Source organism: Phoxinus phoxinus (genome assembly GCF_949152265.1).
Source record: "Phoxinus phoxinus genome assembly, chromosome: 16".
Classification (NCBI taxonomy): Eukaryota; Metazoa; Chordata; class Actinopteri; order Cypriniformes; family Leuciscidae; genus Phoxinus; species Phoxinus phoxinus.
Genome location: NC_136891.1, coordinates 13,956,190 through 14,064,783, shown reverse-complemented (window position 1 = coordinate 14,064,783; position 108,594 = coordinate 13,956,190). Strand labels below are relative to the sequence as shown.

General features: G+C 39.6%; 2 protein-coding genes across 7 annotated transcripts; one reads left to right on the top strand and one right to left on the bottom strand.

Moving 5' to 3' along the window:
• Window positions 1-477: 477 nt before the first annotated feature.
• Window positions 478-16,299, bottom strand: amd1 (adenosylmethionine decarboxylase 1). Of its 2 annotated transcripts, XM_079584129.1 has the most exons (10): window positions 15,959-16,299; window positions 11,085-11,171; window positions 10,013-10,139; window positions 8,353-8,455; window positions 8,186-8,228; window positions 6,489-6,633; window positions 5,237-5,329; window positions 4,997-5,152; window positions 2,965-3,009; window positions 485-2,865 (listed from the first exon to the last, which is right to left on the bottom strand). In XM_079584129.1, the coding sequence occupies exons 1-10, from the start codon at window positions 16,069-16,071 to the stop codon at window positions 2,725-2,727; spliced, it is 1,053 nt and encodes a 350-aa protein (XP_079440255.1). In that variant the 5' UTR covers window positions 16,072-16,299; the 3' UTR covers window positions 485-2,724. The 2 variants fall into 2 exon arrangements, with proteins under 2 accessions (XP_079440256.1, XP_079440255.1); XM_079584130.1 differs by lacking the exon at window positions 2,965-3,009 and having other exon boundaries at window positions 478-2,865; window positions 15,959-16,284.
• Window positions 16,300-16,845: 546 nt separating this feature from the next.
• On the top strand, window positions 16,846-89,238 carry cdk19 (cyclin dependent kinase 19). Of its 5 annotated transcripts, XM_079639063.1 has the most exons (14): window positions 16,858-17,130; window positions 29,407-29,482; window positions 40,795-40,905; window positions 41,108-41,150; window positions 42,513-42,653; window positions 50,514-50,571; window positions 51,275-51,406; window positions 51,481-51,624; window positions 52,689-52,758; window positions 53,391-53,463; window positions 54,001-54,098; window positions 60,242-60,320; window positions 63,449-63,649; window positions 86,982-89,238. In XM_079639063.1, the coding sequence occupies exons 3-14, from the start codon at window positions 40,820-40,822 to the stop codon at window positions 87,093-87,095; spliced, it is 1,239 nt and encodes a 412-aa protein (XP_079495189.1). In that variant the 5' UTR covers window positions 16,858-17,130; window positions 29,407-29,482; window positions 40,795-40,819; the 3' UTR covers window positions 87,096-89,238. The 5 variants fall into 5 exon arrangements, with proteins under 5 accessions (XP_079495188.1, XP_079495186.1, XP_079495190.1 ...); XM_079639062.1 differs by lacking the exon at window positions 41,108-41,150 and having other exon boundaries at window positions 16,846-16,910; XM_079639060.1 differs by lacking the exon at window positions 41,108-41,150 and having other exon boundaries at window positions 16,853-17,130.
• The last annotated feature ends 19,356 nt before the right edge of the window (window positions 89,239-108,594 follow it).

Sequence of the window (108,594 nt, the reverse complement as noted above, 5' to 3'; positions counted from 1 at the left end):
AAGCTGTTAAAATAGCTTCATAATTAATTTAATATGTAGTTTTATTAATTCATAGTTCATAGTTCTGTCTGTGGATTGTTCATAATTTGTATTGTGGGTGATAAATAGGATTTGTAACTATTTTAGCTAGTTTGAACCCATTATTTGACATCACACTCGTACTTGATATACGCTATAATATGGTCAAAATAAAATAAACCATTTTTATCATTTCTAAATAAATTCTTTGAAAGGTAAAAAAGGAACTTGAAAAATGTATACTTTTTTTTCAAAGCTACATTTAATACCTATACATTTAAATGTACCATAAAATGTTATTACCGGTAACGTAATTAATGTAATTTGTTTTATATTGAGTATACTTAAGCCTGCCCAATAGAATTAGCATAATATACAGCATTGCACTCTAGGTGAAGAAACTTCTGTAAAAGGATTCTTTTGCAAAAATTCTATATAAAAATAAAGAAATTCACAAGTACACAGTTAATAGTTATTAACTTTATTGAAAGCATCAAGCTCTTAGTACAGATATATTTAGCACATCTTGACCAACCAAGGAAATAGCAAGAGAATTGGAACAGCAAAGTTTCCCCTTCCCAACTTCCTGTGACATTCCCGCAACTGAACCCTTTCTTCAGAGTTCCCTTATCAACCTACACAGGCTGGGAAGAACTGCGAGAAAGATGAAAAAAGTCCAAAACATTTGAAAAGTTCACTCCCCACCTCCGTTTAGGGCCAGAAAAAAAGAAAAGGTAAAGTATATAAATATATATACTTGGTCCGCAACATCAATGTATAATGTGTATATGTATATGTAGAAATCCCACGTATAAAGGCCAGAAAAATGTTTGAAACTACCAACCCTTCACACAAAAAGTGCTAGGTATGATATGTGCTCATGCTCATGTTAGTTCTCCAAGCAGTGACACCTGTTGTGTCAGTTAAATTGAATGGCTTCAGTGTTTCGTCTGAACTACTACTGTAAACATCCAGAGACATTCATTACTAGACTGGCATTTTGCTGGAAGATTTCTCTAGCTTACGATGTTTCACAAACCGATCTGCCAGTATGAAGGAGACATAACGGAAACATCCTCAACTACACCAGCTGCACACTTCAGGTTCTCCGTCGGCACGAGGGAGGGCCAAAATAAATACCGTACCCACTGCGCATCACACTCAGGACCAGCAAACCAAGATGGTTACATTGAACGAACAGAAATTAAACTTGTTAACGTTACAAAGGGCTGAAGCAGAGACACTGCACAGTAAACATCCCGCTAATCGCATGCACTGGCAAATAGAAGAAGAAAAAAAAAAACCTTTCCCTCGATGCATAAAGAGGGCATGATCTGGAGAGGTGGACAAACCTACTGCAAAAAAGAAGAAAAATTAATAAAACTGCAGTTTCTGCAGCCGTGGGGTGTGGAATGATCCGGGTCGACCCTGACATGCTCAGATCAGTGCGTGCCTATTGTGTGCTAACCAGCTTCTGTAGAGAAAAAGAGAGAGGACTCATTTTGTTTGGAAAAAGGAAAATGCTTTGCTGTGCGATCGGCACACGAAAGCAAAGTGTCTGTCCAACCGTTTCAATTCAACAGCCGGCTGGACAGCCCTAGGGTCCTTCACAATGACAAACCACTCTCTCACATGGTTCCTGCTACATTATTCAGACAAATCCTTGCTTCTTTTTCACTACACATCGTCACCTTTCAACTAACTAATTATTTTTTTACACAATACATTCACGAGAAAGGCCTTTTGAGGAAAGGAAGACGACAGTTGAATTTCACCATAATGGTTATATATTGCAGATTATATGTTGTTGGCAATTAAGGCAACCGTTAAGCAACTCATCTTTTGAAACATTCACTTCCCTGTACTTTGAATAACGACAAAACCTGGAAAGCTGAAGAAAATCAGATGAACGAGTATTATTATTTTTTGTATCTTCAAACAGAAATAGAAATATTAGCTACCTGTGCAAAGTTCAGCTTAATGCTAACATTGCGTTTTCACTAGCCGACGTTAGAGGTCTTAACCAGAGCAGGTCGACACTGAAGGCGACGGTTAAGTTACTCAACTTCTACAACATTCACTTCTCTAAGTACACTGAATAAACACGACTGTCTGCAAGGTTGAAGAAGAAAAAAAGATGAACGAGGAATATTTTAAGTTTTTTAGGATATCTTCACAGAAACGTTAGCTAGCTATACAGTAGTGAGTGGCGTATATTTAAATAACGTCATGTGTATCAAACCAAAGTCAAGGGAAATTAAATGTAAATCAAAAACACCGTTTTACAAACCGATATAAAACACGGTGGTGTGTATTGGTGAAAGCGGCTCTTGTGGATTGGTCTGAGCACGTCAGGGCCCTTGCCTAGTGAGGCCGGAAACCCTGTCTGTGGGGGATGCGAGGGGACACTTGCAGGAAGGGAAGGGAGCATTGCATGTATTGGGACGGTGTGACATGCCTCACACACACCACCAAGTTCAAGAACTCTACATGCACTTCAAGATCACAGCAAGAATGGGCTAGAATATCTACAAGGACACGAGAAGAGCTTTCATGCACGAGATCTACGTCATAGGTACAAGAATGCATAAATGTTAAACTCAGGGAAGATCTACAGCCAGGAGACTCCACACACAGAGGCCGTCTCTCCGCCACAAGATCCTCGCAGCCGCACGATTTCTTCTTACGCTTCTTCATTTCAGAGGTTCAGCTCTGGTTCTGCTGCCGATTCTTGGCGTAACTGGTGAAGACGAAATTGTAGTCGTTGAAGTGGGCCAACTGGCGGTCCAGGCGGCGGAAGCCCTCGATTTTCTGAGCCGGAGAGAAAACGCTGCGACATTTGGAGCTCTGTAGGGAACGAGACGAGACACATGAGAGCGAGTTTGATCACTCAGAATCACAGCGTCAGCTGATGCCAACGGTGAAGATATAGAAGCTGCACGTCACCTCTGAATGTTCACTAACAATGGACCTTGTAAACTCCAGGCTTGACTGCAGTAACAGTGTAACGGAGAAAATACAATCAAACAGGGACCGAGTTATTTTTATTAAATCAATTTTATACCACACTCACTGATATTGCTACAACGGCATTGCACTGCAATTAGAAATCCAGAAACATTCAATGCATCGGTCAGGCGGTTGCGTAAATATATTCACAAGTAATATTTATGAATAAAATTATTGGTTACAGTTTATTTTAAGGTGTCCGTGTTACAGTGTAATTATATATTTGAGTACTGAGTAATGTTAAAGTAAGGGGGGGGATATTCTTATTAAATAACAACATTTGAAAAACCTACAGGTAAATCTTCTATAAATATTTGTGTGTCTTCATTTTCTTTTGTTTGCCTACTCCAGTTCTTGTTTAAACACACTAGACAAGCTTATTCTGTGCATTTTGGGCACTTTTTTTCAAAAGTGTGCTTTCACTTTAATTGACCCTTCACAGGGAGCTTGATTGACAGGTGATCTGACCAATCATACTTCGCCATCCGCCATTTTATCTGAACAAACCAGTCAGGAGAGTTAGTAGATTATAATGGGAAAATTTGAACTTGACAAACGGAGTGTACTGACGTCTTTCCGCGGTTAAAACAACATTCCTTATGTTCATTCATGTTTATTTGATGATATAAATTAACTAGAAGGAAGAGATGATCGGTTCACGAGCAGCTTTAACTGAGGCTCTACAGCGATCTGACAGACACATTAAAGAGCCACAAAACAGTATTTATTGTTTAAATTTCTTTATATAAAATAACCCAATTTGAAAGGTGAGACTTTAATATCAAAAGTAACCCAAAAGTAACCTGGTCTTTGTCTGTCAGCGTGTTGTCAGTGTCCTCTCTGCTTCGTGATGCGTTTTTCACTGTGCGAGAACATGGTGTGGCGTGAGAGTGGCGTAGCTTGTTGGACATAGCGACAGTAAATAAGGGGGGCTGGTCTTGGCGAACGGTCAATGGAGCATGAGCAGCGCAGCAAAAATAAGACTCCGCACTGCTGCTCACGCAACGCTCGCACGCTGCTCCTGCTGCTCCCGGTGTGAGCGCACTCATTGATCAACATGCACGCTGGAAAAAATACGCGCTGCTCACGCTTACGGTGTGAAACGGCCGTTACTGGTAAAATGCAAGTATTTATCCTCAACTAGTTTTGTGGTGTAGGTCCACGTATTTTTATGTTAACTTCAAATAAAACTAATAGTAATTTAAAGATGTGGTAGCATTGGATCTGGATTGGAAGGATAACTCTGGGAGTTGGAAGGGGTGCGTCGCGATTCTGACTTCTCTGAGTGGATCTGAGTGTCGCGATTCTGACTTCTCTGAGTGGATCTGAGTGTCGCGATTCTGACTTCTCTGAGTGGATCTGAGTGTCGCGATTCTGACTTCTCTGAGTGGATCTGAGTGTCGCGATTCTGACTTCTCTGAGTGGATCTGAGTGTCGCGATTCTGACTTCTCTGAGTGGATCTGAGTGTCGCGATTCTGACTTCTCTGAGTGGATCTGAGTGTCGCGATATCGGTTTTGTATCGCGTATCGTAACAGCCCTAGTAATTACTAGGGTTAGTTGTCATTTGTTTATAGTATTTACTATAGTGACTACATGTAATGTGTAACAAGGACACTTTACAATAAAGTGTTACCAAATAATTTTATTACAGACGGATGAGGAACAAAGTTCCTGAAATAACTGTTCGGTTTGTCTGCAATAGAAACTGGCGTCCCTCAACTGAAGGTGTATTACTACGACAAACATTTACAATGCGTATACAGCTCTGGGGCCGTATTCACAAAAGAGTTCTCTTAAATGGCAGTAAAAGTTTAGGTAAGAGTTTCCTCTTAAAACCCATTCACAAAGCTGCTGAGACCAACGTTACCAAGATGTTTTGTGAATACGGCCCCTGATGTATAATCATAATACTAGCAGTCTAATTGTGTAACGTTTCTGATGCGTCACTGCGTTGCATAACAATGTACCTGATTGACGAAAAGCGTTGTCACAAATTTCCCTGGATTGAAGACATCCACAACCTTGCGGATGATCTCATCATAGGATGTCTGGGAGAGGTTGGTTTCAAAGCTGACATAAGAGAACTCTGGTTCAGGGGTGATGTGAATCGTCCAGTAAGTTCCCTAGAAAGAGAAGCGATCAATCAAAACAGAGCCACTTTAGATGACGCTTCTCGTAAAGAAACACAGCATGACATGTCTCCTTACATCCGTTTTCATTCCATTCATGGAGTATCCACAAGGGTTGAACATCGTGGCATCAATCACTGAACCTGGAATCAGGTCACGAATTCCACTCATCTGTGGAGACACCAAAGACAACATTCAAGCAGGGCTGGGTGATAACACGAGAACCATACCAATGTAATTTTCCTCAAAGTATAACAAAAGTTTGATATAATGTTAGTGCACCAAAAGCGGAACGAAACAGCGCTATTTGAACCGCGGCACACAGATCATTTATCAAACTGCAGCGCAGCGAGAGCTAGATCACATGACCACTAAACAGCGATCCAGTGAGAAGCACTTATTCAGCAAGAACTCAAATGTCTCTGGTTTGTCAGCGCTGTTTCATCTGGCTTTAAACTAGTTTAAATCAGAGACATTGTGCCGTGAACGAACCAGTTAGGAGGCTTTTCAATCTACAAAATCACCATCATTTACCATTATGTAAAACATACAGGATTTACTGTAGAAACACTCACTGGCAGGCCCACATTGTACAGGGAAAACTTCGCCCCTGAACCGCACAATGGTTTCGTAGCAGAAATGTGGTATATTCATATCGAATTTTTATTGTATTATTAATGTAGAAATGTATTAAAGTAGTAATGGAAATTAATAAAAGTAAAGTCCCAACTCAAACAGAATATTTGACCCTATGCTGGTGTCATTCTTTTATAGACGTTACTGTTTTTGTTAATCAACTAATTTAAATCTGCATCCCAACTCAAGCTACTGTCAAAAGTGCATTTCTAAGAGACAAAGCACATAATATTAATATTCCACTGCGAACTGTGCTGAAGGTACACGTCAAAGTCAGGAAACACAAACCTGGTTCATGACTTTAAACAATATCACCCGTTAGCACATGCAGAAACTAAGAACCTCAACCTCAGATTTGAAAGATGTTTGTCATGTTCTGACGATAAAGAGCGGTTTAGAACCACAATTAACTGTCTGGTTATTACAACTGTCACTCAGGAGCAAAAAACTGCACAAATCGACATATAGAGACAATTACTGATATTGATTGATAATATTTTCGCCATATCGGCCTCCCCTACATTAAATTCACTCTCGCTAAAAAAAAAATACTGGGTTGTGCGTCCATAAACCGTGGCACTTCAATCATGATCAACGTATTACCATGGTCTATGTTTCAACATTATGTGCTTTTTGAAATGTTCAGTCGTTCGCCAATAAAGAAAACCAATGACAGAGCAGAAGTGAACCGTACACGAGTGACATCATTAGCAGAAACACCGTCTTTCATGTAGAACTGGTCCATCACAGCTGGGTCAAGGTCACTCATCAGAACTTCTAGTGTCTGGTCCGCCTGCTTATTCTCCCAGTATTCCGGCAGCTCCAGCGTAAACAAATACCTTCAGGACACAGAGGACCACAATACCACGGAAATGTCAAATCGAAGTGGATGTCAGTTTTGTTGTTTGGTTTTAGGAACAGCCAAATACTCCACTAATCAAACATTTGAACTTTCCAATGCTAAAATTTGGCCTCATAGTGAGAGGAAGAACAATTCCAATGCATTCCAGTTAGGGGTGTCACGATTCTCCAAATCCTCGATTCGATTACATTTTCGATTCTAAGGTCACAGTTCGATTCGATTCTCGGTTTTTACTTTTTTTTTAAGCACAGGTTGCTATGCATTATTAGACCAAACTTTTATGCATAATATCTGACCTTTGTTCACAATGTAGGCTACCACTGTCAAATTTAAAAAATGTATTAAGAACATAATTTAACAATACTTATATCTTCAGTCAATTGGAAACTTAAGCAAAATAACCTGCGATCTAGTTTCTCTTTTGTAACTGCAGTCTTCTTCAGAGAAGATGACATTCAAGTTCACAACAAAACAAACAAACAAACAAACAGACAAACAGTTTAACAGATACATCTATGCGTCGCGCAGAGCCACTTAAAATGTTAACACTTTATTCTCTGAGAGTGTACACACACACACACACCGGCGGCGCCATTCGGCGTCTGTCCGCGACGCCAGCAATGGCTCAAGACCTTGTTCAAAATTAATCCTGCCGCGCCAGAGAGCGCCATTCACATAGTTTTATATTACATTTATTTTAAATTAATAGATTTTATATACATTTATTTGTGTCAAATCGTCGTTATTACTTGCTGCAATATATATGTTTTACATTCATTTACAGAAATCAGCTGGTTGAATGAAAATTGCTGATGTTATCAGATTTTCAGGATACATTCAGTTAACGGACGCTCTCTGAGATAAAGTGCAGACTAAGCAACGTTGTACAGTAGCCTCATAACATAGACATGATCTTAATTCCATAATGTCCTTAAACATAATATTGCAGGCCATAAACATGAAAGTGCGCGTCCGGTGTTCGATACCTCGAGTTGTCACAGACGCGACGCGGCGCTTCTCCTCCGGTGTGTGCGATATGGCGATACCTCGAGTTGTCACAGACGCGACGCGGCGCTTCTCCTCCGGTGTGTGCGATATGGCGATACCTCGAGTTGTCAAAGACGCGGCGCTTCTCCTCCGGTGTGTGCGATATGGCGATACCTCGAGTTGTCAAAGACGCGGCGCTTCTCCTCCGGTGTGTGCGATATGGCGATACCTCGAGTTGTCATAGACGCGGCGCTTCTCGTCGGGTGTGCGGCATCCAGAGGAGGTTGACTCGCAGCATTTCAACACGCGTGTTTTTTTCTGCTTGACAACTTCAAGCGGACCGAACGTGACATGGGGGCGTGGCAGCATCGACGATTTTATTTTTTAATTCGATGATCGAAATTGTGACTTAATTTCGATCGATTTCGATTTAAAATCGAAATCGTGACACCCTTAATTCCAGTGCAACATTGAGCCTTTGGTAACAACGGTTTCTCTGCAGGCAGATAAGATTGTGAAGTGTAGGTGATGTAGAAGCTCACCAGCAGTCTGAGTTCAGACGCCCCATACAATAGGCTGCTCCATCTGTGCACGGACACAAAGAAAATACATACATTAGGATCCATTTATTATTCAATCAGACATAATACTCACTTATCACTATTTCATACACAGTTTGCTGCTGTTTCTCATTTTCACGAAACCGTACTTGGAAAGATCTGGCTGAGAAACTCTACTTCCTCCTGGAAGTTGCGGTGAGGGAACTCTTGATGGGTGGGCTTCATAAAGTTTTTACGAGAATAGAAGAAATTCTGAAAAGGGAAAATAAAAAGAGATGATCATAAAGATACGTTGTACAAACACAGACATGCTTACCCTAAAGGGACACGGTGAAGGAAAACGCATGAGATGGGAGGACAATAGTGAGTGGCTGCATCTGAAACACTCGAGTGATTCACAACCGCTAAAAAACATGTTCTGTATAGTATGAGTGTAATATGGACAGTATCATGGGATAGTAAAGTGTCCATCGTATGCAGACCTCAGAATCTCACCAGAAGTAGGTCATCCGGGGACTTTTTCCCTACTCTTTTATTAGTACTGAGAATTCACACACTTCTTTTGTCACACATTTAAGTCTAAACTCAAAACTTATTTGTTTAAGCAGTATAACTGCCCAGCTTCTATGCTGTCTGTAAACCGTGTTATGTTTGTTCTTTTTGTTCCTGTTAGTGTGTGTTTGTATTCGACTGGAATGCGATATGCAACTGCAATCGCTCATGTCTTGGACTGGGCAAATGTCTACTGTCCATTTATTATGTATGAACTGACTGTTTACTCCTTACTGTTATTGTTAAGCGTCCTTGAGTTTGGGAAAGGCGCTATATAAATTTAATTATTATTAGTTTTTCACCAACTATACAGTAGGGAAGTATGCAATTTCAGACGCAGCCAATGAGTTTGTGTTCCCCTGAAATATTTGAGAAGCAACGCAAACGCATTGACAATGTTTCCTCCTATCTAGGGATCTCACGGTACCAAAATTCCAGTAGTCTGTACTGATACCATTACAATTTTACGGTTATCTGTACCTATTCCGGTACCACATCAAAATCTGTTGGAACTATTTGAAAAAAAATATTAAAATTAATAACTTTATTATTTATGACGGTAATCATAAATGAATAATACAAATAAGCATTGAAGGCTACATGCTGTTTAAACGTGTATTGCTTATAAAAAGATCAAGTGAAAAATAAACAACCTTCTATGCACACTGTACTGTACAACATGCAGTAGCCTAATATAATTATTTCTGTCAATTTCAGTTGAAAAAGTTAAAACTAACTTTTATTTTGACGGGTTGACGTAAATACCTTCGAGTTTCTGTGTCTGTATATGATATGACGATAGTTTTTCTAAAATAAAACTGTAAAATTTTCATGAAGTGACTCTCAGAGTGGCTCTTGAGATGAATTTCATCATGTCCTCCTAATATCGTGAGGCAGCAGAGACTGAAAACAGCGTGAGCGTCACGCGTGCTTCAGTGTGTGTGTGTGAGGTAAATGAAACCGCGCGCCATTTAGAGACTAGCAGAACATGCAGGCTTAATATTTAAAATAGTCTTTTTGTGGTATAATATACACACAGACAATGATTAATCTTTGTGAAATCACATGCAAATTGACTAATTTGAAGCTCACTCTCTTCAGTGGGTCTGTAAAATCTCACACAAACTCATAAACCGCATGCGTTGCGAGCGGAACTTCTTAAGTGTGTTATCTCGCATTACTGTGGTTGGAGATAGTGTGCAATAAATTCCCTTCCCTAAATATAAACCTGTGTGTGTGTGTGTGTGTGTGTGGTACCTCGATGGCATCAAAGCCGCAGTACTCGCGAGCCAGTTCCAGCAGTGGCACCAGTGCCTGCAGTAAGAGGGTGGTTCCGCATGTCTTCAAAATGAAACGTCTCTTGGAGACAAACATGCTACTCTCACTGACAGAGAAAGAGAGAGTCGAGCAGGACTGGTTTACAATATAAAAAGATAAACAATGGGAATATCAAAAATTTGAATGCACTTTTCCACACCCACTACAACCCATAACAAAAATGCCTATAGAGTTGGGAAATTTTTAGGATTCAGTTCTCTTGAATTATCTCAGTTAATGGGTTAACGGATTCATTCAAAATGTCTATGGAAACCACTGTGCAGCATTTTAATTGGTTATACTAAACGGATGCATATACAATTATGCTAATGATTACATATTTTTTCTTTATTGATTTTTTTTCCCCCCAGCAAAAATACATGAATGCCAATATCTTAAGTAACTTCTTTCAGACAGCTATGAATAGCTTTGAGCCGAATCCTTCCTTTGACCCTTCTGTCTCTCAGACGTAATAAAAGGCTTAGCTTATGCTTAGCAGGACGCATTTACAACACTGCATCTGAATCATCCACCCCATGACCTGGTGAATGTCACATAGATGCCATTCATACTGGTCTTATCTCGGAGCTGAAACACTACTGTGTGCTTATCAGCGGTGACCGAGGTCAGGGTGCTATCGCTATTAGCACAATGTATCACGTTGTGATAGAAACATTCAGTGCTTGCAGGAACACCAAGGCTGTATGCGTCTATCCAGCAATGGGCCAGTGAAATCTTAAAGTAAACGCCTGGACTTGAAGCATTTGAAACATTAAACTTAACAATATTCACATAAGAAAAAGTCTTTTAATCAGTTTGAGCAGTAATGTCACTACAAAGAACCTATTATTACACTTCTCAGTGTGGAGAAATCTGAATTTTTATGTTGATTTTAAGGTGTTGGTCAATGAAAGAAGTTCAGCAGTTTTGAAACGGCTGAAGGATTAGTGCGTCATCATTACAATCCTGTCCTCTGACCTCAGACAGACACACAACAATGTCAAAAGCTCACCTGAGTATATAAGCTTCCTGCTTGTCAGTCTTTGTCACACTTATAATCAAACAATGCACATTCTCCAGAAGTTTGTCCCACTCAAATCTGAAAAAGCACACAGAAAGAGAAAAATTAAGACCCAACTTATTATTAGGAAACAATAATCTATTGTTTTCTACATGAATCCGAGTAGGTAAGCTACTTTTTATACTGGTATTTGAAAAATATCACGTTTCAAACATTGCAGCAATGGCAAATTTTTCTAAAGTTAGACATTTTGTAAAAAAAGAAAAAGAAACTGATGAAGTATGCAGCTCATTTAAGGATTAATGGCACAGGATGGACATCTGAACGCAGATTGGGTGGATGATGTGGTGTGTGGCTGAGGTCATTTGCTCTGCGCAGACAGATCTCAAATCACACACATTTGGCTCAAGCTCAGGTGGTTGTAAGGGGACATTCAAGAAGACCATGAATATAACGAGTTTATTTTATGATAACCATTGTATTTTTACAATTCCACCTATAACATATCCATTACAACAAGCAATTATACAGTTTGGTGTCATACAAACATTCGACCACAGAAAGTTGTGATCACAGGGCTCCAAACTAACTTTTTACTAGGAACACTTTTGGCCCCCTTACAGAAAATGTAGGGGCACACCTTAAATCGAACTGCAATGCAATAATTCACATTTAAAGCTTTAAAGTGCTGGATAACGTGTGAAGCACTTGAATGTCCTTGAAAAGTGCTTGTATTTCACTTAGAAGGTCGAACCCTGAAATTAAGTAAAAACATTCAACTATTTCTGCCACAATACCATGGTTACAGTTAGCATTGCTACATTCAATCTAGTGTTGTCAAAAGACCGGGTACTTCGGTACCATTTAGTTACTAAAAAAATTAAATGGTTACGGTACCAGCTTTTCTTAAGTACCGGTGGTACCGAAGTATCGGGTTAATCCGGTTCTTGACGCGCTGTCCGAAAGGTGCACAGTTGCGTTCTCTTCATAAACACACTGAGACATGGCGACCGGCGGCGCCACTAATGTGGAGGCTCTGAATCCACTTGTTGACAAGAAAGGAGAAAAGAGCCGTTCACATAGCGCATTTTTTGCGCGTGCAAATTCGTTTTCCAGGCGCGCCTCTGTTCATGGTTGCATAGCAACGGCAGACGCAACGGGAGAGCACGCGCTTGTGGAAAGGAGAAATCGCTGTTTGATCTGATATCTATGGTTTATAACAGATAATTATACACTGAATTTGAATGCTTCTCACTGGATCTGGCAGTTATGTTATTAATTCTGCAGCAAATTCAAATGTTTTCTCACTGGATCTCCAGCGCTGTTGTAACTGTGTCACATGATCAAAGATCGGCCCACGAATAAACCTGTTCTGAGCTGCGCTGTCTATAATAGATCCGAGCTGATAAACGGTGAGAACATGAATGCATGAACTTCAACTCCAGAGAAAAAAAAACGATCAACATATCATAAACACACAGAAACTAAGAGGTCTTCACAGCAACCCGTCAAAATAAAAGTTTGCAGTAACAGAAATATATTACTGTTGTACAGTAGAATTTAGATGCGCCTCAATGTAATAATACTAACACTAATAATAATAATGTTATCAAAACTTTATTTTTAAGGAATAATTTCTTCCATGTTTAACAGTAGCTCAGTTGTGCGGCATGTTGTTTGACATAAAAAAAAGTTTGTTTGATTTCATATTATTAAAAGATAAATTAAATGATGTTTTACTTTTATGTCTTTATTTGATTACAAGAAAATAGGCTACACACCACAGAATTTGTGGGGGGAAAAAAACATTTAATAGAAATGAAACTAAAAAAAACCTTTAATTTTTATTTCAATTAATTAGATTTTTGATTATAAAAAAAACTTAGGCTAATTAAACCATTAACCATACAAGCGTGCTGCTCATGCTCCGCTGACGCTTGTAGTGTAAGACTTTAGGACTTTAGTTCGCCTCTGAAAGTAAGATCATCACACGGCAACACTCAAATCTGTGTTTGCGCTGCTGCTGATCTGGAGAGAGCAGCTGCCATGGAAATGTTTTCAACCACACATTATCGTGATTTAATGCGTTACAAACATTTAAATAACGGGATAAAAGTTTATAGTTTGGTTCTATCACCTACGGTAATCATGTCTATGGTAGTAATCAAAAGAGTAAATCATCTTTTTAAAGTATTTTGACACGAATTGAATTTATTATCGTAACAGGAGGTGGCGACAAATGAGTGTGTCATTGAATCATTCATTTAAAAGATTTATTCACAATTTATCAAATAACTTATGTTTTTATGAATGAGACATTGACTCCATCCAAATGATTTTTTTTTCATTCAAATTAATAGTATATTTTTAAATAGACTAACACAATGAACATTTTTGTCAGAACCTCTAGGTTGTATGTAATTTTTTATTTTTTTTGGTTATCTAATGTTTTTCTTCTTCTCAATTAAAAAAATAATAAAAATTCATCAAATTATAATATAAATGTATCCAGAATCATGTAGCTCTACTCACTAGTGGCTCACCATTAACAGCCATGTCCCAATAACACAATTATAATGTTCTTATTATAATTTTATGCATCTTATATGACGGACTTGCGCTGCACGTTACTGTATCCCCCCCCCCCCTCCCCCCAAATCATATTTCAAGCAATTAAAAACCATCATGGCGAACAGTGCGCATCTAAAGTGTCTCAGCTGAAATTAATAATAACTTATTTATTGTCTTTAATATATCGGCCAAATTGTTTTTATCAAGCCGATACGGTGGTCGATATATTCCCAATTAAAACTGTCCCGGAATGCTTTCAATCTCAAATTATACAAATACATAATTTAAACATTACATTTTTAAAAATTATCATTTGAACCATGAATAAACTATTTTAAATTGAATGCTACTAATGTATAATATATTACGTGTACTTGTTGATATGAAATATGAGCCGTGATGTGAGAAGAAAATCAAGATAAAAGGAAATCAAAACATTTTGATCACGGTGCAATTGTCAAAACAAACAAAAACTGAAATTATATTAATATTATTTTTTGATGGTGTTTTTATGACACCTAATATGAAGTGAGTCACTGGAGAAAGTGCTTCCTCATGCTGTATGAGAGGAGGGGCAGCTGCACGTCCTCCTGCTCCGACACTAATGATCCTCTCTCTAGTGTCTCCGAGAGGGTTAACGAACGCTTTCCCGGAAGTAAACTAATACCCTCATCAGTCATTCAGACAGCCGTAGCCAGAGGAACCGCAGAGATCAGCTTTCAGTACTTCAGAGAAACTGAAGGGACAGCTTTACGCCAGGATACTACAGACACATCCGTGGAACTGATGTCCTCTTTCACGTTTTTCACACTTGTCTAAATGAGCAGAAAAGTATTTTATTTTAAGATTGTTCTGCACATATACATTATGACATATTCAACCGTACAATAAAAAGTACAAGAATGGTATAAATATAAAATACACTATGAAAAATAAACGATGTTTTTGGAAACTTCTTGCGTTGTTATTTTAGGACCCTTTTTTGGTAGCATCATTATAGCTTTTTCGGACGTTTTTGTAGTAATAGATAAATCTGCCACTATTTTGAGAGTATCAGTATTGGCCAATAATCATGTTATAATTTATTTATCCATTTACTATACATCTACCTGTCTAACCCTGCCAACTGTCTGTAATGCACATATTTTAGTGAACTTAAAATAAATCTATTACATAAAGTGTTTATTTTTCAGCTATTTTATTTCATGCATCTCTCATTAGTAATAAAAACACTGCAATATAGCCTTGTAGACATCAAGACACATGTTCAACCATTCCTGCACGTTTCCTTGATGTTGTGTTTGTGTTTAAAGCGACGATGTTGTTGTGTCTGCATAAATTCATCAGTTCACAGTCATTGATCTGCAGCTGTTGAGCTCTGCTGCGCACTAGAAATCAACCAATGAGCAAGCGGGGCTCTCGACCAATCAAAGCGCGGGGAGGAGCTTACGGCGTGTGACGCAGCCACGTGACTTTCACATGCAGGCTCTGCGGCGCAGGATCAAACCGCCATGATAGTTCCCAAAAATAGAGCCCTTACATGCACTCATTGACATACGCATGTGTTCACATCTCTGCGATTAAAAATGTTCAGAGAGGAATTCCTTTTAAAAACACTTGAGGAAATGAAGATTGAATCCTATAAACGTTATATCTGGTGTCAACAGAATAAATGCGTTCATTTAAGTGCACCGATACAGCAGATATGGTGGTGTTTGAGGAGGTGTGTTTGCTATGGCGCCATATATATATCAGCTAGCGGTAGCCACTAGCTAATCAATTGACCAACATTCACTCACGCTAAAGCGAGTCAATAACGGATTTAGACAGAAGCAGAGCTGAGCCTAACACAGCAAAGCATCAATCTAACCGAGTGACGACTCAGACGACAGCTGAAAATCGCAGAGCGATGATACGAGATATCAACAGATCCAGCCTAATGTTGCGAGATGCATCAAGATGTTGGTAAACATGTTTGTTGATGTTATAATAATTTAAGTTCGCGCTGCAGAAAAAGCTAATCGGGGCTCGAGGTTCAGCTCCAGTCATGACAGCACAAATGAATGGGTGAAAAGGGGGATGGTGTGTCAAAAATGGCCAAAACTGCTGATCACGCCACGGGTGTCAGAGCCACATGTCACTCACCCACTCTCTCTCCCGCAGAACTATTAGCGATTATATTAACGTTACTAACACCGTCGGCATGTTTTAGGCAGGGCTTAATAGGCAGGGTGTCGTGAATCAGATCAGTAAATCTGGCTCGGTTAAATCCAGCCTGATACGGATTCACCCACCTGGGGATAGTGCGCAGATCCCCGGTCCCTTTGGCCTCGTCCTGCCGGGAGAACCAGACCTCCAGGAGTTTCTCGGTCCCCTCGAAGAAGTGTGCACCGCTGTCCTCTTCCATCGTGAGACAAACAGACTCCAACAACAGAAATTAAAGCGTCGGATGGAATCCCAATTTAATTAGTCCTTTATTGGTAGTTATAATTTATTAGCTTAGTTACAGTCCTTGAGCAGTCCAGATGTAGTTGCCTTGTTTTTTTTTACCGTCTTCCCTTTTGCAGAGAATACCGTGAGCGAGTGCTAGCTAATATCGCCGGCCATACTGTGTAAGCGCAGAATGGCAGACTGCGCGGAGCTTTTATTACCTACTAGCCAACGTCATCATCTTAGTGACCAATCACGACCAAGAGGCGGTGCTCGTCTCGGCAGCGATTGGCTGTAACTGTTGTCAATCAAATGAGATGTTGCGTAAATGTATGAATTCACGCGGCGGCGGCACATCATGCCCTTGTATAGATGAGTTAACATTTGCGTTGGTATAACGCTGCGCCAGTGCATAGACATAAACACGTAAATTGGTGTCCGTTTATTCACTAGTTCTCGGTCCCCTTTACTGAAGGGAAAAGGGAGGTTTGCTCGTGTGTTTTACATATTGTATTCATCATGCGTCACATTTTGAGGACGAGTTATGTTGTACTCATGCTGCAATCACAGCTAATGTTTTTACATACCAACAACCAGAAACATGCATTTTTGAAAGGGAATGTAACGACGGTAGGAACGACGTCCACATCGCGATTTGCGCATTGTAGTTTTAAACACGTCCTATCGTCATTAACTCAAACCGGCGGGTTGATCTGAGAACAATACAGTTCCCAGAAGGCCATCCGCGACAATAAATTGCGTCACCGACCATGTGACCATTAAGCGGAGCCGACCAAAATCCCAAACAAGGAAATGGTGGGGTAATAAAACGATCGGATCATTTAATTAATGCATGTAATAATTAATATTTTATTTTATTGTAAATTAAGAAATATTTATGGGTTAAAATGGACTACGACTTCAAAACGAAGCTCGCCGCCGAGAGGGAGAGAGTGGAAGATCTGTTTGAATATGAAGGTTGTAAAGTGGGTCGCGGCACATACGGGCATGTTTATAAAGCGAAGCGTAAAGACGGGTAAGAGACACGCGATTGATCGACGCGTTTCACTCACTGCACGTGCTTCTGCTGTCACTGTGTGTGTGTGTGTTTCTCTTGTGTATAGGGGAAATTACACCGTAATCTCTACCCTGTGTGTGTGTGATTGTTTTTGTTTTCATGGACGCACTTCAACGATCCACCCCCCAAACCAACGTGATATGTGTTTCACGTGTTTATATCCAAATGCGCAGTAGTTCATGCGTTCATATTTTCACAAGTGCAGTTTTTCGTTTGTGCAGGAGTTTATATGCACAGGAATCCAGATGTGCAGGAGTTCACATGATCATTTGTGCAGTTCTGAATTCGCCTTGATTTGAGCAGAAGACGTCCTCACTTTCCCAAAAGCAGGAGTTCGCGTGTTTGATTAAATTTGTGTTTATATAGTGTGCAGAAGTTCTAACGTGCTACAGTTTATACAGTGCATTTTCGCGGGAGTTCAAATGTTTCACCAGTATATGTGTTCATTCGTGTGTTGTTCAGTTGTGCAGAAGTCACATGACGAGTTACTGGACTCATAGCGGATTCAGCAAGTTCCACCCAGAACCAATAACCGGTGATAATGCCAGTTGGAAATGGTGTTATTGTGACATGTGAAAATATTACTCGAGTGACAGCGAGGTGGCCTCGGGTTTTTGGGAAGGCCCTGCAGTGGCTCATGTTCTCCTCCAACTGCACAAACTGCAACATGGAAAACGACTTCCTGGTGGTGCAGCTTAAAGTCCCCATGAAATCAAAATTTTAGTTTTTTGGCTTTTAGTATTCCTCAAGGTCATCTGTAAGATATGTGCTTCAAAACAATGACAACATTCGCATTTAGAAGAAATAAGCATTCAAAGCGTACAGTCCATCACTTCCGCCAATATGGATCAGGGATTTTGATGACATCACTCTACACTTCAGTTTATCATCAGATTTCCTGTCCAATCAAAAGCTCGCTTGAATCTGAAGCACCGCCCCCAAATAGTCGCTGATGCTGTGACTGAAATCGGTCACTTTTTTACACATTTACTATTTTCTAAATAGTAATTGGCAGATAGTGCACATATAGTGGATAGGGAACAATTCAGACTGTAAATATGCTTCCCATCGGGGCGAACAAAGTCTGGTTTCATGTTAGTGTCACACGAACCTCCGCAGCTCCAGTCCAGGGACATGGATATGCCATATGGTGGAGCGATATGGTGGAGATTAGGAATAGAAATGGTTAGAGATTAAGAGGAAACTGTGGCTTTATCACAAGCTCAACGACTCTGAACTGTGATGTAAACTAAACTAAACACTATTGGCTATTTAAAAAGGGGAGGAGCTGTTTAATATGTCCCACCCCGTCTTCAGAGGAAATTACGTCACCACAGTGAATAATGCTGCGCATTTCAAGGCACTTCAGCGGGCCTTTAGCTTTTATTGACTCCGAACAATCACACCGTTATGTTGTATAAAAGAATATGTGATATGAATCAACCAAAATGTGATATAAAAAGACTGATTTTGGCAGAGTTTAATGACTGATATATATTATTTGTTAATCATAACAAACATAACATCTAAATGTGAAGGCAGCAATATTTTCAAATGCATGCATTCACTTCATCGCCAAGAATGTGGTCACGCTAATTGCCTTTGTTTACTATTCGAGAGGAGGTGTTTGACATCTTGAACACACCTGATGTGTTTATATGTGCGGGTGTTATCTGTATTTCTGTCTGTCTGCATCTCTCTTGTCACGGTGGAACTGCTGTTCAAGAAAGTGAACAAAATATTGATTTGAGTTCTAGAAAGTTTAAATTGAATGATAAATTTAATGATACTTACACCATCCATTTTACAAAATAAAATTGGTAAAACCACCTACGGAAGAATCTTAATATATAAATCAATCAGTTTATCTTTACTACTTGATCAGATCAATGGATAAAAGTAGTGTATCTGAGACAGTGGGTTTCTTTACTGATGCTCATTTGACACCATGACTGAATAATAGCTCTATTTTTCCACATCAACTACACAAAAAAATCTTTGATTTTTCTCACACAAGTCAAGTTAAATATAGCGCTTTATACAATACAAATTGTTTCAAAGCAGCTTTACGGTGATAAACAGGAAATAACAGAATCAATTCAATTCTGCTATAAAGCAGCTCTAAAAAAGACAATAGTGTCATAGTTCAGCTGGAAGTCTGTACAGTGATGATTCAGCGCCATTCAAGATCTGTAAATCAATCAATTATGAAATGAGTTCATTCAGATATGAAAAGCTGTACAGAAGACTCTTGATACAGAATAATGTATCATTATTCACTTTGTGTCATTTCTGATTTAGTTAAATTCAAGCAAGAAGTTACTTAGCATAGCTATTTCTCAATGAGTGAAGCAACCCTATTGACTTCATTCATGTATCCACCCACAACCTCTTCTTCACCACAATGCTAACGACAAAACTTCAACATTAGAGAAACTCTCTTAAATGTCAAGCATAACTGAACATTAAACATCAGCAGGTCGTTCCCTTCACTCAAAAACACACAATCACACCTGAGGGGCCGGCCCGGTTGCATAAACTGCTAGTCATTATTTTTCTTTAACTTTTTTAAGTCAGTTACATAGAAATGTACATTGGTTGAATTTGATACCCAAAAGTAAGACTGATTACTCTTAACTAACTGCTAGTTGTTCGTAGTTCTTAAGACATAGTCTTACCATAATGGCTATGTTTAACTGACTCTGATCTGGCCCTAATCTGGCTCCGATGCTCTGATCTGTCCCTAATCTGGTTCTGATGCTCTGATCTGGCACTGATGCTCTGATCTGGCTCTGATCTGGCTCTGATCTGGTTCTGATCTGGTTCTGATCTGACATTGATGCTCTGATCTGGCTCTGATCTGTCCCTAATCTGGCACTGATGCTCTGATCTGGCTCTGATCTGTCCCTAATCTGGCACTGATGCTCTGATCTGGTCCTAATCTGGCTCTGATGCTCTGATCAGGCCCTAATCTAGCTCTGATCTGGCCCTAATCTGGCACTGATGCTCTGATCTGGTTCTGATCTGGTCCTAATCTTGCACTGATGCTCTGATCTGGTCCTAATCTGGCTCTGATCTGTCCCTAATCTGGCACTGATGCTCTGATCTGGTTCTGATCTGGTCCTAATCTGGCTCTGATCTGGCCCTAATCTTGCTCTGATCTGGCCCTAATCTGGCTCTGATGCTCTGATCTGGCCCTAATCTGGCTGTGTTTCTCTGATCTGGTTCTGATCTGGCACTGATGCACTGATCTGGTTCTGATCTGGCCCTAATCTAGCTCTGATCTGGCCCTAATCTGGCACTGATGCTCAGATCTGGCTCTGATCTGGCCCTAATCTGGCTTTTAAGTCAGTTACATAGAAATGTACATTGGTTGAATTTGATACCCAAAAGTAAGACTGATTACTCTTAACTAACTGCTAGTTGTTCGTAGTTCTTAAGACATAGTCTTACCATAATGGCTATGTTTAACTGACTCTGATCTGGCCCTAATCTGGCTCCGATGCTCTGATCTGTCCCTAATCTGGTTCTGATGCTCTGATCTGGCACTGATGCTCTGATCTGGCTCTGATCTGGCTCTGATCTGGTTCTGATCTGGTTCTGATCTGACATTGATGCTCTGATCTGGCTCTGATCTGTCCCTAATCTGGCACTGATGCTCTGATCTGGCTCTGATCTGTCCCTAATCTGGCACTGATGCTCTGATCTGGTCCTAATCTGGCTCTGATGCTCTGATCAGGCCCTAATCTAGCTCTGATCTGGCCCTAATCTGGCACTGATGCTCTGATCTGGTTCTGATCTGGTCCTAATCTTGCACTGATGCTCTGATCTGGTCCTAATCTGGCTCTGATCTGTCCCTAATCTGGCACTGATGCTCTGATCTGGTTCTGATCTGGTCCTAATCTGGCTCTGATCTGGCCCTAATCTTGCTCTGATCTGGCCCTAATCTGGCTCTGATGCTCTGATCTGGCCCTAATCTGGCTGTGTTTCTCTGATCTGGTTCTGATCTGGCACTGATGCACTGATCTGGTTCTGATCTGGCCCTAATCTAGCTCTGATCTGGCCCTAATCTGGCACTGATGCTCAGATCTGGCTCTGATCTGGCCCTAATCTGGCTCTGATGCTCTGATCTGGCCCTAATATGGCTCTGATGCTCTGATCTGGCCCTAATATGGCTCTGATGCTCTGATCTGCTACTGATGCTCTGATCTGGCTCTGATCTGATCTGGCCCTAATCTGGCTCTGATGCTCTGATCTGCTACTGATGCTCTGATCTGGCTCTGATCTGATCTGGCCCTAATATGGCTCTGATGCTCTGATCTGGCTATGCAAGGTACGCTGGCTAGGGACTAAAAATCCCTCTACTGCCTGGTTCAGTTAATGCAACTAAAATGATTCATGTAGTCCCATCACCAATTTAGTAAACTTCAATTTTACATAATTTCGTAGATTAATGAAATTAAACTGTGGCAAACATGTTCAGCAATTGTGTGGGTTGTTTTTAGCTTATTTTAATTCAATAAATTGAACAAGTTTTGCCGCCGTGGCAGACAACCTTGGCATTACATTATGTGGTTTAAAAACAACGCACTCTTCTGAAGTCACGCATTAAATTATATCACGAGGAGGAACAACGCAAAATATGTTGGTTTCTAATTGGCTGTTTGTCTTGATCTTGATCTTGATCGTGATATAATCCTTCTTCACACACGTCAGGTTTCCAGGGCTGGAGATTTATTTAATATGCGGGTAGCTCTCCAAATGGTCATGTGCAAAGTTACATTGCGATATGTGACCTGCAGGAGGGGAAAATAACATGATACAAAAGAGTACAAAAGATTTAAAAACTACCAGCATACACATTTGGTACTGACACACACAAGTCTAATGAGCTGATGAGTGGAATGTGATTGATTACACATATACATGTGCAGTGTTGCATCAGCATTTATTTGATGGTGAACAGTGATTGTTTTCTTTGTAATTGGTCTGATTGTAGGATGACTGTGATCTATTTCTATGATTTCTGAAGGTGTGGTCAAAAATGTCGTGGTGACGTATGAAGCTCAGTTCACTTCACTCATTCAAAGCAAGCAGCTCTGTTGGTGCGTGGTTGTCAAATCTGCATGGCGAAATGTTTTCATCTTTACATGAAATTCTTGGCGTTTGGATATCTTTTGAATTAACTGGATTTTGTCTGCTAAAATGCAGAACAACTTTAAATGTGACCACTCCTTAAAGGACAAGTTCGGTATTTTACACTTAAAGCCCTGTTTACAGACCGTATCTGATGAAATAGAACGGTTAAGATTAAAATTTGGATACATGCTCCTGTCCCGAGAATTTTAGGTTTAGTTAGCTTTTGTGGACCTATTTTGCCAAACGCGTCACACCCAGATTCTTCCGTTGAGAGCTTGAATAATAGACACCAGTTGGTGGCGATAATGCACCTTTGCCAATTGCAAGCAAACCGCTGGCATTTCATTGAATACACAGAAGAAGCAGAAGAAGAAGCGGCGGAGGAATATCGTACCTCACACAGCACATTCAATACAAGTCAATGGAGTTGGACAAACACTACGATAAAACCTGTTGGAAAGCATCTTTTTCAGCGATTTTTTTTGGGATCATATCAGTGAACACCCCTGACCACTCGGTGAGTTTCACGTCTTTGTAAACGAAAGTTTAATATGTTTTAGGAAGGAATCTGCCAGTGCACATAGACAACCATTGTGGGGGTGGGGGGGGGGGAAAGCTAAATAAACCTAAAATTCTCGGGACAGGAGCATGTGTCCAAAGTTTAATCTTAACCGTTATATTTTATCAGATACGATCTGTAAACAGGGCTTTAAGTGTAAAATACCGAACTCAGAAATTACACAATTCACTTTCACTATTATTAGAGACATTACAAAAGCACTGCATTTGAGTCAGCATTGCACTTCTGAATGTTATATTTGCATGACGCACTCTTGCACATTTGAAGCGTCACATTCCCCTTGACACTCTGCACTCGAACAAACACACAGGATGCCACCCATCACTGGATACTGAGGGGAAAAGGCTGTTTAAAAATGTATCAATTTAAAGAACTCACAGCACCTAAAATAAACACACACATACAGTCGCCCAGGTAGGATTTGGGCACTTCAGCCACACTGGAAAATTACAAACCATCAAACCTATTGTTTATAAGAATGCTACATGTAAAATATTTGCTGCATAAAATGATACAACTATAGTGTTGAAAATGAAAACAAAAAAGAGACGTTTTGTGGTTGTGAAATGTTAGCGGGAAATGTCAGAAGTTAATGTGATGAACTACACTTGTGTGAAATTTAGGGAGACTTGTTCCGTTGGTTGAAAATCATTGCAAAAGTAGCCTACCAGTTTAGCAAAAAAGCAATCATGGGAATTATACAAGAAACTGCAACAAAGTTTTACTTCAGATAAAAGTTCACAGATCATTTGTTCATCATTCGCTAACTTTAAGAAGTTCACTACAGCTGGGATCTGTACCGTGATGATAGTTGAACAAACTTAGTCTTGAGTTGACAAACTAACCCATCCAATCAGGCTTTGCTGGTACCATGATGCTAATCATCAACTTTCTCTGTCAACTCAGGCTTTGGTTTGGAGCTCATGAATAACTGTGCAGCGCATCGCATGACAACCCATCACATGCCTTGATAAACGGAGAAAGTGTGATTCACTCTTCGCAAGAGAGTTAGCCAATCACATGCCTTGGAGCATAAGTTACTATGGCGATGAACACCACTTAAACTCGAGCCACTGACTTTCATGGTGTCTAAAACCCAAGGTTTGGGTATAACCATACCTGGCTAGCCACCTAATCCGGCTTCATTGTATAAAACCCTTGATACAGAAACTGGTTGTTTCTCTGCTTAAACGGTGCATAGAAGTTATGTGAAAGATGGCAGACTAAATACCAAAATATTTGAATTGTCTAATGATCTTCTGATAGCCATTGTCAAGTTACAATGGTTTATCTAAATTTTGAGAAGTGTATCTTTTGTTTTATGAGTTAAAACCAAATAAGTATGTTTTTTGTTTGTAAAATAATTTGCTTTGCCAAAAACATAATATCTGTATTTAAAATATAGGCTATATATCCTTAGTTTGATTTATGGTTTCTTATTCTTTCAAATTTCAAATTCTTATTTCACGATATGAGAAATTATCGTGATATAGTAGGTTTGTGTTATTTTATCTAATTCCTTAGATATTAGTTATTAAAAATAAGAAAAAATAAGTGAATTACAAACAATAAGACAAATATAATATAACAGAAATATTAAGTTTTTCAGGTGCAATAGGTTAATTTAACATGTAGTTTACATTTATTCATTTAGCAGACGCTTTTATCCAAAGCGACTTACAAATGAGAAACAATAGAAGCAATTAAACTAGCAGTAGGAAAACAGTATGTAGGCCTAAGTGCTATGACCCTTCACAGTACAATCCAACGCATTTTTATTTTATTTTTTAGAATAGATAAGAAAGTGTTAGTAGTACTGGATCAAGTGCTCAAGTGCTGCCGAAAAAGATACGTCTTCAGCAGTTTCTTAAAGATGGCTACAGACTCAGCAGCTCTGGCTGAGTTAGGCAGATCATTCCACCAGCAGGGAACAGTCATGGTAAAGGTCAGAGAAAGAGATTTCGTGCCTCTTTGAGATGGCACCACCAGACGCCGCTCACTTGCAGAGCGCAAGTTTCTGGATGGCACATAAGTCTAAAGTAATGAGTTCAGGTACAGGGGAGCAGTGCCAGTGGTTGTTCTGTAGGCAAACGTCAGTGACTTGAATTTTATGCAAGCGGCAACCGGCAACCAGTGCAATTTCGTGAGGAGAGGAGTGACGTGTGCTCTCTTCGGCTCGTTGAAGACCACTCTAGCTGCAGCATTCTGGATCAGTTGCAAAGGTTTGACAGTGCAAGCTGGGACACCAGCCAGGAGAGCATTACAATAGTCCAGTCTGGATAGAACAAGCGCCTGAACAAGGAGTTGTGTAGCATGCTCTGATAGGAAGGGCCTGATCCTTCTGATGTTGTACAAGGCAAATCTGCATGACCGGGCAGTGCTAGCGATGTGGTCTGTGAAATTCAATTGGTCATCAATTACAACTCCAAGGTTCCTGGCTGATCTTGATGGAGTTATGGATGACGAGCCTAGCTGGATGGTGAAGTTGTGATTAAGTGCTGGGTTAGCCGGGATTACAAGTAGCTCTGTCTTTGCAAGGTTTAGTTGAAGGTGGTGGTCCTTCATCCAGCCAGAAATGTCTGTCAGGCAGGCTGAGATGCGAGTGGCTACCATCGGATCATCCGGGAGGAATGAGAGGTAGAGTTGTGTGTCATCAGCGTAGCAGTGGTAGGAAAAGCCATGTTTCTGAATCACAGATCCTAGTGATGTCATGTAGATTGAGAAGAGAAGTGGTCCAAGCACTGAGCCCTGAGGCACACCAGTGGCTAGATGTTGGGTCTTAGACACCTCACCCCTCCACAACACCCTAAAGGACCTACCCGAGAGATAAGACTTGGACCACTGGAGTGCAGTTCCCGAGATCCCCTTCATCTTTAGGATTGACAGGAGGATCTGGTGGTTAACTGTGTCAAAGGCAGCAGACAGATCCAGCAGGATGAGAACTGAGGACTTGGAAGCTGCCCATGCCAATCTCAGAGCTTCAATTACTGAGAGCAGAGCAGTCTCAGTTGAGTGTCTGCTTTTGAAGCCAGACTGATTGTTGTCCAAGAGGTTGTTCTGCGTAAGAAAGGAGGAGATCTGGTTGAAAACAACTCGTTCAAGTGTTTTTGCAACGAATGGAAGAAGGGATACCGGTCTGTAATTCTCTAGATGTGCTGGATTTAGAGTGGGTTTCTTAAGCAGTGGGGTTACCCGAGCCTGCTTGAATGCTGTGGGAAATGTACCAGTGTGAAGAGATGTGTTTATGATGTGTGTGAGTGTGGGTATAACAGAGGAAGAAATAGCTTGAAGTAGGTTAGTGGGAATAGGATCAAGCGGACAGGTAGTAGGGCGATTGGAAAGGAGGAGTTTGGAGTCTTTGGTCTCTGAAAGCAAGGAGAAAGAGGGTAGAATGTGTGTGTTAGCTGGTAAAATGTGTGTGTTAATTTGTGGATTAGTAAATTGGCCGCTGATGGTGGTAGTTTTGTTTATGAAGAATGTGGCAAAATCATCAGCTGTTTGGGTTGATGAAAGAGGAGGAGGAGGAGGGTTAAGAAGGGAGGAGAAGGTTTTGAAAAGCATGCGAGAGTCAGAAGAATTGTTAATTTTGTTGTGATAGTAAGTCATTTTAGCAGTAGATATGTTAGCAGAGAAGGAAGAGAGGAGGGATTGATAAAGACCAAGGTCAGTATGATCTTTGGATTTGCGCCACTCCCTCTCTGCACCCCTGAGTTTAGCACGATGTTCACGGAGAACATCAGATAACCAGGGGGCAGAGGGAGTGGCGCGGGCTGGCCTGGAGGAAAGGGGGCAGAAGTTGTCCAAGCAGGATGTTAGAGTGGAGAAAAGAGTATTAGTTGCACTGTTAGTATCTAGTGCTGAGAGCTGGTCTGGTGGAGGAAGTGTTGATGAGATCAAAGAGGATAGACGAGAGGGTGAGAGTGAGCATAGGTTCCGCCGAAAGGTGACCTGTGGAGGAGTGTGTCTTGTGTTCTGAGGCAGGTTGAGGTTGAGAGTGAGGAGGAAGTGATCTGAGGTGTGCAGTGAAGTGACACGAGTATGGTCAGTGGAGCAGTAGCGTGTGTAAATAAGGTCCAGTTTGTTACCCGATTTGTGAGTAGCCGCAGTCGATACTCGTTTGAGATCGAATGAGGCAAGCAGAGTGTGGAAATCAGCAGCTTGAGGTTTTTCAAGGTGGATGTTGAAGTCTCTAAGAACTATGAGAGGAGTGCCATCCTCTGGGAAGGATGAGAGTAGCACATCAAGCTCCTCTAAGAAACTGCCAAGCTGACCTGGGGGACGATATATAACTGCACAATGAATTTTAATAGGACTAGTGATGGTAATAGAATGTGATTCAAATGAGTTGTTGTTACACCGAGGTGGTAAATTATAAAATTTCCAATCGTTTGAGATGAGCAGACCGGTACCTCCACCCCTTCCAGTCAGACGAGGGGTGTGTGAGAAAGTGAAGTTAGTGGAGAGCGCAGCTGGTGTGGCAGTGTCCTCTGGTCTGATCCAGGTCTCAGTCAGGGCCAGAAGGCTGAGACCTGAATGACTAGAAATAGATGTAATGAAATCAGCTTTGTTAACTGCGGACTGGCAATTCCAGAGACCAATAGGAAAAGAGAAGATAGTACTAGAAGACATGGGAAGGGTACGCAGGTTGTTAGGATTGTGCCGCCTCCGACGTGTGACATTGGATTTACGAATGTTAGTAATAGTAGGGATTATAAAACACATGGTGTAAGAGCTCACAAACAGAAAGATCAGTTGACAGGTGAGTAGAAAAGAGAGGAAATGACAATAAGATAAAACAGAGATAGAAATTAATACTCAAGTGCCTTGTCGGTGTCCTTGCTCGGTGGAGTCACACAGGTAGAGTCGTTGGTCTTTACACTCTTCGGTCTTCACACGATGAGGGCTTCACACCACAGCTGCTGGGACTGCTGCCGCGGTGCACTAACAGATTGATGTGCTCTCCTGCTGTTCGATTGCCTCTTAGATTGATGTGCTCTCCTGCTGTTCGATTGCCTAATTCTAATTTACTAATTTACTAATTCTAGTTAGAATTAGTAAATAAATGTAATAATCAAATGTAAAACGTTGCATAATCTGCTCTGTTTGAATTAAATATAAATAGATGCTTATTAAAGCAAAAAAAAAAGAAAAAGTTATTCAGTCAAGAGATGTGCCCAAGTTATTTTTTCTTTTGTTTGATTCACATTAATGGCACAGAGCAGCATCAGGTTTATTAGGCTGCTGTCACTTTATGTCACAAATCGCTCAGCTACGCCTCCCTCTGGTTTCATCCGCTCCCTCTCTCCGGAATTCTAGGACTGCAATTCCCTTCTCTCCCCCCGGTCATTATCTATTCCCAGCCCTGCCTAGTTTGTCTTATCATCCTCATCACCGTCACCTGTGGATTATTATCTTCCCTTTATCTGGACTGTCTCCCCATGGTTACTTTGCGAAGTCTTGTTTTGCCCTGCTGACATTTCCGAGCGTTATTCCCTGCCTGTTTATTATCTGTGTCTTTGATCCCCGCCTGGACTCTGTTCTATGAACCGTTGCTGCCTGCCTCGACCTTCGCCTGTGTTTCGTTACGAGTTCTGGATTATCCCTTTAACTGTGTCTGCACCAGTACATGTCTGCTTCTCTCTGCTTTATAACTTGTGTGAATAAAATACTGCAAATGGATCTTCAAGCCTCTGACTCACCCTTACACTTTAAGACCAAACGCACGGATCCATCATACTGATACACATCCGGTTTACTTTCACTTGAGACATAACCGCCTATGTTTACAGGAATACTCCACACGATGGGCATTTTGACATAATTGCGTGTATATTCGACCATTCAAGTGCAATAAGACGTATGCTGAGAGAATCATATTTATGTGCGCGCACTTTGGCAGTGTGCCAGTCAGCACGAGGTCTTTTCAGGATATATTACACTTATATCTCTTTTTAACATCAAGCACCTCCCGCTCTATTTATACTCATTCATGCATTTCAACACTCTAAAGTGTCAATAGTGCTATATATTTACATACCGCAATATACACCATATAGCAAAATCTCTAACCATAGACATTTTATTTTTTTTACCATGGTAACAATATTGCCAATGTATTTAGATGAATTGCAATTTTATACAAATATTTTTATTGCAGTAAGTAAATTAACTTTTCATATAGTTGCACATATTGCTTATTATTTAACACAGTATTTATTTGTTATAAATTAGTAACTTAAATGCTATTAGCTAACGTGTTAATACTTGATATTGGCTATTGTTAGTACTTCATTACTACTTTTAATTCAATATAATTTAATAATTAAATGAGAAATATATTGTTTTATACGTCAGTATTATTTAATTAAATATTTTAATGAAATACAATAAATAATAGTTCATTAGAGTTTATAAATTGTTTAATGTTCTGACACAAGTGTTGTAATGGTGTTTTTACTGTATGAGCTTAGATGTCTTTCCTCACCTTTAGTAATGCTGTGTTTGTGTTTTTACAGGAAGGATGAGAAGGAGTATGCACTGAAACAGATAGAAGGCACTGGTATTTCCATGTCTGCCTGCAGGGAAATTGCTGTAAGTTATTTCTTAACTGTTTTACCCCGTACAATACATTTTTTAATCACCTCTCAGTTTGTTAAAACAAACTAAAAATGTGTCTACAATAATATGTTTATAGGAACCCAGCAAGTGTGCAGCACTGTGAATCTATGTTTAAAATGCAGCTTTGACAAGTTTCGAAAATACCATAATTCTTAAATATTAGGCTATTATATTAGCTTGTTTCCTTTAATCAACACAATTGTATGACCAGCTTAAAAAAAGTAAAGCCTTTTATTTTTGCTAGGTACCTGTGAAAATAACCTTTGGAGGTTTAGTTTTGTCTAGGGCATTTGTGTAAACTTCTGATCTTTCCCCCACTGTAAAAATCCCAAATCCTGGTTGTTAGGCACTATTCTTTGTAAAGCTGATTTGCAATATGTGTTGTGAAAAGCAATATAGAAATGAAGTTGAGTTAAAATATCGGCTTTTGCAGATAGTAGTTCACTTCACCTTTAAACTTTGAAGGTTTGCTGTTAGTGCACAAAGCCACATTTTCTCTGGACTGCATCAGCACAGGCTGTTTTGTCTTATTCTAAAGACATAATTACAAAATTGTTTGTACTGTCATATTACTAACACAAGGTCAAAACTGTGCTGTCATGTTTTTCCATTTGAAAAAACACTTCCGACCTCAGTGTGCAGGGTTGCCATCTCTCACGCATTTGGCGTGAGACACACACTTTCAGGCTCGGTCTGCAATAAATAAAATACTGCAATTTTTTTCTGGTATTATTGTTTAGTTAGGCATAGGGATGGGTATCGCTAAGGTTTTAACGGTATGCTACCGATACTGCTTATCGATCCGGTACTTGTAACAGTATTCTTATTGTTCTTCTTTTTTAATTTTTTAATTTAAGAAAATAATTAACATGGCTTTATATTTTGAAATGTAAAATAAATATGTATAGCAAAATAAAAAAGTCATGCTTTCACAAAACAAATAAAACATCTATTTGTTATGCAGCAGTGTGCATGCTTTTTTGTGTGGTTTATAAAATAGGACACGATAAGCAAAAACAAAGTACAAACACATGGTCAAACAAAACAAAATAAAATAAGAATAGAATAAAACAAAGATACAAATGATATACACAGTACTTTAATTTCCGGAAGGTCTACCAACATTACTGTTCAGGTAAGTAATATGGCCTAAAAAGAAAGTAATCAAATGTAAAATAACACTGCATAATTTATCATAGATAGATTAATGCTTATTAAAGCTGAGTGATTTTCTCTTTGCCTTTTGTTGTTTGATTCGCATTAATGTCACAATCGTCCGCAGGTTTATTAGGCTGCTGCCCCTTTAAGACCAAGTGCAGATCTACAGGTATTAGGCTAATATACTGTCTATGGTAATAGGCTACTGATGCACCATATATTCCCCCAACCAAAGAGTGGTGTGCAGGCATGACATCACTTTGTAGGCCGAAACGCTGAGGCGAGTTGCATTTTAGCACTTCCGGTTCCATCGTCCCGAAGTCAATGTTTTTTTGGAATGGGTTTTGTTTAAATGGCTGAAATAAGGTCTGTGGTGAACACAGGCTCAAGACACTTTCACGTTTTATTCTACATAAAACACATCAATATTACCAATATTGAAAAAGACGGTTGCTCTAAATGGGACTGTCGAGGAGATAAAACATCATCACGCTGAACATGTAAACTCGTCCGTCTTTACAGCCTCGATATGCTTATAACTGCTCTTACAAACTATTCTAACTCCAACGTTTCTGGGAACATGACTGAAAGAGTTGTCGGAAGCTTAGTGAGCTTATAGATGGTTGAAATCGTGAGGCCGTGGTGTAGTTTATAGCTTTAGCTTTTTTTCTTCTGGCGACTGCATTTAGGCTTCAAAATTCATACAAGTTTTATTCATCCATGATAATGATCTTGATGGACAAATCAAGTATCATAAACTTTTGTTGATCACAGAGCTTGTATTTAGCGATAATCCAAAAAACTATGGGAAAATCCTATTGGGTTTTTCTCACACCCGCATCACTATTTACGTCCATTTAAGACACAAACTGTGTTTAAGTGAATCTCCAAGCCGGTCATTTTGACAAATGTTTGTGTATATTTAATCGTTTAGACGCACACATCATTGGAAGCCAAAATCGAAATATAAAATGTTATTAATATCAGAGAACTAAAGTGTATCCATACGTTTGAATTAGTGCTGTCAATTGATTAAAGGGCACCTATTATGGAATTTTGCAATTTACCTTTCATGTAGTGTGTAACATAGATCTAAGTGAACAAAAACATCCTGCAAAGTTTGAAATATGAAAGTGCACCGTATATAAAGTTATTGTCTTTCAAAAGTAAGAGTCGACTCGGAGTCATTTTTATAAATCGTTAGAAGACCGAAGCTTTTTCTCTGACTAGATGACGTCAACTTGTCAAGTTATTTGAATACGATACGCCCACTTATTGTGCTCCAAGCCCAGGGAAAAAACATCATGGCGACGAGACGCTGTGTTCTGAAGTGCGACTCAAGTGAAGTCAGCATTTGAAGACTAAGTGGCTACAATTCATACAACTATACCACAGAAGTATAGTCCGAGCCTTGTGCTTTGTTCGCGCCATTTTGAAGACGATTGCTTAACTTAAATGCAATCAAACTTGGATTCGCGAGCCGGCTGATATTGAAGAAAGGTTCATTTCTAAGTGTATTTGCATCAGCTTCCTCCTCCGTATCACAACCTGTAAGTGTTATTAATAATTGTTGCTTTTATGTTTTATGTATCATGCTTAATAATTATTTTGTTTGTTGTGTAAGCACCGTTTAGCTTCTAGGTCTTCAATGACAATTGTATTGAGATATGTGAAGTGTTTGTCGTTGTTTTCGGAGTTGTCTTATAGAATAGAGTAATACCTCGTAGTAACATAACTGCATTTTTTTTTTTTTTTTTTTTTTTTTGTAAAAACGTTAGGCCTATGTTTATGCATCGGGCTAACGCAAACAAAGACTGATTGTGCTTTTACAATATGAACTCTGGGCTATGCTCGCTAACATACCATTAAATTCTTTATCTTATTTTTTTACTACAAACTACAAAGCATGACTATAATCATTATTATAACACGATTTAATTGATAAAAGCATCATTGTACTCCGTGTTAAACAATAAGTATTATCTCTGTAAACACTGCTGGGTCATCTGACCAATCGCAGATTAGCGTCGCGCAAAGGAGGGGTTTGGAAAATGAGTTGTTGAACGAATCATTTGGGAGTCGGTGAGCAAATCAGGTACAAATAAATGCATATTATACGACAACAAAAGTGTTTTTTGTCATTGCATGCATGTAAAACTGTTGTTGGGGACTCCCAAGACAACATTAGGAACATTTTAAATGTCATAATAGGTGCCCTTCAACATTTTTTACTAGATTATCACACATTTTTTCTGTGATTAATTGCGATTAATCGCAATTAAAAACACTTATTTTTTTTAAATATATTTTATAATGTAATAATTTCACAGTTAATTTCCAAATTGATGTAAAGACAACATAAAGACAGTATATTTCAAATACTTGTTTAATGGCATCTTTTTATGAATGAAGGTTAGTGTCACAGATATACTATAGCTACTGATGTCTCAAAATGACCCCCCCCCCCCCATTTTAAACTTTAACTATAGCCATTCAACATTACAGTGTAATTGAAAGCTATAAATGTTTTTAGATTTATTAGGCTTCACAAATATAACAACTTTTAATTTAAGTGAACTTCATACAATCCTCACATAAACCCATAATAAATGTCATATTAACCTTTGCCCTTCCTAGGAAATATACAGAAATTGAGTAAATTTATCAAGCAGTCTGCACTGCATAAATTATAAATTAAATATAGAATAATCCTTATTAAAGCTACAAAAGTTATTTAGTGAAGAGCAGTGAGTAATTTTCTCTATTCCCTTTGCTCTTTGATTAACTTTCCTGACAGACAGAATTAGTGGCTGCTGTCACTTTAAGAGCAGCCGCTGCTGCGCATCTCATACGCGTCTCGTTCTCTCACAACTCTTGTTCAATGTTTTTTTTATTTTTTTTTATGACTTTATTTAACTAATTTAAGACTGCTCTTTTGAGGATAATCATTAATAATCATACACAAATTAAGATTTTCACGAATCAAGATATTAAGAACTCACTCAGAGGCCCACACAGAAGAGCTTTTTTTGCACACAAAAAGTATTCTTGTCGCTTGATAAACTTGAGGTTGAGCCACTGTAGTCACTTGGACTATGTTAACAATATCTTTGCTAACTTTCTGGCCCGGCAAGTTTCAATTACAATAGAAGCCTATGTAGGAGTGAGCCAGCTCTCAGATTTAATAAAAAATATCTTAATTTGTGTTTCGAAGATGAACGAAAGTTTTACGGGTCTGGAACAACGTGAGGGAGAGTAAATACTGACAGAATTCGTTTTTGGGTGAACTAACCCTTTAATTGCATTAAATATTTTGAATGCGTTAAACTGGAAAAAATTAATTGCATGCCTTAACGCTGACAGCCCTAGTTTGAATGTTTAGTTTTGTCCTCCATGGTCACTCGTTTAGCAGCAGCTGTCGATAAAGACTATTATTCCTAAATAGCAGAAGAATTAACCAAGAGTAAGTATACTGCAGTAAAGTCTGCCCATGCTTCTGCTCTGCTGCAGATCCTCCTGAAGAACAAGTTCAGTCTGATCTTATTGATTTATGCTGCACATTTCAGGGTGGATTGTTTTGTGAATTTGTCACAATGTAATGCAGCTTTACAAAGAGGTTGTTATGGATTAAAGGATGCGGTGCTGTGCTTATGCAAACACCTCTAATATATGGCCCATAAATATTATTGGACTGCGATAAATGCTTTGTATAACCCTACACACATATGCTTTCTTAGTGAATCCTTGGAAAGTGCTTGGTATTTTCTCCCCACGTGTGATCCGTTCTCTAGATTGTGGGTACGTGACGTCAGTGCCACTCATAGCCTTTCTCTTGGTCTCAGTTATTTTTCTCTGAAAATACTGAATTGTGATCATATGGCTTTTAAGGTGTGGGCATATTTGAACAAATACAGGTTCATCAGCCTTCTGTTGAACAGCCACAGATGTTTAACAGACTAAATGCAAACACACTGACATCCTCTGTATGGGTGATTTCTTCATTCACAGGAACTTTTTGTTGCCTGAACGTTTGAAAATGGAAACATTCACAATACTGTATGGTTTGTCTCTGATATAGTGTATCATATGTTCTGGATTAAGGATGGTCATGGCCTTCAAGTGCTGGAGGGTTCATGGGAGTTTGCCCAACCAATCCACATGTGCTTTGTGGATTTGGAGAAGGCATTCGACTGTGTCCCTCGTGGCGGCCTGTGAAGGGGTGCTCCGGGAGTATGGGGTCCGACTCCGGGGTCCTTTGCCCGGGGTCCGGGTTTGGGAACAACACGATTTCGTCTCTGCTTTTTGCAGATGATGTTGTCGTGTTGGCCCCTTCAGACCAGGAACTTCAGCATGTACTAGGACGGTCGGTTTGCAGCCGAGTGTGAAGCGGCTGGGATGAGAATCAGCACCTCCAAATCCGAGGCCATGGTCCTCAGTCGGAAAAAGGTGGCTTGCCTACTTCAGGTTGGTGGAGAGTTTCTGCCTCAAGTGGAGGAGTTTAAGTATCTTGGGGTTTTGTTCACGAGTGAGGGAAGGATGAAACGGGAGATTGACAGACGGATCAGTGCAGCTTCTGCAGTAATGCGGTCGGTGTACCGGTCTGTCGTGGTGAAGATTTAACGGTCAATCTACGTTCCTACTCTCACCTATGGTCATGAGCTTTGGGTCATGACCGAAAGGACAAGATCCCAGATACAGGCTGCCGAAATGAGCTTTCTCCGCAGGGTGGCTGGGCGATCCCTCAGAGATTGGGTGAGAAGCTCGGTCACTCGGGACGAGCTCAGACATCGAGAAGGGCCAGCTGAGGTGGCTCGGGCATCTGTTCTGGATGCCTCCTGGACGCCTTCCCAGGAAGAGACTATGTCTCCCGGCTGGCCGGGGAACACCTCGGTGTACCCCCGGAACAGCTAGAGGAAGTGGCTAGGGAGAGGGAAGTCTGGGCATCTCTGCTTAGACTGCTGCCCCCGCGACCCGGCCCCGGATAAGCGGAAGAAGATGGATGGATGGATGGATGGATGGATGGATGGATGGATGGCCTTTAAGGTTTTACACTTTTTATGGTGACTGCAAAGCAGTAGCGAACAATGAATCTCGAACCTTGAACCTAAAATCAGCCTAGCTTAACGTGTCCTCTTCTATAATACTTAATAAAATATAGTTACATTTAACAAGAAATGCCACAAGCAAACATCAAAGTGAGCGCGAGTTATCACCGGAATTAAAACGAAAAGTAATAAAATGCAAATCATTGTCATTAAATAAAAGATTATATCATCACACAATCGGTGAATCATTTCAGCGGAATATGGTGATGGCCACAAAACCAACTAAATTTAATGACAGCGCTCAGACCACACACTTCCACATATGTTGACTGTACACAGCAGCCGGTACACACAGCATGTATGACTGGCACAGCAGCTGATTAAATGCGTGTAACAGACCGTATTAAACTTGTGATTTGGGAAAAAAGTAACTGTAGCCACATTGGACTAGCGGTTTGGAAAATGGATGGATGATTCAGCTGCATCTTCTGATCAGACTCAGGAATTCATTCAGCGTGACGTCACGGTTGCATTATGGGTATTCTCAAGCCGTGGAGTGTACAACGGTTGCACACTTCTTATTGCGGTGCATTATGGGATTAAATAAGTGTACTCAATAGCGTCCACTATGGTTTAGGACACAAATGGCTGTCGGACACAAAAATGGCTGTCCCCTTAAATAGTGCCTTATTTTAGGGTATGGGGCCGATCTTGGACACAGCACATGTTTTTTTAAGCCCTCAGTTTTCCTTGTAAAAGGTTAGCTTAATATGTGTAGTGTTTCATGTTCTTGGTGTTCATTATAAGTATCTTTCATTGTTCATTCTGCATCATGCATCCTCTTTGTAGATTATACTACATGCAATTTTTGCCCAAAGCCTTTTTGTTGTTGTTATATAATCTCTATGCAATCATTTTAAATTCAATCCAAAGTTTTTTCTTAGCATTTATTTGGTCACACTTTAGATTATGGTCACTAACAAACTATTAACTATGACTTCTGCCGCAATAAACTCCTAAGTACTGCGCATTAATAGTTAGTAAGGCAGTTGTTACGTTTAGGTATTGGGTAGGATTAGGATTGCAGATTAAGGCATTACTATCTGCTTTGTAAGTACAAATAAACAGCATATATCCTAGTAATATGCATGCTTATAAGCAACTTTAATAGTGAGTATTGGACCCTAAACTAAAGTGTTAACCATTTTTTTCTTGCAACCTGTTTATTATTTAAAATTTGTATGATTTATTACTGAAATGTTCAATGCTAACTGCATTTGTTGGGGTGGAACTAATGTATCACAGTTTAATACGGCTATATCTTCAATCACAGATTTTTACATTATCTGAAGAAAATGCGAAGTGTTACTAGGTCAGTCTTAGGGGTTTGGTGTCCAATTTTCAGAGTTAGCTGTGCAATTGCTAGAGGGTGTTATAGATGGTTAATTTATGGCCCAAATGGCACACTGTAAAACCCAACAAGTTAAGCTAACTCATTTCATTTGAAGAAACCGATTGCCTCAATTAATTTAAGTTTATAAAAAACAATAGTTATGAGTACTCTGAACTTATTTTAATCGAGTTCACTAAAACAATAATATTTCTTAATACACAATTACATTTTACACTGCATTTAATATTGTATATTAAAAGTTCACTAAAAGTAGATATTGCAGTCAAGAAATTAAGTGATTAATTAATGGATGATTGAGCATTAGTGATGAACACCTGCTGTTAACAAGCAGAATCACTGAAGGAAAGAGGAACACAAGAACTACAACTGACTTCAGCCACAGTCTTAAATGAAATCAACTGAAGATAAAAGAGGACATTACATCTCTGAAGATCTCAGAAGAGGAGGATTGAACAACTCCACAAACAGCATTACCAGCTTCACTTAACCAGTTTGACTTTTATCATGCATCTACAGAAGTTGTTATTGTGAATAAACAGAGGTTTAGATGAAGATGATTTATGGAGTTTCGTTTAAAGACACCATGGTAGTGGCCAGTGTTTGCTTTAGTTGGGCTATTGACCCTTGACTTTATAACACCAGTTTTTCCTCTGGCTGCTATAACTGAGTGTTTATATAACACATTTGTTATGGCACAAAAGCCAAAAGAAAATTTGAGCATGTGATTGTGAATTATGAAATGACGAACCATCATTTGGTGTCTTGATTCTCTGATCTTTTCTAGAGAATAATCTCTGATTAAACGGGTGATATATAACTTGTATTATTCATTATAAAAGGACTGTGATCCTGCTGTAAGGCCCATTGTTGTTACAATCAGATTTTAAAAACCTCTATATTATCATGCTGACTTACACAGACATCAATAATCAGTATATGAATCTCAACAATGGTGACCATTAAAAAAACGATTCATGCTGCAATGCATTTTTTTGTTTCAGTCCTTCAAGTCACTTCAAGTTTCGGTATTATTTGAGTGCAGTGAACTCAATTTAATTGAGTAAATATTACTGTTAGGTTTTACAGTAGAAGCACAAATGGCATAGATGTTTAATAATTAAGTCCTTAGCAATAGTAGTATATTAAACATGCCAAACCAACATGCCATTTCTAAACCTCATACAAAGAAAACTTTACAAACAAACTAAAAAAGTTTTTATTCACTTTACTAAAGTACCTAAACACAGAATGGATTCAGTAGCAGGCCAATCTGCCCAGGTCTTTCCTGAGATTGAACACGACTGCATAACAACATTGTTGTTGGGTTTAAATGTCATGGGTGTAGAGGTCTCTGAAGGCCACATTATGAGTCATGCCACTGAGCATTGTTGTTGCTTTGATTGCACTCCATTTGTATATTAAGTCATTTTTAATTTTTGTTTAAATCGGAGCGATTCTTTGTCTAGTGTGTTGCTGACATACAATGTTACCATCAAACTAATAAGATAATTATTCTCTCTCTCTCTCTCTCTCTCTCTCTCTCTCTCTCTCTCTCTCTCTCTCTCTCTCTCTCTCTCTCTCTCTCTCATTTTCCGACCTCTTTTTTTTTACATTGTTGGAAAGGCGTTATTTGTACTTTGGCTCATTGATTTAAGGTCTTTTTTTATAGCTAAATATTTAATGCTGTTGATTATTTTTCTAGTTTCATTAGTTCCATTTAGTGTTAAAAAAAACCCTCTAAATAAATTAAACCATATAGCTATCAGATGATATTGTTTATATTTAAAAAGACAAATGCCCCCTTAAGTAGCTCCCATGTAAAAAATAAAAAATAAAAAATTGGTGTTGTAGTTGTGCCAATAAATGTTTGGAAGTTAGCCTTGATGTTAAAGGTTTAGCAGTTGGTTGTTATTCTGTTATGTTCAGTTTTGGTCTTGTTTGCTTTGTTTCTAATTCCTGCCTGCCTGAGTTGTCATTAGTCTCTGCTGTTTACTAATTAGTTCCCTTTGTTTGTTTCACATATTTAAGCCTTGAGTTCTCCTCAGTTCTTTATCTGTTCTTGTTTGTGTCTAGTTGGCTGTTTCTCTGTTCTCCTGAGCATTTTGTCATTTAAAGACTGTTAATCTGATTCTCATTCATTTGTGCGATTTAAATACGGCAGCCAACTGTTACAGAAGAATGGACCCATACAGTTAAAGGGATAGTTCACCCAAAAATGAAAAATTTTCCATGATTTACTCACCCTCAAGCCTTCTATAGGTGTATATGACATTCTTCTTTCAGACAAACACAATCAGAGTTATATTTACAAATATCCTTGATGTTCCAAGCTTTAGAATGGTAGTGAATGGTGGTCCTGATTTTGAAGTTCGAAAAAGTGAATCCATCCACCATAAAAGTAATCCATACGACAGGGGGTTAATTAAGGCCTTCTGCCAACTTACGCCATTCTGTTCAGCTGTTTCCTAATTAGTTCCCTTCGCTTGTTCCACTCATTTAAGCCCTGAGTTCTCCTCAGTTTTTTGTTCTTTTTTGTTTGTATTATGTTTGTTGTTTCTTTGTTCTCCTGAGCATTTTGTCATTAAAGACTGTTAATCTGATTCTCCTCCGTTAGTGTGATTTATATACGGCAATCAACCATTATAGTAGTTGCATACTGTTGCATACCTATCACATTGAACAAATCTTACCAAAAGGAACACTAATCGCTAAAAGTTTGCTAAGAGAACTCAAGCAAGGTGGTATTTGACTCTGGTAAGCGTATCCAGAGCAGACTGGTGGGAGAGGCCTTGGACTGCAACAAGCTCTCACTCGTTGGCGAGAGCTAAAAAGCAGCAATAGATGCAACAGCAATGCTTACCTAGTGTTCTTGTTGATGGACTAGTAGACATCTTCAAAGGCTATATGTGCATGTTCGATGTCCGACGCTTTGTAACGCGTTGTGTCAGGAGGAAAGATGGCGATTACAGTTATTACAGAGGCCAGACAGACTCACGGAGGCGATTGGCATCTCACAACTTGCACTTTATTCCCCAATCGAACTCCTGTAACTGTCTGTCAAACATTCTACCGTCCACAGCGTTACTTGATAAACAAAAATAGGATGAGAATGACCATCAAACAGAAATAACCCGGCGCCACATACATGGGGTGTTCGAGGCGCACATACAATATAGACTGCCGACAGTTCAACAGGGCGCAGCTCTTAAAGGGGCCACACCTTATTTCCACTCGTTACAGCTTCCATCCTTCTGAACAGGTACCGCTATACAGGGGGAGGGGATCAGGCCGTGAGTGTAGAGACGGCTCTGCGTGAGTGGTATTTACAACAGTAAAAGTACTCCACAGCGACTCTAGGGGTCGCTGTTTGACAAAAACGGAATTCCTACATAGTGTACCTTTAACAGGTTCAGTGTTTGTTCTGCACTCTCTGATGTAAATATACGTAAAAATGTTAGGCATTTTAATTATGCATAATTCCAAGCAACTAAACCAAACCCTAGCCCTAATTATGTAGTAAGTACATGTTGCTAATTAATAATACTCAGTACTGGTAATTAAACGTATAACTACACTGTAACAAGGACACCTTAAAATAAAGTGTAAGCCAAAGATGTTTGGAGAATAAACTGGTGAATAAACAATGATGTTTTTTTCTCTGTCTGCAGTTACTGAGAGAGCTGAAGCATCCAAATGTCATCGCCCTGCAGAAAGTTTTTCTTTCTCACAGCGACCGGAAGGTCTGGCTCCTGTTTGACTATGCTGAGCATGACCTGTGGGTGAGTATATACTGTATACAAACGTTTTGTATTTTAATACTTTTTTACCATGTACATTATTAGGTTCAGCAATGCTTTAATAATTACACTTTAGATTTTATCTTATGGACCAATTTCTATTTCATTTCTTTTTTTCCCATTTCATTTTAGGTTCAGTTTTGTATGACTTTCTTTCTTTTCTTCTTTCTTCTAAACACAACAGCAGATGTTTAGCAGAATGTCTGAGATGTGCTCTTCCATGCAATGTAAGTGGATTGGGACTGGGGTTCAAAAAGCATCACAAAACAAGTCCATACTTGTAAATTATATTCAAGGTCATCTAAATTCATACGATAGCTTTGCGTGACAATGACTGAAATTTAGGGCTAAGTTATTTCAGGTATTCACACAACATTTTCCATTGAAAATGTAGCTTAATAGCCGTGGTTGCCATTCACTTTCATTGTTAGGAAGAGAGCAACTTGGACATTCTGCCATAGCAAACTCTTTTTGTGTTCCACAGAAGAAAGAAAGTCAAATGAGTTTCAAAAGACATGAGATTGAGTAAATTACGTTTTCATATTTGGTTTAAATAATCCTTTGAGAAATTAGCTGAGGAAGCTACTGAACAATTTACTAGTTATTTATAGCTAAAATATTCAAAATCTTTGAGAAAACAAGTCACAAAAACGTTCATAGCAACACAAAGTTTTAGTTACACCTTCAGTATGTGTACCGTATCTTAGCGCCAGTCCAGACAGAAAGCATTTTTGTGATCCACTGCTCTGCTGCGTCATTGTTTTCCCATGTAAACATGAGCTCGACGACCTCTGCGCATTATGTGTCACTCTGTGAAGTTAAAAGAAGTTCAACTTTGTCAAGGCTGATATCCTCATGAACAGTTCTTCGACACGTTGCGCTTTAGAGTTTGAGTGCCTTCTGTGTCTGAGCTTCTGGTCCTTTCCCGATCCTGTCTCCTGTCTTCCACCTTTCATATAGTCCAGCTCCAATAAAGGCAAAAATACCACACAAAAAAAAAAAAATTCTGAAAAAAAGTTATTATTTTAAAAACACATCTCAAGACCCTGGCTTCTTTTTTATTTATCATCATTGCGGCTCTGCAGTTTTGTTTCACACTATTGTGTGGGATCTCACGTTTTTAAAAACAAAAACACATATTTTTTCATCTCACATCTCATTTTATTTTTGTATTTTTTAATGCTAATATCATGAATTATTTATTCATGAATATTATTCCAATAGTATTTGTTAAACTGGTTTTTATGTAAACTGGTCAAATGATCTGTTATTTTAAGAGAATTTTGATCTTGGCACTCAGTCATTTGACATGCAAGTGATCCTCTCTTTGTGATAGGATTGTATCTGCATATTGATTGAACTGATGCTTGTCACCTGATCAGTGAAAACGGTTGCAAAGTCATCCGTAATCAGAGATATGTGAGGTGGAGGAGTACAGGACAGTTTGCAGATGTTACTGGTAAACATCACTGATCTTGAATTGGTTGTGTGTGACCTTGGCAGCAGAAACACTAGAGGAAAAAGATTTCTTGTGATCATATAATTCACAACTGTCACAAACTCAGATGTTACCCATTCTTATGTTGCAGCACATCATAAAATTTCATCGAGCGTCAAAGGCCAACAAGAAGCCCATGCAACTACCGAGGGGGATGGTGAAGTCGCTGCTTTACCAAATCTTGGACGGCATCCATTACCTGCATGCCAACTGGGTCCTGCACAGAGACCTGGTGAGTGCTAAACACAAGGTCGTTGGTCACAGATCCGATCTTTCTACACGTATCTGATTTATTTTGTTCCGCTTTTTTACATTCACTTGGAATTTGTTGACAGTGTGAATACAGCCAGATACGTCATGTATTATTTTATGTTCTTCATAGAATAATACAAGGGCAGCACCCAGTAGAGTAGAAAGAGAAGTTCAGTTGCCAAAATTATTCAAATGTTCAGGACGTCCTTTGCCTCCCTTACAATAGACAATTTTCACGTTTAACTCTTTCCCTGCTATTGACGAGTGATCTCATATTTTGAGAAAAAGCTTCCGTGTTTTCACTGCTATACACATCTTCTGAACAAGTACAGTATCTCCAGATCAAAACACAGGCAAAACGAAGCAGAAACGTACAATCTCAAATGTAAGCAGATGCAAATGAAAAATAAATGAATATCGCTATCGGCCGATAATCACATTCTATGACTCAAACGGTAGTCACTAAATTTGGTAAATCTTATGAACTGATCCAATTTGATGACATCAAACTTAGTAGTTAGACATGCATGTGTCATGTTCTAAAGAAAACATGGGTGGAGGAACATTCGGAATGGATTTAATACAACAAACCTGATTCACTGCCTCTGTCATCTGTTCTCAGTGTCTGAGGTGGGGCTCAGGCAGCTCCTACACACACACACACACACACACACACACACACACACTCCCACACAGAGCAGATAGCGACAGGGAAATCTGAGCGTGTGTGATTACCTGCGTCTGTCCTTCTTCTGGTCAAGCAATATATTTGTGCAAAAAAAATCAGTTTGCCATCAGTTGTCAGAAGATGAAAGCGATATCTTTGTCATAGTATCCGTTCATCATTTAAAGGTGATTCCCCATGGCTGGCTTCAGCACTGGTCAATGCATTGAATCAATGCCATTGGTCTCTATGAAGTAAAACATCAGCTTCAGCCTCACCCAGATGACGCGTTGCTCTTCGGTTGAGCCTTGTAAAGTGGCACTCAGAGTTCAGTTAATTTCAACACCTTGTTTCATTCATGAATGAATCTGCTTTCTTGAGCGCATTAGTTGAATGAACGGCTTGATGACTCGCTCATAGAAACAGTCCATTGCCGCCACCTGCTGGCATGACAATGTAATTGCACTGACTGACAGCATGCCAAATGCCATTATGTTCAGTCTTGTATGCTCTTTAACAAGCCAATACATCCTATTATGGAGAGTGTTAAGCTCCAGGTTGCCATCTCGTAATTAAGATTGTGACATGGCGTGAATGCAGCATAAGCTCATTGATTTGGAAATGCAATGATTGGACGGACATTTTTTTTTGTCCTAAAACTTCCACAGAAGATTTACATGTTTTGATATTTAGACCACTTATATTATTGATTGCTATCAGGATGTGAAGAGAGTTTCAACCAGTATAAAAAAGTGTTATGTGGCCACATAAGGAAAAGCTGATCTATATTTATTGACTGAGACTAAATATGTCGTTGTCAATTATTTTAATTGCTTTTCCCTGTAGCCTGTATTTGCCGTGACTAATGTGTCTTTGACCTCGATCATTGTTATCGCGAGAATGGCTTGTGTCTTTGCGTCACGTGAGGGCCTGTAACCCTAACAGGAAAGACTACGTGGTTTTCCCATATAAGGAACCGGCATTCTGGTCTTCGAGAGAGCGTACTCTCATTCAAAAACTTTCACGATTCAACACATATAAAGTATACCATCGCTGAGTTGTAAAGTTTGTAACATTGTATTTTTGTACTTTGTAATTTTTTTTTTTATAATACACTTTGGTTGGCTCCTGAGTTTTCCGTTTTGGGTAGTATTTTTTTTCTCCTCTTTAGTTAAATAGAAACAGGACTTTGTTCCTATTAATTTGTTTAGAATCTGCATTATATTGTGGAGTGTTACAACATATTGCCTACCCTATCTTTAATATATGTTGCAGTTAAGTAATTAAGTGATTAATTAAGTGATGATTGAGCATTAATGATGATCCCTGCTGTTAACAAGCAGAATGACTGAATAAAAGAGAGACAACAAGAACAGAAATATAAATAAAAGATAAATCTCAGCAGAGAAGGATTAAACAACTCCGCAAACAGCATTACCAGCTTCACTTATTACTAACCAGACTGACTTTATTTCTGGCATACGTCTACAGAAGCTCTTATTGAGAATTAACAGCGGTTTAGATGTTGATGTTTTATTGAAAATAATTGTTTAGTTTGAAATCACCATAATAGTCAGTGCTTGCTATAGTTGACCTTAAAACATTTTTAATACTAGTGACAAAATCATCATAAAGTGACCTGGTTTACTGAATATAAATCAAATTTATAAGATGACTGATTATAAGTTTGTTGTGTCGTTCTATACCAGAATTGTGATGCTACAGCAGTGTACGTCTAGCCATGCCATTTGGTGTGATATTTTAAAGGTTTTGGGCTGCTCTATTATTTAGACACAGAAACTTCAACAATCAGCATTATGAATCTCAACAGTGGTGACATGCTTCATGCTGCAGTGCAATGCTGCATGGCAACATATGGTAAAAACCTCATCCATGTCTCCCAGCATGCATTGCAGCATGAATAAGTCATGCTGCTTTGTCATTTATTAGAATGCTGCCACCATTGTTGAAGTTTGTATAAGTGCTAAAATGACCAGTTAAACGATTTAACAACAAAAGTCTTTGAGAAATCTTCACTGTTTATGATGTCACAATGCCAATGCATTAATTATCTTTTTCACAACAGCTGTATTTAACATAATTCTATTTAGTACCACATCTTGTTCTCTGATAACACTATTGCACTTGCTGAAAGAGAATATATTTACCGGTACTTATTATTACATGGCTTGGTTGAATTCTAATGTAGAATGCGGTCTGTTATTTCTTGATAACACACCGCTGCTAAGGATAACAGACCGCTACCATGAAAAACAGAGCGTTGCCATGGACACGGTGTTCTTTAGCAATACAATTGGTTTTAAATCAATAAACTCCTTTTTAAATCAATATTTTGTGTCAAATTATTGATTTATTTGGTAGGTAGCCATGTAATAAGCGGGATAATGTAGAGCGAGGCGGTTGTTACAGCGAAAACAACCCCTTCAGGCTGATTCAAGACCCCGATCGGCCTGTCGGGGTTGTATTCGCTATAACAACCGCCTCGCTCTACATAATCCCTTACTTAAAGGGCCCCTATTATGGATTTTTGAAAATGACCTTTCATGTAGTGTGTAACATACAGTAGCTCTAAGTGAATGAAAACATCCTGCAAAGTGTTAAATCTGAAAGTTCACCGTATGTAAAGTTATTGTCTTTCAAAAGTAAAAGTCGACGAAGAGTCAATGAAATGAACTGTTTTTCATGAGTTATAAGCCGTTTCGCTGTGATGTCAAGACGAAACATTAGCATATTGCCCGCCCACTTATTGCGTGCGCAGACACCAGGGAACTTGAACCTCAGACACTGCAGCTGATTCCTGTGGACACTGGACAGCATCATGTCAAGAAGACTCTGTGCTCTACAATGTCAAGGTAAAGCCATTTTTTTTCCACTGCCCAAGGACGAGCATGTGAAGAATCAGTGGTTAAAAATAATCTTTACCACAATACCACAGCAGTATAATCCTAAACTTTTGCTGTGTTCCCTTCATTTATATGTCTGCTTCTCAAATCTCGGAGTTCAATGCAGGATTCGCAAACCGCTTGCTCTTGAAAGACGGTGTTCAAAATAAAATGTCTTACTGAAATACTTCTGCTAATCAGTTGTGGCCCACTATTGCATAAAACTGTGTTTATTAATGCAGATTGTCTGTTGTTCTCACTACTTTGAGGAAAGATTAAGCATGGAGCAAGATTTGTTTTACCAACGTTTATGTTACATCAATCATTGATGCTAGAGCTTGGCTAATGCATGCACTGTTATTGAGACAGTTTCCACATGTTCACCGCAATAAATTAGAAAAATACTCAGTAAATAAACAAGTACAAGTAAAATAATCAGTTTGTTGATGGACATGCACTTTTTAATGCTGATGGTGAGGAATTACAGTTGCAACATCTCATAATGTACCTCAAACTGAGTAACGTTAGTGTATCACTGAGAAACGCCCTGCTCGAGTTGTCCTTGGAGGTTCGGGTTGAATAACTAGTTCTTCCAGTGTTTCATTATCAGACTCGCGCTCGGATTGATATAGTAAAATCGATGTCATTGTTCGTTTCTGTGTTTAGTTTACGGTGTAGGAAGCCTCAGGACAAGCAGAGCTGACGTTATGGCAATGGGCGTTTTTGTTTTCGACACGCGCACTGTAGGGTCACTCAAGGGTAGAACTAAAGCAAACACTAATCTCCATAATGGTCATAATTCAATAAATTATTTAATTCCATAATTCCATTAAATTACATAATTCAATAAAACATTCAATAAAACATCATCCTCTTAATTCTCAATAGGAACTTCTGTAGACGTATGACAGAAATAAAGTCAAATCCTCCTTTGCTGAGATCTTGAGAGATTGAATGTGTTCTTTTATCTTCAGTTGATTTCATCTAAAGCTGTGGTGAGAAGACTGTTGTAGTTCTTGTGTTTCTGCTCGTCTCTTTTTCGGTTCATCTTGTTCCTCTTTCCTTCAGTGATTCTGCTGGTTAACAGCAGGTGTCTTCATTAATGGTTAAATGATCACTTATTTATCAGTTAATTATACAATTATTATCCATTTACCTTGCAAAAATTGTCAAATCTCCATCAGCAGAAGTTTTATCATCAGTTTTCATTGCTTATTTTAAAAAATACACAACATCTGATGAGATACAGGCAGGATTATGCACTGCACAGATGCTCTGTATATTTGATAAAGTCTGACAAAATGATGAAAACATCTACATAATCTACATACTATATGTCTACATTTATTGAAGGTGTTTTGGCTTATTTAAAACATTGCCCATTTTCCAATCATCTATGCAAATTGTTTTACATAAGAGAATATTTTACAGTCAAAGTAAGAAGAAAGTAAAGTTGTATTTTCACTGTATTAGGCCCTTTTTTTCTGGTTTTGTTGCAGTGATAGACTCTGAAACAGAGTTTGACTTACTCAGTCCATCCCTGGATCCTCCAATCTGAACTAAACTAAAACGTGTGTGTAATGTTCAGCTACTGTTAATGGTGACTGATATGGATTGAATCCAATGGAAAGTTGTCGCTGTCTGATTGTCTCTCCGCTGTTGTGTAATCCCATCAATCCCTGGTGTGTGTGGATCAATAGCATACTCTGTGTCATTAACCCAGTTGTATATAAGAGAAATAGACTTTGTTAGACTTAGAGTCAACATGAATTATAAATGTGATCTTTCAGCAGGATATTCAATGCTTTTGTATTCGGAAGCATATGTTTCTTTTTATTGTCCTCAGAGACAATTTGTGCAGTTTAGTGTTAACTAGTGTTAAAGGAATAGTTCACCCAAAAAAAGGAAAATTATTTCATTATTTACTTTCATTCTAAACCCATATGCTTTTTCATACAACAATATTGCATATAAACTATATATGTCAAGCTCAACAGCATATGGATTACATGAAGGTGAGTAAATAATGACAGAATATTTATTTTTGGGTAAACTATTCTTTTAATGGAGGCAGCTAACTATTTTTGAAATTAGTGGAAACTTCAAACTTGCATAAGGATCATTATATACGTCCCACTTCATATTAGATTTCTTTAACTACAAAAAATAAATAATAGTTTGGTACCATTTACTTGTGTTAATGTTGTATTGTAAAACACTTTTGCTATTGAGGTGGATACAGTTAAGGTTAGGACAGGTTTGGTGGTATGGGTTGGTTTAAGGTTTGGTTAAGGTGTAAGGGATGGCTTAACGGTGTAATTATAGATGCAATTACAGAAAATAATTACATGCCATTGTTTTTCAGATGAGAATACAATAATTGTATCAAATTATTAATTTAAATGTTATGTTAATAAATAGTAGTTTAATCACTTAATATAAAGTCCTATAAGTTTCAAGCCCCAAAAATGTCATAAAGATATAGGAAAAATATTGTGTGCGTGCGTGCCTGCATGTGTGTGTGTGTGTGTGTGCTCTTGTTTGTGATTTATGAGGACACAAATTTGTATAATGACATGTGTATTACAACATAAACGTGGTTTGTGATGACATGTCATGAGTCCTCATAATTCAAATAGCTTTAAAAAACAATGTTTTATTAAAAATGTAAAAATGCTGAATGTTTCCTGTGATGGGTAGGTTTAGGGATAGGGGCAGTGTAAGGGGATAGAATATACAGTTTGTACAGTATAAAACCATTACGCCTATGGAGAGTCCTCACAAGTATAGCAAAACAAATGTGTGTGTGTGTATATGTGTGTATTGTATCTGACCTCAGTGTGTTACATACTGTTACTGTCTACTGTGACCCTCAGTGTGTGTGTGTGTGTGTGTGTGTGTGTGTGTGTGTGTGTGTGTGTGTGTGTGTGTGTGTGTGTGTGTGTGTGTGTGTGTGTGTGTGTGTGTGTGTGTGTGTGTGTGTGTTGTTTTTGTGTGACTCCCTAAATGTTTTGTCTATGCTGTTTCACACTGACTAGATTCATTCAATGATGTTTATTCATATAAAAGGAATAGTTCACCCCAAAATGTAATTTGTCATCACTTACTAACCCTTATGTTGTTCCAAACCTGTATGACTTTCTTTCTTCTGTTGAACATAAAATAATATATTTTCAAGAATGATGGTAGTAATCAAAAGTTGATGGTAGCCATTGACTTTCATAGTAGGGAAAACTAAAATTATTTTCAAGTGTCTTTGTTACACAGTAAATATACATTTAAGTACTAAGTAATATTAAGTAACAACATGTACTCACTATCGGGTTAGGATTAGGGTATATCTAGAAATATCTTCTTTTGTGTTCAGCAGAAGAAAGAAACTCATATAGGTTTGGAACAACTTGAGAAAGAGTAAATGATGACAACATTTTCTTTAATATAAATGGTAAGGGAGTGACAACAGCAATTTTGAGAAGGCAGTGTTGTGTTGATTGAATTACAGAAACCTTATGGTTACTGTTCCCATAGCAACACACCCTCATTAAGGCTCATAGAAACTCAAGAGTCTTGGAATAATTAGAAGACACCATTACTGATGCAACAATCAGTCACCCACAACCACATGCAGTAACATCGTTTCTGTCCGTACGTTTTATTTGATTATATTTAAAGGTAAAGTACATAATTTCTGTTTAGGTGGCACCAAACATACAGAAACCAGTGTCATGAAATAATTTGTGATCTCTTAAAAACATGACAGAAAAATGATGTTGTGCCGTTTGGAAATTTGATTATTTTTGCAGTTCTGTTTGGTGCTGCTAGTACTAATCCTACTAAACAATATATACATTTCAATCTATGAAATATAGTATGCTTTATTAGAATTGTATAGTCATTTTTAGGTTTCATGCAGTTAACATTTTTTTGACATAAATATTATAATAAAGAGGACTTCGCCCACAAGTGTGTCATTTAGAAGAGCAATAGCTAAGCACCTGCCTCTACAGGCTTGCAGCTTCCCTGTGAGACTGAACATTTCCATAAACAAAATAGATGTCATGGCTGTGTGGCTCACGCAGGTGTGAACAGATACACAGCCGCTAAGAGGTCATGACTTGATCAAAGCAAAAATATGAATTACCCCAAAGTTGAATGAATAATTAGCTCATCCATTTGTCGAGGAGGATGTTTTGCCGTAGCACCACAAGTTCACATGACATTCTCAGAGAAACAGATGTATAATTTGTGGTCATTTGTGACCTTTCTTTTTCAGAAACCTGCCAATATCCTGGTAATGGGGGAGGGCCCAGAGCGAGGAAGAGTCAAAATTGGTAAAAAGCTGTACTGGCTACATATAATTGCAATATAATTATCAGGACTTTATTAGTGAAAAATGCCTTCAATTAGAGTTTGGTAGCAAATTATGTGGGGAAAAGGGGATATAGTATGTCATTCTGCTGAACCTTTTCTTTTTTGGCCAATTTTCTTTTTATTTTAGGTGATGTCGTCAAGCTTTAGAGAGCTTAGGCGGGCTATACTGTAGGTTCAGTCTGGGTAAATGTGAAGCCATTGTCTTACACAAGGCACTATTCTGGGTGATGACTGTTGAAGGCTGTGGCCGCTATTTTTATCCCTTGTGGAATTTGTTTTTGTGTTTGGTTACTCTGTGGCTTTCAATGTTTGCTGGAGCATTGGAGACACTTCACTTAAGCAGCACAACTTATAATTTAATCTCTCACACAATTGTATATCCTATTCAATTTAGAAAATTTTCAACTTTTTATATTAATCAAATTATCCCTAGAATGTAAATGTACTATTTTAATAATTCAGATATGACACCACATTATCACCACCCCTGAAACCACCTGTCAAGAGACCATAACGCAGTCCTTTACCTGTATTAAAATGCATACAACAACTGGTCATTATTAGCAGATAATCTTCCTCTGTAAATGAAAAACTAAATGCAAAGCTGAGTACCTGTGATCAGAGTGGGGATATTTATTATGTTAATGTATTTGTGTGTCATAGCTGATATGGGTTTTGCTCGACTATTTAACTCTCCACTGAAGCCTTTGGCTGATCTGGACCCAGTGGTCGTCACATTCTGGTACCGAGCACCCGAACTACTGCTCGGGGCAAGACACTACACCAAAGCAATTGGTAAGTTATGCACTGTGTATTTCAGGCTGCGCTATTCGTATCTAATCCGTATTTAATATTCTGTTTCATTTTAGATATTTGGGCAATAGGCTGTATCTTTGCAGAGCTGTTGACGTCAGAACCAATCTTCCATTGTCGACAAGAGGACATAAAAACCAGCAATCCTTTCCATCATGACCAGTTAGATCGCATATTCAGCGTCATGGGCTTCCCAGCAGGTGACTGACCCTTAACTTATCGCACACCCACCTTTTCTCACTACATTATTATAGTCTGTGAATTCACTGGATTTCATTCTAATTAAATCAAAACACTTTTTCATCACCACTTTAATCTAAACTGATCAGTTTAATATATCTAAATTGGAATAATTAGGCCATGGCAGTTTCTGGCCAATAAGCAGACTGTGAGTTTGAGAGCTGCAATACCCTCAGAAAAGTGTTAAAATAGACAATGCATGATAGTCAAATTACAACCTGTTGGTGTCTGAGCAGATATTTATATTTCTTTAGGTTAGGAACAAACAACTTTATACATTTCTAGAATTTTTTTTTTATTATTTTTTATCTTAGTAGTGTTCTTGACTTGCCACTTGTATTTCCATTCAGTTTAAATATTCCAAGTGTTTGTGTCTGCTTTTCTTTCCTCGAAGCCTAAATTAGTTTGTTTGTTTGAGGGCTTGCGTGGACCCTCTATTTGAGTTTCAAGTTTTATATATAACTTGCATATATGAATAGGTCTCCGTTTCTCTAGCAGAAGCAGTTTCCATTGATTTTATGGTCTGTGCAGAAAGTCGTACTTGCTCAGCAGCAGCGTAGCAGATCTAGTCTTTTATTGTTGATTTATAAGAAAAATCCGTGATTATTAAATTACTCATAGAATATTTAAACATTATGCAGGGATATGCAGGGATATTTAAACATTTTGGTTTAGACAATTATAGGCTGTTATAGGCACAAGAACAACATAAACACATTTCTGTTTCTCTGTTGATTTGTTCTGAAGGATTCATGACTCATAAACAATGTTCTTTGTATATTATCCTATTACATTTTAGCATGTAATTGATTTTTAATGCTTAGAAATATGTTAGGTCTAGCTTTTGGAATACAGTTAGGGTTATGGGTTAAAAGTGTAATTACAGTTAACCAATGCAGGTACTTTAAACGTACGTACAATGTAACAAATGCTTATTTTGACTCTTAGCCTTGTTAATTGTCACTGCGTGGTGCGTGCTATTATATAATGTAATTATATAATGTAATATATTTGTAATTCCTAGATAAAGACTGGGAGGATATCCGGAAAATGCCAGAATATCCTACTTTACAGAAAGATTTCAGAAGAACCACGTGAGTACTGTGCTTTGTCCCAGAGTAACACCAAATGTATTTTCAACAGCAAAACAACAGTTGTGAACAGCAGAGTGTTGATTATCACGATTTATATTCATTTATATGAGTGTTTAACTTGAAAGTTAGTCTATCAATTAAATGCTGTACTGTTTGAACACAGCTAACTTAGTATATATATATATTTAACATAATGATGTAAAAGGCTATACTAAGGATTTTCAAACAAAATGAAATGGCCTTCAAATAAGAACTAAATGACAGCACAATCCTCTTTTTATTACTAAAACATTTTATACTAGACAAAACATCGTTTTGACGGGTAGTCAAAAAGATTACAACTTAAAATTCTTACAATACTTTGTCTCTTTGTAAAACTAAATTGTTGATATTACCCACTTTTCTTCGTATATTAACTTGTTCAATACCAAAATACTGTAAAGAGGGCAAATTATGTTTCACGAGATTAAAATGGATGGTAATGTGATTCTTTTTAGCATTCAAAGGGTTGAAATGTTAGTTCTCTACCAGTATAATATTCTCTGCCCTTTTGTCCTTTTGTGTATACCTAGTGTTTTTACCACTGAGTGTGCATTAGCATTATATAGTGATTCTTCAGATGTATTTTACAGATATGCCAACAGCAGTCTCATCAAATACATGGAGAAACATAAAGTCAAACCAGACAGCAAAGTGTTTCTATTGGTGAGTCTGTTGTACACTTACACTTGTCTCAACTTTTTCTTTTATGTACAACATTATATGCTTCATAAAATCATTTATTTTAAGATGGTTACTTCTGTATAGTTCCAGAAGTAAATTTCAATACTTTTGAAAATATTGCAATAATCCAGTAAGATTTTTGTGAAGGACTCCTACAACAGATACTGGTATTGTCCAGTCTGAACACTTTCTGAACACCAACTCGTCGTCTAATCATTCAGAAAATCCCACCAACTTGATTATCGGAATTTGGTTTTGCACATCCTTAGAAATTGTCACGGCTGGGCTGAGGATGAAGACGAGGCAGCGAAATAAAAGGAAGAGTAATTCATACAAATGGGAGGGCAACATAACAACTAATCATCAAATTAGGAATAGGTGTGAGTAAATCGATGAACAACAATGGCGACGGAAGAAAAAAGACATAGGAAATGACAATAAACAAACCTAAAGTTCTTGAAAACGGAACAGAAAACACAGATTGTGACAGTAGTAGTAATGAATATTAATCTAATCTAGCTCCAGAAATTGCTGACGATGGACCCCACCAAAAGAATCACTTCTGAGCAGGCACTGCAGGACCCATATTTCCTGGAGGACCCCTTACCCACATCTGAGTAAGACTCATCCCACACGCACACACATTTAAATGCATGCCGAGTGATCTCAAGGGAAAATAAGATTTATGACCTAAAGTTCTGTATGTTGACAGTGGACACCCAAACTCCACACCCATATGTGTTTGTTCAGCACGCACTTCTCAAAACGTACTCGGTTACTAACGTAACTTTGGTTCTCTCTAGAAGAGGAACGAGTACTGCGTCGAAGACGCTACGGGAAAGATTCTTTCTCGAGATATTGAAGCCTAAAAAATTAATCCTTAATTTTGTATTAATGTAAAACGCATTTCTGCAGCATACAGCCTTAGGCGGACAGCTTGCGCGCCTATTGGCTGCTCTGCCAGAAAAGCAGCAGCCTATGCGAGGCCTCATGTGACACTTGACCCAATGAGGGCGCTTCGCGCCCTCTGCGTCACGTCCCGCCGAAACGGGCGTGGCCTAGACTATAAATACTCGAGCGTAGATGCTCCACACTGATTTTCGCCACTGAAGCGACGCAGAGTGGGCATGCACGGCACTGAGACGCAGTACTCGTTCCTCTTCTAGAGAGAACCGAGGTTACGTTAGTAACCGAGTACGTTCTCTTACGAGAGTTCTCTCGTACTGCGTCGAAGACACTACGGGAACCCCATGTAAAACGCCGTGCGTGCTCGGATCCAGCACAGACACCCAAGGGCGCGCGCACCCAGGGCATGCAAGTGCCTACACACAACAACTCACAGAGAGTTTTATAAGGAGAGCGGCTAGAATAGCATCATCCCTTCAAAATAGCATATATATGTAACAAAATAGATATATATGGCGGGTCATAGCATGCTCATGGGACATAGTTGTCAGTGAGTGATGCTTAAACATAAGGTGATCTGGGCCGCGATGCAGGGCAGGGACACCGTTTGAGTCTCCTAGACCGAGAGCAGTTTAGCCTGCAACGCGGGAACCTCTAGGTTATAGAACCTTATAAATGTAGACGGGGAGGCCCAGCCTGCCGCCGTACAAATATCTTGCAACGAGATTCCACTATACCAGGCCCACGAAGAGGCCATGCCCCTCGTAGAGTGTGCTCTGATGCCCAGTGGGCATGTTAAACCTTCAGATAAGTAGGCCAGCGCTATGGCATCCACCACCCATCTAGACAGGCTTTGTTTCGTTGCGGCTCGCCCTTTAGAACGCCCACCGAACAAAACGAAGAGCTGCTCCGTCTGTCGAAAAACAGCGGAGCGGGACACATAAGCTCTTAATGCCCTGACCGGACAAAGGGAGCTATTTCCGTCCTCGGAGGCCGGCAGAGCCGACAGGGAGATGACCTGAGCCCTGAACGGTGTGTTGAGGGACTTAGGCACGTACCCATGTTTCGGTTTCAATACGACTTTAGAGTCGTTAGGCCCGAACTCCATACATGACGCTCTCAGTGATACCCCTTTTCCACCAACAAGAACCGGGTGCTGGTTCAGAGCCAGAGCCAGAGCTGGTTCAGAGTTGGTTCGACTGACGAGCTTACTAAGAACCGGTTTGCCTTTCCACCGGCTAGAGAGCCACAACAGAGCCAAATCTTACGTCACTGTATACGTCTCACACGCCAGGCTTGTTCAAGATGCATCGGCTTCTTGCAGATGACATCAAAGCACTGCGATAGCGATCTAAAAGCACAAGGAGTCCTTTGCTCTCCAAACACTACCGCAGCTCCGATCGGTCCTCGCGCTCCGATGCATCTTGAACAAGCCATCAACAATAACGGACGTTGCAATACTATGGATGCTCATGGGATTGCAAAAATACATCGGAATCCATCCAACGCGTTCGTGCAGCTCGCCGTAACTTACATAGACGGATATTATAATCGAGCTTCTATTAGCTCGACTAGCTGCTATTTAAAAATGGCGGTCACAAGTTTCTATTCGTCTTGTTGGTCACAGTAACCCCGCCCCCAGCCCCTGACGCAAGCGGTTCTTACTTGGCTCCGTTCTAGACCCTGCAATGATTTGGTGCTACTTAAGAACCAGTTTTACTGGTTCGGAGCTGGTGCTTTGGCGGTGGAAAAACAAAGAACCGATTTGAAACTAGGCTCTGGCTCCGAACCAGCACCAGCTCTGCCTTGGTGGAAAAGGGGTATGAGAGTGCCTGCAAATCCCCCACACGCTTCACTGAAGCAAGAGCCAAAAGAAACACGGTCTTGAAAGACAAGTGTTTCATGTCAACTGAGTGTACAGGCTCAAATGGGGCACCCTTCATGGCATTCAGTACTGTAGAAAGGTCCCAGACGGGGACTGAAGGAGATCTGGGAGGATTCAGCCTCCTGGCTCCTTTGAGGAAACGAACCACCAGGTCGTTTCTGCCCAGTGAACGGCCAAGCGTCGGATTAACGAACGCTGATATGGCCGCCACGTATACTTTAAGCGTGGATGGGGTCCTACCCTTATCCAACAGCTCTTGTAAGAAAGAGAGAATCTCCGTTTCCCCGCAGTGCAAGGGTGACAGACCCCGGTCTGAACACCAACCAGAGAACACAGACCATTTAGAGGTATAGAGCCGCCTAGTGGATGGGGCTCTAGCCTGCTCAATCGTGTCTAATACTCCCTTCGGGAGGTTAGCGGGTACCCGTTTATGGCCCACACATGTAGGGACCATAGTTCTGGGCGAGGATGCAAAATCGCGCCCTTGGCCTGAGAGAGGAGGTCCCTCCTCACTGGTATCGGCCATGGAGCAGTGCTCGTCAGCTGCATCAATACTGGAAACCATGCTTGGCTCGTCCAGTATGGGGCAACAAGTAGCACTGAGCATCCGCTTTCTCTGATTCGCTCCAACACCTGAGGCAGGAGTGAGACAGGGGGAAAAGCATAGAGCGGACAGCGGGGCCAGACACTGGCCAGCGCGTTCGTGCTCTTTGAAAAGAATTTCGGGCAGTGAGCATTCTCTTGAGACGCAAACAGGTCTATCTCTGCTCTGCCAAACCTCTTCCACAGCAGCTGTACTGCCTGTGGGTGTAGAGACCGCTCTCCCGTAGGAACGTTGTTCCGTGAGAGTCTGTCCGGGCCTACGTTCAGGTGCCCTGGCACGTGTACTGCTCTCAGTGAGCGCAGGTTGTGCCGGGCCCAGACAAAGAGGCGTTCCGTCAACCTGTAGAGGTTTCGGGATTTTACACCCCCCTGGCGGTTTATGTAGGCCACTACCGACATGTTGTCCGAACGGACCAGGACGTGGTGTCCCTTTATCCGAGGACAAAAGCGCCTCAGCGCTAGGTCCACTGCCAACATTTCCAGGCAGTTTATGTGTAGTGACCTGACCCGTTCTGGCCACTGGCCAAAGAGCGGTCTGCCCTCGAGCAATGCTCCCCAGCCCGAGGTGGACGCGTCCGTGGACACCACCTTCACCCTCGAGGAAGTCCCCAGGCTTACACCTGACCGGTACCAGTCTGACGCACTCCATGGTGTCAGGGCTGCCATGCACACCTGATCAACCTTTAGGCGATAACGACCGTGGACCCATGCTCGGCGCGGCACTCACGCTTTCAGCCAGAACTGCAGTGGGCGCATGCGTAGTACTGAAGAGGCTGAGGCCATAAAGCCCAGCGTCCTCTGAAACTTCCTGAGCGGGACTATGCGACCGCTGCGGAAGGATTTCAGCATATGCAGGATGTTCAGTCTGCGCTGTGATGACAGCTGTGCCGTCATGGACAGCGAGTTCAGTTCCGTTCCCAGAAAAGAGATCTTTTGACTGGGAATTAGTGAACTTTTCCCCCAGTTGACTCTGAGACCTAAACACTCGAGGTGATTTTTTAGCACCCATTCTGAAAACCCCGGGGAGTTTTCCCCATGCATCTGTACGAGTAACTTGGGGTCGAATGAATTCCGGGCCCTGGTCGCGAAATGGCGGTGACACGCGAGCAACCGTGTGCTGTAACATGGACGCCGTGGCGTCTGAGGCGGGGAGCGCGCTTAATCGAGCGGGCATCCCGCGCGCGCTCAACTCTCTTTGTTGAGAGAGCGAGCCCCGTAGGGCTTATTATGTTTGTGAATAAATGTGGGCGCGTGAAAGCGAGCACATTTATAACACTGGGAATACTGTGTATTAGAACTGACTGACCGTGCGTTGGTTTCGTTTTTACAGAAACCGCAGGACGTGCAGTGTGTAGTGGTTGTGGGCACTGGATAGTGGGCACGCTTACTACATGTGATGCACAATCGACATGAATCGATTTTATATGTGCAGACCCTGTGTTGTACGGGGCTGTGCTTGTGTGTACGAATGGGCACTGGGTGGGCATTACAGTTACACACATTACACCATCGGCCGTGGCCGGGACATACATTCGTTTCGTTTTTACAGAAAACCTGGGACATGCAGTGATTGTGGGCACTGAAAAGCGGGCACGTTCACTACATGTGATGCACAATCGACATGAGTCGATTTATGTGTGCAAGCCCTGTATTGTGTAGGGCTGTGCTTGTGTATACGAATGGGCACTGAGTAGTGGGCATTACAGTTACACACGTTACACCATCGGCCGTGGCCGGGACATACATTCGTTTCGTTTTTACAGAAACGTGGGACATGCAGTGATTGTGGGCACTGAAAAGCGGGCACGTTCACTACATGTGATGCACAATCGACATGAGTCGATTTTATTTGTGCAAGCCCTGTTTTGTGTAGGGCTGTGCTTGTGTGTACGAATGGGCACTGATTCGTGGGCATTATAGCTACACACATAACACCATCGGCCGTGGCCGGGACACCAGAAAATACATTTTTCAGATTTACCTGGGACGTCGTAAAAACGACGTTTGAGTGCAGGCAAACGGGCCGTGGTGCCGGTTTGGTGACTGCAGAATACACTGGCACGGTCGCGTGTGTTGGGACTGTGCGAGCGAAAAGTTTTGGTGAAAATCCGGCCGCAGCGGGACTTGAACACCGTCGCTTTCCTAGGCGGGCTAGGAAGGTGTGGCGATTGCTCAAAGCTGAAGCAGAAGTACGCATCCTGGCTGAAATGGGGCTTTCCAGGACTTCGCGACTTCTTCGTGAAACTCAGGAAGAAAAGCGCGAGTCGTTAGGACGGTAACGTACGTCCCCCTGCAGAAAAGCAGCCATCCAGCCGGTAAAGCGCAGGCTCCACGGGCGCCGATCACTCAAGACCGAGGCTTCGCGACGGCCTGCGTGAGCGATGCTAGCCTTTCTTCTTCGACGCTCGCGAGCTTTTCTTTAAAAAGACACTCGTTGCTCTTTTGTGAGGTAAAAAATGTGTGACGCAGCGGCGAACACACACACAAAAACACACACAAGTGAAAAGGATATAATCCACGCCGGATAGCGCTGCAGGGAACGGCTACTGAAGGCGGCGATGATCAGCTGCTTCAGGGAAAGAGCGCGTCCTGCAGAGTTGCTTTCTCAGACGGCGGTGGTGGCTTGCTATCCAGATCCAACGATGCGAGAGCTTCGTGAAGTAAAAGAAAATCAGTGTGGAGCATCTACGCTCGAGTATTTATAGTCTAGGCCACGCCCGTTTCGGCGGGACGTGACGCAGAGGGCGCGAAGCGTCCTCATTGGGTCAAGTGTCACTTGAGGCCTCGCATAGGCTGCTGCTTTTCTGGCAGAGCAGCCAATAGGCGCGCAAGCTGTCCGCCTAAGGCTGTATGCTGCAGAAATGCGTTTTACATTAATACAAAATTAAGGATTAATTTTTTAGGCTTCAATATCTCGAGAAAGAATCTTGCCCGTAGCGTCTTCGACGCAGTACGAGAGAACTCTCGTAAGAGAACCATTAGGATTAATATGGAGTTGATCTTTCCTAAAGGCTTAAGCTAGTCTAGTTGTTTCACACCATACTTACACATCAGATCATTTTTATGGATCTCACTCTGTTAGAAGAGAAAAGGACCAAATTCTCTAGAGTGCTATTCTGTGTTGTTGCGGTAAGATTTGCCTTTATGAACTTAGCCAAACTCTTTAATAAGAAGGGGGTATCTGCTTGTTTTAGGCCATGCAGTGTAGCATACTACAAATATTCCTGTTATTCCTTTCAAACTGCTTTCATAGCAGCTTAAACATGAACTCTAGTCGTTCACCTGTTATCAGTTGTCCATATTTATATGGGAAACCGTTGCAGTTCCTATAAAAATAGTTTTCATGTTTTCTTTGTGTTTTTTTAGTGTATTTGCAGGATGTCAGATTCCTTACCCCAAACGAGAGTTCCTAAGCGAGGATGAACCCGAGGAGAAAACAGAGAAGGTAACAATGCCATTGACTTCCATAGTATTTTTTCCTACTATAGCTTTTGTCAACTGTCTGGTTACCAACATTCTTCAAAATATCCTTTTTAGTTAAACAGAAGAAACTCATACAGGTTTGGAACAACATGAGGGTGATCTATTTTTTGGTGAACTCTCCCTTTAAGTGTCAGAACAACGGCAAGAGACATATGAGTAGACTGGAAATTTTGCCCACGTTTTTAGTATCTCTCATATGATCCGTTTTATGACATCTCATTGTGATGCTGTGTATGACAACACGGTTGTCATGTGTATGCTGTACAAGAACCATTCTCATATACACAGTCAAATGATCGGACTTCGGACACAGCTTCATTAAAGCTGAATGATGATAAAGCTACTTGAAATCAGAGCTTTGAGTCTTAATTAATCGTTTTTGTGTATGGTCTTATATATGCTGCCTACATACAATGAAAATGTTATCAGGAGTTTTCAGACTTTTGTCATATATTGTCCCTGTTATAATATTTGAATTCTTGGTGATTTTAACATCCATTCACGAGTCCGACTAAGCCCTTGATTTTTTTTTTTGCACCTAAAGTTCTGTTTTCAACCATAAACAGATTATTCATTCAGGTTGGAGGGTTGGGAACAAATCCCTCCTCAGATATATTCAAAATGTTCATAAAATATTTTTGGGAAAGTTTAAAATGGGATTAAGATAAGCAAAAAAATTACTTCTTAATATTCCGATTACCTTTTTTAATATTTAAATATTAAGATTAATATAGTGTAGATAGATAAGATATGGTGGAATCCGGCTTGTCCCGTAGATGGTCTGCTTGCATGCTTTAACCTTGCGCACGACCATATCATTTTGCGCTCTGGAGAAGCATTCAGTTTTTCCGCTTGCAAATTCAGTCATGTAAATAGCAAATCCGCCATGGCGCTTTTAAAGGGAATGGGAGATGAGACTCTGATTGATTTATTGCTGAATAGTTTATTACCTATTCCTGTTACGCCCAAAACACACCCAATACTCATTAAGAGAATAGGGACAACCCTTTTAGACCATGCGCCGGGAAAGCCGACCATTTTCCCTTCGTTAAACTAGCAAAAGTGGATTTGGACGCACACTAAGTGCACTTGCACCCTGCACTTTAGATCATGCGCTTAGGTCGCTAAAATAGGGCCCTAAAGCCTCCAGTACTGTTACTTCTTAACATATATTTAAGTTAAATTAAATATGTTTGTGCAATAACAACAACAACAACAAAAAATCACAATTTTCCTGCCAGCCTGAACAGCCTAACCCACTAAACAGTGTAGGTATAAGCAGTTTTGACGCTTTCTTTAGAAAATGTGTTGATGTCAACCCTGCACAGGACATTGTGACCATGAGCAGGGCACTTTGGTCCTTCAGGGAGATTGTCCCTGTAAAAAGTGTACCGTAAACTACTTTAGTAGTGTCTAATGTTACTCATTCCAGTGGAACCAAGAGGGAAGCTGAGTGTAAGAAATGAGGGAGCAGCAGAGCGAGCTGCTCAGATAGCAGTGTTGTTAAGCTGTGCACTCAGGCAATGAAGGATGAAGGGTATCCAGGCAAAAGGCAAACAAATGCAAACAAACAAACACACGCAGCATAAAGCAACCATCTCACTTCTTCAATGCTTGATTGAGCCAATATTTACTCTTACACTTAGTGACTTTAGCCAACTCATAATGTTCAGTTTTTTTATGTGTAGTACAATATCTGGATGGCTTTGGGTGTGTTTGACTAAATGAACCTTGCAAACACACATCCATCATTACACTCAAAGACCTACAGAACTGGATTGGGTTCCTACCACACAAAGATCCTTATTTACCAAAGGTTTGCATGTACAAAAAACATGCACTCATGACAGCACACGCAAAAAAGCTGATCTACTAATAGTAGGCTACTTAAGACGGCGTCTTTCATTCTATTAACTGTGTCTTTTCCCCACAAAACACAAGGCATTGTCATCGCATACCCAGTGCATTCCTGTCGGTATTCAATCATTTCCTGTGTTTTGTTCAGAAGTATATTTATATTGAAGATAAAATCATAACTACGCTTTGACAGCCTCAAACCACGGCAATTAATGAAATGTTATGATATTTTCTATATATAATCCTACATGTGACTTGCTTAGCAAATAGTAATTAAACTGACACTTCTATGATCTTACAGATTCAGTTGATTGATCACAGATCTGTATATCTTAGCTATTTTACAGCAACTCAACCAATTAGATTTTAGAGCCAGACATGAACGATTTTTTACCAGTATCTTCTGGGTTTGGCTTTTTTTAAATGTACTATTTTTGAAAACACCCTTATAGAGTGGGATGGTGGATAGACGATATAAATAATATCACACTATTTAATTTAAAGATTGTAAATATAACATAAATAACAACTTTATGGACTTTACATCAATGAAATGTATATTTATTTTACATAATATTTAATCAATTAAATGAAAAAATAAATCCATTTGAAAAAAAAACTTGATTAAAAATAAATCTGTACAACAAACACACTTTATGCTTTATATTTATACTTTATAGCAACTTCTTGATTATGTAATCTTAGTATAGTGATTTCCACAAATAAAGAAATTGTTAAAAACATATAGGCTATATATATATAATGGCTATATATACACAGTATATATGTAAAAAAAAAAAAAAAATTGGTGACTTGAAAACAATGTCCACTGCAAATATGAAAAATGTTATGATTTGCACAGTTGTATATGTTGCAATTACATAGATTTATAAAAAAATATTTATTCTATTTCTATTGTTACTAATAATATTTAATAATATCTGCATGTTTCAATCTAAATAAAATGTGAGGATTCTCTTTTTAGTTGTTGCAAGTTTTTGCCTTCCCTGGCCTTCCCTGGCACAAGACCTTTTTTAATTTTTTTAGTTTATTGTCCACCCTGAAATAAAACTATGAATACTGAACTGTGATCTTCTTGTTTAATGTGGTCATAGAAAAGTTTTGGTGTTTGTTATTATGAAAAAATAAAATCCTGAAAAGAATAATGTCCAGCTTTCAAAGAAAAATCAAAGATATCCTTCAAACCACAGTGATATTGTGTGTGTCCTCTAGAACCAGACGCAGCAGCACCAGCAGACGGCAGCGCAGACGCAGACACAGGCACAGCAGGCTCCAACCCAGCAGAGCTCAGCGCAGACCAACGGCACTGCAGGGGCCAACACGGGCCCCTCCCTACAGCACGGCCAGGACCAGGGGCCACCAAACAAAAAACCTCGCACCTCAGGAACCGGTGTTCTTCAAACAGACTACCAGGTAAGAGAAAGAAGCATCAGAGGTAGCAGTGGTTATCATTTTCACGTCCTGCTGTTTAAATAGCAAATGCATTTGCGCCTATGGGCTGCTGGTCTGAAAATGAGGTGTGTTCAGGCGCATTGTTGTCGTGTTGCTATTTTGAGGCAACTGAAATAGACTGAGCCATTGACCAACTGAAACCTGGTCTAAAGTCAATGGGGCAATATTTTTTTTGTTATTTAAAGTCGGCATGAAATCAAAATTGACCCTATTTACTTTGTTAGCAGATATTACTAGTCTTGTGGTGAACAATTAATCCGTGCAAGTTAATACACGGAAAAAAATTGTTTGCCGAAGTTATCTTTAATCAAAGTATGAAAAGTTACTTCCGGGTCTGGAATGGGTCTTTTTCTGATGACATAGGCTTGACAACTTAGGTTGGTTAAACGCTTAACCACTCCCCTCAAACCGTTACTCTGCTATGGGCGAGAGATGGAGAGGAGGAGCGCTGAAGTAAAACCCTGCCCTCTGTTCAATATTCCGTTTCACTCAGAAATGCGTCACAACACTTGAGAAAAGTCGTTTGCAACTTCCGGTTCACGCGGACTTTAAAGAGCGCGTTAGTAATGTGTGCCTATAGGCGGGTCCACAACACGCGTCCACTCAGCTTATTACACACACAGGGCACCACACAAACATTCAAAATATTTAAAATAAAAAGGATTACAATGTAAAAGATTATTATTGTGTACATAAAGATATGGTGGAATCCGGCTTGTCCCGTATATGGTCTGCTTGAGCTTTAACCTCGCGCACGAGAAGATCCGTTTGCGCTCTGGAGAAGCATTCAGTTATTCCGCTATCAAATTCCGTCATGTAGCCTAAATAGCGAATCCGCCATGGCGCGAGCGCAACTGACATTTAAAGGGAATGGGAGATGAGATTCTGATTGGTTTATTGCATGTTACACCCAAAACACACCCATTACTCATTAAGAGAATAGGGACAACCCTTTTAGACCATGCGCCCGGCGTGCATACCATTTTTCCCGTGGTTAAACTAGCAAAAGTGGATTCGGAGAAGCTCTAAGTGCACTTGCACCCTGTGCTTTAGACCATGCGCTTATGCCTGGTTCAGATAACACAATTTTTTTTGTCTGTTATGATAGTCACTGTGTCAGATTTTGACTCCTAAATCTTGTTGTGTTGTGGACAAGAAACATGTCAGACTACACGTTGCTTTCTGACCAGTCATCGCGTGCCGTCTCACACGCACACATTCACACGCACACATATATATACACACTCACTCACACAAACGCACACACGCCCACTCACTCACAAACGCACTCACTCACAAACGCACTCACTCACTCACTCACACACACACGCACTCTCGCTCACTCACTCACTCACTCACTCACTCGCGCACACACACACTCTCGCTCACTCACTCACACACACACACACGCACACACACACACACGTACGCACTCTCGCTCTCTCACTCACTCACTCGCACACACTCGCACACACACACACTCACACTCACTCGCGCACACACACACACACACACACACTCTCGCTCACTCACTCACTCACTCACTCACTTGTGGGCACACACACACTCACTCTCGCTCACTCACTCGCACACACACACACTCACTTGCTCGCTCACTCACTCACTCACTCACTCGGACACACACACACACACACACACACACACACACACACACACTCTCACTCACTCACTCACTCTCTCGGACACACACACACACACACACACACACTCACTCACTCACTCTTGACGGAACCCATCGTGGAGGACCAAAAAAAATTAAACATGCTAGTCTTTTTGTCGTGAAGCATCGCAGACACGATTACACGATTTTAGCACAATTTTGGCACGGTCCGTTTGACGTAGGGTGTCGTGGGGATTCGTAAACGACGCTGAGCGTCGGGACGCAAGATTCGATCTTTTCATCTCGTATAGTGTGTCATAGTGGGCGACAACCTACGGCTATATATATATATATGTTGCTGGCCCTTTTTACAAACCATCTCCACATTGAAATTAAAATAAACTTATTATCAATCACACAGCCCAAATACTTTGCACAACCTCAACATCCTGCACTTTGATAGTTGTTCTCTTTAAAGTGAGTTGATTACGCCTGAAATCAATAAGCATGTCCTTCATTTTAAACACATTTATCTACAGGAATCCCACCACTGGACAAAATCATCTACAACATGGTCATTTTTGTCGGCACAGAGGAGGCTGACAATAGCTGAATCATGCTAATTTTTCTGCTAATTTTAAGATAAATCTTTTATCATGCCTGGCAATCATCAATACATAGTCAAGTCAAGTCAAGTCACCTTTATTTATATAGCGCTTTTTACAATACAGATTGTATCAAAGCAGCTTCACAGTGATAACATGAAAATAATAAAAAAAATTTAGGAGTGGAGAAGGGACACATCCCTGAGGATAAGGACAATACCTCAGACAAACAACCATTCAACCTTACTCTCTGAATTTGATCAGTTGAAAAGTCAAGGATTCAACCAACAATGCTAAAATCAAGACCAAAGCTCAATATGAGGTCGTATCTTATTAAAAGCAGATGAGAAATCAACAAATAAAATCTAGCATGTGTCTTGGTTCCTTCCAAATGCTTAAGTACCGAATTAAACAAAGTGGCCGTAGCATCCTCCACAGTGTAAAAAAAAAAAAAAATCCTGTGAAAGTTACGGTAAAAAACTAGCAGCTTGGTTGCCAGTATTTTACCATAAAAAAATATGGTAGCAACCTATTATGTTTTACTGTACTAAAACCCTTGCTTGGCCCTATATGCAAACTGAAGATGATCGAAGCGATCTTCTACCTTTATAAGAAGCTCTTTTTTCAACAATCTCTCAAAACTCTTCATTACTAAGGAAGTTAAGGCAACTAGCCTGAAATCATTTAGCACTACTGGGTGATTATTTGTATCCGCTGGAATAACTGTGGAGGTTTTCCATCTCACTTGCTCGCTCACTCACTCACTCACTCACTCGGACACACACACACACACACACACACACACACACACACTCTCACTCACTCACTCACTCTCTCGGACACACACACACACACACACACACACACACACACACTCACTCACTCACTCTTGACGGAACCCATCGTGGAGGACCAAAAAAAATTAAACATGCTAGTCTTTTTGTCGTGAAGCATCGCAGACACGATTACACGATTTTAGCACAATTTTGGCACGGTCCGTTTGACGTAGGGTGTCGTGGGGATTCGTAAACGACGCTGAGCGTCGGGACGCAAGATTCGATCTTTTCATCTCGTATAGTGTGTCATAGTGGGCGACAACCTACGGCTATATATATATATATGTTGCTGGCCCTTTTTACAAACCATCTCCACATTGAAATTAAAATAAACTTATTATCAATCACACAGCCCAAATACTTTGCACAACCTCAACATCCTGCACTTTGATAGTTGTTCTCTTTAAAGTGAGTTGATTACGCCTGAAATCAATAAGCATGTCCTTCATTTTAAACACATTTATCTACAGGAATCCCACCACTGGACAAAATCATCTACAACATGGTCATTTTTGTCGGCACAGAGGAGGCTGACAATAGCTGAATCATGCTAATTTTTCTGCTAATTTTAAGATAAATCTTTTATCATGCCTGGCAATCATCAATACATAGTCAAGTCAAGTCAAGTCACCTTTATTTATATAGCGCTTTTTACAATACAGATTGTATCAAAGCAGCTTCACAGTGATAACATGAAAATAATACAAAAAATTTAGGAGTGGAGAAGGGACACATCCCTGAGGATAAGGACAATACCTCAGACAAACAACCATTCAACCTTACTCTCTGAATTTGATCAGTTGAAAAGTCAAGGATTCAACCAACAATGCTAAAATCAAGACCAAAGCTCAATATGAGGTCGTATCTTATTAAAAGCAGATGAGAAATCAACAAATAAAATCTAGCATGTGTCTTGGTTCCTTCCAAATGCTTAAGTACCGAATTAAACAAAGTGGCCGTAGCATCCTCCACAGTGTAAAAAAAAAAAAAAATCCTGTGAAAGTTACGGTAAAAAACTAGCAGCTTGGTTGCCAGTATTTTACCATAAAAAAATATGGTAGCAACCTATTATGTTTTACTGTACTAAAACCCTTGCTTGGCCCTATATGCAAACTGAAGATGATCGAAGCGATCTTCTACCTTTATAAGAAGCTCTTTTTTCAACAATCTCTCAAAACTCTTCATTACTAAGGAAGTTAAGGCAACTAGCCTGAAATCATTTAGCACTACTGGGTGATTATTTGTATCCGCTGGAATAACTGTGGAGGTTTTCCATAATCTCTGCACCTTCTGTTTGAATGAGGAACAGTTGAAAGATATAATAAAAAATAGATCCCAATTACTAGGCAGAGGAAATGAGCAGCCGATCCTCTATATTATCCGGGCCAGGGTTTTTCCTGGCTTTAGAATGTTTAAACTTATTAATTACATCCTGATAGACATCCTGATCGGTCTATTACCAGATAAACTCCTTTTCTGCTCACAAATAATAATCCTAAAATCATGTGTATCAAACCTCACATAAAATTCATGAATCGTTTGCGCAAGCTAATAATCATATCTGTACTCTTTCAATGACACCTTAGAATCTCTTTTAGGCTTTGTTCAAACAAGCTTAATCCCAGATTTACTGTTTTGTTTTTTTAAACTCCCATTCCATCTTTTCTTCGCATTGCCTTAGTTATTTCCAAATTCCCTTTCTTTTTCAATCAATTAATAAAAAAAAAAAAAAAAATGACCTTCCTGAAATGCATGCTGTAATTTTGTTAACAGTACCTTGAGTGATTTAGTTATCCATGGGTTGATGTTTGGATATACCTTTACAGTCTTTTCAGGAACAATGTTATCAACACAGACAAGACACATAGTAGCTAACAACATCAGAGATCATCAATGTCAGCACAGTACTCTTTCAAAATTTCCCAATCTTTACATTCATAACACTCTTTCGGGATCAAGATAGAATCTTCAGTCCGGTTTTTAAACTGTCTGGTTAAAGTTTTCCCCTTCATAGGGCTGTACGATGCAGTGGGATAAGCTGGACACAGTTCTGATCAGCCCCATGTAATGGGGGAAGAGGGAGAGTACATTTTGTCGGACTGATCAATGTAAAATCAAAAGTAAATATATATATATATATATATATATATATATATATATAAATAAATATAGCTGCAAGCAGCGATTACGGGCCCAAGCCGGTGGCACCGCCACCCTGGTGCCTTTAGTTACACTAAAGGCACCGGGCTGGCGCTGCCACCGGCTTGGGCCCTCCATCGCTGCTTGCAGCTATATTTATTTATATATATATATATATATATATATATATATATATATATATATATATATATATATAAGCCGCCACCCCGTTGCCTTTCGGGTTCCTGTGCACGACGGGCAATAACATAACCCCGCTTTGACTGTCGAGAAGAAGTCTGCTTTAGAGCTTGTATCAGTGTGAGTCTTTCTGCTCCCCTCCAAACACACACAGAAAAGGGGGGGCTGTCTGTGTGTGTGCCCTCCCTCCCCCCACACACACAGAGAGAATGGCAGGGGAACTCTGTCAGAGAGAGACAAAACCACATTCAAACCAAAATATCTGACTTCCTGTTGGTCGGAGCTAATGACTTTACAGTATGAGAAAGTTGTCCGGATCGATAAGCACAATATACAGACCGAGTTTTGTGACTGTAGGTAAAAATAACCCCCCCACTTTAGTCAAAAGTATCTTGAAAGTAACACACTTCCTGCTGCCAGTTGGTGGCGCTAAAACTTTGACTCACAATAGTCACATCCATGTGATCGCCCTCTTACAACAAACACAATGCTGAAGTTTCATCAAGATCAATAAATGTATGAAGACGTTATAACACATTGTGTTTTTCTTTTCTCGCCATAACTTCGTTTCCTCGCCGCGGACAAACCGTTCGAGATATCAAAAATCCGTCCGCAATTTAGCGTCCTCAATGTCTTTACTTCATGTTGACCGAGTTTGGTGGCGATAGGATAATTTTTCTTGGAGGAGTATATAAAATTCCAGGGGGATTCGTTTTTAAACAACCCATAATAGCCGACTTCCTGTTGGACTGGCGTAAAACTTAGAGCACGAAAGTTGTTCGGCCCAATTAAATCTATATGTGTACCGAGTTTCATATTATTACATGCAAACGTGTTTGATATATGGACCAAGTTTTCGGACCACGTTCAAGGGGGCGCTGTTGAGCCCCCCTGCCACGCCTGGGTACCAGCTTCAGGCCGGCCCTGATGGCCGCGGGTTCTGACCTGTGTGCAAAGTTTCAAGAGTTTTCGAGCACGTTAAGGGCCCCAAAAGTGCCCGAGAAGTCCCACACAGCAGAGAAAGGGTTAAAATAAAGCCCCCCTCCTCTCTCACACACACAGACACTGAGAGAGACTGGCAAAATTCCCATCAAATCACATTCAAACCAAAATATCTGACTTCCTGTTGGTCGGAGCTAATGACTGTAAATTAGAAAGTTGTCCGGCTCGATGTGCACAATATACATACCAAGTTTTGTTACTGTAGGTAAAACTAACCCCCCACTTTTGTCAAAAGCATCTTGAAAGTAACACACTTCTTGCTGCCAGTTGGTGGCGCTATAACTTTGACTCACATTAGTTACATCCATGTGATGGGCCTCTTACAGCGAGCACAATGCTGAAGTTTCATCAAGATCAATTAATGTATGAAGACGTTATAACACATCGTGTTTCTCTTTTCTCGCCATAAATTTGTTTCCTCGCCACGGCCAAACCGTTCGAGATATCAAAAAGCCGTCCGCAATTTAGCATCCTCAATGTCTTGACTTCATGCTGACCGAGTTTGGTGAAGATCAAATTCAATTTCTTGGAGGAGTATATCAAATTCCAGGGGCGTGCGTTTTCATACAACCCATAATAGCCGACTTCCTGTTGGGCTGGCGTAAAACTTAGAGCACGAAAGTTGTTTGGCCCGATGAGATCTATATGTGTACCGAGTTTCATACTAATTCATGCAATATTCCGTTTGATATATGGACCAAGTTTTCGGACCCCGTTAAAGGGGGCGCTGTTGAGCCCCCCTGCCACGCCCGGGTACCAGCTTCAGCCCGGCCCTGATGGCCGCAGGTTCTGACCTGTGTGCAAAGTTTCAAGAGTTTTCGAGCACGTTAAGGGCCCCAAAAGTGCCCGAGAAGTCCCACACAGCAGAGAAAGGGTTAAAATAAAGCCCCCCTCCTCTCTCACACACACAGACACTGAGAGAGACTGGCAAAATTCCCATCAAATCACATTCAAACCAAAATATCTGACTTCCTGTTGGTCGGAGCTAATGACTGTAAATTAGAAAGTTGTCCGGCTCGGGGAGATAAATATAAATACCGATTTTTGTTACTGTAGGTAAAACTAATACCCCATTTTTGACTAAAGGTGGCGAAAGTGACATTTTGAAAGTGACACACTTCCTGCTGCCAGTTGGTGGCGCTATAACTTTGACTCACAATAGTCACATCCATGTGATCGGCCTCTTACAGCGAACACACTGCTGAAGTTTCATCAAGATCAATTTATGTATGCAGAAGTTATAACACACTTCCTGTTTCCAATATTCGCCATAAATTTGTTTCCTCGCCACGGCCAAACCGTTCGAGATATCAAAAATCCCCTCGCAATTTATCATCCTCCATGTCTTGGCTTCATGCACACCGAGTTTCGTGGTCATTGGATGAATTCTCTTGGAGAAGTGTTTCAAATGCCAGAACATGCGTTTCCATACAGCCCATAATAGCCGACTTCCTGTTGGACTGGCGTAAAACTTAGAGCACAAAAGTTGTTCGGCCCGATGAGATCTATATGTGTACCGAGTTTCATATTATTACATGCAAGCGTGTTTGATATATGGACATGTTTTTGAATCCCATTCCAGGGGGCGCTGCCGAGCCCCCCTGCCACGCCCGGGTCCCAGCTTCAGCGCGGCCCTAATGGCCGCAGGTTCTGACATTTGTGCAAAGTTTCAAGAGTTTTTGAGCACGTTAAGGCCCCCAAAAGTGCCCAAAAGGTAGTAAAATAATAATAATAATAATAAATATAGCTGCAAGCAGCGATTACGGGCCCAAGCCGGTGGCACCGCCACCCCTGGTGCCTTTAGTTACACTAAAGGCACCGGGCTGGCGCTGCCCCCGGCTTGGGCCCTCCATCGCTGCTTGCAGCTATATTTATTTTTATATATATATATATATATATATATATATATATTTATTAGGGCCCAACCCTATACTGCACTCTTTTACTAATACTATATTATATTTCATCGTTTTCATGTCTTGCCCTCAAACATATCTGTTTAATCTGCTTATTTTTAAGTTACACATAATACATTGATTGAAAAAGAAAATCAAACTTTTTGTTTATGGTAATATTATTTGATACAGAAAGAAATAATAGAGTAATGAGACTGTGGGAGTGAGGGGAGGGTAATGACAGCCAAAGGGAGACAGAGACAGATAAGTTTTGAAACTAAAAAAATGACATCCTAACTTTGATAATGTTTAAATATACATAAAAATGCAGCATATCATTAATTGAAATTAGTGTACTTTAAAACACTCGTTTAAAATAAAAAACACATTTATACATAGTATAAAACACTAGATGGCACAATTGTTCATAGTCTTTCTGCTCCCCTCCCCACACACACAGACAGGGGGGCTGTCTGTGTGTGTGCCCTCCCTCCCCTCCCCACACAGACACACACACACAGACACACACACACACTCACACACACACACACACACACACACACACACACACACACACACACACACACACACACACACACACACAGAATGGCTGGGGGAACTCTGTCAGAGAGAGGCAGAGAGAGACAAAACCACATTCAAACCAAAATATCTGACTCCCTGTTGGTCGGAGCTAATGACTGTAAATCAGAAAGTTGTCTGGCTCGATGTGCACAATATACATACCAAGTTTTGTGACTGTAGGTAAAACTAACCCCCCCACTTTTGTCAAAATAACACACTTCCTGCTGCCAGTTGGTGGCGCTATAACTTTGACTCACATTAGTTACATCCATGTGATCGCTCTCTTACAACAAACACGCTACTGAAGTTTCATCAAGATCAATTAATGTATGAAGACGTTATAACACATCGTGTTTCTCTTTTCTCGCCATAATTTCGTTTCCTCGCCACGGCCAAACTGTTCGAGATATCAAAAATCCGTCAGCAATTTAGTATCCTCAATGTCTTGACGTCATGCTGACCGAGTTTGGTTGCGATTGGATGAATTTTCTAGAAAGAGTGTTTCAAATTCCAGGGGCATGCGTTTTCATACCACCCACAATAGCCGACTTCCTGTTGGGCTGGCGTAAAACTTAGAGCACGAAAGTTGTTCGGCCCGATGAGATCTAAATGTGTACCGAGTTTCATATTATTACATGCAAGCGTGTTTGATATACGGACAAGTGTTTGAATCCCATTCCAGGGGGCGCTGTCGAGCCCCCCTGCCACGCCCGGGTACCAGCTTCAGCCGCGGGTTCTGACCTGTGTGCAAAATTTCAAGAGTTTTCGAGCACGTTAAGGGCCCCAAAAGTGCCCGAGATTTTGCACACAGCAGAGAAAGGGTTAAACTAAACTAGCCCCCCTCCTCACACACACACACATACACAGATCCCCCCCTCCCCTCCCCACCCCACACAGACAGACACACACACACAGAATGCCAGAGAGACAGAGAGAGACACAATTCACATTCAAACCACAATATCTGACTTTCTGTTGGTCGGAGCTAATGACTGTAAAATAGAAAGTTGTTCGGCTTGATAAGATCAAAACACACGCTGAGTTTTGTAACTGTAGGTAAAACTATAACTAAGTTATAACACACTTTATGCATCCTTTTTTAATCATAAATTCGTTTCCTCGCCACGGCCAAACCGTTCGAGATATCAAAAATCCGTCCGCAATTTAGCATCCTCCATGTCTTGACTTCATGCACACCGAGTTTCGTGGTCATCGGATGAATTATCTGGGAGAAGTGTTTCAAATGCCAGAACATGCGTTTCCATACAGCCCATAATAGCCAACTTCCTGTTGTACTGGCGTAAAACTTAGAGCACGAAAGTTGTTCGGCCCGATGAGATCTATATGTGTACCGAGTTTCATATTATTACATGCAAGCGTGTTTGATATATGGACATGTTTTTGAATCCCATTCCAGGGGGCGCTGCCGAGCCCCCCTGCCACGCCCGGGTCCCAGCTTCAGTCCGGCTCTAATGGCCGCGGGTTCTGACATTTGTGCAAAGTTTCAAGAGTTTTTGAGCACGTTAAGGCCCCCAAAAGTGCCCAAAAGGTAGTAAAATAATAATAATAATAAAGAAGAAGAAGAAGAATAATAAATAATAATCCTAAGAAAAACAATAGGGCCTTCGCCTTTTCAAGGCTTGGGCCCTAAATATATATATATATATATATATATATATATATATATATATATATATATATATAAAAAGCCGCCACCCCGTTGCCTTTCGGGTTCCTGTGCACGACGGGCAATAACGTAACCCCGCTTTGACTGTCGAGAAGAAGTCTGCTTTAGAGCTTGCATCAGTGTGAGTCTTTCTGCTCCCCTCCAAACACACACAGAAAAGGGGGGGGGCTGTCTGTGTGTGTGCCCTCCCTCCCTCCCCACACACACACACACACACACACACACACACACACACACACACAGAGAATGGCAGGGGGAACTCTGTCAGAGAGAGACAAAACCACATTCAAACCAAAATATCTGACTTCCTGTTGGTCGGAGCTAATGACTGTAAATGAGAAAGTTGTCCGGATCGATAAGCACAATTTACATACCGAGTTTTGTGACTGTAGGTAAAAATAACCCACCCACTTTAGTCAAAAGTATCTTGAAAGTAACACACTTCCTGCTGCCAGTTGGTGGCGCTATAACTTTGACTCACAATAGTCACATCCATGTGATCGCCCTCTTACAACAAACACACTGCTGAAGTTTCATCAAGATCAATAAATATATGAAGACGTTATAACACATTGTGTTTTTCTTTTCTCGCCATAACTTCGTTTCCTCGCCACGGCCAAACCGTTCGAGATATCAAAAATCCGTCCGCAATTTACCGTCCTCAATGTCTTGACTTCATGCTGACCGAGTTTGGTGGCGATAGGATAATTTTTCTTGGACGAGTATATCAAATTCCAGGGGCATGCATTTTCATACAGCCCATAATAGCCGACTTCCTGTTGGACTGGCGTAAAACTTAGAGCACGAAAGTTGTTCGGCCCGATTAAATCTATATGTGTACCGAGTTTCATATTATTACATGCAAACGTGTTTGATATATGGACCAAGTCTTTCGGACCACGTTCAAGGGGGCGCTGTTGAGCTCTCCTGCCACGCCCGGGTACCAGCTTCAGCCCAGCCCTGATGGCCGCAGGTTCTGACCTGTGTGCAAAGTTTCAAGAGTTTTCGAGCATGTTAAGGGCCCCAAAAGTGCCCGAGAAGTCCCACACAGCAGAGAAAGGGTTAAAATAAAGCCCCCCTCCTCTCTCACACACACAGACACTGAAAGAGACTGGCAAAATTCCCATCAAATCACATTCAAACCAAAATATCTGACTTCCTGTTGGTCGGAGCTAATGACTGTAAATTAGAAAGTTGTCCGGCTCAGGGAGATAAATATAGATACCGATTTTTGTTACTGTAGGTAAAACTAATACCCCATTTTTGACTAAAGGTGGCGCTACTGAGCCCCTCCACCGCGCCCGTTTCTGAAACTTCACACATACCTAGTACCTAATAAATCTGATATGCATGTTGAGTTTCATGCAATTTGAAGCATGTTAAGAGCCTCAAATGCACCCAAAAAGAATATAACAGTTTAAAGCGTTGCCATGGCAACAGTATTTAAGATATCAATAATTCTTTCACAGGTCTACATCTGCCGTGTGTTTACATTATACACATAAAGTTTGAAGCAAATCGGGTAAAAATAAGAGGGTGAATTCAAAGCATTTTGAAAGTGACACACTTCCTGCTGCCAGTTGGTGGCGCTATAACTTTGACTCACAATAGTCACATCCATGTGATCGGCCTCTTACAACGAACACACTGCTGAAGTTTCATCAAGATCAATTAATGTATGAGGATGTTATAACACACTTCCTGTTTCCAATATTCGCCATAAATTCGTTTCCTCGCCACGGCCAAACCGTTCGAGATATCAAAAATCCCCTCGCAATTTTTCATCCTCCATGTCTTGACTTCATGCACACCGAGTTTCGTGGTGATTGGTTGAATCGTCTAGGAGGAGTATTTTAAATTCCATTGCATGTGTTTTTTAAACTACGCCAAATAGCCGACTTCCTGTTGGGCTGGGGTAAAAAGTCAGAGCACGAAGGATATATGAACCAATGAGATCTATAAGTGTACCGAGTTTCATATTATTACACGCAAGCGTGTTTGATTTATGGACCAAGTTTTCGGACCGCGTTCCAGGGGGCGCTGTCGAGCCCCCCTGCCACGCCCGGGTCCCAGCTTCAGTCCGGCTCTAATGGCCGCGGGTTCTGACATTTGTGCAAAGTTTCAAGAGTTTTTGAGCACGTTAAGGCCCCCAAAAGTGCCCAAAAGGTAGTAATATAATAATAATAAATAATAAATATAGCTGCAAGCAGCGATTACGGGCCCAAGCCGGTGGCACCGCCACCCCGGTGCCTTTAGTTACACTAAAGGCACCTGGCTGGCGCTGCCCCCGGCTTGGGCCCTCCATCGCTGCTTGCAGCTATATTTATATATATATATATATATATATATATATATATATATATATATATATATATATATATATATATATATATATAAAGCCGCCACCCCCGTTGCCTTTCGGGTTCCTGTGCACGACGGGCAATAACGTAACCCCGCTTTGACTGTCGAGAGGGCAATATAGCCCTATGTATCACTCGATTTTATTTAACCAAATGTTTTTTTAACAAAATATGTTATTTATCTGATTCATCCAACCCTATACTGCACTCTTTTACTAATACTATATTATATTTCATCGTTTTCATGTCTTGCCCTCAAACATATCTGTTTAATCTGCTTATTTTTAAGTTACACATAATACATTGATTGAAAAAGAAACTCAAACTTTTTGTTTATGGTAATATTATTTGATACAGAAAGAAATAAGTGAGACTGTGGGAGTGAGGGGAGGGTAATGACAGCCAAAGGGAGACAGAGACAGATAACTTTTGAAACTAAAAAAATGACATCCTAACTTTGATAATGTTTAAATATACATAAAAATGCAGCATATCATTAATTGAAATTAGTGTACTTTAAAACACTTGTTTAAAATAAAAAACACATTTATACATAGTATAAAACACTAGATGGCACAATTGTTCATAGTCTTTCTGCTCCCCTCCCCACACACACAGACAGGGGGGGCTGTCTATGTGTGTGTGTGTGTGCCCTCCCTCCCCTCCCCACACACACACAGACACACACACACACACACACACACACACACACACACACACACACACACACACACACACACACACAGAATGGGTGGGGGAACTCTGTCGGAGAGAGGCAGAGAGAGACAAAACCACATTCAAACCAAAATATCTGACTTCCTGTTGGTCGGAGCTAATGACTGTAAACCAGAAAGTTGTCCGGCTCGATGTGCACAATATACATACCAAGTTTTGTGACTGTAGGTAAAACTAACCCCCCCACTTTTGTCAAAAGTAACACACTTCCTGCTGCCAGTTGGTGGCGCTATAACTTTGACTCACATTAGTTACATCCATGTGATCGCTCTCTTACAACAAACACGCTACTGAAGTTTCATCAAGATCAATTAATGTATGAAGACAATATAACACATCGTGTTTCTCTTTTCTCGCCATAATTTTGTTTCCTCGCCACGGCCAAATTGTTCGAGATATCAAAAATCCGTCAGCAATTTAGTATCCTCAATGTCTTGACGTCATGCTGACCGAGTTTGGTTGCGATTGGATGAATTTACAAGAAAAAATGTTTCAAATTCCAGGGGCATGCGTTTTCATACCACCCACAATAGCCGACTTCCTGTTGGGCTGGCGTAAAACTTAGAGCACGAAAGTTGTTCGGCCCGATGAGATCTATATGTGTACCGAGTTTCATATTATTACATGCAAGCGTGTTTGATATACGGACAAGTGTTTGAATCCCATTCCAGGGGGCGCTGTCGAGCCCCCCTGCCACGCCCGGGTACCAGCTTTAGCCCGACCGCGGGTTCTAACCTGTGTGCAAAATTTCAAGAGTTTTCGAGCACGTTAAGGGCCCAAAAAGTGCCCGAGATTTTGCACACAGCAGAGAAAGGGTTAAACTAAACTAGCCCCCTTCCTCTCCTCACACACACATACACAGATCCCCCCCTCCCCTCCCCACCCCACACAGACAGACACACACACACAGAATAGCAGAGAGACAGAGAGAGACACAATTCACATTCAAACCACAATATCTGACTTTCTGTTGGTCGGAGCTAATGACTGTAAATTAGAAAGTTGTTCGGCTTGATAATATCAATATACACGCTGAGTTTTGTAACTGTAGGTAAAACTATAACTAAGTTATAACACACTTTATGCATTCTTTTTTAATCATAAATTCGTTTCCTCGCCACGGCCAAACCGTTCGAGATATCAAAAATCCGTCCGCAATTTAGCATCCTCCATGTCTTGACTTCATGCACACCGAGTTTCGTGGTCATCGGATGAATTCTCTGGGAGAAGTGTTTCAAATGCCAGAACATGCGTTTCCATACAGCCCATAATAGCCGACTTCCTGTTGGACTGGCGTAAAACTTAGAGCACGAAAGTTGTTCGGCCCGATGAGATCTATATGTGTACCGAGTTTCATATTATTACATGCAAGCGTGTTTGATATATGGACATGTTTTTGAATCCCATTCCAGGGGGCGCTGCCGAGCCCCCCTGCCACGCCCGGGTACCAGCTTCAGCGCGGCCCTAATGGCCGCGGGTTCTGACATTTGTGCAAAGTTTCAAGAGTTTTGGAGCACGTTAAGGCCCCCAAAAGTGCCCAAAAGGTAGTAAAATAATAATAATAATAATAATAATAATAATAAGAAGAAGAAGAAGAAGAATAATAATCCTTAGAAAAACAATAGGGCCTTCGCCTTTTCAAGGCTTGGGCCCTAATAATAGTTAAGAAGAATAATCCGGAGGAAAACAATAGGGCCTTCGCCTTTTCAAGGCTTGGGCCCTAATAAGCTTTTGATCAGAGATAGGAATAGCCAGACCACAGATGGAAATATTATTCAAACCAGATCAGTGCTTAATTTCAGCCGAATCCTACCAGATCCTGTTCCGGAAAATGTCATATTTGGGATTTTTGCACCGCGGTATTTGTTTTTAAACGATCCAGCATTAGCAAGTGGATTACATGGTGACCGTATGTGCACGCGTATGAGACAGAGCGAGCGCAAGTTTATGCAGATGTATTTGGTATTTTCTATTGGCCCATATACATTTTTGACCAATCAGCTTTCTTAAGCTGAAAATCACTCTCATTGGTTGGTGCTTACTGCGTATTGTCCTGACGAATACCCGACAAATTATTTTAGAAAAAATATGTTAATATCGGCAAAATGTTAAAAAGACAGTCAAGCATATTTTCATTATTCATATCCGTGAGTGAAGCTGATGGTGTTACTGATAAAAAGAGATCCCGAGAAAACTCCAATACTAGTCAGGATAGCAGGAGACACGGGAAGCAACGGGAGTTAGATCAGAAATCAATGTAAAGAAAGAGGCAACAACGTCATCGGTGAGAGAATATCACTGATCAACTGAATGATATTTGGTCATTCACAAATATCATTACAAACAGAATAGCCTTAAATAATGCAGCTCCTCGATCTTTCCACACAGGCACTCAACTCTCCCAGACACACCGCTGAAAGCACTGCACGTGTGCCCTAGCACAACCTAGCGTCCAACCAGTGATAATAACTGTAGAATCATTTTAAACAGATACCCTTCTGGTGTGAACATTATACAATTGTGACTCTAAAAATAAACTAATAACACATAAATGCTGTACTTTTTACATTTTTATTAAAGACATCGAGTAATCATTCATAATGCAAGCTGGGAAAAGTTAGTGAATTTAGAAATTATGTTTGACAGGCATGTAGCCACGTGCACAATCTGACACACATTGTAGTTAATGCTGAACAACAGACAAACTCTTGCTCTCTTAAAGGGGTCATATGATGCTATTTTAAAAGTTCATTATTTTGATTATTGGGTGTAACAGAATAAGTTAACATGCTTTATTTAAAACACATTATTTTTCAAATACTGTACATTATTGGAGCTCCTCGATTCCCAGTCTGACAGAAAAACGTATGCCTTTGGGTAGGAATTATGCTAATATTTCACATTGTGATGTAGATGTTCGAGAAAGTAATATCTGGACATCGATCAAGGCATTTTAGGCAGGTCTGGATCAGTGTTCTCTGATAGATAGAATAAATCACTTTGTCACTATGAGCTTTGTAACTTTGCAGATCACAAATAGATACATTACACACTAAAGGAAATGAAATACATTAAAAAGCATCACATGACCCCTTTAAGAGAGTGAATCCAGCATCAAGAGAATGCATTAAAGGGTTAGTTCACCCAAAAATGTAAACTCTGTCAGTAATTACTCACCCTCATGTTGTTCCAGACTCTTAAGACTTTCGTTAATCTTCGGAACACAAATTAAGATGAATGAAATCTGAGAGCTGGCTCAATCCTTCATAGGCTACAATTTTATTCTGCCGGTCCAGAAAAGTTAGTAAAAACAAAAATAATGACTTTATTCAACTATTAATTTTCTTTCGTGTGGGCCTGGTGATGACAGATGGGTCTCGATGTAATGTTTAAAATGGTTCTAAAGTGTGCATTTCCTGGATGTCCGAATCTTGAAGAACCAACGAGAAAACTTAAAAGTGCCTTACCAATGCAGCAAAATGAATGGCTTACCTTTCACACTTTCCCATCAAATGATCGTGAGCGTCCTCTTCTCAGTTCTCGCGCATGCGTCGTGGCGCTCTCGTGAACTCACGTCAGAGGCCCATACAGAAGAAAATGAATAGTTGAATAAAGTTCAACTTTCATTAGGGCCCAAGCCCTGAAAGGGCGCAGAGCCCTATTGTTCTTCTAAGGGTTTTTTGTTATTCTTCTTCTTCTTCTTCTTCTTCTTCTTCTTCTTCTTTATAATAATTTTTTTTTCAAGGTTTTTGCCACTTTTGGGGGCCTTAACGTGCTCAAAAACTCTTGAAACTTTGCACACTGGTCAGAACCTGCGGCCATTAGAGCCGGACTGAAGCTGGTACCCGGGCGTGGCAGGGGGGCTCGACAGCGCCCCCTGGAACGGGGTTCGAAAACTTGGTCCATAAATCAAACACGCTTGCATGAAATAATATGAAACTCGGTACACTTATAGATCTCATCGGTTCATATATCCTTCATGCTCTGACTTTTTACCCCAGCCCAACAGGAAGTCGGCTATTTGGCGTAGTTTAAAAAACACATGCAATGGAATTTAAAATACTCCTCCTAGACAATTCAAACAATCCCCACGAAACTCGGTGTGCATGAAGTCAAGACATAGAGGATGAAAAGTTGCGAGGGGATTTTTGATATCTCGAACGGTTTGGCCGTGGTGAGGAAACGAATTTATGGCGAATATTGGAAACAGGAAGTGTGTTATAACATCCTCATACATTAATTGATATTCATGAAACTTCAGCAGTGTGTTCGCTGTAAGAGGCCGATCACATGGATGTGACTATTGTGAGTCAAAGTTATAGCGCCACCAACTGGCAGCAGGAAGTGTGTCACTTTCGAAATGCTTTGAAATCACCCTCTTATTTTTACCCGATTTGCTTCAAACTTCATCTGTATAATGTAAACACACGACAGATGTAGACCTGTGAAAGGATTATTGATATCTTTAATACTGTCGCCATAGCAATGCTTTAAACTTTTATATTCTTTTTGGATGCATTTGAGGCTCTTAACATGCTTCAAATTGCATGAAACTCAACATGCATTTGACATTTATTGTGTAATAGACATGTGCGAAGTTTCAGAAACGGGCGTGGTAAGGGGCTCAGTAGCGCCACCTTTAGTCAAAAATGGGGTATTAGTTTTACCTACAGTAACCAAACTCGGTACGTATATTCTTCTCTTCGATCCGGACAACTTTCTAATTTACAGTCATTAGCTCCGACCAACAGGAAGTCAGATATTTTGGTTTGAATGTGTACTGTTTGGAGCATTTTCCCTCTGCCCCTCTGCGTCTCTGTGTGTGTGAGTGTGTGTGAGGAGGGGAGCTAGTTTAGTTTAACCATTTCTCTGCTGTGTGCAAAATCTCTGGCACTTTTGAGGGCCTTAACATGCTCGAAAACTCTTGAAATTTTGCACACAGGTCAGAACCCATTAGGGCCGGGCTGAAGCTGGTACCCGGGCGTGGCATGGGGGCTCGACAGCGCCCCCTGGAATGGGATTCGAACACTTGTCCGTATATCAAACACGCTTGCATGAATTAATATGAAACTCGGTACACATATAGATTTAATCGGGCCGAACAACTTTCCCTGGGTCAAGTTTTACGCCAGCCCAACAGGAAGTCGGCTATTACGGGTTGATTGGAGAACGCTTGCTCTCGCATTTGAAACACTTCTCCTAGAGAATTCATCCGATGACCACGAAACTCGGTCAGCATGAAGTCAAGACATGGAGGATGATAAATTGCCAGGGGATTTTTGATATCTCGAACGGTTTGGCCGTGGCGAGGAAACAAATTTATGATTAAAAAAGGATGCATAAAGTGTGTTATAACTTAGTTATAGTTTTACCTACAGTAACCAAACTCGGTACGTATATTCTTCTCTTCGATCCGGACAACTTTCTAATTTACAGTCATTAGCTCCGACCAACAGGAAGTCAGATATTGTGGTTTGAATGTGTATTTTCTCTCTCTCTGTCTCTCTGCCATTCTCTGTGTGTGTGTGTCTGTCTGTGTGGGGAGGGGAGGGGAGGGGAGGGGAGGGGAGGGGGGATGTGTGTGTGTGTGTGTGTGTGATTTTGGTTGGGTGACAGTTGTAGGTTACAGTTTGACAAGAGTTTATAGTTTAACAAAAGCACAATGTTGTGTTCTGTATGAACAAAATGACGGAGTATGTTTTTATGTCTCCATTGTTCGATCGAGCCTCACACACACACACACACACACACACACACACACACACAGCATTCCAGCATTGCAATCTTGACATCGCAGAATGTTCATTATAGCCTTAATAAAATATAATAATAAAAGAGTCAACCTTACATATAAAAATTACACTGCTCTGTTTAAATAGTCATTTGTACAGTTTGTGCCGTTCATAGTAAGCACCGCTCCACTGTGATGTTTCCAAGCACATTTTTGCGCATTTGAAGAGGATAATTTTTCTATATTGGAACGTGAGTGTACAAAGTGTACAAAGTACAAAGCCTATAAAAAGAATAGTTTAGCATCCAAAAATGTTAATAATATATATTATTATTATATATATAATAATATATATGTTAAAAATAGGGGGAAAAAAGAATTTACATAATATATATATATATATATATATATATATATATATTTTTTTTTTAATATATATATATATATATATATATATATATATATATATATATATATATATATATATATATATATATAAATAATTAAAGCTGCAAGCAGCGATGGAGGGCCCAAGCCGGTGGCACCGCCACCCGGTGCCTTTAGTGGAACTAAAGGCACCAGGGTGGCGGTGCCACCGGCTTGGGCCCGCAATCGCTGCTTGCAGCTTTAATTTTTGTTTGTTTTTTGTGCACAAAAAGTATTCTCGTTGCTTGATAAACTTAAGGTTAAGCCACTGTAGTCACTTGGACTATTTTAACAATGTCTTTACTAACTTTTCTGGGCTGGCAGAATGAAATTACATAGCAGCCTATGAAGGAGTGAGACAGCTCTCAGATTTCATCAAAAATATCTTAATTTCTGTTTCGAAGATGAACAAAAGTCTTACGGGTCTGGAACAACATGAGGGTGAGTAATTACTGACATCATTTTCATTTTTGGGTGAATTAACCCTTTAAAGGTGTAAATAAAATAAAATAAACAAAATTTGATATTTAAAAAATAGCTTTGACTAATTCATTCACCCATCAAATATTACCATGTGCATTACACTATGCCATATGGTTCCTTTGTAATGACTGCTGATACAACAAACTTGAGCCAAGTTCAACTTTTGGCAAATGAGCAGTAGCGTTGTGCATCAACCACTAAAGAAAGCGTATATTTCAGCACAGCTCTGTATATTACACTGTAAAATGTAACAAGTTGAATTATTACAACAGGAAACCAACAGTAATGTTCTTCATCATTTTTGAGTTGCTAAAGCTTAATACAACTTTGTATAGATAACTTGTGTGTTTGTACAGGTAACCAGAAAATGTGAGTTATGGTAACTCAATTTGACAAGTTGAAATTAGCTCAGCCATCTTAGAGATGTAAGTGTGATTCACTAAATCAAGTTAAAAAGAAGACTCAGTTACCAAAAACATTTGAGTGATCGGTTACACTTTATTTAGATAGTCCACTTTAGATATTCTACTAACTATAAGTAACTTTTCAACTACATGTCAACTAACTCTCATTAGTAGACTGTCAGTAGACTGTTTGGTTAGGGTTAGGTGTTCGGGTTCGGGTTATGAGAGAACAAGTTGACTTGTGGTTGCCAAGTTACTTGCATGTCTGTTGGGGAACCATCAAGATAAGATTTTTAGCAGATATTATTAAGCAGACAGTCCACTAATCCTCTAATTACAGTAAGTTGACATGTATCTGCAAAGTTACTTATAGTTAGTAGAATGTCTAAAGTGGACCATTGAAATAAAGTGTTACCGAGTGATATTTTCTAATTATTCTGAGCCACAAGTACTATGCTGTCTTCCAGAGTGCATTGTGGCATTAATCAATTATGAATTCTCTTTGTTTTACTTTTTTTTCTGGCTTTTATTTGCCACTTTATGATCTTGGGCTTTCTGAGTATAGTAACCAAATAATACTATTTTTTATTTATTGATATAGCTTATTTTCAACACCCAAGGTTGCTTTACGAAGATAGGTTAAGGAACAGAACCAAATAAACATCAACATCAAACCACAATACACATACCAAGGGCAGAAAGTAATCTACAGGTTGCATACAAAGTTAGGTTAAAGATACCAACAAATAACATATCCATAACAAGGTGCAATTTACAGACTGAGAGCTGAAGTGTAATATTCAGAGAAAAAAAGAGTTTTAAAGAAGTTTTTGAAGGAGAGAAGGGTGGATGCTTGACGAATGTCTTGAGGAAGAGCATTCTAGAAATAGTACAGATTGTTAGTTGTTGTTTTTTTACGATCAAGGTCTACAAATTGTTGTACATGTAGTCAATTAAAATTGTTTAATTAGGACATTTTATTAGGTTTTACAGTGTATATAACAATATGCAATGGGGTGTAATAATATATTGTGACACAATATATTATTTACCTTTATTTTACCAGGAAATAATCCAATTAAGATTCAGAATCTCTTTTTCCAGAGAAGTCCTGGTCAAGACAGCAGAATAATAGTTCCATATTAAAAATACATATACAAACATTTAACAGAAAAGACATTTTGGCAATTTAACCTCATCTCAACATAATCACCAGCAGCACTCAGTAATAGCACATGTGCAATTAGTACTCAAATAGTCCTTTATTCTAATTTTAAATTGTGTTATTGTAGGTAAATAGTCAAATTTTAGCTGATTCTGCAGTTTATACCAGGAAAAAGGGGCAAAAACTTTAAAGGTACTTTCACCGAAGACAGTTCACGTTCGTGGGATATCATACATGATTTGCCCATATGATCTAAGATTACATTACCTGGTAGTGACTTTAAGAGTCAGAAGAGAACTTAAGTAAGGAGGCAGTTTACAAAGTATGGCCTCAAAGAAAAATATAGCAGTGCTCCAGCCTGCGATTGTGCAGAGATGGCCAACCAACACTCTCATACAAGCTACAATGATGATCAGTACGAAAATTGGAATTAGTTACAAATCTTAGTGCTGCATGATATACTGAATCCAGCATTTTCAAAGAAGATTTATTTGCATGCATGTATAAAATATCACCATAATCCATCATTGACATAAATTTTGTTTGTATAAGTGTTTGTAAAAGAGAAACAGCCTATGTTTCTATAAGAGAAACCCAACTTTACTCTGTTTTTTTGTTAGACCTATATGCTGTTTGAAGGACAAATTTTCTTCTGAAAGGAAATCAAGATATTTATAGACTGATACTCATTCAATTACTTTCGCAATGCAATACTTTTGCATAATATATCGCAATTCAAAAATGCATCAATATGTATCGTGGAAAGTGACAGTATGTATTGTGTATAATTTATAAACTGTATAACTGTAAAGCGTCTTTGAGTGTCTAGAAAAGCGCTATAAAAATTAAATGTATTATTATTATTTATCCAAAATGAAAATTACTGGGAAAAAAAGTTTACAGAGTTTTAGTGTCAGTACTACATTAAACTGCTATATATAATGTTGAATATAATGTATAATAAGGCAATGGAGGAATATTTGTGGGTCCTGATAATGCCAAATGTCTTGTTTTTAGTAAAAAGTGGCCTACATTATTTTCAATATATCTAGTCACTGACAGAGTGCAAGCATATTTGTCTAAAATAATTCTGTATTTTCTGCTTCAGAATCATGAATATTTTTATTCTGGTGTCACCATTTAATTTACACACCATTTAATTAAAATTTTCATTTACTTTTAATCGACAGTCCATTTTTTGTTAACCTTTTATCAAATGTCTTGGAGTATCGCAATAATATGGTATTGTGAGTTCAGTATAGTGATATGTATCGAATCGTGACATGAGGGTATCGTTACATCATAAACAAGACCCATAATATTACAGTTCGCTTTCAGCTCAAATTACAAACAACAGTTAAATCATGCTAAATGCTTAATTTTTTATAATAATTTAACTTTTTTCTCACTTTCTTTCATTACAGCACTCCAGTTCTCGGCTTGGTTACCAGAGCAATGTCCAAGGCTCCACCCAGTCGCAAAGCACTATGGGATATTCGTCCTCATCTCAGCACTCTCATCAGTCTCATCGATACTGAGACTCAAAACCATACATAAGCACTTCAAAGATCTAATTAACCACGAGCATAAAACCAGGCAAGTCTGTGTTGTCATTCAAAGAAAAGTCGGGGTTTGTCCCAATATAAACATAAAACCCATTTTTTTCCCAAATCAAAGCCGTCTGCCATCCTACAATACTCAACAAATGCCACTCCAATCAAAGCACAACTTTGCAATCCCTTCCCCTCAAACACCTCTGAAGAACCAGATCCATAATCAACAATCAACATTGAACATTTGCCTCAATGTCTCAAAAGTATTTCAATACATTTAAAACGTTTACCAGCTCCAACACCAACTATACCATCTGCTGACTGTTTAGCATTTTCTCATACTCAAAATGATCAGCCAAATGCTATTCAGGTCTTAGTTACAGAAAGAAGTGACACAAGGCTTGTTACAATGGCTTTTTAATGGTGGTGTCCTACTGGCAGACTCGCAAGGATGTCACATCTACCAAATCTCCGCCTCTTCTGGTGTTCCAGTGAAAAGTAATATGTCCATCCTCACTGAATGTGAAACTTATGCATGACATGACAGAGATATTTCATGTTTGATGTAGAGTTATGATTTCGGACCCGTAAGTATGTTGGACTACCCATCGCAACGTCCTGTCACGGTTGTGCTGGTTAGGAGGAAATCTCAGATTAACTTGGAACAGACAGGAAGTAAACTACATCTGAGGTTGCGACATGGTGATGTGGATATGTGTTGATTTATCATCTAAAGCTTTTTTGAGACCCCCCATATGACACACCTGAAACTAATCAAATAGAGACATTTACAGTATATAAGCAATTGTACATAGGAACTGAAATCCCCTTTTATCTTTCTCCTTATCCTCTCTCCCAGTAAAGGGAGCTGCCTGCATGTACAGACAGTAGAGCAGAGACTGGATTTGTGTAAAATATGTGTGTATATTATAAAGACTGAAGAACAAAGAGCACTTATTGAGAGAAATGAAACCCAGCATGACTCTGTGTGAGTGGAGAACATCTCTCAGCTACCGTGCACCACTGCATTACTTCACACACCGTCTTTTGCTGTGTAAGAGAGTTTTTGTAATTTTTTTTTTATATATACACTATAAAAATAACATCAGCTATCAAAGAACATGGAAATGGTTTACTCTCTATTTTTTGCAGAAGAACATGTTTTATGATTTTGGTCAGGACTAAAATCCCTGTGTGCGTGCGTGCGTGTGTGTGAATTGACTTACATGTGTGTGTCATCTGGGGCAGCTAGCAGTTGAACTGCTTCTGTGACTTATTTTGTCTTCTTATTGTTTAGTGTTTTATATGCTTTTATAATCTGATTATTGTTGCAGTTGTTTCTTTGTGTTATTTGAGCTGGACTGGAAGCGATTTATTTTATTTTTTTCATTAAGAAAAAGGTCATTAAAAGTTGGATGTCTCATCAGGCAAAGATGAGACTTCAGCTGTATATCTTACAGGTCCTTCCAAGCTGTCTTTGAAACACTGACATTTTGTGGTGTGTTAGACAGCTGCAAGTCAGCAACATGAGGGAAAATACGAGCTCAAACGGGATCCTAAGGAAATCTTGAAACTGACTGACTTTCATAAAGCTTAAAACAAGAGATATTCTAAAGACTCTGTTTAAAAGACCCTGAAGGATAATGTTACCCAAGTGTATTGCAGTCACCCAGCACGAATTGTTGAGACTGACAATTGATTTCAATCAAACTGTTCGTAGAAGAATGTAGCCAGTGGTCAGTTGCTGCCATCATACTCCTGAGTCTCTCTTCTGTCCCGTTTTAATATTTGTACATTCTTTGTTTTTTTGTAATATACTTTGTATTTCTCGTGAAAATGATCAAAATCGAAATTTTTAAGTCTCAAACTAGGAATCACAGGGGGTGGATTTTTTTAATGCCCAGCCACCATTGTCTGAAATAATGATGGAATAACATTACGGTAGTTTCATATGATTTTTTTTATTTCATCAAAGATTTTAATCACAATATTATCTATTGTACAGTATAGTTGGTGTCATATTTGGTGTCATATCTTCAGTTTAATGTTTCAACCAACCTTCTTCCTGGACATTTCCTTGGTTTTATTACAGTTTCCCCATATTTTGAGAAAAATGAACTGCGATTGCAAATAACAAAATAAAAAATGACAAACATATTGTTTCTGTAGATTTTGACATTTACATGTGAAATAACAGTAAATAACATTTTATTTTTTCAATGAGAAACCTTTGGCATCATAAGACTGACATGAAGGTCATGAATTGTGAATTGTATCATAATGAGACTTTATCTTGGGTCATAATTTTGTCTAATATGTTGATATATGATTTTCAGTTTTATCAGCCACAGTATTTTTTATTTACATTACACCATTAAGTATATATTTTGAGCACCTACTGTAGCCCAAACCCTAGTTCTAAACCATTTATCAATATACTACAATGTAAAAACATTATAAAAACATGTGACAGGCACAAAGTACAATTAATGAACAAATTACAAATATTTCAAGTCTCCCAACCACAAATATTTTGTATGGAAAATACCCAAATTCGATAATCTTCCCCACCCAATTTAATGCTTAAACCCTGCATGCATAAAAAAAAATGTGAAATGAGAATGAGTTGTCCGTGGGCAACAGAAAATGAACATTTACAGTGACAACAAAACACCTTTTCTTTGTCATATGAGCATCTCTCTAGCTTACCTAGCTAGCTATCTTGGGTCTATCCTGGATAAATCAGGATGCCTGGGCAGGCCTGGTCTGGCTTCCACAATGCATGGGAAGCGAACTTTCATACATGCCCCTGCTATAAAAACACGCTTCAACCAGCCTAATCTGATTTTCTGGTATTAGCTGCTGTTAGTCTCCCAGCCTAAACTGGCTGATTCATGATGTTTTTCTTCAGGGAGTTCCATGCAACAAAAAAATTGAATCTTACAGAAAAGACCAACATTTTCACAAAACGTCACAATTTATTTTATAACCTACAATTGTACTATTGAATCACTGAAGGTAGTCATATGTTGTATAGTCATTTGGGTAGATGTTTAGAAACATAGGCTATTTGACCTTACTTTTTCATATAAATTAGCAAATTAGCATTGTCACTATATGTCTGTAAAAGACTGCATTGTGGAAATATACAGTGTATATAAAACTATATATATATATGATATATATGATGTTTGGTTTTTATTGTTGTATTTTTTAGACACTAACATATGGCTTTAAGGATATAGTAATAAGCAAGAATAAGCACTTATATATGTATTTACATGATAGACATATGTCCTCTGATGGAACATTTGCATGCGTTTATCTTTTTTATTCCAAACCTTAAAATATTTAATTTTTCCACATACTGTATTCATCCTGTTGGCTTGCTTTTCACAATGCCTCCCCATGAATTATTGCTCCCTTTACAGGTATTTTTAAAAGATTGGATTGGAGCAGTCACTGAAATATACCTGTAATATATTATAGATGTTTCCTTCTAAAATGTTTAGATGCAGTAGCACTTTATTACCAGTTACATTACACAGTCATTATGCATGCATTATGATTATGAGAGAGACAGGGAAGGGAATTTTATTGTCAATGTGAATGCACCAAGGCAAGGCAAGGCAAGGCAAGTTTATTTATATAGCACATTTCATACACAGTGGTAATTCAAAGTGCTTTACATAGAAGAAATAAAAATAAAAATAATTACATAGATAATAAAAGAAATAAGAATAATTAAAACAGTTTAGAAAATAAAATACAGTGCAAACAGTCGGACGAACAGTGGCACAGTGCTCATTCAGTAAATGCAAAGCTAAACAGTGGTAATTCAAAGTGCTTTACATAGAAGAAATTAAAATAATCAAAAGAAAAAAGAATAATTAAAACCGTGTCTGAGATGGAAGTGATTGAGCAGGTTTGCGGTGCCACTGGACCTACAATCCAGGGACGTCCTCTGCTGGGGTGGTGTACCACACCAGTATTGCCCCACTGGGCCCCCACAGAGCACGTTTCACTTTTGCTGTTTTAAACAAACAGCGAACCTCTATACTCTCCGTAGTATAGATAATCTTCACTCGCCTCGTCGGAGTGAAGCTCTCCCGTTCCCCTTCAAAATCTCTTCCAATCAGACAGCCCTGATAATTAATAATCACCCCTATCTGAGATGGAAGCGATTGAGCAGGTTTGCGGTGCCACTGGACCTAATCCAGGGACGTCCTCTGCTGGGGTGGTGTACCACACCAGTATTGCCCCACTGGGCCCCCACAGAGCACGTTTCACTTTTGCTGTTTTAAACAAACAGCGAACCTCTATACTCTCCATAGTATAGCTAATCTTCACTCGCCTCGTCGGAGTGAAGCTCTCCCATTCCCCTTCAAAATCTCTTCCAATCAGACAGCCCTAAAAATTAATAAAATCTTCCTGAATCACAGTTTGGAAAATAAAATAAAAAAAATAAAATACAGTGCAAACAGTCGGACGTATTTTATATCGACCGGTAGCTATTATAGATCTTTCTTTTAAAAGGATCTTCTTACGACTTACATGCATCAACTTTCTTTTCTCTTTCAATCTTCTTACCATCTATCAACTTTCTATTCTCTTTCAATCTTCTTACGACTTGCCATCTATCAACTTTCTATTCTCTTTCAATCTTCTTACGACTTGCCATCTATCAACTTCCTTTTCTCTTTCAATCTTCTTACGACTTGCCATCTATCAACTTCCTTTTCTCTTTCAATCTTCTTACGACTTACCATCTATCAACTTCCTTTTCTCTTTCAATCTTCTTACGACTTCCCTGTATCAACTTTCTATTCTCTTTCAATCTTCTTACGACTTGCCATCTATCAACGACTTCCCTGTATCAACTTTCTTTTTTCTTTCATTTACTTGCACATTCTTTTCACTTTCCTTAGCCCAGCATTCACATTCTTAGCTCTTTCTCAGACTAAAACTTTAATATCGAACAGTGGCACAATGCTCATTCAGTAAATGCAAAGCTAAACAGATGTGTTTTGAGTCTGGATTTGAATGTGGCTACTGTAGGAGCACACCTGATCTCTTCTGGAAGCTGGTTCCAGCTGCGGCTGGCATAATAGCTAAAAGCGGACTCTCCTTGCTTTGAGTGAACCCTTGGTATTTCTAGTTGATGTGATCCTAATGATCTGAGTGATCTGTTGGGTTTATATTCAGTGAGCATATCTGCAATGTATTTAGGACCTAGGCCATTAAATGATTTATATACCAGTAATACTACTTTAAAATCAATCCTAAATGTGACTGGAAGCCAGTGTAAAGACCTGAGGACTGGTGTGATGTGTTCAAATTTTCTGGTTCTGCTTAGGATCCTGGCGGCAGCGTTCTGTACGAGCTGCAACTGTCTTATGGTCTTTTTGGGAAGGCCAGTAAGGAGTCCATTACAATAATCCACCCTGCTGGTGATGAAAGCATGCACAAGTTTTTCTAAGTCCTGACTGGAAACAAAGCATCTAATTCTTGCAATATTTTTCAGATGATAATATGCTGATTTGGTTATTGTTTTGACATGACTACTGAAGCTAAGGTCTGACTCTAGAGACACACCGAGATTCCTGACTTGATTTTTAGTTGTTTGACCTCTAGAGTGGAGGTATGCGTTCACCTTGAGAACTTCATCTTTGTTTCCAAACGCAATGACTTCAGTTTTGTCTTTGTTTAACTGAAGAAAGTTTTGGCACATCCAGCTGTTTACTTCATCAATGCATTGGAACAGGGAGTCAATGGGGCTGTAATCGTTTGGCGATAGGGCTAAGTAGATCTGTGTGTCGTCTGCATAGCTGTGGTAAGAGATTTTGTTCTTTCTCATTATTTGGCTCATTGGAAGCATGTACAGGTTGAATAGGAGTGGCGCAAGAATTGAGCCTTGAGGAACTCCGCATGTCATGGATGTCCACTCAGACTTATGGTCTCCTATACTCACATAGTAACCTCTCTCTTCTAAGTATGACCTGAACCATTTTAGGACTATCCCAGAAAGACCCACCCAGTTTTCCAGCCTGTCAAGAAGTATGTTGTGATCGACAGTGTCAAAAGCAGCACTGAGGTCGAGTAGCACCAACACTGATAATTTGCCTGTATCAGTATTTAAGCGAATATCGTTAATTATCTTTATGAGCGCTGTCTCTGTGCTGTGATGCGATCGGAAACCAGATTGAAAATTGTCAAAGTATCCATTCGAGCTTAAGAATTTGTTCAGCTGATTGAAAACAACTTTTTCAATGATCTTGCCAATGAAAGGAAGATTTGAGATCGGTCTATAATTGCTTAATATAGTCTTATCCATATTACTCTTTTTCAGGAGGGGTTTGACAACTGCAGTTTTCAGGGAGTTTGGAAAACTTCCAGAGAGAAGTGAGGCATTTACCACTTCTAGCAGATCTGCTTCTAAGCTGTTTAACACACTTTTGAAGAAAGATGTGGGAAGAGCGTCAAGGGCGCAGGTTGATGTTTTAAGGTGCTGTACGGTTTCTTCTAAAATTTTGCCATCAATTTCTTTGAAATCAGACATAGTAACTACTTTCTCAGGTTGTGGTCTGATCTGTCTGACCCCAGTGCAACTCAAGGATGTGCTGATCACCTTTCTGATATTATTGATTTTCTCAGAGAAGAAAGAAGCGAACTCACTGCACTTGCTGTCTGAGAGCATTTCACTGGGAATCTGGCTCGGGGGGTTTGTCAGTCTCTCTACAGTAGCAAAAAGAGTGCGTGTGTTGTTTAAGTTGCTGTTAATAATATTTGAGAAGAAAGTCTGTCTAGCTTTGTCTAATTCCATATTGAAAGCATGGATGGTGTCTTTGTAGATGTTATAGTGGACTACAAGTTTTGTCTTCCGCCACATGCGCTCTGCTTTTCTGCATTGTCTTTTCATGTTTTGCACTGCTGTTGAGTTTCTCCAAGGTGCTTTTTGTCTACCACTCTTCCTGACTTTTTGGGTAGGTGGCACCAGAGAGATTTTAATGACTTTATAAGGTCCCACAAGGCCCATAGAATCAACAACATCTGATTATGTGGAATTTTTAGCCATGATAATATTGTTTTTGAGGCAACGGACTCAGTATATTAAGTCATGTTTAAATTTTTGTTTAAATCGGAGTGATTCTTTGTCTAGTGTGTTGCTGACATACAGTACACATACTGTTTAAATGTTACCATCCAACTAATAAGATCTCTCTCTCTCTCTCTCTCTCTCTCTCTCTCTCTCTCTCTCTCTCTCTCTCTATCTCTTGACAGTGTGAATCAAATACTTGCAGATTATAACATGGCCTTTTTAGACATAGAAGACTCTTGCATCTTACATACGCGTATGTGCAAAAATTCAGACAACACATTCTGATTTTTCAAGTTATTTCTTCATTATTTCAGTGTACAAATGACTGTTATATGAGAAAATATGCATATTTATTTTATATTCTATATTGTAATAAAATCCCTTTGCTTCATGTAAGTTTTCTGGTTTATTCACAACTTTATACGTTTATTTTACACAATGTGCTGTGTGTATGACATTTTCAGGTGTGCATGCAGTCAGGTTCACACTCAGCGTGTTTTTATAGTATAAGACTTTCTATAATGCATAGAAATTTATAGAATTTTGGAAAATACATATAAATCTATTAAATTTGAATCTATCAGAAATTTACCATATCAAATACGGCAACATTTTAGGTTTTACAGACTTAACTTAAAATGTACATTAATAAACTGTATTTCATTATCTGATATATTGTAGAAATGAGAGTCACATGATCAACCAAAGCTCATCAAAAGTAGCTATTCCACAAGAAAGTCAATACTAATGTTTAGAAGCTGCAGAGTCATTCACACAAACATGAAACACCATCATGGTAACACACATGACATTTTAAAAATGCAATAAACCTTAATTTAACAACATTAAATGTAACATAAAACCCTAATGTACATAACTGATTAGAAAAAAAAACTAAGAAAACACTAAAGAAACATAGTTATTTCAACAAAAATACATCAAATGTGAAGTGTCACGCAGGGAATTTTGGGAATGTCAATTTAAGGTTTTTCACTGTAAATTATACATGGAGTTTCAAAAACTGTAAATTTAACTGAATTTTACAGTAAAATTACATTAAATGTACCATTAGATCTATCACAGTTATTTACCGTATATAGTAAGGAAACTTTCTGTTAACCAATTAACAGTTTTTTACTGTAGCAGTCTTTTACTGTTAAAATCACACACATTTTTTACAGTTGATAGGGCACATTACAACACTGTTCCTTTTGATGGGGATATGCCGATACGCGTTTACTTGACCAAATATTCGGGTTAGAAAAGGGGTAACCCAGGGATCATATTCGTGTTTTTAAAAACCGGAATATGAGCATATTCGGGTTTTTGCCGGTGTTTACATGGCCGTGTGCGACCGGGTTATTGCTAAAATTCCGGTTTTGAACGGGTTATTGGCTGCTTGTAAACGTAGTCACTGTAGTATGTTACAATTCCAAAAGTTTATTGTACATAAACATACAGAGAAAAAAATGCTTCCTTCATTAAAAGCCTAATAGAATTAGCTGATTGTGACAAAATAGCTACAAACTTAAAACTACAAAGCAATCCTACAATCAAGGTGAGAAAACCAGAAGTGTGGAAAATAAAAAACGATCAGAACTTTATACTCTGTTTAGCTAAATAACTGATCCAATGGAAATTAATAATGCTTTTAAAATTATACTATGAAAATGTATATCCTTCTGAATGCTTGGAAGCTTCAGCTTTAGAAGATACAAAACTAAATCTGAAAAACAGCTTAAGTATTGAAGAATTGATGGAAGTGGTACAAAGTATGATAGGCGTGAATAAGCTCCTGGGCCTGATGGCTTGCCCATAGAGATAACATTTTCTAAGACATTGCTGCCTCATCTTTTGGAAAAATTTAATAAAAAAAATGCTGACCTTTAAAGTATATTAAGCTTTCTTAAGCTAAACCCGGGCAATTCCCCAATGGATAGGGCATCTTCCATAGCAAGCGATCTAATTTAATTTAAAGGGATCCTATGCCCTTTCACAAGATGTAATATAAGTCTCTGATGTCCCCAGAGTGTGTATGTGAAGTTTTAGCTCAAAATACCCCACAGATCATTTTTTACAGCATGTTTAAATCGTCACTTTTTGGGGCTCAGAAAAACACACCGTTTTAGTGTCTCCTTTAAATGCTAATGAGCTGCTGGTTCACGGCACAGGAGGCGGAGCCTAACCAGCTTACGCTCAGTGAACAATCTCAACTCACGGAAAAATGATAATAGGTTTGTTTGAGATGAGCAAAATCTGTGCAGAACGATCACCGGTGATTAGCGCGAGATGCATGCCGGTTAGAAAAGTGTCCGAGTGCGGTCCGCCTGGCTCTGATGTCATGCTGACGTATGTCAAAAAGCACAAGGCGCACGTGTCGGATTCTGCAGTCAAGCAGTTGCTCTTGAGTCTCAACCAAGCGGCAACCTCCCCGTCTCTCTCTTGAAACCAACACGGAAGTGAATTAAACAGCAATTCATCGACTGGCCGCTTGAGGCTGGCTGCAGAAGGGAGTCAAATCTGTATCTCCCCCATGTTAAAATGCCCAACTTTACAGCAGAAAAAAACATGTTTACAGCCTGGTTCTCTTTGTGGCTTTGGTCTATACAGCTAGTTTTGCCCTTCATAACAACTGTGAGGGGGGTGCATTTTTTTATAACTCACCCGTTTAGTTGATTAATATTTAAAGTTCTGCAAAATTAAGGGTGTGTCCACTTTTGAGTGACAGGTGGATTCCCGCTAATGTAAATGCTAGCCGGTTAGCCGTCACTTCACCTCAGCAAATTCCAGATGCTGAACTTGCCATCTCTGCCGTGTTTGTACTTTTTTTCGGGATTATTTCATATAATTTAATACACCCATTACTTCGCCCACGTCTTTGGATTCCGCCGTTGTCGTCGAGTATCGTTCGAGAGAACAGCCAGCGCTGTATTTCAGTTGTTTCCTCTGTGAACATCATGCACTGGATGTCTGACAATTTCGTTGCTTTTTGGAGTTTTCAGATTTAAAAGCCTCTATAGATATAAAGGCTTCACTCGTTCTGCGGTGCCGTTGCTCTGGTACAGATTATATCATGCTTATGTACCGTCAGATGAAATCCTGCAGGTGTCTGTGTTTTTCCGTCCATAATAAATGCACATCTTTGAATGAGTGCGGATCTCTTGAACATATATGTTTTGACCCATTTGAGAATTGAGATGCGGCCAAAATCAGAATTTAAAATGGACTGAATAATAAAGCTCTCTACGAACTTGACGAGCGATGCCGCTCTGACGGACCAGAGACTGTAATAAAATAGTGACTGACATGTATGCACACAATCACGGTCACACACACTCTCGGAGTAATATTGTAAAGTTACTGCATAATACATTTTCAACTAGCAGAATAGCTGTACAGAATCACGATACACAGTCTCACTTGTAGGAATGTATTTTAACTATTATAATATTTTGAAGGGCAAAAACAGGACCTTTTTAATTGGCATTCTGATTTTAATCATCAACTGTCAGTGTCACTTTAGCGCGAGCCCCTGTGCAGTCACAGACTTGGTACTGTGAGTAGCATATATAGCATTAGCTCCCAAGCCTGAGCTAACTGTCTATGGAGCTAACTCCATAACGTCTCGCTAGGTGGGCGTGGTTTCAGATAGCCAGGCTCCTCAGCTCCGCCTCTTTGCCCATATTCTGTTATCCGGGAGTGACGGGCAGTGACGCGAGGCCAAGATGGCGTCGGCTGGCTCCGCCCACTTTAGGCTTCAAAAATGCTCTTCAGAAACCTACGGGTGACGTCACGGACACTACGTCCATATTTTTTTACAGTCTATGGTCTCAACTGACTATCGAAGGCCAAAAGGGCCAAAACGTGTGAAACTTACGCGTTAACACGCATTTACGCGTTAACACGCATTTACGCGTTAACACGCATTTACGTGTCAACACGCAATTTACGTGTTAACGCGTAAATGCGTGTTAACACGTAAATTGCGTGTTAACGCGTAAATGCATTTTTGGGACATTAGCACCACCTGCTGGTTTGCTGCTCAAACACAGAGAAAGCTTGTAAATACCAGTTTTTAATGTGAAATACATGTGCAACAATGTACTTTTCATCGGTTAAAACTAGGCATATACATATAAGTACAGCATATTTTAAATAAGCCTCTAAAAGTCATGCCATTTTCACAAAGTTTTGTTTGGATAATTACACATTTCCTTCAAATAGTATTTTCATGTAGCCTACACTCCTACTGTAGCATATTTCTAAAGCATCTTTTTATAATTTAACTATATGCATTATAGTATATAATAGCCCCTTCTGATAACACATTAAGCCTTGTGAATCTGATTGATGTATAATATATAAATACACTTTTTAATAAAATAGCAAAACATATATTTACAAGGTAGATGTAAAATCATCTTAATAGGTCAATATAAGCCTTTTCATTAAATTATTTATTATTATTACACTTTTGCCATTATTATGTATATAAGCAACTGAAAAAAGGACAAAATGTCAGTGCATGTCAGAACATCTCAAGGATCCCAAAAACATCTTAGACCCCAGAGGGTTAACTAGCTTTTTAAGCTTGTTAGATTTTTGGTGTCTTGATAAAAGTTGCCCCATTTATATCAGGATAATAATTAAATAGTTTTTTGTTACAGAAATGATGATAGTGGTGAAAGTCATCCAAAGGGAGTGGGAGCGGCAAAGAGGACAGCAGAATGGGTACTTCAATAGATGGGTGGAATTTCTGTTGTATTTACCGTGCCTTTGTTTGTACACTATACCCAAACTACATTTTCAGTGTCATAAAACAAAATAATAAACTGACACATTATTATAAGGAGAGGCAGATGTCATGGCCGGCTCGCAAGCCGCGACAAATAAGGAGATGACATGTTTAAGTGGTATGCAAAAGGAATAACATTTATTAAAGTAAAAGTAATAAAGTAAGAGACTAGACAAAAACGGGAATAAAACAATAACTAAGACGACGACAAAATGGCACGAGGGGAGAGCGCCCCGTCACGACTGAAGGGAGCTGCTTTAATCTGTCATCCAGATGAAAGATACAGATTTCAAAGACTTTCAGTCATGTTTAAAACTTTTCCAGTACAAGCAGGTACCATTCGCTTCAGTGGCCCAAATAACATTTTCTCAAAATCTGTTCAGTGTGCAGTACAGTACCTCCCATGCTCAGCCTCCTATACGGGTGGATATTAGGGGCTCAAATGCCCAAACCAGGGCTAACATGCCAACGTCTCTCTTGCTGCCCAAGCCAAAGTTGCTCACCAACAAAAACACAATTTGTTGGTGAAGTCAGACCTTTTATCCATTTCCAAGTACATGCCTGCCGTTGACAAAGCATACTACAAGGCAGTATTTAGAAAGCCATAATCTATATAGAAGGTTGGAGGGTTGGAAAGAGTCATGACATAGAGACAACATAAATTACACAACATAAAGAGACAACATAAATTACATATAACATGAAGTACATAATACATAACAAAACAGACATACAAATAAATAATAAAAGTGTCTCATAGTGTGTTCTCAAAGTGTCTCATAGTTTAACACTAGCTTATAAAATAAATGAACAATGTGTTTTTAAAAAGTGTTTAATGATGTTAGTAACAGTGTGTGTGCGGGGGGGGGGGGGTATACGGGTGGGGGGGGGGGGGTATACGGGTGGAGAGGAGGGGATGTCAAGGGTGGAGGATTTAAAAAGAATGAATTATAACAATACATTATTGATTAGAAGTGTGTTTAGAATGTTTTTAATGAAATAAATTAACACTGTTTTTAAAATGTTTCAGAGCACAGAGGGGGTGGGGGGATGAAAACATAACTTTCATGATGTTACACAATATTTTGTATGTTTTAATTTACTAAATGAACTGTTTTTAATGTATGTAAGATGCTTCCTAAATGTTTTTACAGTACAGAGGAGTGGGGTATGTGAAGAAAACATTTTTTGTTTAGCTGTAATTTTTCCATGTCCATGTTCTTTAAAAAAAGAAATTTCCCTTACAAACTTGCTTGGCTTATGTATAGGCTACTATACTATTACATTATATACTACACGCTGTGTGCTTGTATTATAAATATATAAATTGATTAAAATCAATGGTTATATACATTTATTCTTTGAAATGTGGGGTTTTATTTGTAAAAGTGGAGATATAACCTTATAATTCCAAACAGAATCAGAGCTCTCAGAATTATAAGGTTCTATCTCCATTTGGGCCATCTTAAAAAAATATAAAGTATAAAGTATAATTTTTTTTTATATAATTGATATCGATGATTTAATTATCTTGTAGGCTAAATACCATACAAATGTGGGGAAATATTAAATGTGTTAAGACATAGGCTAGCCTATGCTATAACTCGCTGTTAATAGACATATAGCCTATTCAACCCACCGTAATATGTTTAACAGTTTTTATTAGGCTATAACCGAAAGCTAGTTTGTTTTCACAGTTACCTGTAAAGAAGTGTAATATATAATTTGGAAAAATTATGTATAGGCTACCCAGTAAACAATTACCGTCTTTCAACGTTGAAATATGGTTGAAAATATGTCGGTCCGCCTTGGACTGGTTTACGACGTGATTTCAACTAAGTAGTTTTGGCCGGACTGTTTGACTACGTGTTTTCAACTGATCATCTAAAATGTTTTCAACTGATAATCTAAGACAGCTAGGATAAGTCTGTTATACATGCTAAAACAACAGAGAAAACAAACTACCAAACCATGTTCATTATTATCTCAAATAAATTTAAAGAGTTTTACATATTCCGTCAAAGTTATAAAAAAAATTTAAACGTTGAAAAGTCGGACAAATTTGACGTCTTTTCAATTTTCATTTTCAACCTTCAGTGGACCGTAATTAGACCGTAAAAATTACGTCTATTCAACGTCTAATAGACGACTTTTTGCTGGCTGGGATAGGCTATGGATTCCCGTCTCTCTATACGAAGCTCATCACCGGCGCGCACCGAACGGAAGATGTTAGGTGACGTAACCATTGCTATCGTAACTATAGCCTACAAACTGATCAGGGGAGATAAGAGGTTCACATTTTAATTAGGCTACATTGCATCGCAAACTAATATGGAATAGCCTACTTAAAGTGTTAAAATCAGCAGGTAATATCGTCCAGTCAGTGAATGTGAAACAATCCATGGCGACCACTGAATATTCCGTGGTTCCGTCACGGAAAAAGAATCCGTGGTGCCATCACAGAATTTGACAATAAGCAAAAGGCTATACAAACTGATCAGGGGAGAATAGGTTCACAGTTTAATTAGGCTACATTGCATTGCAAACTCAGACCACTGGAATAGACTACTTAAAGTGTTAAAATCAGCAGGTAATATCGTCCAGTGAATGTGAAACAATCCATGGCGACCACTGAATATTCCGTGGTAACGTCACGGAATTAGGGTGACCAGAAGTTATCCTAGCGATCAAACGACGACAGAACAATGCAATATCAAGTTAAAATCACTTTAAAACTAAATATTTAAAGTAAAGTACTTTAAGTGAACTAAGAATATTTAAAGCGATACCTTTCCAAATTATAAAACGACGTCTAGTGGGGGAACGCATGTGTTGTAACAGTCCGTGTGTGGACCACGGATGCTGCCTGTCATTGACTTAAAATAGGCATCACATCCGTGGGCACATCACGGAATTTTCGGCGATTCCGTGAAACTGACACAGATTTTGAGTTAAGGGGCCGTGTTCATTTCACGGAATTCTGTGAGATCAGGTTGGTCTGAAAGAGTGAAATGCACACGTGTGAGGATTTATAAGAGTGATTTATGCACAAGTGTGGTGAGATCAAACGACTGTGTTTCCTCTGAAACTGTGATGAATTGACGTCTGAATATGAAGATCCCTTCAAATTGATCTGTCTAAAGCTGTGTCCAGGTTTCCCTTTGTGCACAGTGTGGCGAGGAGCTCAATACACCCTGAGTAGCCTACCACAATTCACGAGCACTATCGCTCGCGTCAACAAAAGCCCAGTCTCACGAACTCTCCAACGACGCCGTTCTGCTGCACCCGGACGAGAGCTGTCACTGTCACTGTCTGTCCCTCGGAGAAGAGGAGAAACTGCTGTCCTTCCATCGGCTGTTCTACGAACACACACACAAGCCGAGCCGGAGCGCTGTCACTGTCTGTCCCTCGGAGAAGAGGAGAAACTGCTGTCCTTCCATCGTCTGTTCTACGGACACACACACAAGCCGAGCCTGAGCACTGTCACTGTCTGTCCCTCGGAGAAGAGGAGAAGTTGCTGTCCTCCCATCGACTGTTCTACGAACATACACACCAGCCGAGTCTGAGCACTGTCATTTGCCTGTCTCACGAGCACATCTGACGGGTCGAAGAGACGAAGAAAGCCACTGTCTCACCCACGAACCAGCGAGAAGAGGAACCCCCGAAGGACCACTTACCTGCACCCCCCGTTCCTCTTCCCACGCCGGGTCCCAGCCACGAACATTCGCATCACTGCTTTTATTATTTTAAAGTAATAAAATACTTACCTTTTAAAATTCACTTCTTGTTGTCCGCCTCTTGGTGTGTCCTCTGGTGTCTGCTCCTCCGGAGTGTGGTTATTGGCCCTCTGCCCTAAACATCGGTTACATATCCACCTGGCTATGCTGGGAAGGGAAAGCAAGGCGAGCTCCAGGGCATTTATTCCATTTATTCAGAAACCTTCCACCCTGGATTTTGCATTTTTCACTGCATGCAGATCAGTTCTAATGAGCTGATATAGTGTCCTTACAAATAACAAAAAAAGACTAAAAATAATAAAATAAAATAAACACTTTTGCAATCAATTCTGAGTGACTTGTACATGATTTTATTAATTGAAAAAAAAATATTTATCCACCCTGAGATTTAAATGCAATATATGTGTAACACGTTCAGAAGAACATTAGTCTGCTATTTAAAAAAATTGTGCAGTAAAGATGGATGGCAACTTTTTTTATTTTTTTTATTAGCCAAATGTTTTTCATGCATTTACACATTCACTTCACTGAGTCCAATTGCATCACATTTTAATATGTTCATTTAGCCTACTTGATACTGTAGAATTGTAGAATATGTAGCTAATATTCAGAAATATGCTTGAATAAGGCCTACAGCCTGATTAATTTAAAACACCATCACTTTAAGTATGGTAAGGTGTAAAGACTTGACTTCATCATTGACAGTGAGTGGTATTGGACACACACAATAATAACAAAGCTGTAAGAAATCAGACCATGATGAGGAACGTAATATTTGATCGTTTATTTTCATTACTGTCGCTACTTCCTGCCATACTTTTTTTATTTATTTTTTATTATTTTTTATTATAGATTTCAGTACTAGTACACATACATGCAAACATTGTAGAAAGAGATAACATATTAAGTACAAGTACTTGCAAAAAATACATATGAACAAAATGACAATACAAACAAGAGGTTACGAGGAATTCAATAGCTTAAACTTGACACATTGTAGCCGTGTATTTATAGCCAAAGGACTTGTTGAGTGTTCAAGAGATATCATATATTGGTTAAAGTCACTTCCTGCCATACTCATTCACCGCCGTCCTCGGCAATGACAGCTTGGGGATTTCCGCATAAGCTCCTCCCACTTGCGGCGTAAACTCCTCCTACTTGCACATTTCTGAAATCCCTCCTACTTGCGGCATAAGCTCCTCCCACTTTCGGCGTAGCTCCTCCCACCTGCAGGTCTCTGGGCTGCAGCGAGTGAGCCGTACCGAACCGAGCCGTACCGTACCATGCAGTGGAAAAGCGCCAAAGCGTGCCGTGCCGTACCGTACCGTACCATGCAGTGGAAAAGCGCCAAAAGCGAGCCGAAGCAAGCCGTACCGTACCGTACCATGCAGTGGAAATGCGCCAATACATGCATCAGTGCGGGCTCTGCAAAAGTGCGCATCGAGGGCGCAAATCGACCGCAGCGCAGAGGGAGCGCTCGCGAGCAACCTTCTGAAAGCTAAAATGACAAATAGAGAGCCTAAGTCCCTCCCCTTCCGGCGGACCACCATGGGACCTTATTTCGGAAAAATATTGTATGGTAGGCTAGTCAATGGGGAGAGACAACAAATATTTTGATCTCGTTTGAATTGTGCCCTGAATTACACATATGATGATAGTCAATTTACAAGATACATTTTAAAGTCAAGAAAGTCGCAGTCTGATGTAAAACTGTTGAGGTATAAGACTGTGAAAATACATAATTACAAAGACTACTAACCCAAAAGGCGCACATGTGACGTCATACCTTTTCACTCAATGAATGAAGCTAACTTTACTGAAGCTAACGTCTGTCATTTTTCAGGGCACAGTTCAGACGTTATAAAAAGATAAGTTGTCTCTCGCCATTGACTACCATACATATTTTTTTCCGAAATAAGGTCCCATGAGCCAGAAGCGGAGGGGCGGGACTTAGGCTCTCTATGGGACACCCTACGTTCTCACGGACTTAACGGACACGCGCACGCGGCAGCCATTGTAAGTCCACAAGACCGAAAGTACATGAAGTATGCCATTTGGGACAGGGGCTAAGTTAAAACGGCAGTGTCTGTCAACACTGTGGCTGTAGTGACGTCACTAAAGCCGCATTCTGAAAACAGGTCGTTGGGAGACACTGCTTATGATTTATGGGGATTTAAGAAAAAAGGAGTGAGTGGATTTTTATCACAGTAGGGTGGTTATTCTGTCCTCTGCATGCGTGTGCGTTGAGCATGCATATACAGATAGCTAAACATTGTATAACGTGATGAAGAGGCTTCAATGACGACTCAGAGGATGTAAATGTTCTTTACTTGAGTGCAATCATGTTCTCTCAATGTTACATTATTTTGTGAAACTGAAAAAGAAATACAAAAATGCTTACTTAAATATAAATAATCAAAATACAATGTTTACATTAACATTAAATTACAGTAGTTGTTACGAGATCACATGGCAATCTTTTAAAATGTCCGTACAAAGCACGTGGAACTGCTAATGTGCATCTAATATATACATCTTAATAAGATACAGACACAAAGTATAAAATGTAACAATTATATGCAATAAACTTACAAGCAAAGCTTCTCTGGGGCTTTACACAACAATCTGGAATCAGATGAAAAGAGCACGCGATTTCTCTGCTGCGCAGAACTGGAAAACGGCTGCTGTGCTTTGCGTGATTGTAGCTATGAAGCATATGTGACGAGAGCGGTATGATTTTTCTTAGTATAACTAAATCCAGATAGCACAGACTACGCCACCCTGGGAATTGCACCCAAGGAAATATAAAAAGGACCCAGGTTCGGTGGTGCAGGGAAAAGACAGAGTCGCTTCATCCAATAAATTAATGGTTTTATTTAAAAGGAAAAATATCCCACTAGCACCATTTGTTTGTAATATAAATAACTGGCAAGTTTATTATAACAATACAGAATATATCAAATGTTAAAAGAACATTCCTCCAGGCATCGCTGATTTTCAAGCACTGAATCACATTAAACCAAACAAAACAAACAAAAAAATGTATGTACCGTCCCCACAAAATAAAACAAACAAGAAAAAGAATTACTACAAAAAGAATGTAACTGCAAGGCTAAAGCTTACGTTAGGGGTGGCAAGCTAGCTGTAAACCATTTATGTGTGCACGGCAAACTACATATGAAGAGGTGCTCAAACCCTGGTGCTCCAACCTCACAGCAAATGTGTGTCACCCAGGTGACTAGCCTCCCCCTCGGTGCACTCAGCCTTGACTCGAAACAAAAAAGAAACAAAAAAAGAAAGATTAGTAGGGAAGATACAAATACAAAATAATCACAACAATCACATCAGACACAAATATGATGATTGACCAGATCAGGTGGTGCACAGATGATAAATAATCTGTCCTACCTCATCGGCAGTGAGGACCCCAAAATACTCAATGGATGACCGTTAGATAACTTAGACACTAACACCACACTATGGCCCAAATCACACTGATCAGTCCAACTCAATTACAGAAATAGCAAAATAACCCAAACCATAAAATGAAATCAAAAACAACACACAGCGACTATTAAAGTCATGAAAACCTAACAAAATAATTGTTCACGAAGGACAAAGGGAATAATCTAGTCAAAGAAACACAGCAGCATGACCTGAATTAAATCACGTGGTACGCGGAAGACTGCAAAACAAAGCATAACAATCAGACAAGATCTACTCCAATCATCAAATACAAAACATTACTAAATCATACGTACCACACGAGAATCACACACACATCACGGATCGCACATCACAATGTCAGGATGCACTCGCGAATGTTCCACTAAAACACACAATAACCCCCATTAAACTTGACTAACCCCATACAACCCACATCACAACAGATTGTGATCGCCGACATACCTCAAAGCTTTCTATGAGTGCTCGACGCAACTCCCAGGGTACGCAGCCGAAACTGTTACAGCGATCCTTCAAAGATAAAAACAGTCTAAACACTTTAAATATGCTGGCCCTGATTACCTCATCCACCCATTCCCATATAAGGGCAATGACGCCAACAAAGGAAAGTGAAAATCCTCTACTGCTACACATAACAAATAAAGTTTTTCCAAGGGTAGTTGAAGTAAACCTATGGCAATCAGCGCCATCTAGTGGCGAAGAATGATTGACATGACATAATACTCCCCGTCTGGTATTAAGCATATTGCCACTCTTGAATTCTCAACAAGTGAATACGTATTCACAGGGTATCTCAAATTAACACATAAGCAAAATAACCTCTGTAATAGGCCTTAAGAATGTCTTAGCAGTACCACTCTTAGTGACTTTCAGTTCCAGTTTTCTGACTCTGCCATCGGTGCCAGAAATAGCTTTGGTGACCAGAGCCATTGGCCATTCGTTCCTTTTCACCTGATCATCTTTCATGAGGACCAGGTCTCCTTCTTTGATATTAGGTTTGTTGTCTTGCCATTTCTTGCGAGACTGAAGAGATGCAAGGTATTCTCGCCTCCACCTTTCCCAGAATATGCTGGCGAGATACTGCACTCTTTTCCACTGTTTCCGATATCGATCGGCACCTTCAAAGGGTCCTGGAGGTGCGTATGCTGTACACACCTTTTGGGTGAGGATCATTGCTGGAGTGAGGAGAAGAGGTGACTCGGGGTCAGTTGAAATGGATACGAGAGGTCTTGCATTGATAACAGCACACACTTCGGCCATTAGAGTTGACAGCATTTCGTGAGTCAGATGTGAGGAGCTGATTTGAGGAAGCATGGAGTCTAAAATCCGCCTTGAAAGTCCGATCATCCTCTCCCATGCTCCTCCCATGTGAGATGAATGAGGTGGGTTAAAGATCCATTTGCAGCCTTCTTCACTGAGGTATTTGGTCACGCTTGAATCTTTGGTCGAAACCACAAGCATATTCAGCTCTCTGCATGCTCCTTGGAAATTAGTGCCACAGTCGGATCGTATGGTCTTTGCTGGGCCTCGTATGGCGAAGAAACGGCACAGTGCATTAATGAAACATGATGTGTCCATTGATTCTATCAGTTCGATATGAATGGCTTGCACGGATAAATATTACTGTGAATATTACTGCCCATCTTTTACTGTAGGCCTGGCCTCCACGGGTACGGCGACCTGATACATTCCAAGGGCCGAACACGTCCAAGCCGACATTAGTAAAGGGTGGTTCTGTGCTGATGCGGTCAGGAGGGAGGTCTGCCATTTTTTGTTCAGCTGTTTTAACTCTCTGTTTGCGGCAAGTGACACACTTGCGGAGGACACCGTTGATCTGTCTTCTTACTCCAACTATCCAGAATCCTCCAGAGCGGATTGCTTCTTCTGTAAAGATTCGACCTTGATGATTTACTTTCTCATGGTGATGATTTGTTAGGAGGGTTGCTATGTAACTATGGCCAGGTATGATGAGAGGGTGTTTCTCTCTACTGAGGAGTGTGGACTGTTTTAGTCTGCCTCCAATTCTTAGGAGTCCGTCCTCCAGGACAGGGTTAAGCCTCTTGAGGGAACTCTGCTTGGAAATTTCTCTCTCATTCTCCAGACAAGTGATTTCTGCTTTGTAAGCCTCTCGTTGTGTACACCTGATGATGACGCTTTCAGCTTGAGTCAGTAACTCGGGCATGTACAAACTTTTGCAATGGTGCCAGCCGCAACACGACTTTTCTTTGTTTCTGAAAGACTGAGCGATGTGAATAAGAGAAGCTACAGCTCTTCTTAAGGATCTCCAAGATGAAAATCTTTCAAAGCGGTGAGAACCAAGACTAGAATCAGGGTTTAAGCAGGTGGTGACGTGTGCACGCACTTCCACGTCTGTATCTGGGTCGATTA

Excerpts from the sequence above, each read along its gene's own strand:
- amd1 (XM_079584129.1), bottom strand. The coding sequence starts at position 16,071 with ATGGAAGAGGACAGCGGTGCACACTTCTTCGAGGGGACCGAGAAACTC. Across the intron at positions 8,229-8,352 it reads TCTCAGCCAGATCTTTCCAA|ATGGAGCAGCCTATTGTATG; the intron begins GTACGGTTTCGT and ends GTCCGTGCACAG. Across the intron at positions 5,330-6,488 it reads CTGCTAATGATGTCACTCGT|ATGAGTGGAATTCGTGACCT; the intron begins GTACGGTTCACT and ends GTGTCTCCACAG.
- cdk19 (XM_079639060.1), top strand. The coding sequence starts at position 17,003 with ATGGACTACGACTTCAAAACGAAGCTCGCCGCCGAGAGGGAGAGAGTG. Across the intron at positions 17,131-29,406 it reads AAAGCGAAGCGTAAAGACGG|GAAGGATGAGAAGGAGTATG; the intron begins GTAAGAGACACG and ends GTGTTTTTACAG. Across the intron at positions 42,654-50,513 it reads GGGTCCTGCACAGAGACCTG|AAACCTGCCAATATCCTGGT; the intron begins GTGAGTGCTAAA and ends TTTCTTTTTCAG.